The 144,179-nt window shown below is 28.5% G+C and overlaps 3 protein-coding genes and 1 non-coding gene across 5 annotated transcripts; 2 read left to right on the forward strand and 2 right to left on the reverse strand.

Moving 5' to 3' along the window:
- The first annotated feature begins 920 nt into the window (after positions 1–920).
- Positions 921–118,696, forward strand: LOC113561097 (atrial natriuretic peptide-converting enzyme-like). 2 transcript variants are annotated; one of them, XM_026967318.1, is made up of 20 exons: positions 921–1,039; positions 28,475–28,565; positions 29,567–29,675; positions 65,819–66,247; positions 67,919–68,227; positions 76,591–76,711; positions 77,307–77,501; positions 78,328–78,444; positions 81,261–81,343; positions 81,910–82,048; positions 82,760–82,915; positions 90,179–90,295; positions 104,950–105,045; positions 105,209–105,353; positions 105,933–106,102; positions 107,183–107,369; positions 107,480–107,645; positions 108,356–108,479; positions 113,158–113,306; positions 115,386–118,696. In XM_026967318.1, the coding sequence occupies exons 2-20, from the start codon at positions 28,498–28,500 to the stop codon at positions 115,584–115,586; spliced, it is 3,081 nt and encodes a 1,026-aa protein (XP_026823119.1). In that variant the 5' UTR covers positions 921–1,039; positions 28,475–28,497; the 3' UTR covers positions 115,587–118,696. The 2 variants fall into 2 exon arrangements, with proteins under 2 accessions (XP_026823119.1, XP_026823117.1); XM_026967316.1 differs by lacking the exon at positions 921–1,039 and adding an exon at positions 23,841–23,978.
- On the reverse strand, positions 37,812–40,028 carry LOC113561099 (larval cuticle protein A3A-like). Its single transcript, XM_026967320.1, has 2 exons — positions 39,964–40,028; positions 37,812–38,287 (listed from the first exon to the last, which is right to left on the reverse strand). Exons 1-2 carry the CDS (start codon positions 39,976–39,978, stop codon positions 37,868–37,870), a joined length of 435 nt encoding a protein of 144 aa, XP_026823121.1. The 5' UTR covers positions 39,979–40,028; the 3' UTR covers positions 37,812–37,867.
- LOC113561098 lies at positions 51,768–53,357 on the forward strand. The gene is made up of 3 exons (XM_026967319.1): positions 51,768–51,782; positions 51,957–52,284; positions 52,498–53,357. Exons 1-3 carry the CDS (start codon positions 51,768–51,770, stop codon positions 53,355–53,357), a joined length of 1,203 nt encoding a protein of 400 aa, XP_026823120.1.
- On the reverse strand, positions 98,285–98,356 carry Trnah-gug. The gene has a single exon. It is a non-coding gene; the product is annotated as a tRNA-His (tRNA).
- Positions 118,697–144,179: the final 25,483 nt, after the last annotated feature.

Here is a 144,179-nt window from a genome sequence, read left to right on the forward strand (position 1 = left end):
GTTTCTTATTTTTTTTTAGCATTATCTGAAAACTATTTTTAAAAAACCAACACTCGCACATTTTTCAAAATTTCGGTCATTCTATCATATTCATCCCAAGAATGAGGATTATTGTTCCTTTTGCACCAACAAAAACTTTTAACCGAAATGATGGTGGGTGTCGTAAATGGATATCTTATATAGTTTCAAAGATAAAGCTTCATTCTGTTGTATTTGTATCGTTTATGGTGATGGAACCGGTTCATTTTCCGAAGGGTTTATCGATTGGAAATATGTTTATACTCGTATGAGTGAGCATGAAAATTCAAAAAAAGCATAAGAATAAAGTGTTATTTGAACTACCTTAAGGCTTAGGTAAAAAATTGTACATTATAATTTCTGTAATGTAATATTTTAATAGATTTTTTTGAAATTTAATTTCCAACAGAAGTAAAAAAGGATTGTTTGCTTAAAAATAATATATTAAAAAAAAAAATACCTCTTTATATATATTTTTCATTATGCATACTACGAGGCCCTTATAAATATTCCCCGGTAGGCCAAAACTTGCCTATTACAATTTTCGAGAAACCATTTATATTTTTTATAAATATATATTTAGTTTATTAATAAAAGAAAATTGCTTAAATAAGTCTTGTTAGGAGATATTTATTAATCATACCAATCCGGCTAAATCGTATTTTCATAATTTAATATTTTATTACTATTGTAAACGCTGTTGATTTTCATGTTTTACACCGTGACCAGTAATTTCGGCGATGAGCAGGACCACACAAGAGCTGTGAAAAACGATTGAGGTTCGCGGTGTTGGTATCACTGATACCGTATCACTAACAACACGTGACTGATAAGATGATGCAGTTATAGAACACCTCGGTATCCCGTATTGTTTTCAGTAGAAGTGCCTACATCGAAGTCATCGTGTATAAAACGAACTGCAGGCGTTGAGATTTAGACTGAAACGGTCGTGGGAAAAGGCAATATTAGTGTAGGGTATTAACTTGCACGCCAATAATATTGTGCACTACAATCACACAAGGTAGGTGTGTGTTTCATTATAATACGTAACATAAATTTTCATGTGGAATTTGCGTTTATGCGATTTCTCCGATACTGCTAATGTCCGGTGTTTGCAAGCTAATAAGCAACGTTTTAGATCTGTTTATTTTTAACATACGTAAAACTGCAATATATATTTTATAATGTTTAAGACAAAACATTAAATAATTGGTGTTACATTGAAGACACAATTTAAACGTCACACTGAGTCCTCCCCACAACATTCCTGTGAAACTTTACTATAATAAGAAAAATTATATCTATATAAAAGTCAGAATTCGTAAACCCGTAAATGGATATCGAACTTATATGACCGCCGTTATTACTTAATACTTATGATAACGGGAACCATGTGACTCATAATTTTTATAACATATTATAGGTCAGTACTCTGTACTACTTATATTTATTTATTTATTTATATAAATGGAATAATAAGTCCTATAACATATTCTACACTCAAGCACGGTAATAATTATACACGATACGTGAACTTTTATGTACAAGATAAATAATTTAATAATAATTCAAAATAAGAAACTAAGCTACATATAACACGTGGTTATATAGTAACAGATATAAATAAAGAAACTTATCAGGTAATATCTCTGGGAAGAATTCTAAATTTCTGTTTTATTAGAATAGAACGCATACATTGTATAGATGCTACAAAATTACGTCGATCGTATAATATATTATAATGTTTGTTGCTGGGATGTTTTGAAATTTCCAGTGCACAGTGGCGGGTTCGGCAATTCCGTGATACTACTCATATTATTTATCCGAACAGTTTAAGGATTTAGGATAAATTTAGTTGAATATATTACAAATCCTATGTGTATCCAATTGTCACGATTTCACGACATACAATAACACCACAAAAGCTTAAATCTACTTTTGCTCTTCTCTTTATAATATAAACACTCATATTATTTCCTAAGTAAGTTTCTTATGAACTATTCGGTGTACTTAGGGGACCAATATTTTGTTTTCATTATTTCGAAGAAAAATATTCGAGTTTTTAGTAAATATTTATTTACTTATAGAAATAATATTTATAGGTCCATGATGAAATACGTTATGTTTGTGATTTTCGGCTAATCGAAAACACACGGTATTTTTGTAATTATTTAAATTTTTGTTTTTTATGTAACACTCGAGTCAACCTATTCGTTAATTTCGGTTCACGAGAAATAATCATCATTGAAAATGGTAAATTATATTAAAAACAAAACGATTAATCAATGTACTTAATATGTATTCGTACTAATACCTCGAGCCCGTGAAAACCAGATACGACGAGCAGCGACATTATTATTATTATTGTCACGACTACGATAAAATCGGATGCCGTCAACCCGTTTTATCTTCTTACCTTTTTTTCCCTATGCATAAAATATTTCCGCTATAAATTATAATTACCAAATTTATCAAACTAAAGCTATTAATTATTATCATCGTTACTATTCTACCTAAATCACATATTATATATTTTATTTGTTGTAAATGTATTATTTCCCGCGATAACTCTATAATAGGGTTATGACTTATGAATGCCCGCAATGATGATTATTTCAACACAATAATACATTGAATACTATAGTACTATACGTATGTTTTTTGCAAAGACAATTTTTTTTATCTGTACTCTTCGTTAAGATATAATGTCAATAAATATTTTCTTTATTCAGTGTTGAGGCCAAGTCCGATACAATATAGGTTAATAACAACAATAGGTTAATAACCTAACCAAACCTTCCATCGGTCGTTTTGTTTTGACCAGGAGGATTCAGTTTATTGTGGCTGTTATCCTCTACCTATAGTTTTACCGACACTGGACTCCTGTAAAAGTTTAGTTCTAAACCTGTTTAGTTTTGACCTGCAATTTTGTATGCGACAGTGACCAAGACCTGAACATAGAGACTTGCCTATTCTTTAATAATTTGTTTGCACAACTCTTTTTTCCATGTATGTAACTGTTTTCTTTCGATAATTAGTGTCTCGTTTGTATTTTAGTTAGCAAGACCGTAGCCAAAACAATATTTCGGAGAGGGGAGTCTGAACCCTAAACCCTCTGGATACGACTGCTAGTTATAGTCTTATGGCGTTTTCGATCGCATGATTTATTTCTATGTAAGTTGAGTTGCCTGAACAAATAGGATTCAGGCGCAACAATATAGTCAGTCTAGTTTCCTACCTGACAGATTTCAGACGGTATCATTAAATGGTTTTTTTTTTATTGTTGTTATGTTGATTGATCCTTCGGTCGTATAGTGAAGAACCTACCTTCTCAATAATTTTTAATTTGTTTTTATACTATACAAAATGTATTTACGATGAAAATCAACACTTATAATCAAAGTTCAGATGGGGTTCTGTTATTTTATATTTTCATTGCAAAATATTAAACTGTTATTTGTTGACAATTTATTTTTCTTCATGTACAATATATTTCATCAAAATATAATATATTATAAAAGCGCTAAGGTTTGATATCAACAGATAGAATGAAGTCGGCACATATTTTTGTATTTAATTAACATCTACAAAATGTATAAAGGCTGTATATTAGGCGTCGAATAGGTCACTATTACGAGTAAGTTATATTTGAATTCAATGATACATTATCATGTATGAAAAACGATTCTGTGTGGACTGTCTGCCTATTTCGTTAAGTATATTTCATGTTATATTTTTTTTGATATAGCTATTAAGTTCATTTATTTCACTTTAAGTTTTACGGTAGGTTGATATACTTTTTTCCTAAAACATTGCATTTATTATATTATTAGTATTTCATTATTATGATAATGTATATTTAATATTTATATGGTATTATGTCAACTTATATAATCAAACACTTATTAACATAATTTTCTGAGTACCGTAAAATAGTAAAAATAAATAATAAATTCATAATATAAATGTATAATATCTTAAAAGAAATCAAATATTTTAATTGTTTATACATAACATAAAAAAATGTAAAATGTTTCTAAAATTATACTATATATAAGAAATAACAATTTAAATACTTGGTGAATATTTCAAGTTTCTGTGGATATCTGTTTTTAAACTATATTACAAAAATAAAGAAATCAATTTGAACAAAAACTGGTTTTGTAAAAATTCTTGTTTCCTTAATTTTTTTGTTTATTTTTCCAAATTATAAAGAAAAAATACTGGTACCGGACCTCTTTAAAGTATAAACTAGATCCAATTTAATATCTAAAACCACCAAACCACAAACACATTACACACACACACACACACACACACACACACACACACACACACACACACACACACACACACACATCATTGTAAAATCAATACAATCATCGTTCCGCTCAGAATCCAAAATAATTAAAGATTGTCTTGTAAAATAAATTAATTTCATAATCGTATCTATTATTAAACTTTAATCAATATAATATAAACGGTTTTTCAGTTTAAAGCAAAAGCATCTAAAATAAAAATTGACAAATCTTTTTATTTTAAATCGATACCTATAAATAATAATTTCTCAGAACATTTTATATCAGTAAATTTGATTATTAGGTAAGTAATATATTTTTATTATATTATAAAGAGACTGTCAGTATTTTATCGTTTAACTTGTCATTCAATGTCATTTTGTACATTTTTGTCAGGAATAAAATTTACTGATTTCGTGCTTTGACGTGTACACACGTTAATAAATATGTATGTATAAATTATAGTTAGTAAATATTAATTATTAAAATAAATTAATAATAATTATGTTGTGCGAAACTTTAAAAATACAACGACTTATAGTTTGTATATTTTTATTAAAATTAAATTGTTGTTGTTGTTTTTGATTTTGATTATTAATTTAAATTTTGTCGAGTGTTCACGTGTCAATTTATTTTATAACTATTAAGCTGGATAAAAAAAAAGTTTCTAAAAATGTTGATTATTAAAATAAACATTATTATGTTTTTTTGTTAGGTATCTCAAAACGTATTCTAGTATATATTTATATTGTATTCATAAATTGAGTAAGATATAACAAAGTTGTCACTCGTTATTTGTATAACAAACTGAAAACAGAAAGAAAACAAATGAAAACAGAAATAGCTACAGAAGTTCCTAGGTCTTATCGAAAAACTGTAATACTGTAATATAGTCAACATAGTTATATCAGACAAGGATATTATGCAGTTAAACAGAGCGTGAGGACGTAATACATGAGTAGGTATAAAGATATGATATAATTTACGTCATTTTATGTATTATACGACGTCAAAACATTTTCAGTTTATTCAAAACGAATATTTTGAAATGTATTGACACTCATTTGTTTGGAAATACTCCGATAATAAAGCAGGAATTAGCAACATTTAAAATAATTTTGAACCAAACTACAAAGGAACAGACGAATATTTATAGTTTGATAAATATTTATCATAATAATTAGATTATTATTAGAATGGTATTAAAATATGCGTTTATAAAAAAAATACATTTATATAATTCATAAAATGTAAAATGAAAACTACTTAGTATGTATAATATCAAAATTAAATTTATGTTTATATTATTTATGACAATAAATAAATGAAAAACCGGGGAAGTTGTTTTGCTGTGGTTAATTGTAGGTATCGAGTGTACCAAGTCTTTAAGTAGGTATGTCACTGTGATGGTTTTATGTTAAACTAAATTTGAATTTAATGATAAATCAATAATATGAAAAATGATTGTAATGGACACGGCTAATACAAAATATTTCATTATTTTTACAGTTTTAATGAATTCCATAGCAATTTTAAATTTAAACACATAGGTATACAAAAAAAAAAAAAAAATGTGCGTTAATCATAGGACGTATCTTTTTGGAATATATTCTTTGTGTGAGAGGATGTTTTTATTTTGTAAACATGTTTCCTTATTATTTTAGTTTTCGTGGAGGATTTATAACTAAAAATATACAGGGTGTCCCGTGAGAATTTATCCATTGCAAATTGCAATATTTTCTGAAATAATGGAGATACGTATATCATAATTTTTTTTTTTTTTTAAAGACTCACGGAGACAAGAACTACAAGTATTTCATATTTTAATTTAATTTAAAAATCTTATGATTTTTAATTTTTTTTTAATTTTGAGAAAAATTGTGAATTATTTAATAGGTACCACATACGATATAAGTATCAGTGTTATCAAACATATATCCATATATAATAGGTGATACAAAAAAATCCTCAAAATTAAAAAACTTATTAAAAATCACGATGATAATGAAAATAAAATGTTGAAACGTCAAAATTTTTAGAAAAATAAACTCTACAAAATGACTCTTTGACTAAATAAAAAATATTTTTTTTTTACTTTTTTACCAAATCATTAAATTAAATTAAAATATAAAATACTCCTTGTCACTGTAAGTCTTAAAAAAAAAAAAAAATTATTATATCTCTATTATTTCAGGAGGTATCGTGATCAGTAAATCTTTACGAGACACTGTATATTATTCTTTAATTCTTTCTTCAATTCACTTAATAGTTTATTTTTATAGTTACAGTTTCTAATAATATTTTATTTTTTTAATACTACTTTTCATAAATAATATATAATTAACTAGGGATTATAAATTCAAAAGAATACGTGAGAATTTAAATTAATTATAAAAATACTGCGGGAACGGCTTATAGTTAACACATCATAAAGTTTTATGATAATTTTATAGGAAATGATATATTTCATTTTAATATTAAAATTTATTTGCAAAATTTCAATTTAAAAATTAATTGTACGTTGTACTATTTAAAAATATAAAACATAATATATGAAGTTTAAATTATGATGTGTTAATGTATCTGTAGGTACTAGTGTACAAGTAGACTGGCGTATCGATAGGTCTTATTACAATTACTTGGTTTTTATTACATTTATACCAAAAATATATATATATATATATTATTTTAATAAACGCTGTTGGTACCTATTAAAGTACAGTCTCATATAACAAAATATCTGTTCTAAATGTTCATAATTATACAATTCATAAAATAAATCATCCTTAGTGATTTATTTCATATTTTAAATCTAGGGATAAAAATTGATATTATTATTTTTATATTAAAATATCTTACCAAAACCTAGTCATATGACACTCTTAAAGTGATGTAAAAAATACAAATATTTGAATATAATATAATAAACAGCACACATAAAAATTCCTTTAATCAAAATTAAAGTAATTGCATCTTAAAATATAGGGGTGAATATGCTTGATGAATCACTGCCAAATTAACTATAATATATTATATAGAAATTTATATTGGAATGCCATCAAAATTTACATAATTACATTATTGTTATTTTATTATTGCAGGCGTATTGTGTATACTGTATAATATAATATACTTATACAGTTTTTTTGTACATTTCTCTCTCTTTCGCCTCTGTTGATCATTTTTATTTTTGTGGTGAGGGATGATTTTGTAGTAAGGATGACTGCATATAATAACAGTCGCGCTCCTTTATGGTATTTATAGTATTAGGGACGAATGTGAAACGGGTGGAGAGGAAGTGCTCAAGATAAATATACGCAATGACATGCGTGCAGAACAAGACGAGGATTTTGGTGGCTACGATCGCGGTTCGTGCATCGTTGGTGGTCGGCGAGAGGGTATGAGTTATCATGCGATATCGCGGCGCGCAACAGGTCTCCTTCCGCTAACGTGGTCAGAGAAGAGGAGGACAAGGACATTACAATGCGTATTATACAATGCACCTGTCCTGTAAAACCGTGTTGGGTAATTTGCGACGGAAGGTCGAGTATAGGCGAAGACCGTGTCACGATTCGTAGGCGGGAGGGCGAACGGACGTCACGTTTGAATATCGATCCATCGTGGTTCACGCCACTGATTATATGGGTTTCCCTCTCGCTCGCCCCCTGGATTTCAACCACGACAATAATCTCCCCCGGCCGCCCACCTCCCGACAACCTGCATCTAGTCTGCTAGATCGGGCTAAAGCTCAAGGCTGGTTTTTACGCGCGCACCACTGACACCCCACGATACAGGCTTAGCTTCCGCCCCATCACCACGAATTCTTCCGTGGATTATGATAACCCATCCCGCAACCCCACATTAACTTTATCGCAGCACACACGTAACCACACGCATCCGAGTTTGTGTGTATAAGTATTATGACAGCGCACACCTCGGAGTTTATCCGTGACCTAACCCAAACCACTACTCGGAGGCGGACATACTTTTGTTCGTTTTGTTAGAACAGATGACAGTGGTAATTATAATATAAAAATTATTTGCACCGATAAAAATATTAAAATCACGCGATCGCGTTTGGGACACGAGATTAGAATAATTACTTATAATAATCAGGTGACATCCACAACACGCATATTATTAGGTATATTAGGTAAAACTATGTTTCTAAAAACGTAACCATAATTTGTTTACGTGTTATTATATTATAACTATAATTTTCTGGCAATAATTGAGTAACGAATAAGCCAATTATTCGACGTATTGAGATTTAGCTGCGCATGGGACGAGCAATGTAAAACCTAAAAATTTCGCTAAATTGTATCTTATTGTTATACTTGTGTCAAAGCTCAGTGTATGGTCATTAAGACTTACATTCAAGGTTTAAATTTTAGATTAATGCCGGATAAATTTAAAATAGATAAATCTAGTGTATAAACTAGTTATTATTTGTAAAATTATAATATTTAAACATAAAATAATTAAATTATTTTTTAATTATTGAATAATCATAATAAGTTTAAAATATACCAAAATAATTATCTAAAAAATACACAGTTGAAAGTTGGTGAATGTATACTGCATGTTGATATTGTTAATATAATATTACTTATTAATAATCAAAAAGCATATGCTCTACTCGGACTTAAGTATTGTAATCAATTATAATCAGCTTTATTATATGCCCTACGGCGACGGTTCTCAACTCATGAGCTGCGCGGGCAGCAGGGAACGGGGCCGAGAACCATGTAATAGAAGCATTACTGAACGTATACATTAAAAAAAAATAATAAAATAATATTATTCATTTTTATTATATACCTAATAATATTATATACATACGCACATAGGTGTGCTATTAGTCATTTGTAGGTAGGCCTCAAAGATTTTTTTACAAAATTGGTGGTTCGCATAATTAAAAAGGTCGGGAACCGCTGCCAACGGGGCTCGGTTAAACAATAATAATAATTAAAAATTTACTATAACTTCTATTCCACCAAAAGTATTATTTATAAAAACAGTTTACTTTCTAACACATTTTCAAAATATGTCATTACTAAACAAAACTGAAATATAGAATATTTCAAATTGTTATTATTATTTTTTTAACGTTGTTTTATTTTGATTGGACAAACGTTAATACAATTTGAAATAATTAGTGTTGTTTGATAAAAGAATAACACTTATTATACTATGTTTAAATGTAGTATAGCGTGTACAAATTTGAAAAGCTAAAAACATTTTTCTTTTTAAGAGCATTTGAAGTTAAAAATTTGACAAAAATGGTCAAAATCGAGAAAATGTTATAACTATTATTATTAAAAAAGTGAATATGATTTGAATTATGTCCAGATTTTCTTGTTCTAGAATTCTTGATAATAATATATATCCGTAGAAATCGTAGAATTCATGGTTAGAGTATTATTTAATCGGTTCGAGTATGATTTTATTTCATACTATTTTGAGAATAATTCAACTTTCAAACGTAATATTATTTATTACAGAAAAATGTATAAATAATAAATATAGTATATTATTATTTTTAACATGCTTCATATTTTAAGTATAAATAGCATATTACATGAAATTATTTTAAGATTAACGAAATATTGCATTTTTGTTTGATTTATATTTAAGATGCATTGCTTATTTTAAACAATAAAAAAACCGTTTACGGCATTGCCTTGGCAAGATACCTCCAATTTTTCATTTTGATAACTTTTTATTTTATATTTTTTCCTTTCCATAATATTGTATTTGATTTATTTCAACCTCAACTATAGTTGTCAATTTTTTAATAATTTATTGTTATTATTAAGTTGGGATAGTAAAATTTGCAAACGAAGCTATCAAAATGTTAACTGTATATAACTATACAAGCGCAAGTGGTTTTATAATGGTTAGATTTCAATGAATAATAAAATAGTTTTATAAATTTTTCAATTGTTTACGCAATATTATTAAAACCACTATAGTTCCATTTTTTTTTTTTTTTTAAGTAAATTACAACATTATATCTATTATTACTTAAACTAATAAAAAAAAAAGAATAACATAAAATATAAATTGTATAACAAAACATTTATTACTGTTTATAAAATATTGTACTAAGATTACTTTATTTTTCAATCAATTACATAACAATATTACATAACAAAATAACATAGTAATAAAAAGAAAATATATTTTACAATTAATGTATCATTATTTTGGATTACTTTATAATACATTTTTATGTATTTGCTCTAATTATTTAAACTTATCGAGGATTTTAAATTATTTATTAATATTTTGGTTGTTAATTTTCAGATTAAAATATTGGGTTGTTTGATACTTTGAAACTGTGCTAATTTACTCAAGGATTTTTAACTGGTACATAATATATATAAATATTTGTTTATGTATTTCATTGGTTAATTTATCACTGCTATAGTTTCTTAAACAATTTCCTTTTACTAAACTTTGTGAAATTATTAACACGTTGAGAGATGTAAATAATATTATGTTACCTGTAAGTACATATTGTATTATATTATTATTTTGTATTTTCCAATTAAAAGCTATTGGATTTTCTATAATATGTAAAACACTAAAAGCTGAAACACATAACTCGCATATAAAGTAGTCTAACAACAGTCATCATGGAAAATCGATTTGAATTCAACAATAATACGATTCAATTAAAATATCTATAAAAATTTTTTTCTATTGGTATTCTTCATAATTAAAAAAATTGTATTCGTATTGTAAATTTGTAACTTTTAGTTATATTATATATAACTAAATAACTATATTATATTATTACTTATATTATTATCTACCTACTATACACAATGGAATTTCCAACATAGTTAGATTAACTTTAAGATATTTATACCACGAAATTAATAACACCATAATACAGTATAACCTATAAATTGCCTATAATTAATTTAATATCGTAATAACTAATAATATAATATAAGCGATGATTTTTAAAACAATATTAGCTTAAACCTACTATTTACTAATAGTAATATAAACTGTGTATTGTAATATTATTTTATTAGAAATAATGACTGACAAGTGACTATATTTTAATACATTTCATATAATAAAAAATGAAAAAATACATGTATGTACACACATTTCTTTAATCCTATCATAGAGTAATTTTTATTTAAATTACAATTTACTATAAGTAACTAAGTAATTAATGAAACGTAATACCTACGAATAAGACTGGTAATGTATTACATCGTTTTCCTGAACATTTATACTAGTGAGCGTCGCGATTACGAGATTCAAAAAATAACCGTTTGAAATTTCATTATTATTATTTTACAACTTACTGTAAGTGTTTGTTGAATTCATTAAAATATTTTCTTAACTTAGATTTTAGAAAATACGTAGACCTTTCGTTGTATGTTTTCCGTTTTTAACTGTACAACAAATAAACATAAATTTAACACAACGAAACATTTTGACCTAACTCGGGTTGAATTAACAAGATGATAATATATATATATATATATATATATTATAAATTACGAATAAAATCCAGCTACGGCTAAGGATTTCATACATATACAACTTTATTGTAAATATATTCTAAATATATTAATAGTTAATACATTTAAAATATAGTTTATATGTACTTGAAATTAGGTTTGTTTTTATAAAATGTAATATATATGATGCTGAGATAATTTAAAATACTGATATTTAAAAAAATAAATAGATATGTATTAATTTTATAGTATATCCAGTATTTTCGTTTGTCCGAAGAACTAAATGGTATTTCTTTCATTGTTCGTTTCTGGATTTAAACTTTCAGAAATAATACGACTTGTTTTAAGTTCCTCTTTATGTTCTTCAGATTATCTGCAATCATTAAATATTTGTTTAATTGTTAGAGTAATGCTGTACGATTGACGTTTGGAATCGTTGCTTTTATCAATTAGAAATCTGTTTGTTAGTGTTGTAAACCCAATTTTAGCTGGGTTTAATTTAATTTTTTTTTTAATTTACAATTCTGACATTTAGTTTTCTGTTTTATCTCATGACCGATTTTTAAATCTATTTTAATTTGGTTGTTTGACTGTTTCAATGTTTCATAATTTTTTTTCATAAAAAAAGTGTTTTATTTAATTTATTATTTAATATTGATATCTAGATCAGTGTATATTCATAAATAATATTCCAGGTAAAATGGCTTATTTATTTTATTCACTAAAAATTCTGTTACCGACTATATAAATGCGCTATATTTTTCAAAATCAATTGTTTTATTTTGTTATTTTGCTTCTTAAAGTCTATTTTTGATTTGAAGTGCTACGCTGTTGGGATTTAATTTATTTTTTACATCGATTAATGAACTAAGCGAATCAATTAAATTGGTAATATTTTGTTTAAACGATGCTTGTAATTAATTTTTTTAAATAGATATTCGAACCCATTGTAGTTTTGGAAGTAAGAATACAATTTATTTTCATTAATGAGTAAACTATGATAATTATTCTATTTTAGTATGTACTATTGGGTTGTAAAATCTGTTTTTGAGCAATATTTCGATTATGAAATATATATAAATATTATATATTATTATTTTAGTTTATTAAATTAGCAAACTATATTTATGTTATTTTTAAATCAACTAGCAACTTGTCCAGTATAGTATAGTTGATATATATAAAAGAATTTTGAGTAATAATTAATCATAACATATACACGACATTTTTAAAAAATGTAATAAGATATCAATTTTTAGTTTTCTAATATAATTGTTAGTAAATACATACTATATATTATTTATTACAAATTAATTAATTTTATCATTTTGAATATAAACCATTTGAATTTTATACGAATTGCCTTCTGTAAATATAAAAATTTAAATTCAGTAGCCTTCAGAAACAGAAAGTTTTTATATAAACAATAATAATGTTTATGAAGTTTTATCCAGAAATATTAATGCGTCCTTTAAAAGTTTTTCTGATTTAAGTGTTATAATACCTACTCAAAAACTACAGCGTTGAATTATATTCATTCAAATTTATAGTAAGTTTTTGTTTGATAGTGAAAATTATCTAGATACATTTTTGTATATTTATAAAAATAAAAATGTTTTATATAGCTTATAGATACTTTTAACTATAAATCTTTATTATTTTTATACTGATTAATAGGACTATTTGTAATAATGATAAACAATTATACAGAGATTATGTGGACTTTAAACCAATTTTCAATAATTACCCACTAAGTATTATTATTTCAAGGTGTTAAGTAAAGTGAGATCTAGGTAAACTTCTGCATATTGACTCCACAATAGTGAAACATAACGTTATTATATATTGTTACTAGTCTTGCATACTTTATATACACTCAATATTGGAAAACTATGTAGAAAGTGGAATGTTGAGTACTGGTATGTTAAGTTTTGGTCAAAAAACAAATTTACTTTGCAACAAATAGTAGTTGGTTTTATTGAATATTCCACAAGGAAATTAGTTCGATAGGTTAATAATAGTATGCTTTACAATAATTAATGTTATTTTTAAGCCTAAGCGATCATAACTCTTGTATTTGGTTTTCGTTCTCTATAATAGTTTGTATACGACAATGCATTGGACAATATTTCGTGACTATGGTAAAATACATTTTTATCACGATTTGTTTGCTCTATTAAAAATCAATAATACTTTGTTATTCCTCTTGCATTGAATTTCAACAATATATAATAGAGTTATATTGTATACTATAGATACATAACGTAGGTAATCAAATAAATCTGCAAAATTCAATTCATTGTTCAATTGTTCTCTCGAGGATACAATATTCAATGGCAACAAAATAGTACTAGACGAATTTATTATATTACATACATTCATAGGGTGAATCCGGAAAATATTGCAACAGTATGGTTATCAGGTAAAAAAGTATCAACTATGTATAAAAATGTTTTGTCACGGCAAGATTTGACTAAATATACATTTGGTCAGGTGTAATTTTAAAACAACGAATTATTATGATAAATAATATCGACTTAATATAAATTAATAGCTAACGAATTTTTCTAATTTTGTTTTCCATATATTATTAAATTAATTATGCATTTTATGCATAATTAAATTTACTTCGCCGTGCATGAAAAGAATGCAGTCTTATAAATTTATCTTTATTACGATTATTTATAAAGCCAGTAATTACTGATTTCTAAGATGATTCTGTTTTATAATAAATATTGTTTTGAAAAATAGTTTGAATATTTTTTGATTTTATAGAGGATATATTTGAAGTGTATTGTACTTATATAGGTAGACACAATTTCTGTAATATACAATTGGATATATCATATTATGACCAATGTACAAATAATAAGTAGGTGGGTATTATTATTTTGAAAAAACTTACAAACATACATATGAATTCAAAGTAAAAATTTAATATAGTTTTATATAGAACAGTAGAAAGTTGTAATCGATTAGTTATACCGTGTACATTAAAAAAAAAGTTGAATTGAACAAAGCGCGAAGCACTGAAGTGGAAATGATAATTCAAATAACGAGTGTTGAGGATGTCAAGAAACAGATAATGTTTATGTTTTGAAAATATTTGAAAATAGACAATTTTGTGAATTGAAATTGATCTAAAAAATATATATATATATATATATATTTAATTTAATCTATGTTTATGTTGTGTACAATAACCGATTCATTCAGCATGTTCAATTGGTGATTTCAATCTAACTATAATATTTTCCAATTTTTATAACTCTTAAATTAATATAAGTATTTTAACATTTTTAATAAATAATAGTTTTTAAATAAAATTTATTATACAGTATATCATACAGATTTTATATTTACATTTTTTACCATACTATTATTATTATTAATAATTATATCTCTTATAATAATTTTTGTTATATAAAATATTTCTAAGTTATATTAAAAACACAGAATAGCTAATTACATATACATACGAATTCCATGAACACACTTATGCACTAAGTTGTACTAACTTAAAAAATAACAGATACTCTACTGGTGATGCTTAATACTGATGTTACACCGTAGTACATTGTGATCCCTCAAATGATACTTATAAAAAGTAGAACAGGTGACGCTAAAATTATCCTTTATAACTATCGAATGAAATCTACACAGGAGTCAGAAAAATCTCAACGACTAACGTCCACACCAACACACTCCGATGTAGTATTGTCACTATACGAACGAGTACTTGTGTTCGCACTCGATTGCATAATATAGTATAATAAGATATTTCGATATTCGAGCATCCGTGTATTGTTATATGATTATCTATTTTTTACTATTAAACGAATTCACTTGTAATTTTATTTCCCCATCTAACTCACTGATGGTTATTATCATCACTTTTGTTTTAGTTTTAAAACATAATAAATATTACCATAATATAATCCACATATATCGTATTTATTAATTATTATATATATATATAATTAATATTAAATTATATAACAATATTATTTAGTTCATAACATAATTATTACATACTAATATTATTCAGATTATAAGCAATTACTTAAAATCATAGTATTATGTAAGTGTTTGATAACGTAAATTACATTAGGGTGGCAATCAGTACTTGGTAGAAATGAATGGTAATAATTTATTAATTTGTGCATACTTTTTTCACTTATTTTTTTAAACTCCGTGAACAATAATAATTATATTGCATATTTTACGTTAATAGAAGTAGAAATGTAAAATTTACATCATCTTCATCTTCATAAACATTAGATTAGTGTGAGCAGTATAGGTTTATTTTATTCATTATTTGTTACTGTATGTAGGCAGTATCTTGTGACGATGAACGACGTCATTAAATTTTTACTTATACATTGTGCGAATTCCGTAATACGAATATTGTTATACTATTTAATTAATATATATACATATACTATATTATGATATAAAGCAAGGACATTATATTATTATTGTTAATAATAATTATAATACAGTAAGTATTCAACACTTAAATTAGTTAAATTTTACCTGTTATACAACTTACTATACTAAAATATAAATTATGTAATAAATAACACTGAATTAAATTTTAATTAATGTAAAATCGCATATGCATTTCACCTTCTTATCCAAAATGTTAATAATTGTATTATTTATTTACATAACTATAATCTATTACAAAATTATTCTTATTTTACTTATAATCGTGTCGGCTTTTACAATTCAATTTTTTAAATTAAAATATCATAGGCCCTTTTTAGCTAAAGTCAAAATTATGAGTATAAACAAAAGAATTCTAAAATACAAAAAGTTATACATTATAACCTTATATGTAGTATATATATTAAAAATTTCCTAAAATATAAGCAATAATGTAGAAATCCAAAATAGTTGGAATCATGTTTATAAATTTTTTTTTTTATTATCAACAATGCGAAAAATGACGAAATACTTTAAATCATTAAAACATTCCATTATATTCTAATACTGAAGTCTTATAATTTGAACTGAAATGTAGCAACTATAACATTTAAACAATTCCAAATAAAACTTAAAAATTTGTTGGAATTATTCATGTCAATGAGTTTTGAATGTCTTGAAAGAAATTCAGAGATAAATATAAGAAAGTTAAAAAAATACGGATACTTGATATTATGTCATTGCTCATATTGTATAATATCAAGATTTCATTTCATAATTAAAAATGTATAAAGTCCAAGGATTATAATGTTTTAAAAAAAAATATTTTGTTTAGTTTTATCGAAAAATAGTTTTCGTACTACTTACTGTAAACGATGAAAATTTTAGAGATCTTTAATTAAATATCATGACTTATTATAGAAAACATATTAATATCTATGTAAAATGTCTAACTTATAGATAAAAAGTATATGCAATAAACGTAGTTTGATTCAATTGTCTTTACACGTATTTGCATAATGGAAACAAATCTGAAGTGTGTTATGAATAAAGAATAAAATAGGCATATTTTATATTTTAATAAATATAATTTGAATGAAATATGAAATTATTGTGACGAAACAATCAATATACTAAAGAAAATATGTTTTTATTTTAATAAATGTATTGGTTTATGGACAGACCTGTGGCCCTGTAGGATACAATATCTATGACATATATTTAAATGTATTATTTTCTAAACATTTTTGTCTTAAATAAAAGTGTATTCAAACTAAATAGAGTATTGACAAATTATTAATTACTTTTATGGTATTTCATAATCATAGTTTATACAATATAAAAATTTAAAATTATTATTATTTTGTAATTCATTTTTATTTTAGGTGATAATAGCCATTGATTGTTTATATAACTTTACAGATGAGGTTTTACTATACAATAAACTGAGTAGATTTTATAATGTTTAAATACTATTTTAAATAACAACAATAAAATAAAATATAGTTCCAACATCCAATCAAGGTAAAAAAAAAAAAACAGTAGTTTCTAATTAACTATTTTTTAAATGTTAATCCTAAAAAGATCAATTCAACAAGTTTTAATGAATTTCAAAAAAACATTCACTAATTGTAAATTTAGAAAAAAGTTAATCTAAATAGTTAATTAAATAATTTAAATTAATAAATACTATTATATACACACTTGTGTACGTATGTAACTAAAACATAACTATTATTAAAAAAAAACCATATAGTTAATATGTTCAAAGCTTTATAAATTATAAGTAAAAAGGTCGAAATAAATAAAAATTTTAGATTAAAATAATGTAAATTTAATTTGATTGGTTTACTTAAAATTGAAACAATTTACAGGTATAATGTATTTTAATACAATTAGTGACGTTGGGATGAAATAATGAATAGTATTTATAAAGTTCTTAAAAATGTATCGACAATTCAAAGAGATTTTCAGAGAACCAAACGGTTATTCGTTGTAATAAAATAATGTTTATAAATAAATTAAAATAAATAATAAATAATCATTATTTATCAACGTTTGGTTCTCTGAAAATCTCTTTGAATTGTCGATACATTTTTAAGAACTTTATAAATACTATTCATTATTTCATCCCAACGTCACTAATTGTATTAAAATACATTATACCTGTAAATTGTTTCATATGATTATATGATCAAATGATTATAAATAAATTAAAATAAATAATAAATAATTATTGTAATTAAATTTTATAACATTGTATAAAATATTTACAAAAGCGCTGTATGTGCTTAGACATAAGAGACGTTTGTTTCGTATATTTTAACTTTAAATAAAATCGATAGGAATATGTGACAGATTATAGAACATCGATGACTTAATTATTTTTTATAATTATGCAATCGATAATTTGAAAAAAATATTTAAAAATTTAAATAAGTTTGAACTTCTAAATTTATTTTATAAAATATTAATTTTTTACCATTTTTAAAAGGTGTCAATAAAATAATAAGCATTTTTTTTAGAATTTAACTTGTAATATCTATTTAATATTATTTAAATAAGCTAATATATACCTTATAAATAATATTAAACAAATAACAATATTAAGTATTAAAAATAGAATATATTGTTTAAAAATAATTGTTTTTAAAGTTAAAATTAGCTTACTTTGTCAAGGTTAAGACAAGAAAATTATTGTTAAAAAAAATTAAACGAGATTGAAGTTTTAAACATAATTTTGTAAAAAAAAAAAATGAAAAAATATTTGTATGTATATTTATTTTAAAACTAAATCAAGGCTATACTTGTTCTCATTTCTACATTGTTCCAAAGTACTAAGTTGTTATTATATTGTACTTTCAAGCATTTGTTAAAATAATAAACTGTATTGTAGTGTTAGCAATGAATTGAATCTGATCAGCAGAGCCGTAGCGTGTTCATTTGTGCTCCTGGTCATTTAACATATTTCCGCCCTTGTAAAAATTATTTACCCCCTCCCCCTCGCCCACGTAATTACATATATAAAAGATTTAGACATTCGTTATTTTATTTTATTTTTATTAGCTATTATAATAATTATTATATTTAATAAGAAAAAAAAAACACTGCCAAACTTATTATAACCTTATATAATAATTTAAAAAATAATTGTACTTTTATACATTTCAAAATTTCACTTTTCGTGCTTTTTTAGTAGCAAATTCATCTATAATATTTTCAAAATTAATTTTTACAACCAATTCACATTCAATCAATATAATATTCATATTTGTCAATTTTTCCTGTGACATTGTAGACCTTAGATACTTCTTAATAATTTTCAGTTTACCAAAACTTCTTTCACAAGTGTTTCCTTTCATGGGCTGATACAAAAAGATTAAATACCAAAATAAGAATAGTTATCTACCATCCATAAATATGAATAAATTGATGAAGGTCTTTAAAATAGAAAAATAAAACATTTAGAATTCTAATTTTAAATTAAACATGCACCTATGAGTTAATAATAATAATCGATTTTGAAAATCATTTTGTTAACAATTGTCATAGCTTCTATAAAATAAAAATAAAAACAAATTATCAGCAATTAACAGTTCTTAAAATATCACTCGGGCACTCGGTGTCTCTGTGTTGTATAAAATTATATATTATTTTGTGAACACTTGTAAATTGTGATATTTTTATACACAATACGCCATAATAAAGTACTATAGTGCTATTCTAGTATAATTATTTTTCCCATATTCTAAATAAAATTTATGTTATTAATAATTGGTATAATATATCAATATATGGTATATTTTATTCTGGATTTTGCCCCCATTTTTTCGTTGCGCCCCTGGCCCGGGCCAGTTTTGCCAAGCCCTAGCTACGGCTCTGCTGATCAGTGTTAATTCAAAAAGTTCAGTCTTAAGTTTTTACGGTTACGATATCAAACCAAATATCGATGTTTTTTTTTACTTTTATTGAATCGAGACAAATTCTTTTTTTTTTTTATTTCTTTAATGCCAATTTATCACAGGCATAAGTTTAATAAGTTACTAAATTATTAATTGATATAATTTTTAAATTTAATACTATTTTTTAACTCAACATTCCATTTTAATAATATAAATTATTTATATATTTTTGTTATATTTGTATATCTTAAATTGTAGTTGAAACAGTCCTACAGATATTGATATTAAATTCGTAATACAATACGGTATCCGTCCATAGTACGTATTGTACCTATAAGTTCAAGTTTAGGTTTGGGTCAGAAATAAATATTGCTTTTTATTGCGTGTAGTTTCTGTAATTTATACAATCTATACAATTGACCCAATGTAAGAAGACGTGATATTTCGGTTTGGTGTAGATATTAAAAAAAAAAATTCTTGAACTAACCTACGTCATTTGAAAAAATTGCGTCTCTACGCTGACCAATCATAACAACTAAACTTTAATTTACATTTATATTGTAGACAAACATAGTTATATCAAATAGTAAGTCATAATTGTCATATATCTATCTAGTAGTATTGGTATATTGATCATGTGTATCCGCGCGTGTGTGTAACAAAAGGTCGGTATAATATAATGGGCTCCGACGGACCTGCAATATAGTCAACTACGTCAGATGCTTATATTATACATCGACGGTATTCATTTGGATTCTCGACAACGCTATATGCGCGAGTGTCGCAGCTGCAATGGATTGAGTTGCGTGTATTTCAACGAGTCGACTGTTTCATTAGCTCTTATATACCGGACACGGAATGTTTCGAACCGTGAATAATGCTATATTGCAAGTAATTAACTGTTCACGTAAAATAAGCGAATGAATTACATTTAATTGAGTATAATATTATAAAAAAAATCGTTTTATCCGTTTCATAGTATCATATTGCATTTTCTACGGATGCAGTAGGGGTGTCTATGATGAGTAATATATCATATGACAGTAATACTAAAGGAACATACAAGTAGTCACTGATTTCCTTCATTGTGAATGAATTTGTATTACAATATTTTAAAGTTATGTATTGTATCAATGAGAATATATATACATTACATCCGGTAACTAGTGAGTAAAATAGTGAGAGGCAAACTATATAGGTAGGTAATACTCTTTGTAGACGTAATGATTTATAATAATAATATCCAAAAATATTTTATTATGAAATAAAAATAATATTTAAATACATATTACATACAAGTTAAAGCATTTAAAAAAATAGAAGTTTCATCGGTATATGTATATAATATGATCACAGGGAACAAAAAATATAATCTATTTTTTATTTTTTTATTTATAGGAACTGAATATTGTCTGATAATGACATTACTACTTACTATGTTTAGTGTTTACCAAACATAGACACTTGTAATTACCATTCCGATTCGTTATACTCGTCATAGCTAATGTCAATATTATTGTTTATTATCCAAGTGCTCGTGTGTTATGTTTATAAACAATTTAATGAAGTACATCAGCCGTACTTCGTTATTAAATTTAATGAACTGATCGCCAGAATCAAATACATTTATAATATTATATTAATTTAGTGATTGTTATCCGAGTGTAGCAACGAAAATATTTATAAATAAATCCTTGTTTTTTCCACGGGACTGTGCCAAATTTGAAATCATAATATATTCTATTAATTTTTAAATGTAGTTTTTGTCTGTATGATTCGTTACCTCCGACACGAAATACTCGTTATTACAGTCGAGGAATACCGAAATACACGGTACAAAAATTCCATATATTATTTTAAATTCGCAGATAAATGAGAATAATAATATAGCGGTCTATCCGGTTAGGGGTGACGGTCCTAAGTCCATTACGCCGACCGTTCCACCGGGGTGTTACCTACTGGAACGCATGCGACATCGATGCATAATGAAATACGGTAGTGAAGGTGGCAAGGGGAAGGCCGAAATCAATTCCACGCGCGTAAACGATTGAAATCGGTTTTTTTTTTCATTTCGATTCCGGATTGTGGACTATTCGGAAGTGAAAAAATACAAAACTCCCGGAAATCAGCCGGTCTATGCCACGGTTATATATTATTGAAGTATAGTGGCGAAGAGAAGTATATTATAGACGTTTCGTGCACATCTTCTTATTGCCGGAGGTCATGGCTTGATAATTCAATATAACATTGCGTGGTGAAATGTTTATTGTAAATATTATACTCCGTGCGTCGTTCATTTAAAGGAACCAATGGCTACATGATATACTTACTTGCAACGAGCAGTGGTATTTTTTTAGAATTGCACGTGTATACTGCATCGTATTGCAGTATTTCCATTGAACAATTATCACCAAATAATTTTTGTATTATTATTTACCGTGTACATCGACCATGAAAAAAGTCTTATCAAAAAAACCGTCTGATATTGTAATATATTCCAATGAACGAATTCAATAACAGTTGTCAAGCTTACATAAAGCTTACACGAAAGCTGAAACTTCGGCGGTTTAAAAAATCAGAAAGAAATATTGATGAATTAAAAGTTTTGACTAGACACGAAAAAACTTCAACCGTTGAAAGAAAATGTCAGAATATGTGTTCGGATTTGTTTACGCCTATAGGGATGTTCAATGTTCAATCTACGCACGTAAGTATATGTAGAGAAAACAAAACATGTAAGACATACTAATAATTGTACAGTTATACTTTATACCTACCTATACGCGAGATAATAATATGTTATTAGTCAATGTTTATTTGTATATTTTAACGTGTTAAATATCGAAAAGTGCCATACGCAGATGTCACCAGATTTAGGTCCGTAAAATGTAATTTTATCTCGTTATTTTTTTTTTACCAATATTCATAGCGCATAATCATAGTACCCAACCACTGTGAAATATACGTTAAATGTGTGCGTTACCCGCACGGAAAAATAATATTTTTGAAAGACTATCTCGTCGACGAGCTCGCGCGCGCGCGTGTGAATTTAGAAAGTGATGGTCGTCGAGGCCGCGTATAGTGTATGCGACGATGTGAAAATAAAAATAATAACAATATTTTAATACACAGTTGCGGGGGCGGATTACGTCCGGACTTCCGCGCCAAGCACCGGTGGTGACGGCGGAACACGAGCGCGTACGACCAAGACGCCGAGGACGCCGGCGACCGTTTTTCGGGGGTGTGGGGGGGGGTGTGCGCTATAGTGAGCGCGCGCGCGCACCGTTGTCCACATCCGCCGCCGCCGCCGCCGCCGCCACCACCGTCACCGCCATCGCCGCCGCCGCCGTACGCTATACTATTACTACGTCCACCGTAACCTTCCGCAGCCGCGAGCGTACTATTATAGTGCGTCCCGTCGCCACATCGCCGCCGCCCGGCTGAGCCGAAGGCACTATCACCGTCGAGCGGGAAAAACGGTCGGCCTTTTCGCGCGCTCCGCCGCCGGTGACGTGGTGGCGGGGCGGAGAACCAGCTCCCCCCTCCCGACCACTCCTCGCTACACCGAGTACAGCTATACGCGCCACCCTTCACCTACCCGAACGGTGTCCTCACAAGCCACCCGCAAAGGACCACGGTGTCGAGCAGCTGCTGTCGAGCGGCGCGCGATAGTGTGTCTCTCCAGCTCGCGGCACGCGGTCTCTTTCCGGTCACCGGTAGCACCCGGTCGTCGAACATCATCTCCTCGTCAGTGATCGTATACGCACACTCGCGCGCGCGCGTGTGTGTGTGTGAAAGAGAGAGAACTCGACACCTCGGCGTGAACACGCGCTCACCACCGGGTAAGTAACGTAGTAAAATGGTTTATTTTTTATTTTTTTAATTTTTCACCACACTTACCATGTGATTCGAACGTCTCGTCGAGACATACCGCCGTTGTTGTTGCTGGAAGGTTATAGACACGTTCGGGAACTTTATACGTGTAGGTAGAGAGTAATCCGAAAGAATGTTTTTCAAGTACTCGAATTTCAAAACGGTTTCGTCGTCTAAAGATTGTATCTAATACGCCAGGTTAATGTTGTTTGGTATTAGAACTCTAATTAATTATCGTTTACTCGGGCTTGAACGCACGATCTTGTCATTAAATGAGTATAAGCATTACATATTTCAATTGAAGAGAGTTAAGGCATTATCGTATAACAGACACTCTTGAAAAATTAAAATGTTATACTTTTTTTTTAAAATTCCTGTACTCTAAATGTCTGTGTATTGCAGGTGGAACATTTTAAACGTCAGTTATAGATTGGTTTCCGTTGCTGGAAACTGTTCGTACATACTGAATTTTATTCTACGATATATAATGTATAATCAGTTATTACTTCATACGATTAATTTATTTTATGTATTTTAATTTTACATAGTACGAATGGGAAAAAATTTATGCTCAAAAATATGATTATATAGCAGTCTTTAATATTTGTACCTATCATCGACTATGGTCGGATTGATGTTATACGTGATATAGTTACTATTTTTAAAATAAACTATTGTAAAGGTACATGTACAATAAGTTTTTTATATTTCAATTGAGTATGATTCGATCACAGTAATGATTGAGTAAAAATTTTACCAAAAAATTGATTTGTTTGTATTCACACTTAATGGTCATTTCTATTCTTTAAAAGTAACAGTAAGTTAACATTTTGTTTGTTAATTTTTTCATAAGAACACGATCAGCGTATGCATATTATATTCCATTTCAAATGTATTGCAAAATATTTATACATATACAATGTCATATTACTCATATTATATATTTTTAATACTTCTTTAACGCGTTGTAGTGTATACGTAAGAAATTAATTGGGCTGTAACTTCCTCCACGAAAACTGGAAATGTTCAAAGCTATTTTAACAATAGTTTTGTCTTACAGTGTTAAGTTCACTAATTATGTAATACTAATTATTTACAAATCATTTTGTTTGAAAGCTATATTGAATGAATACCTAGCAAAAAGATAGAATTATTATTGTGTTGAAAACATTTGTCTCATAATTTATATTATTTTATACTGAAACTATTATAAGTTTAGGAATATACTCATTAGCATCGTACATGGTACACAATGGTTTTACATTTGTAAGTATGTCTTTAAGTTATTTTTGATATTCATATTATAATATACATAATATATATATATATATATAATTCATATTTGAGTATTTTAATTTTTGATCTAAAGTATAACGAATAGTAAACAAAAAATGGACAGAACAATTCTAAAAATAATTTCATCAAACTTGTTTAAGAAATAAAATCCATTTTAATACAAAGTTGAGTTTTTGCTTGTTTTAATACTTGTATACTGAGTTTATTTTTGTAAAATAATATAACGATATTAGAAAAACAATAATAGTAATAGTATAATTTTGTTGTATAATTCAATCGATACTGTTTTATCTTGTAAATAAATTATTTTTAAAACAAGTTTACGATAAATGTATTATATTATATTTTTTTCAAAGAAAATTTGGAATACTATTTGTTATTAAACTTTGCAGACATCGGACACAAAATAAATTATCAAAGTAATTTTAAATTATTTAAAATAAAATTCGTATTCTTTAAAATATATTGTATGGAATTATAATCTTTTATCGGGTTTTTAATTTACCGGAAAATTTTCAATCTCTATTCGTGTATCATTGCATGGAAATTGATTTTTTAGGTATGGGCCAGCTTCCAACAAACTGTAAAGCGCACATGTTCTATGGCGCTTTCACACATCATAAAAATCGTACGTGTTTGTAAATTCATACTTTTATATATTATAATATAATGCCGCTTAACAATTTGAAGTAGGTATTCAAAGTCGAACAAAATCCACAAGAGGTATAAAGCTAGTATACTCGGTAACGGTTAAGTTGTTAATAAGTATGTACAATGGATAAATTGCTATTTTATCACTATTCGTAAAAATACACTTAAAGTACAATAACGGCACTGAAATTTTAACTACTCGAAGGGCTTAATCTACATGCAGTTCAAAGAATTTATTTAGGCCGTCGTCGTTATTTTTCAACGAATTTAATTAAACCCCTTAAAGTATAGTTTATAACTTACTTATAAAACAAGTGCTCAACGAACACACACTCATCCATACACCACACAGACGCACGCAAAAATCGACTATTATAGACTTTTAAAATCTTCACGGTTTTGTGTTATAAATGTGATTCCGATGGACTTTTTCACATTTTTTCCGTAGACTTTTCATTTATGCTTTTAACTTATCACGTGTTTATTTTTTATTTCCATAAATATTTATATAAACAACACAGACAACACAAGTTGAACTAACAAAGTGATTATGAAATATTTTAAGCAATAATATAATATGTAATTAAAATATACGGAAAAAATAGCGAGAACCTGGAGAATTATTTATGGAAATACTTTAATAAGTTTCCGCGTTCCACTCATAATTTATTACACACGCTTCTTACGATTAAAAACCAACAGAACCCTTCAGCATTATAAAGTTTTATTATTTTCTTAGTTATTATAATAATAACATTTTTATTAGAATATTTAAAAGCTTAAACTGTTGTATTATAGCCAAAAAAGAAAATTAAATTATTTATCATGGGTTTGATATGTAAAATATTTAGTTTTTATAAGTGAAGCTAATAATAATAATAATAATAATAAAAAAAAAACATTAGAAATAAATAAAACACAAATTAGTATTTTAATATTTTAGTAGAATTATAGATATATTTTCGATGAATTTGATGCATTTGTTATTAAAAGACATGAATGTGAAATGTTTAAGTATGCATTTATGTATAGGTCACACATTTTAGTAGTTAATTAATAATAATTAAAATGAGGGTTTTAATTACGGATATTATACCGATACGGAGGGATCACTAACTCCACTTTTTTAGTGGACATCTTCCATTTCCCATTTAATTGGTTTAAAATTATTTGTCTCTCTAAGATTTTGAAATATTATTATAAATCGTATACTAAATTAAACTTTATTAAGTACAAACTATAGGAATATAATAACTAACTGATATAGAACCTAATAAAATATTATTTTTTCTATTTCGTACAAATATATTGTACAAAATCACCTTGAAATGTATGTTTAATAATTGTATTAGGTTAGCTTTCATAATTTCATCAATTGCTTGCTTAAAGTAAGTACCTTCCTTAAAAAAAAATTCTTTAATTCTCGTATTTGATCACCTTTTTACATATATTATACATAACATACATACATAATGTACAATGTATAATATGTTTGTATATACGTGAAGTTCAGAACACGATGTTCAATAAAAATGTTGGCAATTATATTAAACATAGATTGTTTTTTAAATAAAAGTCTAATATATAATACTTAGTATGTGTTGTTGTTACTATTGCTTAATATTTGTATTAATAGTTTTCAACTATAAGATAAGAAACGGAAATATTGTAGTTCAATATATTTTTTTTAATATCTAGAGTTTAAAAATAAAGTATAAATAGGTACTATAATAAAGTCATTACTAATAAACAGGGTTTCCTTTCCATACTTAAAAAAAAACTTATAACTGAACTGAGTTATTAAGTTTTCTATCTCACATAACTTACTGTAGTTGAAAAAATAACTTTCTTTCTCCTCAGCCATACAATTATTGTTTTAATATACTGAAATATCATCCATGTAAAAACGTCAAAATATTTAATGAAGTTGACTTCTACATTTTTATAATTTGATGTATAATAAGTTAATAACTATCATAATCAAACAAATATAATATAAATATGTATATTTTTTGGATTGTGGACAGGGTGTGATTTACTACCTCCAATTGTATTCCTGAATACGATTCTGGCCATAATACAACTAAATAATAATATAGTAAAAACTTTTGTTTGACATTAATAATAAAATTCATTTAACATTTAAACAATACAAGAACATTATCAAGAGATATATCATAAAATACGAATTTCAAACATATTATTATATTTTAGTTTATTTAATTTGTTACCGCCTTTAATAACTTTTTGAAATGTCATTATTGAAAAACTATTTTACTCTATTATTCTTTCTTAATTAAATCAAATCATAACATTTTTTGAAAAAGTATTTTATGTACTTTTGGCTCAACAGATGCATATTTAATTTTAAAGTTTACTTTAAAGTTTAGAACCTTGACAGTTGGGAAATTTTACAGCGTATAAAAAAAAAAATATTTTCTTGTAATTTTCTTAATCACAACATTGTACATCAAAAATACAAAATAAATGTTTCATAATAAAACATATTTTGTTTCAGTATTGTATCGACCAACACTATTCATGGCGTCCACAAATATACCTCCCGAAATTCCACCGCGAAGACACAGCTCAACCGTTTCACCAAACAAGTAAACATCACTCATTTTTTTAATACTTAGTTTAATTATTTTAAAAGTTATGTGTATAATATTTAATTATAATACACATTGATAAGTAATAGATATTTTATTTTATTTTTAAGCATATTTTATCTTTTTAGTAATCACATGAAATCGCTCATTTAACATAAATATTATTAAACAGTAAATTAAATTTTAAATCTAACAAACATATAACTGATAGCACCTGAGATCATAAATATAATTCTGGTTGGTTTTTTACCAAAAAATATTGCTGAATAATTATAATTATTTTTTCTAATTTTAGAAACACTCGATAACAATTATATCTTACTTGTTTTCTTTAAAGCATTTCTTTATAAAAACGAACAAGGTCATATATTTTATTTTTTTAATCCTGAAGTGTTTGGCTAGCCGTGAGATAATATGCTGACTACATTTTTAACCAACAATAATGAAAACGATTACATTTTTAATACCAGGCAAAAATGTATTTGTAGGTAACGCTGCTCCAACTACATGATATATGTTATTACTTATTACTATTGAACCATCTTTTTAAACTTTATCTATAACCGATAACAAGCAATTCCGTGGTCAACATTTATTAACTTTGACGTAAAACATATATATTCTAGTTCATATCCACCCATCCTTTTCTCAAGGATATATCCATGAAATTTGTTTTAAAAAAAAATTGAAGAAAACTAAAGACTAATAAAGATTTAAGTACTTACCTAATTCTGTTTAATTAATTCCTACCTGGGATAACTAAATTCTAAGAGGCTTTCCCCTATTTTATGTTATAATTTACTTTGGTTACCAAAAATAAGAATTTACTAAATTTTCTTATTTCCCACTCTGACGCCTGTGTTCGTTATTAAACCCCTTGCACCGAGCCATTTATTACGAAAACACATGGTTAAAAATTGTATTAAATTGTACTTATCCGAAAAATATTTTTTTTCACTTTAACACAAACGTATAACTTAAACTTGTTAATATTTTAGGATTATTAATCAAAATTCTGATGCAGAGTCTAAGGCAAAACCCCCTTCCTTTCTATCACGGAGACATTCATCTTGTATTGACGATAACATGGATAATGAAACTGACACTGTAAGTAGACTATTTATATTGTTATTATTTATTTCGTAAATGGTTTGTAAAATTTATTATATATTTATATTTTATAAAATATAATAATAATACGTAGTTTAGGTTATGATACGTATATTTATAGTTATTAAGTATACGAATTTTGTACTATTTAATAGTTATCCGTTTATCTGTTGTTAGAATTATTTAAGATACAATACATGATATAAACTCATAAACATTTATCTATAATAATATAATATTTTAATTTATATTTTATATATTAAAAATAGAAAAATCCAAATATAACAAACGCAACATTTATAACAGCCAAAGTTTATGACTACGATTTTATACAAAATGATTAAATTTAAAAAAAGTCAAATTGTGAAGTTTTAGTACTAGGAATTATATTTTAAATGGTTTTTTTAAAGAGTCTCTGTACAATTTATTTTTTATTTACTAATTAATGTTTTTGGGAAAATTAATGGACTCTTTGTAAAGATTTCATTCTCATCTATCGTTTTATAAATATGTCATTACTTTCACTGTTTTAAATTTAAATTTAAAAATATATATGAGTAAAATTACGAAATAATTATTAAAAATATTTGAAAATAAATATAGTGAACGTTTATCAATTATCACTCACACGCAGGAATGATGGTCTTATATTTTTTTACGCCTTAAAATAAAAAAAACATAATGTTGTTCATAATTTACACGGTACTAATAAAAAAAGTCTACGACCATTTTCAATGTAACCTATAATTTTTTTTGATTCGACTTCAAAATATCGTTTTATAGTTTGTATACGGTATTTTTTATTTATCTTGAATTGCGATATGACGTGTCTCTATTTTTTACAAACACAATTTTGTTCTTACAGTTTCAATCCGAATTATACCGTATTGTTTTTATGAGCTTATACATATAATATATATTATATTATACGGCTTAAATTTGCAATTTAGTGTATTTTTGTATCGTAATGATATATACAAAGATATGCTCTATGGACACATGCATACTATTTTCCATTTTTGTTTAACGCCGATGGAGTAGTCTTTAAAAGTTAATACACCAGTTGTCTCGTCTTGTACATCACTGAATTTTTATTTATTTTGTTAATTTTTTATTTAATCATTTTGAAATAGTTATTGTTTTAATACATGTTATATTTAAAATAAAAGACTATACACGTAGGCACGATACGGTAATTTCATCCAACTTATATTGCATAATTTACGACCATGATATTATTATTGTATGCTTATTGCATAACTTTATTTCTACTGGGTTTCAACCGAATAAAATTTGTGAGCCCATTTATAGTACTATAATAGATAGTAGGTACCATAAGCACTACGATTTATAACTAAGATTTATGTTACCATAGAACTGCTTATTCAAAGTTTTCCTTGGTAGAAAATTTGAGCTAAGAAGCATTATGGTTATGACAGAGTTGTTTAAAGTGATTAAATCATTATATTTGTATATTTGTTTATCATTGGAAATAAATTATTTATTTTATGTATGGTATATATATATATATAGGAATAATTATTGTTTTTATAATCACTGGATTTATATTGTTAGCCAAATACATTTTTTTCTAATAAACTGTTAACTACTATTATAGCTCAATAATTAAAACAATATGTTTGCTATAGTGAAGTATATAATATTTTGTAGGTACAACAAATTAAGTAGCTGTAATTATGGAAAAACATGAAATTATTATAGCTTAAAAATAATATATTATTTTATTTTATTAATATGGGCTTAGCCCAAAGTACAGTAACAGATAAGTCAATAATTATACATGCAAGATAAGTCAACAGAAGCGAAACGTAACCAAGTATATATTAGTGTAAGAACAAAGGTTGGACGTTAGCAAGGTGCTAACTAAAAATCGTGGTAGGATGGGTCAGCCGTGGAAGGACTCGAAAGTTGACGAGGGAACGGAGCGTAGGTGCTTCGCCAGAACCGTTGATGAGGCTTTGTAAGAACTTCGAGTTAATGTCAACTTTTCTGTTGGTTAGCGTTAACTCATTGTTGACTAATATAATTATATAGAATAAGTAGAATATAGAGAGATAATTTGATTCCGATATTACATAAGGGGATTGTGATTGGCTATGGAATAAAATACAGTGGTGAAAACGGATTAAATAATTTATGTTAGGTATTAGAATTTTCAAATGTTCGGATTAATTGGTAATTTTTTTGAGTTAAGACTAGAAATATTAAAACCATAGGCCTATTGAAGAATGTCGGTTAGGTAATAATTGATGCATTTTCTCTTAGAATTAGAGTTAGAAGTATTTTTTGGAGCATTAGAAATTATTATTTTCTTTGAACATGCAAATGATTGATTTTTTCCGATAGGTGATTTTCGTCACATTTGACGCATCCGAACTAATGTTTTTAGAAGTTGTGAGTATATTCATATGACTAATAATTAAAAAATTGTAGTGACCTACGACGATTTTTACTCAATTCTTAGGTTGAAACGTTAATGTTTAATAACAAAGCGTTATTGTAAATATCAATATTGCTATTTTGAAATATAAGGATCACAAAGAATTAAGGAAAAGTTGGTTATTAATATTTACATCGTAGACGTACTTCACGCCGGAATGACCTTCTTCAGGCAAAATAACGGCAATATCGATACTTAGAGTACCTATATGAAAGTTTTTTTTTCTTAATCCTTTTTAAATTTTTTGAATAAATAATTATTTGTTGTAAGTAATAGTAATAAAAATAAAGTATAACTTGATATTATTTGGTGAGTACGAATTTCCATTCTAATATCTTCGATTAAAAATATTTTATATTTTGTTTTTTAGTGTACACTGTAAATCTGTAACAGTCTAAAAACTTTGATGTTTATACAAAATTTATGGGTACAAATGAATTCAAATATAATGTTTTCAATTTTCATTTCAAATCATACAGTAACTTTGTAATATTTAGCATGCGCAAAGCAGTATCATATTATATGAGATTAATTATCGATCTAAAATTAGATCTAAGACAGGAATCTGGCATATGGTTCACACCACCAGTACAATAGATTTTTTTATAGTATAATTACACCCTAACCTCTAACAACTGTTGAATATACGTAATATATAATACTACTGCTGAACAAAACTTGCACTGCTGTATGTCCCGACGCTGTGAATTGAATAATATCACATGGGCACGATATAATTATCTTTAAGGTTTGCACAAAGTACACTATACCGTTTAATCGACAGGAATATTCGATAACCGGACATGGTCTACAGCCCGGTGTTTACTAATATGATGTACTTATCATTTTACACTTAACCTTTTCACTGATAAACACGTTGTATAACACGCAGGCTGACTTTTTGAGGGGCATACGACAGAATCGATGATTTACGCGCGTATACAATAATAATGGTCGCTTCTGTCGATCATGATTTTCCGCAGTAAATTGAACAGTTTTTTCTATCGTTTTTTTATTGTATGTACTTTGATGAAGTATGCCAGTGGTAAATTGTATACATCTATATGCCGTTATGCCCAACGTTGGCATTTGTAATACTAGATAAAAATATTATAAATTTCTATGTATATTTTAAACTACCGATAAGACATTTTATAATAATCAACAAATTATGTACAAAATTAAGTTTACCTGTAAAAAAAATAACATTTTCTTAATTCACTTTCATTTTTCTTAATAGGAAATTTATTCTTAAATTATAATTTATAAGCTGAAATAATTTAATTGTAAATAAATAATCTCTTTAAAAATTATTTGAGTAAAATTGATACTAATAATAATTGCATTATCGAGGTATTCAAAACTAAAAAGAAAATAAGTAGTTTTAAAAAAAAAAATAATATTTTAAATATTTTTCGTTCATATAATTTTGGATTAAGTACGTAGATGGATGATATATTTGTTTATCATTAATGTTTTTGTAACTACATGTATGCTTATTGTAAACCAATAATTAGGGATAAGAAGTTATAGAAATTGTATATTTCTTTCCACGTCGTCTATTTATAGCTAGGTGAGTTTTAAATCTGTTCTATAACCTAGTAAGATTATATTTGTAGTTAAATTTTTGCATATTTTGGTATTTAAAAAAAAAAAATAGTTTATTTATGATTTTTCGAGAATATAAATGCATTTTTAGTAAATTTCTATTTATTTTCAATACAATTTATTTAATAAAACAGTAATTGAACACAAAACCTGTTATTTCAATAATACAGCGTTCAAACTTAAAATTTAAAACGTATAATATTTATTATTATTTACTAATAACGTTTCGTACTATTCGGTTATTAGTGTGTACTTAAATTGAAATATAATAGAACATAAATATTTATCAAGAGACTGGTGTTTTTATCTTATCTATAATTCGATAATCTTAACTTGACTTTCAAAAATACAATTTAGTTCAGTCCACGGTCGTCCGTTATTTATTTATATACGTGTGTTCATTGTGTCGTTTAGAATTTAATTTATTTAAAATGCCGAAAGTTCTTAGTTTAAAGAAATACGTTACAGAATTTGGTAAAAATATTTTTTCTACAGATGGCAATAATTTATTTTGTAAAATTTGTGAGACCAAAGTTAATGGTATTAAAAGATTTACCGTTATACAACACTTAAAAAACAAGTAAACATGAGCGACTGATGAACCGTCAACAAGATTCAAATTTAAAAAAATAACAATTGTTCATAGCAAGTGCATTAAGTAATTCTAAAAAGTCTATATTCTTAAAAGATTTGTGTAAGGCTATGTTGTGTGCTAATATACCCTTACATAAACTCACAAATATTGAATTTCGATCATTCCTTGAAAAGTAAACATTGTAAGATATCCCAACAGAGCATACTTTAAGAAAAACATATGTGGACGATTGTTACAATGAAACAATGGATTGTATTAGAAAAAGTATTACTGGAAAAAAAATTTGGGTCTCTATAGATGAGACAACTGACATGGAAGGTAAATGCGTCACAAATGTTATTGTCGGCACACTATTGGTTGATGGGACAGGGGAGATATTTTTATTAGCATCTGAAGTTCTGGAAAAGGCTAACTTTTCAACAACAGCAAAGCACTTCCACCGGAACACATACTTACGCACTTACGCGATGGGGGACTTGGATAGATATTGCCTCATACTATTGCACATATTTCAAAGAAATACACGGTGTATTACAAAAACTAGATTCGAGTGCCGCAATTTCTATTAAAGAGGTAAAACTTCTTTTTAGTGAAAATTCCTTAAAACCTAATTTGGTTTTTATACACACAAATTATGGATTTTTACCATCAACGATTAAACAAATTGAAAGTCAGAATGTTTCGTTAATTGATTCAATTACTCACATAAAGTCCATGCAAAATAAATTAAATAATATAATTGGTTAAGTGGGTATGGCAATAAATCGAAAATTAACTAAGTCTTGCAACAAAAAAAATGTGGGATTTAGTATTTTACAAAACATCAAACATTTTAACTTGATAAATCACATTTATGGAGGGATTACCTGAGGATTTTATCGGTTATGACTTGGTTTATTTTAAGTACGTCTTTATAACATCAACAGACATAGAAAGGAGTTTTTCCCATTACAAAAATATTCTATCAGACAATCGTCGTCGGTTAGGTATTAATAATTTGAAAAAAGCTTTGGTGGTGCAGTGCAACAACTTTAATCTATAGATAGTAAATATTTAATATTATAATAATTAATAAATAATAATATAAAAAATTATTTGCATATTTTGTGACATATATTTGTTTTTTTTTTTTGTGCATATTTAGCCAATTTTACTTTCTATAACTTCTCATCCCTATTAATAATCTTATATTGTGAACAGACGGCGCTTTAAATAGGCAATTTAGCAACATCACTGTTGTGTGGGTCTATTTAAAAAAAATTAATTTTGTATTTTTTTTTTTTATTGAAAATTTGTTTGAAAATTTAAAAATCTAATATTAAATATTTAATTTTAGTATATTTTAAGTTCTCGAACTTGATATATCTTCACCTTCACAGAGCTGCGTAAACAGAGTGATGTATATTATACTATTGTGTAGTATGTGACATTGCTTTGGCGGTGTAGTGTTCTTACGAATGTACAATATTATAATATTATAACTACAGACTTTTCCAGAATAGGTAGTTAGAGTTTAACATACCTATATTTACTGTAATAGATGTGGTTTAGAGAGTTTGAAGCAAGTATATTATTCTGCAAGTTGATACAATATATTATTATATAATGTATGCGCACGAGCTATGTACCTACTCGAAATTAAAATGAGTATTGTGTATTTAGTACAAATATTACAACATAACTCGAGGCCTTATAACATTACATAAACATTCGTAAAACCGTTTGACGTTGAGTTCTACGTACCTACCTTAATATAAGGTAAATAAATTACATGATATATTAATCAAAATTATTTCTCGTAGCGACCAGCTACCGTGTAATATTTTTACTATACAATATATGTATGTAAGTATTTTTTTTTATTTTTAATCAGACCGCTGAAACCGTTTATTTAAATTAATTGATGAATTTTCAGAAGTGTGGTTATAGAGAACTTTTGAATAAATAAAATAATATATTCATATTGAAAACCACGTGAACACGCGAACATCACTCAAATAACACGTGCAGTTTTTCAGAATAACTTGATCGATCAATAATGAAATTATGTTTTTCTTTCGGCGAATAGATGAATGAAAGATTGTCAGAATTTAAACCTTCTCAAATTTAATTCATAGAAAAGGACTTATAATAGAAACAATGTTATCGAAATGGTGACATTTTGGAAATAAACGATCGCCTATAGTCTACCTGTAGCCATATTGTAAATATATATAATATTATATTCTGTATGTGGTAGTGCTGTAACCGGATATCAAAACTTGATGTATTAGAAAAGAGTCGACTAGAAAACGTATAAGTAAAGAAATATATATTTATATGATATTACTATGCAGAGATGGATACGAGTATACGGCAGACAGAAAAATATATTGATGTGTGAATATTTTTGGGAATATTATATGGATGCATATAATTATAATCTTATGTAGAACCTTATATAATATGTCTACTTATATTATAGTTACACTGTGTGAATATAATTCAGTATATCAATCAATATCTCTCACTCTGTACCTATCACTTACTCACTTTCTTTAAATATATACATTAAGATTTACTAAGCATGATCTCCCTCATTTTTTCATTTCATAACGTATTTATTCAAATTATGTTTGAAAATTATAAGTACTCTTAAAGTCCATATTTTTGAATTTTAGAGATTTTTTTTTCTTATTTATGGAATGTCCTTTAACGATAAGAATTTCTGTTTTTCAAATGAAAATCCCTTCACTCAATTGTTTACGGTAAATTTTTTAGTGGACACATGTTTTAAAAAAATTGAGATATTTAATTCATAATTTAAACGAGTACGAGTAGTTGATTATAATGATTATTATTTCAAAATGTCAATTAAATATTTGTAACATAAGTTGAAAAACTGTGTAATCGAAAAATATTAAGTCCGTTTCAGTCATTTTTTAAACAGGTAATTTTTATTACTTTTCATAATATATGTTTATAAATGATTATGTGTTAAAATATTTCTCGTTTATTCAAATTGGTTATCCATTTAATCTTAGATGATTTTAATTTATAAGTCAACGTACATAAAAACAAATGTCATACCAATGTGCAACCAAATATTGAATGAAATAAAAAGAAGCTCCTACTTACATAATTACACTATAATATTAAGTATATTAATTTACGAATACATGGTTATTAATTTTTTTTTTGAATAATCTATAATGATTTGGTTATAATTTATTATCAAATCTAAATCTGATTTTTTAAAAGAAAATTACGTGATAATATGAATAAAATCTGTTTATAAATTCGAAAAAAATCATAATCATCCACAAATGGTATCAGATAAAATGAAAAAAAAGGCATATATTTAAATGGCAAATAACATATTATTGTGTATTTTTTAGAACAGTGAAAAAAAGACATAAACAAAATATATAAAGTATTATTATTACACACACCTTACAATGTTTTAGTGGTTAGGTATGATATACTAAACTGCAACATAATATGAGTTAAGCGCGATCTCTGAATGATAATAATATCAATGGGCGCCTACCATTGTGGGTAACCTTCTGGAATTCCGTACGCCATTCCATCGTCGAAACGTGCGATTGGGACGGTGGGTATAAGGGGTGTGCGTGGAACTGCAGGCCATGACTTTTGTGGTTCCGCTGCTACAGCATCCGCTGACCTGTATTTAGCCTGGCCCTCCATACCGATCGGGTCTCTGTTAACCTGAGCCGTGAAACCAGTCAATGGATGCGATTGGTAGTTGACTGTTCTGACCAAACCGTCGGAATCCAGCAGCCTGTAGTAGCCCGTTAGCTGATCACCATTCTTTGTCTCCTGTTGGTCCTTGATGTCACCGGACGATGGGTCATTAACGCCGTACCCAAAGCTATATCCGGCTGACGCCATTTGCAGCATACATAAAACCATTAACACTGCTAATAGGAGTGATGAAATCGTGACCTGTAAGTAAAAAACCAAAGCAATGAGGACTGGTGGACCAAAATGACGTATTCATAGTCTAAACAAAGCAATGCGCCAATATTGTAGATAGTATGGAATACTAGTAATAGTGTCGGGCAGAGTAAAATAATCTTTTAGATGACAACAATTAATGTATTGTATCATTATCGGTATCCTAGCATCAAAATGTTGGGTTCCAGTGAAATAAAATCCCAGCTTATCTTACCAGATACTTTGACATAATACAGTGTATATTGTAATTTAGGGTTACTTAGTGTTAGTACTTCATAAACACCGTCCTGATGATAAAATAATAGTAGTTAATAGTGCTAGACCCATCAGAAAATTAAGATACATACCCCTTTACACTTAAATATGTATATATATATATATATATTACGAGTACCAACTAGTTTACGATACTAACCTAATTATAGCCTACGGATAAAACTATATTCTGTAATAGATTAATTTTATGATAATTAGCATTACATCAACTACGATGATCATTTATAAGTCATTATAATTGTAAGTACATTGTAAATATAAGTTAAGAATATCTATTATTAAAACATTAAATTTTTTTTTTGGTTTAATTCTGTAATTATTATAAGATTTAATATTAATAATTCAACCGTTGAATTTAATTTCTTAAAATGGTAAGAATTAACACCCATTATGTACTTAATTAGTTGTTCGTAAATTTAAAATGTTATTGTTATTAAATTTATCTTATTTACTTAAAATATTAATAGATTTATTTATATATTTTCGTTTCATTTTAGCATGTCTATATTAAAATACTAATTTATTAATGAAATTCAGTGGTCTTAACGCCCATTCTCTCAAAAAAAAAAAAAGTAATTATATACATTTCTAGCTATGGCACTACTAATACATCACGAGTTTATAATAATCTAAGACGAAAAAATTGTATATTCAGTATTTGCATTAAATACTATTTATTATTGATGTTATAATGTAAAGCGATTGTCTCAAATATTTTTTAATTTTTTTTATTCCTACACCTTGGGGTATAACACACGGGCAGTGCACACCTGCAAGATCTTTATAATATAGTCATATTACGTAGTAGACGTAACACGTGATTTATTACATTCTACAGCTACAAAAATTAAATGCGCTTGTTGAAATTGAAAAACGAGAATTTATTTTTTGACACATTTCCTAGTTGACGCGTTGAAAAAGAATATTTTTATGTGTCATGGAGCAAAAGAGTCATTACCCTGCTGGGATTTAAAATATTAATAATAGAAATAATAATAAAAAAACCATACAGACAAGAATATACAAAGAGCGGGCAATGAAGCCGCGTGGATCTTAATTCGTATTAAATTGTAGTATTCGTAAAATAATTATCACGCAGTTTTTGACATTGTAGTTGAAAACAATGTATTACTTTTTGTAATATTTGAGTAAAAATTAACCACAAAAATAATCAAATTTTTTGTTTTATTCACATTATTATGTTACTTATATAAAAATTGCTCGTTATCCTTGTTGATTTCTTTAAAATTTAAAAATATGCTAACTAATGTTCTTCTTAATTTAACTTTATAATATTATGAAACAATCGTTCATATAGGAATTATGGTATCTGTGTAAATATGTACTACAAAATGTTAAATTTAAGGTAATATATAAAATGTACTTACTTTAATACACTGCATGTTGGAGAGATATTATTACAGACAATATTGTTATACGTGTTTGAACAGTTCAATTCATAATAATGAATCGAATGTTGTGTTTGCAAGCATTTAAATAGTCATCTAGGACAGTACATTTAATATGCCCGTGGTAGTTTAGTTACCCGAAAACAACAAACCTTGAAATTGACTTAATAATAAATAGTTATACTACGGTTTATAAATAACATAGGTATATTAGTATTAACTATTAATTGACAATGAATATATAATTTGTTATGAATATGATTCATACATATCTGCAATTGAGAATAATATGCCTCATTATTTTATTGTTCAATACTCAATACATATATTATTATTAGGTAAATTAAAAAATACATAAATGGTAAATATAACACATTAAAAACAAAAAAATTGGACAAATAGATAACCATTTTGCTGTACATTGTATGTTGAGTATATGTCTTTGAGTAGTAAGTTGATCGGTTAAATTACAATAATAAATCATTATATACAAAAAATGAATGCTGATAAGCGGTGCTCGGAAGTTGTAGCACTAAAAATGTTACTTTTAGCTCTTAAATATGTACTTAAAAACTTTAAAATATGCACTATAATTAGCATGAAAAATCAAAAAAATATGCATTTAACTAGAAAAAAAAATATAAATTTATTAGAAAAAAAAATTAAATGTAATTTTACAAATGTTTAGGCTCACAGACATCAGGGATTGTCTGGACTGGTTGAATTGTAAACTTTTAACAAAATTGTTAAATCATTTAAATATATTTGTAAACGTTAACTTATAATTAAATTATTTTATTTATTTTCTTGGAAATTACACTGAATCATTAAATGTTTTTTTATAGATTCAAAAATATGTGAAAATATACTCTAAATTAGCAAAATATCAATAAAACCAGTAAAAATGCAAAAAATAGCAGAATTAAATTTTGTGTATGACATCGGAGAAGTGTGAAACATATTTATATCTCACTTTGGATGTCCTAGGATGAATCAACAACAATATGCAGAATATAACAGAAATATAGAACTTCCGAGCTCTGCTGATAAGAGATGTTTTATGAGCCTATTTATTGCTACAATACTACAATTGTAATTAATTTTATTATTGATTATATTATTACTCTTCAATTTTAACTCAATATCTAATTAATGTAGAACGGTGTTATTCACGATGACGTTTACATTTTTATTGCTGAAAAAGAGTGAACAAGACTTAAAACAAGATATTATTATTTTAACTAGAACTAAAAAAAAAAACATTGTTTATTGTAAAATTAGGTACATTTTTATGAGTTAATGAAGCTCAATTTTTGATATCATCAGCGATATAATTGTTCAAAAACAAAATAATTATTCACCAAACGAGTTTTTTTATTTTGTAATTATTCGGAAAAGGACGTATATTATTTAAAATATAATATTATTATTATTATGCACAATTAAATATTAAAAATAATTAGATTCATTTTAAGCTTATTTTTTGGCATGAACCTATTCATATCGTACTACAGTATTTTTTTGATTTGTATATTACTAAACATAAAAATTATGTAAGTATAATCTAATTTCCTAAAATCTATTAGTATACAATATAATACATATCTATTATTATAAATAAAAGCAACTTTCTCCATATTTTTAATTTATGATGTACGTAGCCATTTAATTCATATAATAATTATTCATTAGTTAGTTTTCCACGTTAAAGTGACAATATGACTGTCATATTATGACATATTGTAATATACTTTGATATTGATATTATTACCTATTTTACAATATAATACACTCGCTGTACAATTTCAAACGAAACATAAAAAGTAAATATTTACTTAGGAAGGATTATAATAAAGTCTATACCAGAGAGAATACAATGTTTGTTCAGGTAAAAAGTATAAAGAGAAAACTGCACTGATTTGGTTTTTATCTTTGATTTTATATCAAATTGAATCCCACCACAAATAATTTAAATTTAATAAATTAACTTTTGTTAATATTAAATTACAAAACTATAAGTATAAACGTTCATTATTTATTTTATGTCGCGTGAATAATTCACAGTATAAAGTAACAAATAGCATACCAATAGAAATTATACTTTAGATCAACCATATAAATATATTTGTTTGTATTATACCTAACGCTTTTAAGCCTTTGAGAATAAAATACTAACAATATAAATATATCGACAAATTTTATGGCAAGTTATACATTAAATAACATGGTATATACTATTATATTACAGACGATATAAATACATTAAAAATTATTAGATGAGATAATGATGATTATTATAAAGGCATAAAATGTTTTGTTTGTATTATTATTCAATTATATTCAATTATATTACATTATACGGAATTTTCAGTCTTTTTTTTTATTTTTATACATCATATCTAAGTCATATTTATGCATTTTTATGTTTTAAACAAAAAATGTTATTTAATAGTTATCAATTAAAAATAAATTAGTCTAAATCAAATGCTTATATATTATTGAATGTATAACGTAAAATAATAATTGTTTATGCATTATATATATATATATATAAATATATATTAACAATTTACTATAATTACCTAGCATGATTTTATATTGATAGTTAGGAATCTAATAATGTTATAACGTCGTTACTGACAAAATAAACGATGAATATTTTAAATTATTATAAATTTAAAAACTATTTATTAGTCGTTAGGTAAACAAAAATACAACTTGAAAATATAATTATAATTCAAAACCATTGTATTTTGAATACGTTTATAATAAAAATACATCACTTTAGTTGTATTAGATCATTGATTCATTGATAATTTTGTCTCTTTTTAATGTCAATCATCGATATCTTTTAAAACTATACATTGATTTAATTTAAATATTCAAAAATTAATTTAATGATGTAACACAATGAAACTAATTGTTTGGTTAAAATTGTATTTTAAAATAAATCATTTGTTCATCGAATAATGTTCACGTATATCACGATTCGTTTATTTAATTTTACGAATAATACAGAAAACCAAAATCAAATCAAATCAAATTGATTACGCGAAGCATCGCGTTTTTTAATGAATAGGCTGTCAACACAATGTATATTCCGCTTATTAACTTCAACTAACTATTTTTTTTTTTTTTTTAGTATTTCTTAGGCTAGAAATGGACTGATGTCAATTAGTACATTATTTGAATTAAAATTTACAATATGTATTCATAGTTCATATTACAGTGAAATACAAAATTAGTGCAACGGATACGTGTGACCTTGAACCAGAAGATTAAATGAAATATAAAATCGCTATATCATGTGAAATAGTGTAACTGAAAATTAATATAATACTACAGTACGTTTATATCGACATCACATCAATACACGATTCCTGTATTATGATTGTCAGAATTTTTTTATTGTAATACAAAACTTCAATTCCCAGATAAACCTTTGTAGTTTATAAATTATACGATTCTCTATTATCCGGATTTTTTCTATATTAAATTTATAAATAATAACCACGATAATACCTATAGTTAAATTTTTAGGATACAGTTATTTATACATATGTATATATTGATTTGTCGATATTTTTTTTTTCATACTTTGACCGAAGAATTGGTTTTTTTTTTAATTTTCTAATAATACGCATTGTTTAAAACGTAAACATTTTACTTATAGGTAGAGCAGGGTGAACGATTTCAATTTTAACGCTGTGTAGTGTGTTTAAAAATTAAACACGCATAATTTCACAATTTTGTCCATGAACAATAACTTTGAGACCTTTTTTATCATTAAAATATTATAATAAATGTAAAACTGTATACTCGCCATTTAAAAATGCATTTTTATATCTTTGTTGTTCAGGTCACGTTTAAACGTACCAATTTAGTTAACAAAACCAACGAGTTATCACACATTTGGAAGTAAGTTCCAATTCAATAAACTTCTATGTTTTTCTATATCAGTAATAATATAATGGACGCAGCAATGCAGCGTACTATATTGACCAATTGAATGTAATAAGCAGTAAAATAAGTTTAATTAATATATTTAAAATAGCACATCGCAATCGAATGTCAGTAATTTGAATTTCTAATTTCAGTAATTGTTTAGCCGTTAATGTATTGTTGAAACTTCGTCGACATTTATATTATTAAAATGTTTTTATCATTATTCAGTCATTTTAATAAATAAAAAATAGATATTGTAAACGGATACATCATAAACAGTAAAATGAATACTCTGTTTTAATTTAACTATTAAGACCTTTGCATTTTATAGTGACTGTGAGTACCTATCTATGTACTTATATATAACCAAAAAATACATATATGTATACTGTTAAATACTTTTGTTTGTCACTTTGTTTTGATTTATCTTTAATGTATGGTCGTTAATACGTATTGCTATGATAGAAACAACGCAGATCAATACATTTCGGTAGGACATTTTTTGAAACATGAATCACGACTGCTACAAATACGTTTTTATTATTTTGTTAAGATATGTTAAAAACATATATGCGTTATTTTAACCTTGATAAAAATATCACACTATTACTAAAAACTGTGAACAATATTGTTTTCACATATATTAATAACCCCCACACAAACATTACGTAAACAATCATGAAGTTTTTTGAGTAGTATATAAGCACAGGCCACTAGTGTTTTTTAATCATCCACCAACTTTAGTGTTGGAACTAGTTTATTATATTTTATTGTACGCACCTTTTGAACGTACAACGGCAGCCGCTATGAACTGTATTCAGGTAAGTGTATATTTTTAACATAAAAATGACTATGCTTTTGTTCGTTAAAAAAATTTAAAAAAATAATAAAACTTCTATTCCATAGTAATTTTAACAACTCAGTTTTCAAACATGATTGTGTAAAACATTGTTTTTTGAACGGGTCACTAAATCAATCCAAACTAAATGAAAATCGATTTAAACGTATTATTTATTAAATTTATGTATATTATGTAAAGTATACGACGTCGTGTATAGGTATAGTGATGACTGATGGCATCATATATTATACTCAATTCATTGTTTTTGTTTAATATTTTTTCCACGGACTCGAGCGGGCGGCGCCTGTCCTAATTTTTTTGCTTTGCATTATTCTCGTCTATCATTTGATCGTCATCCTTATTGCCATCACAACGTAGCGTTTAATCGTGTATCATGTTATTATTATACTTGTGCAGATCTGTTTGTTTGTGGCGTTGATCGCGAGCAGCTCGCTGCTGATTTCGGCCGACCAAGGATCGAAGTACGGATACGGCCAGACCGAGTACACGAACGGCCATCCTTCGTCCTCGTCTTCGTTCAAATCGAATTCGGGCTCCGGTCAACCGATGGCGGCCCGTCCCAACACCGGTCAGGCGCCGCACGCCCCGCAGAACGCCAGACCCGCGTTCGACAGGAATCAGAACGGCATGCAAGCAGACTACGTTCCCGCGGGCAGTGGCTCGTCGTCGTACCAGTACCGCAACCAGCAAAATAAACGGTCCATAGCACCGCAATACTGTTCGGACGACGACGCGACCGCCGCCCCCCTACAAGCGCCAAAAAACATTTGGGCCCCGGCTGCAGCACCGCCGCAATACTATTCAGCTCCAGCACCCCCGGAGCCACTTCAGTACGACAATTATTATATTTTGCGCGCCGCACCCGCAACGCCTCAATTCTATCCAGCCCGCCCCCTTCTGGCTCCTCGATACTCATCAGCCGCCACTACCGCAGCGGCCCTACCTCTATACCATCATTCGGTGCAGACTGAGTCCGCCGACGAACCGTGTAATTAATAGAACGGAATCGATTGACATTTTGTACTTTTATGTTTATTTAGTTTTGTATAATACTATAGTTTTATACAAAAATCAAAATGTTTTTAAAAAATATACGCTTCATACGAATCTGCAGTATTACTCGTTGCGCGAGAATTTTGTTTTTGTCATTAAACGAAACTCGACCGCGTAGACCGATCCGAGTATATGACATATATTATTGCAATTATTATACTTTGTAATAATTGAGTATATATATATACAATATACATACAAATAACTGTGACGATACAACGATTAACCTAATTACTTTCCGCGGTATTGAGTATTTTTAATTACACAAACATAATAAGTAATATTATTATTGAGTATTGTAAATAAACAGCATATTATTATATAAATTATAATGCGCTCAGTGGAGGTGTAATAATATAATAATAGGCGGTTATCGGGTGGTAGTTGCAATTTTTTCCGATTTTCGTATTATTCGATAATATCCCGCTCTGTTTAAAATATAAAATACTTATTTCGCGTGATAATTTTAATAATTTAATAAACATTAAAAATTACAAATTTAGAATACCCGCGGTGGTATTATTCTTCATCATTTTTTTCATGATGACATGCTAACCAAAAAAAAAATGTTGTCAACAGTTATTATCAGGTGGTGTGTCACATTAGTATATTGCGATTTGCGACACACAAGTTGAAATGAACCATGGCATTTACAATCAAAACATTTTACGGGTATATATTTTCTATCATAGATTTAACTACTCCGACTGAACGTTGCCACTATGATACTACTAAATTTTATTAAAATATTTAGTTTTCAGTGGATTGGTAAATATATTGGTTTTTAATGGTCGAATTGTTTTCGATTTATGTATGATACATTTTTTTTTATGCGAAAATAATAGTTTGGAAATTGAATATATAGGTATGTTACCTAAATTTAAAAATATCGAAAATATACACAAGTGTTTAAAGACCAAATTTTAAAGTAATTTATCATAAATAAAATAAAATCGAAAATAATATTATGTAAAAAATTTTTAAGATTAAAATGTATATATGATTTTTAATTTTAATTAATTGTACTGAGTTTTCAAAATTGGTTATTAAGGATTTCTCACAAGTTTTTATATTAGAAAGCTAAAAATTTAAATATATTTTTAGGCTATTAAAGACCACCGACTTAATAAATTATTACTAATAAAACAACAAAATACTATTTTCATTACAAAATTCATTAAAAATATAGACCGTCTTTACTGAGAATCGTTTTTAATGGTATATAGTATTACTATATATTTATTACTATATACGATGAATTATTATTCAATTCGAAATTAACATATCTATTACCTACTTAATGGCGAGACACACTTAACACCTACTATACGGCAGAGCGATTTCATCGGTTGTTTTCAAATATTCAGTCAGAAGTATAGTCAAAAGTAGTATTATATATATTTATACGAGTTTGAACAACCTACCAAAAATGAAATAAACTGTAATGTTTTAAACTTTAAAACTTAAAAAAAAACTACAAGTACGCTTTAGACATATATTTTCTTAATAATTTAAATCTTTACAAATAATCATCCATTAACCAATTACCTCATCTCGCGACGACGTGTAATAAATCAAGATTTAGTAACATAATAGGTTTTTATAATTCTTCAATATTATACATATAAAACGGTTTACGAATCAATATTTAATGAATACTGGTATATTTTCATTTAAAAATAGACGTTTTATATTAAAATAGTTTTTATAATATATTATAATATTGACTAAACTTCTTGTTTGAAAAAGGATATTATGTTATATTACTTCTATTAAATTATTAAAAATTATTATTTAAGTTGATTTTTTTTTAGTGCCTAAGGTATTTATGGCAATACAATCGGAGTTTTTTGTTAATATTAATAATCTTACATCGCATTATTATTCATATATAACATTATACTAATATATTTGTAGGGCACTATTTATTTATATAGTGATGATTGCAATGAACAAAAAATATTTGTTTATTGTCAGACTTGTGTATTTTGGTTATTGAAAATGTTATATCCAATACGATATGTCTTGGATAAATTTAAATTTCTTATTTACTTGTCACTTTAAGCAAGAATACTCGTTATATATTTTGTGTCGTCCTTGATAACCCGAAATCTCATATTATATTATTTATATAAAGTTTGTACGTGTTGTATAAACGTGTATGTTTATTGTATATTTGTATATTATACGCTTCAATATAACGACGACGACGTGTTGGTGGAAAGGCTTTACGAAAAAAATCTAATAATTTACACGCATCATAAATGCTCGTCACGTTTTAATTTTGACATGGCCATTAATCATGGGATATCATATCTCAAATATGTATACCTACCTAAATAATATATAACTTTAGTAAAATACAATTTACCCTTCTGAAAACGTTAAGGTTTTTGTAAAAGAGCACACCAAACTTGGTAAATACGCCGCTGTTATAATTATGACACACAATATTATAATACACTTTATGGCAAACGCAAATTATTTTGTCGGTTATACACATCGGATTGCGCTAAAGTCTAATACATTAAATGATAATGTCTTACAATGGTCAAACATATACGCTCTTTGATCATTTTGTTGTTGTATAAGTTATTTCAATGCAACGTAAAATATATCGTTTATGCTCAACGATAGTGATATATTTGAAAGCAAAAGCCCAAAAAATAAAAAAAAAATGCTTGTTAGTTTATTTCGACTCACGATATTTATTGATATGTTGGTCAAATAGTATATTGTTGAACGTATTCGACATTTTTCATGCTCTTGCTTCCGAAAACTTCATTGTCAACACAAAGCTGATTATTATTAATTTTATTCGCGCTATATTTTTATAAGTCATTCGACGTATTGATTCTCAATCGCATATATAATGCTCCTGAATTCAATACATGATATTATTATTAAAATGATATTCATTGTTTTTAGAGCAGTTCTTAATGCGATTGATTTTTATTTTGTCAAATGTCGCTATTTCAATTTTTCCGTTATCTCGAACTATACGTTAAAATCACTTTAAAACTACTATTACACTTAATAGCGTTTCACTTTCGATAACTCGAATTAAAATTATGTATAATTGTTTTTTGTTAAAATATCGAATACACAAATAATATTTTTATTACGGTAAGAATGAAAAATTAAGCAATAGGTACATTCAGTTTAGTAATAATTGTGATTTCACGCGTTCGTAGTCAATATTTGTAGTCATATCCATACACAATATAGTAAAATGGAAAATAAACATAAATTACATATCCTCACACTTAATTTTTACATTCTTACAAAAACAAAAGTAATATTAAATAAACGTTAATGAAAGATAAAAAAAAAAATAAAATAAACGTATTCATTATTGTGGTTTATTGATATACGTGTGTAGTATTAGTACTTTAAGTATTCAAATTGTGCATTTTAATGAAACCTAAATGATACCTCGAACTTCTTGATACATCAAACTTTTTCCTGTTCCTCTTGAAATTCGACATAACGGAAATCGATTTTTATATTATTTGGTACGACTGAACTTATAACAACCACAGAATATGTTAAAACTATAATGTAACCACAATATTATATTGACATGAATAATGTTTATAAAGGTAGGATTAAGCAATAATTTTAGGGACAGCGGGCTGTAATAAACGAACAATTTTGTACAAAAAACGATCGTGGATGATGATAAATGAAAAAAACATTTTTTGTCTTTTTATCGGTGAGAGAAGGTACTGTATATGTTCTGCAGTAAAATAATCACTTTTCACAGACATTTGGTCCTTATTGAAATAATATTATTATCATACTGCAGCATAATCTCGATTTTCTGTGAATAAAAATAAAAAATGCTATCTATCTAATCTCGCATGTGAAGAATACTCGGGGATGTAACATAAGCCCGTTAATATTTACGATGCAGTGCGTGTGCAAGTTGACTTTCTGAATACGCTTTTCGTATGACCTCTAATCCACGGAAGCGGAAAACTATACGAATTACGAGCTATACGCGTCACGTGTGTTACATACTTACACAGAGTTACATAATATATTACAATAATGTAGTTTCGTATAAACAGTCCGATCGGGACCGAAAAACGCGGCGAAGGGCCGTACTCGTCTTACACTACCAACTTGTCCGAAGTGTATCAGCTTGTTGCGAAAAATTTAACGATTTGCACACATGATTAAACAAATAAAATTATAATGATAGAAATATAAAACACACTAGAAGTTATCGCACACAAATGTGTGCTATAAATATAAATTTTACTCTTAAAGTCGTAAACACTGTATGCAGATTGAAATTAAAATTTATAAAATATACTGCGAGTTTGATAATATCAATATATTATAACACGAGACAATTTAAAAAAACTACAAAATTAATATTAAAATCACACAGACTAAATAATAAATAACAAAATTCAGTTAGCACCCACACGGTTTTATTCGTCTTCGAATTATATTAAAAAACACTTTATATTTTGTTCTCAGAGAGAACTGAAAAATTATAATCAATATCTAACTAGACGATGGGTTCGCTTCTATTTTGTAACTTTCATAGTTGACATAGGAGCATGTATCATCATCAATATTGTTATTTTAGATAAATAAATGACCGTTTTTGACTCATATGTATAGTGTACATTCACTAACGACTACAAACGTTTAAAAAGTTGTTCATCCGTTAGGTTAACCTTGTATAGCAAAACACTATATTTTCAGTTAATTATCCAATACAGTTATTATTATTTTTTTAAATTCTTATAATTCAAAATTTTTTATTTATGAAATTTGGTTTCATCATAGTTTGTCCACAATTTTATTTACATAATTACATCGTTTTTATTTTTCAAACACATGTAATAGGCTTTTTTTGTCCGTCATACGCCGAAAGTATACCTGAAAGACGTATCTGAAAGTCAAGAATGCTTTTATGTTAATTATTATGCATTAGTAAACGATTATGGCGATTTCAACGGTTACGACTTTATTTACCAAACAAAACATAAATTATTGCGATGTATTTGTTAATTTAATTATATAAATTGTACATTTGTACATATCATATTATTACCTACGTGCAATATTTAAATGTTATACATACATATATATATAGTACACGAATTATTTAAAATAATTAATGATTTGTGGTGTATCACTTACAAACAAAAGTATAAATGTTATGATACGTTTTTGTTTCTTGATCTTTTTTAGAATCAATGTAAGTACTTCATATTATTAGATATATACCATTCAAATAGTTTGTGTATTTTTAATACAATTTACCAAGTATTTAATAGTAATTTATAATTGTAACAATGAACATATTAAAATGTTGAATAGGCAACTGTAATTATTCAGTAATATGATGTTTTTGTGATTTTATAAGACATTAAAAAAATAATATACGTTGTCTTTATTATTTCTAATACCGGAATGTTATAAACTAATATCGGATAATATATACAAAGAAGCATTTTTACTGATCCAAAAATTAATGACACACACATTAAATAAAAACACATATATCGTTGTAAATCTTCTTAGAACGTACAAGCATATAAGAACTTAATGTCATATTAAAACAATGTTTAAATGCAATACGCTTCTGGTCATGACACAACCGACGCAATGTTGTTACAATTTCGTATCGTATCCGTAATTCTAATCGATTTCATTTGAACTACAAGGTCTATGTGTTTTCCAAATCCCCACATAAAACCTATCGGAATGTTCGTCACAACATGTCAGTATATAAGCACCGGTTATCATCTTTTCTATCACACTCAACATTTGGTCTCCCAATAGGCCGACGTGAGCATCAAAGTATTAAATAGTAATACCCTGTTATTTCGACAGTGTATATTGTAATTTGTATCTTTATCCATTCCAATTTAAAAAACTTACAACAACGACAGCCACTATGAATTGTGTTCAGGTAAGTGGATATAATTTAAGTGCAAGACCGAGTTCTAACGATTTCATTACATCCCTTACACTCATCACTAAAGGGAAAAATAAAAACGTTTATCGGTCACACGCTGCCATCTTACTATCTTAGTAATGACATTTTTATCATAACATTATATGCATCCGTGTATTACTCATGCAGATCTGTTTGATGTTGGCCACGAGTTGTTTGGTGCTGGTTTCGGCCAACACGGGATCATACAACTACGCATATGGCGTGAACGATCCGATCACCGGGGACCTGAAGGATCACCGCGAGACCAAAGTCTGCAATGAACAGGTATATGACGAAAACGTGTTGCGCACAGCTCAAATCAGCCGTGAACAATTAATTCCGGTCGCCAAGAACTTCGTATCCGAACCAATCATCTCAACGGTGTCTTCAGCACCGATCGTAAACACCGAATATGTATCCGTAACTCAGTCGCCGATATTGCGCACCGCCGACTTCGAATCTTCCCGAATTTTGGCTCACACCCCGATTTTGGAATCAAAAATCGAGGCCGAACCACTGTCGTACGCACCTCTTCCCAAGTACGCCGCTCGTTCCGAGTACGTCGCCCCGATGACCGTCACCGCCGCTCCGATTTTGGAAACGAAAATCGCGGCCGAACCACTGTTGTACGCTCCTCGTCCTGTAGAGTACGCGCCTCTTCCCAAGTTCGCCGCCCCGGTCACAGTTACCGCCGCTCCGATGTTGGAAACGAGAATCGCGGCCGAACCACTGTTGTACGCTCCTCGTCCTGTGGAGTACGCGCCTCTTCCCAAGTTCGCCGCCCCGGTCACAGTTACCGCCGCTCCGATGTTGGAAACGAGAATCGCGGCCGAACCACTGGTGTACGCTCCTCTTCCTAAGTTCGCACCACTGCCGAAGTATGCTCCACGTCCCGAGTATTACGCCGTCAGCCCCGCACCTCTAGTCGCGCCCAAGCTCCAGACTCCGATCGTACAGTACCAAGCAGCTCCGATCAAAATCATCAAGTCCGCCAAATCGTACGGCCGCCAGTCCACGTCATTCTCACACAGATCGTTCGTCAATCACCCACCGACTCCCGTTCAAATCGCCGCTCCCGTCGCACCTCAGTACTACGCGGCCGCTCTTGCAGCACCAGAACACTACGCACCCGCCCCCAAGGCACAAGAGTATTACGCGCCCGCCCTGACCGCACCGGAATACTATTTGGCCGCCCCGAAAGCGCAGGAATACAACTCAGCCACTATCGCTGCCGCCGCCGCGTGGCAAACCCGTCTGGATACCGCCCAAGCGCAGATCGCCCACCCGTTGCAGCAGGCCACCCGGGCCCTGTACGTGGCGGCAGCAGCGCCGTACGTGTACCGAAGTTCGTCGGGTCCCGCGACTTCGTACCAGTACGCCAACCACTGGAACAACCGCGATCAATCGGCCGCCGGTCTTCAATCGCGCTACTCCGTGGCCAGTCCGCAACAATATTCGGCCGGATACCAGCCCCAGTACGATTCCGCATCACAGTCACAGAGCTCGGGCCAATATGACGCCGCTCAGGAACAACCGTGCGAAAAATAAACTCGGTCGTCGACCCATAACACCTTATGATTTGTCGCTTGTGTGTGTTTATATGACGTGATTATATTATAATTTTTATACTACTAAATAGCTGTTTATTTTTTTAAATTTTATCTGTCGTCTGTTATAATATCTATATATATATGTGTGTGTGTCTACATAAAGTCATGGATACTATCAAAAGTCTATATTAGAAGTATTGATGCGACCCCCCCCCCCCCGAGCTTGGTCTATTTATTTGCGTATAATATAATATTGTGTGGGTACATCATGATTCATATTATGTGTCATAAAAACTGTGCCGACACGTGGACCGCGTTAGGTGACGTGGTCATGGTTTATGTGAACTCAAAAAAAAAAAAAAAAGAAGAACTTTACTCGTTTGCAAACTGTATAGTCATGCAGATTAGAACGGCTATAACATAATAATATAGTATTGACCAAAATGCTGATGAGTGAAATAGAAATATATACGGGGCCCAATAAAACCTTTGGAACGACTTGTTCGTAATAACATCGTAAATATTATATTTGCCGAAATTACATATACACTTTTGTTTTACAGATTTACTCGATAGTAGAAAGGATGAAATAAGAAATACAATTTTTTTTTCCACCAATATTATATTAAACGATTATATCGAAAATGACGGATGATAAAAGTCTTCGGGTTTTTTCACGGGCACGCGTACGGTAACGAGTAATGACAATTAATATGTATTGAGTATGTTTATTATTTTTATACTGTACAGCGAAAATATTGAATGGCAATAAACATATTATTATCGATTTTACGTGTACAAATTATATTAGCTCTTCGGCCATTACAATACAACCGTTGGGTATATAGTAACAAAACGTTACTGCGAGCAACGCGCGGCGCGTGAATAATATTATCGCCCATACATTATGCACAATACACTCGGCAGAAAAGGACCATTGGAAACAATTATTAGCGCCTATACCTATGTTTGTTTCACCACCGCCAAACGGAGTCACTGTGTATAGCCGGCGTAGAACAATGTAATGGATGCGTTCGTGTATATGCATATAGGTTTTATATCATCATTCGGCGTGTATATAGAACCAATATTATGTTTCGTGAAATAGTTACAATGATCAATGATTCGTATTGCAAACGCAGTGCGAAATTATACAGTACCACGTTCAAGTATATTATATTTTGTTTGTCGTTATTGTGATAGGCGATAGTGTTGCAGTATACCCACTACTTGTTATACATTTCTGTGGACAGTACGAGTATAATATCGTCTCCGCACATTGACACGTTAAATGTTTCGATTTTAACTCGTATATTATGGTTTAGTCAATATACTATGTACATCGACACATCGTTTGTTTTAGACTCTTTGTGTAAAAACAAAATATGTTATATTACTTAAAACAATTATACAATAAGATTATACTTTCATTTACGTTCAAACGTATAGTAAGAAAGCACATAATATTATACATAACGGCATTATGATTATAATATCAATATTGTTTTTTTTAAATTAAAATTAATACGTTCAAAAATAATAGCTTTAAATAACGCTTTTATTACATATTATTATTTAGTATAATATAAATAGCAAAATAATAATACTATAGCACGACATTTTTGTTGATTCTATTTTAAGATACAGTGGTCGCCGCTTATTAGACTCACTTTGGAATCAGACCATTTTAGTTCAATAACCGAATGAGTCAATAAGGCAAATAATCCCCAAAAAACAATAATAATACTTATTTACTTAAAAAATAATTATTGCAATTTAAGCTGTTATGTAACATCCTATTTGAATAAAAATAAAATATCGTAATAACCTAAATTTTTCTACCATACTCAAATCACTGCGTTTGTTCATTGTAACTCGAACAAAATATCAACAAAAACACATACAAATGTCTTAACAATATTATTACTACACCCAAGTTATGTAATTACTTATCAAAATATGCCAAATTGAATTTTTATAAGCTGAGGTCAATTGACATTATTCGTTTGGGTAATATTATAACTAACCTATACATTACGGAATTTAATAGTATATTGTCATTGGTTATAATGAATGTTTTATTTAATCTGCAATGCTATCAGTATTATTCGGCCAGAGTTATTGGACGCTACTAAGGAAGTGTTTGACGTTAACATTAGAATTTGATCTACAGCTCTTCGTTCCAGCGTACGGTTCCTGCTATTAGAATTATTAGATTAAGAGTGAGCCATTGGCTATATTGACGAATACGCGGCGTGTACAGAGGAATGATGGCGACGGGCCACTACCGAGAATTGTCGTCGTCCTCGTCGTTCACAGTTCGATCATTATTGACATTGAGGAACCGTGATATTTGCATTACCACCGTCATAAACCACAAAAACTTAACGATACAAGTTAACAAAACGTTTTGATATATAAGCGACTGACTCTTAGTTTTTAATCTGTACACCGAATAGCTCTATAGGTATGTTTCGTTGGTCACAAGTGTGCCAATCTTAATCAAGTCAAATGCATATTATACTAGGTATAGACGGTATAGTTGCATCGTAACATATTTAAATACAATTATTTTTGGAATATGCTATTTAAAAATACATAATAATATTTAAAATATATATTATTTATACTGATAAGTATATATACTCATTATACCTGCATATTTGTTTTAGTAATAAAAAATAATATTACAATAGTCAACAATATATAAGAGTGGGTTTAAAATTAAAATTAACAATCCTCGTGTTTGACTAATCAAAGATTTATTTTAGTAACTTAATGGCTCCATGAATAATTTTGAGAACAACTGGTATAGACATTTCAATACGCAATAATGATATTATTACGGTTGGTCGGCGTTATCGATTCTCGTTGGCAAATCACTACGACCTGGCCTAAAAAACCTGTGACCCATATAACATTAGTTATAATATTAGTTGTATAATGTGTAACTTAAAATTTCTACGAAGTGTAACTATATTATATCATAATCGAGTATAATTTATGTTTTTTTCATGTCATTAAATCTATAATATTATAGTCGATGAGCAGTCTAATAAACCTACGTTAAATCGCATCTTCGAAATTACATTTTCGTATATAGTTATTTATTTATTTGAATAAACAGCGTATATATGGTACAGAAACTTACCCAGGTGACGCCATCGCTATAATGATAAATGGGTTTAAATAGGATTGCAGTCGTTTCAACCACTCACCTGACAAAACTTTACTAGGAATTTCGGTTTTACAGATTTAAATTTTGAAAACAAATCTTATTTTATTGAAAAATGGGGTAACACGTAATTATTTTCACAGTATAAGAAAAAAATAAATTACATCTTAACATGATAAAAATGTCTTTGTATAATCAGCACACCATAGTTTTGAATTAATAATGCTAAAGAAAATTAAAAATATTACTACCTGCTGCATGCCATGAATGCTTGTACCTACCATTTATACACAAGCTATATATTATATTCAACGCGTTAATTTTACTTATTTCAAAAATGTTACAGATTGTCAATTATTATATTTATAATACATAATATATATATATATGTATATTACTTTTGATATAAAATATTTTTGGTATTTTATATTTTTACATAATCGTAATAAATGCAATATAACGTTATAATATATTTAATTATTTACTACCAATTTTTTTATGATTGATAAATAACCTGCGCATCTTATTCCCGGTAAAATAATAATTATTGTTGTATACATAAAATACAAATTTAAAAAGCAAAGCTGAAATTTTACAGTGTGGCTTATTAGATACATGTGTAATGTATATTTTTGTAATAACCAGTGATTATAATATATTACCTACGTAAATCACTAACTAGTTATTTCTATTTTGGGTGTCGATATGATAATATGCATGCATGTTGAATGTAACCTTATTTTTTATTATATAAATCATTTAAATTATAATTCACATTTATTTGCTTACAAATATTAAAACTTAGTTCCTACAATTTACATAAAAATAGATTACAGATACAGCAATAAATTAAAATTCTTATTGTTTCTTTGTAATAATAAATAGTCATTTGTCAATATAGTTAAATATTATATAGTTATTATTGCCAAAATCGTTCTACTTGATCATTTACATACATTATAGTATAGTACTTAATCTAAATTACAAATCATGTATTTGTATTTTATATTCACGAATAGCAAAAAGTATATAATATAAATAATCAAAAACATTTTTTTTGAAGTAGAAATAATGCTTTGGTTTTTGATTTTACCTCCTCTTTGAAAAGTTAAATATATCCTACTAATTATTCTAGACTGACAAATCATCTTCGTTCAGAATCGTTTTTCGTATATAATGATACCTGTCATTGCATTCAAATTTAACACATCTTTATAGTGACCTATCTCTACTATACAGCAGAGCGATACCCACTTGCCCGCCATTTTTAAACAACAATATTATAAAATATATTAGATAAAACAATACATAATTTTTAACAAAAACAACAACAAATATTTTTTTTTATTATTACATATTATTTAAGTAGGTATACATCATATTATAATATTTAAAAATTAAATTTTAATAAGAAAGCGTCTAGAGGGGTATACAATAATTACATTTCATTTAGAATCAAAAATTTCGACAGTTCATAATTTGTTAGTCAAAGTATATTAACAAGCGAAATTATTTCCAACGTGACGTCTTATATGTATTAGGTTCCTATGTATATGTTATAATAAAATGGAATTTGGTATAGTATAATAAAATATATACATATATAAGTACTGTGACATATTTTTATTTAGCAAACGTTACATATAGTATCAATAATATGCCAGTGTTTTGTATTCAGCGAGAGAGAAGAGAACAAGCTATTAGTTTTCTAACGATCACGCGCGTACACCCATTACATACAGGCTACAGGCCGCACGTGCACTATTAAATTATTATTAGCATTTTCCCTTTTATCACAGTAACTCGAATATCATTGTCTTGCACACGAATAAATGGGTACGTGTTTCCGATTATGTAGTATTTCAATTTTTACCACGTATTCAACCAAATTAATTGCATAGATGAATATAATCAGTGGTAGCGTGAATAGCTATTTTATGAAGCGTTCGGTTTCATATACAAAAGTAGCAAAAACCCGCCTCGGGTATCACAATGAACTCAAGCTCGTTTATAATTTACGAATATTTTATGAACTTTTAAAAATCTGAATTGTGTGGGAGTTAGTATTCCACATTAATATACTAGAACAATAGGTGGTCATCAAGTGTTTATTTCGAATAGTTGCTCTGTAGATAAAAAAGTTTATGCTAACACTGCATAATATTATAATTTATATTTATAAAAAAAATAAATTTGCTCATGTACAATATCACTAGGGTTATTGGCAGTATTGAGTAGGATCAGTGGCGTGTCCAGCACAAAATAAATGGGTAGGCTTTTTTTGTTCTATAGTGTGTAGAAGCGTATTTACAACTTTGGCGTCTTAGATGCAAAAATATATTGGCGTCTTTTTTTCCCCTTAAAAAAAACTTAATCCTACAAATTTAACTTCTAGGCTTACAATTTGGTGCCCAGGAATCGCCTCCCTTCGCCTAAATATATCTCTGAGTGTGTGTGTTTATAAATAACATGGAAGATTGGTCATATCACACGGGACATGGCTATAATAATAATATTCAATAATAAATATGAATAATAACATTTTTATTTGTGATAACAAAAACCAAACAGTCAAATAGAAATTGGGCAGGCCCGGGCCTAGTCGGCCTACCCTATAAACACGCCACTGAATAGGATTTTGCATAGTCTTATAAATATCTAATGCTTTTGAAATCTATGCCAATACTATTACTAATACTAATATAATATACAATGATAGCGTTTGTTTGTATGTTCGGGATAAACTTAAAAACTACTTATTCAATCGTCGTGAAGTTTTTTTTGAGAATGACATAGGCATACATTTAGTCCGATAAAATTAATAATTAATTAGTTATTATTCATTAAAATAAATGTATAAATTGTATACCTATATATATTATTACGGCGGCCCGTGGGTTTCCAGCTACCTGTATCCTGACCTTTTTTCTTTTGTATGTGTTTTATCGGCGAGTAGATATGAATAATTGTTCCGAAAAGTAAAATACTTCCGTACCATGTTATTTCAACAATTTTATTATCATAGGTTTATATTTTATGTACTAATATTGTTATACATAATACTAGTGTGCCTTAGTTAGCAAAAACCACTCGAAGAGACGAGTTCGTTGATATATTATAATGTCAGTGGCGGCCCAAGGCACGGGCGAATTGGGTGGTCGCCCGGGGCGCCTCCAGAATAGGAGCACCGGAAGCGCATTTGTAGGTGCTCAAAAAATTGTAAGAACTTATGATGTTTTAGTAAAATAATTTTTTTAAATAATAACGGTGTGTAATAATTACATTTCTTTATAATAATATATTGTTATGTATTCAAGCTATATTTTTAAGGGCGCCATAATATCTTGGGCCGGCACTGTATAATGATTCGCTTATACTATAATGTTATTATAGTTATTTAATTAATCTATACTAATATGTAAAATGTTAGCGTTTGTTTGTATGTTTGGGATAAACTCCAAAACTACTTATTCAATCGTCGTGCATATTTTTTAAATTAAAGAGGACATTACAGAGAAGGTTTTAGGCATACATTTATTCCGATAAAGTTAAAAATAATTAGTTATTATTGATTAAAATCTTGGGCGGAGCCGAGACGGGTATGCTATCATGTAAAATATAATTATTACATCACTCTCCTTAATAAGATAATCTTACTCGTAAAATTTAATCGATGTAGAATAAAACACAAGTTTATGGTATTTTTTGAGGAATATTAATAAACAATAGATATAAAAACAAAATGTTATAGTTTTTAGTTTGCTTAGTATAAAATATTTATTTATAAATAATGTAATATCTACGTATAATAAATTCCTTAAAACTTAAATGGTAAGCGATACATTTTTATGTAAACAAAAAAAACTAGTTTTGGTCTCAATTATCAAGTACTCTGAATACTTGATGCAAAAATTCTTTAATTTTCCGTACATTGATGACTTCCGGGTGTCAACTGAATAATAATAATAATAATTATATAATTCGTAAGTAGAAATTATACTTATTATAAAGTCCAAGTAATAAATTATATTACTAATAACAAATAAATATATTTATTATAATACACAAGATCTCTAATACATACCATCTAATAACACATGGTTTAAATTGTGTGAAGATCCATAAACTACATATTACAACTGTCGTAGTAAAATTGTATTGTTTTGGTGACGCCTAGAATTGGTAGCGATAAAAATACAAAATGTTACTACCAATATAATAGGTACCAATGCTTGCAATATCATTATTTACATATATTCTGAGTTTTAATACGAATATGCAGATATTCCATCTGCCGTTTTCACGCATAATTCAGAAAAAAAGATTGTTTGAACAAAAATGTTTAACATACGCAAAATAACTTTTGACTTTGATGAAAAAACGCGTTCTTGATCTCGAATAACATCAAAAGTTGCAACTTTATAACACGTGATTCAAACGTCGTGATACTTTCATACTTTGTGACGTATTGCCAAATGAATCAAGAACAAATATTTGATAAAATAAAAACATACCCATCAATAAAATGTTCTTTACCTACATCGACGAGAAATTCTCGACGCGTGTTCATAAAACTACCTAATCAAACCTATATTTGTTATTTTAATTAAAAAATGTGCAATTTTTAAAGCTGTTAACTGTAGATAATGATTCAAATTTTAAACATTTCAGATAAGCAAAATGATCTATATTTTTTTAGATATTCATACAATTAAATTGTTATGTATTATTATACCTACGAAAATCTTTTTTAACGACTTAGACTATTGGTTATTTTTAAAACGTATATAGATTGCAATTTTATGTAATTATAAGAATATAAATTTTTCAGTTAAATACTTTTGGCAAGTAAATAAAAAAAAAAAAATTATTATATCCCGATAAATTCCGGCCATTCTTATTATGTTATAACCGACAATTAATTATTATCGTTAAAATCGATTAATTTGTCTGTTTGTAGCAAAACATATTATTTGATTTATTTATTTCAAGATTAGAAGCTATACACGTTAAAGTAATAATGTCCGTCGGAATCGATCAGATCGGCAATAAAACTTAATATATATGCTTTATACAACCTTGCAAGTTTAAAAGTGGAGTGTAGAGAGCCAGTGTAATGGTTCCTATAATTATTTGGAACTATCGTATTCCGAAAATTAGTTCGATTAGAGTGGAACAATTAGAGTAGTCGACGGTGCTGCTCGAATAATTAACGACGAAAATAAAACTGGATTATAGATCCGTTTTTGCCGATGACTATTAATATAAGTCAACGACAGAGGTTACGAAACAAATTTTCCACACTCGTGCCAAACACTGGATTTCCACGGTCAACTTACCGTCAACTACTACAGCCGTATTTTCAAAGCTGCATTAACTGAAAATTGGAAAGTCCTTTGAAACATAAAATCGATGTTGAATAACCATCGTCGGCATCACCGTTGTCGTAGACTGAAAATAAAAATAATTTATACAATTAGCGGGTCAGATTTTAAATTTTCTTTTTTTTCCCCAAGAATCTGCACCACTATAAAAAAAGGTTAAGATATAATAGACATTAGAAAAATAATTTTGTTACACAGTTTACACATTTATTTTAATTGTTACGTACACATTAAAACTTTCTTTGCATAAAGTTTTTTCCATAATATTGTTTGTTAATATTTTGGAGATCTTAATAAATGGTATTTTTTTTCATAATTTTCGTAGATAGTGAATACATTAAAAACCACAAAGAATATAATAGGCACAAAGTGAAAATTGTCAAACTCTTGGCTCGGTGTTTTTAGGTTATTTGATATTGTTTTAGTTTGTAGTAAATTTAACATTGTATACTTTAAGTTGAAAAAATAAAATAACAAATTGTCAATTGAATAAATTACGATTACCATCTTAAAATAGATACAAAGTTACCCGTAAATTTAATACGTAGTTTTGATAAGTACCTACTCGAGTAAAAGTATTCAAATACTTTTTAAGTACCTACTCAAATACGTATTTTATATATTTTTTCTTTTTAGTTTATAAATTTTATATTTGTTTACATAAAAAAAAAATGAGAATAATATGTATATCAAAATGATCGTACACAATAATACTGTATATTATATTTATTTAATGTAGTTTATACTAAATCTAATTTCTTTACCTTAAAAAATAAAACAGTTGAATAATTTATTATTTATACCAAATGATACAGTGTAAAATGCTTAATAAAATTAATTTAAAACATGCAAATGAAAAAAAATAGGTTCTGTTGATTTTTAAGGTAAGGAAACATTTTAAAACAATTGAAAGTATCTATAATTACTTAAATACGAATTTTGAATGCTTTTAGAAATAATTATTTGTATTTGTACTTAAATACTTTTAAAAATTATATTTTACAAGACTACTGATAAATATTTGCGTATTTTTATAAAGAAACAAAATCATAATAAAAAATAAATGATATGAAATTATTTTTCACCTTTTCTGTTTGTATTTAAAAATGTCAAGTTTACGTACCTTATGACAAAAATATGTTTATTATAATCCAGTATAAATAAACGTCATTTTAAGATTATTTCATTTATAAAATTAATACCTATGGGCTATGGCTTATCACAATAGTTTTAATACTAATAAATGTAATAATTGGTAAATCAGATTTTACGTTTAAAATATTATAATTATATTATTAAAATCATGCGTTAAATGAGTGTTGTTAATAGTTAATGTAATTTGTGCAATGCAATGTAGTTTTATATCTTAGAACTTGTAAAAATGTAAGTATTGCTTCTATTAAATTAAAATAGATGAGTAATGTTTAAAAAAATAAAAACTTTTATAAAAAAAAAAAGTTGGTTTGTATATATTTGTTGAAAACTAATAGTTATAAAATATAAGTATTATAAAAACAAACACCAATTTTGAATTTCCCCAACTAGATTAAGTAAGTTTAATCGCGAGGTTTGACTTCAGATCAACTCCAATATTTTGAAAAAACATATTATGATTTGTAACTTCCTATTACTTTGGGCGTTATAAATATCGGGCAGTTCTATATAATGACTGGAAATGTACAGATTATCCGTTTATCCATAATATTTAATGTATAATATATTTTTACTCCAATTATATGATATTATAATCGTAATATTATTCTATTAATATTGTGTAGAATGTATATAACTACAAAATTATATTTTAATGACTTATATGCTATATAATATATAGTTAATATACATAACCACATTGTAATACAATGTAATGCATAATACTAGCTGCGTATAAATAAAAAATGAACTGTCGTAAAGTATAGGTATATTTGAATACTTAAAACTGAATACTATTATTATTACATTATTTGCTTCTCTCTTCATTAAAAATATTAATCAATATTATTATTAAAGAACAATATTTAGGCATTAAATGCACTTTTAAGTTATCTATCAATTACAAAACATCAAAAGAATTTTTAAAGTATCCAATTCATAATTAATTAGCGTAATTAAAACAATTTAGGTATGCATATAATTTATCTTAAATTAAAGATAATAAAAACATTAAAAACCATGATTTTAAAGTGATTAATATATATTTTAATTACAAGTTTTTTTCTTAAAACTATCAATCACGCGTTTGAGGATTACGCTATTTAACAAATGTTACGTAATTTTTTTTGAAAAATAAAGATATACTTGTATTATATTAGTTGATGAAACGTATTTATCAAAAATTTCATCTTGATGTCAAGTAATATTTATAAAAAGTTGTTTAGAATTTAAAATCAAAATGTTTTAAATATATATTAAAATTAAGAGGCTGTTTAGTTTTTCTTCATACAGAAAATACAAGTTGGAAAAATGTCAAAAGTTTTTTTTTTTTGTTTACAGTGCATGCACTATTGTATTTGCACGTTATTGTTCAGAAGGTACAGATGAGGTACTATATTATAAATTATATTATATTTTTTACCTGCTATAAATAACAAAAATATATTTTTTATAAACAATTACTTTGTAAATTCATAGCTAATGGGAAAATACCTATATTTATTTATTTATTTTTGAAATCACGTTTGTAAAAGTTGTTGGTTATATGGTTTATTTGAGTTTATCTTAATAATACTGAGTTTAATATAATTTTAAATTATATAATTATATAATATATATAAATGTATTATATTTAATGTATTAAAAAAACAATATTATAACATTTTTAACTTAGGTACATCAGTCACCAAAAATACTTCGCTGTTACTTATATAAATATTTATAACTATTAAGATTAATAGCACACGTGTTAAGTGCTTTCAAAGAAAATTTATTAAATAAATAAAAATATAATTTAAACTTCAAAGATGTAAAAACAAATACTACGTAGAAAACACACCATTTATAAATATTAAATTATATTATTGACCAATTCCGTAGTAACTTATATAAGTAGGTACAATTTCGGTAGAAAAAAATTTCAAATAAAAATAAGAACAAATTAAATGAACAGCGTTTTATATAAAATAATTGAATGAATTTTATTTTACAATATTATAAATGTGACATTTCGATTGTAAATGCATCTATAGTATAGAGACAGAATTTTAAGTATATAAATAATATACGTGGAACAATTTATTTGTAGCTTTTTTCTAATATGATTTAGTATAATAATAATTTATAAAAAAATAAAAATTATTGGTACTTAAATTTAACATAATGGGATACTGTGATGTTGGGTATAAGTATACACATAATATAAATACGCATTATAAGAAAAATGGTCAAATATACTATAAATATACCGCCGATCGCTGGTATACGCCTTTTTAAGATACCGAAAGAAAACGTAAATAATTCCAACGTATTTTTCAACGCTATAAAATAAACGGTTCACTGATTAAATTTCTCTATATAGACTATACAATATCGTAATTGAAATTTGATAAAATCTAAAACGTGTGATTTTATATTTTAAATTAATACTTGAAAGATTTGATTTTTGTCATTCGGCGCTCTTATATTCGTTGAGTTTTTGTGCGATAATATTGCTCTTAAAATTAAAATTGTCACCTTTAAATATTAATTTATATTTTTACTCATCTCATAATGTATTGAAAACGATCAATAATACTACAATATAAAAATAAAAACGAAGTCTATATACAATGTGGATACAAATCGAAAAACACTCCACGTCGTATAATCTCTTTACTGTTAATATAAGCCACACTGACTGACGTTTCGCTTTAATTTTGCTGGGATGCGTCCTTAAATACGTTAAACGTTTTTTTTTTTTTGCAGGCGTTGTACTCGATCACTCCACCGACAGGGGTGCCTTTGATTCCAGCAAGACGAAATCCGGGACCGCCAGTGATAGGTCCCCGGCCGGCCCAATACAAGTTGCCACCACCGCCGCGTGCGACAAATATCTGCGCTGGCGATTTACCGACCGACCGACAGACCATCAGAGGGTACATCGAAGATCATCCCAAAGACGTGGTCGTTGTCCAACAACAGCCGCAGCAGCCACAACAACCACAACAACCACAACAACCACAGCCACCACAGCAGCCACAACAGCAACCGCAACCGCAGCAACAACCGCAACTACGCGCCAGAAGATTCAAAGTACCGCCACCCATCAAATGCATTTCCGAGCCGCTGGACGGTGGTAGCCGCGAGAGTTACGAGATGATGACGCCAGCTATGACTATGTCACCCAATAGACAGGTGAGGTGATATGGTGGTAGTAGTATTTTGATTAACTTTATATTTATCTATGAAGTAGGTATTTCCACAGTACTTATATATTTATAGCATTATCTAGGAAGGTTATGCAAAAAAGTCAAAACACTGCCTATATTGTAAGTCTTCTATTATATTGCCGGAAATATAGACGCTTCTTTGAAAATGCATGTCCTCATCCATTACATTTCAATAAATAATGTTGAATAAAAATAAGGCTTGAACAATTTGTAACTTATAGATGGATAGGTTAAGTAAAAGTTTCTAGGTTTATACAATATTTTGATTTGACAATCGGATAATCATAACCTTTTTTTTTTTTTATCATCCAACAGTGTAACATAGTTATCAGGCCCTAGGAAGAGTATTAGATCGTGTGTCAAAAGCTCTCTAAAATCTGTTTTGGGTATAATTTCTTTAATACTAAAAGACTAATTTATTAAAACATTAAATATAGCATTAAAATGTTTTTACTTAATGCTATTAGATCAAAATCATAATTGGTATATAGATAGCACATTTCAATAGTATCAGATAGTCGGTATCTACGATAGTTACCATGATAGATTAGATCGAAAAAGAGATTTAAAATTAACTATAGAAATACGATTTTAATTTAAAAAAAGTCTTAATTATTTCAATCGATTACTTTAAATTTTTTATTTTTACTGGAAATATAATATAATAGGTATACGTAATAGAATACCATAATATGTTTCTAAATATTATTAAATAACTAATAAAGAAATTTACACCTATTACTATAAACACCACTAATTAAATATATCTTTGGAGATCTGCAAATTGTTTTTTAACATTTATAGAAATGAACTCGGTTATCTTCAAAAAACACAGCAGGCGAAAAGCTTTCCAAGTTAATTACAATTTGCAAAGATAAGCTCATAATCTTTAACAATTTATATTTGTTGGTTAGAATAGTTTTCAGTGAAATACTAATTTTTTAATTTAAAATAATTAATAAATACAGTTTTTTTTAATTTTATTTAACTTTATTTTTGACAGATGTGCTTACATTTATAACCAAGTTTTTAATGGTTTATTTTTTAAATATAATATATGTAAATACTAGGACTGTGACTATTAAAATAATCTCTATCTATAAATTATGTGACGTAGTAATCACAAAAATAAACTGTATAATGGCTTACGTAAAAAAAGTTTTTTCATTTTTATATTATACAATAGGCAGTATATATTATGTGTATTGAACATATACAAATATTGTATTCAAAATTCAAATATATGTATCAATATATTTTACTTTTCCTACGATAGAGCATAATATATGAAATTTAAATAGTAATAAACACGAAACTGTAATAACATACTTGTTTAATATGTTCAATACATGATGCTTTCATTGGACTGATCATTACATAATAAATATATAATGAATCTTGAAAAGCGTATATGTTGTATGTGCTATTTGTGGGGAATCGGTCAAATTTCTGACGTGGACGTTCATGCAAGCTCGAGTCATTCTAAAACATTAAGTTATATTTATAATATATAATATTATATAATGCTAATAAAACGCGATTTTCAACAATTCTATAATCTCATATCGTGTTGCTGTTGGTCAATATCACGTTCATATAATAATATCAATATACCATGGTATAATAACGTTCACAGGACAGCGGTCACTGGAGTGACTCATTCAGCGTCAACTCGTCGCCCGGCTACTCGACTAAGAGCATGGAAACACCACTGTTGTCATCACACGCCAAAATGATACCGTCCAGGTCGAACAAGAAACGTTTCATATTAGACAGGTACGTGGTGTGCGATCAGTGGAATGGCCGGGCCAGGTTTTCGCCAGCCAACAGCGGTCCGATCAGCTCCAGCAGCACGGCCGAGCTGACCAAGAGCCATTCGACACCAGCCAGCCTGCAAGCAGTCGTCGAGTTCAATGAAAACTCACCTAACTCGCTGCAACACCGGGTAAGTATAGAAATTCAAAAATTCTTAAAATTCGGTTCGCTCCGAATCGAGTTCGTTTATACTAATATCGTATGCTATCTAAGTCCCGTGAGAAAAAAAAACGCTATCGGTGAATTAGATAATAAATCTGAACATTGCAGAATTTTTTAGCGAAATGCCGAAATCGTGAACTTGCTTGGCTAAATTTTGGTAAAAGAGAACCTGTGCTGTAGTTCTGTAAGACGAATTGGAGACTTTTTTTAAATAAATTTGTTTCACAATTAAAAAGTATTGTTTTTCTGTTGTTCATAAAAAAATTTATAAATTCATAACAACACTGTTTGTATAATTGTTCTTATCCCTCTTGTTTGAAAAAAAAATACATCTGGTTAAGCTGTTTCATTAAAATGATTATTATTGAGCAGGGTGGATGAACGGACAAAATTACACAGCATATTATGTACTTGTATAAATAATCCTATATGGTTATCTATATGGTAACTTATATACGTATTTATTGAACTGTAAATATCATTTTTAACTGACATATAATATTTATAAATGTTTGGTTTTAATTATAGGTACACAAGGATATCAATAGCTTTTTATCCGATGATTTAAGTGCAATTAAAATTATTAAAATTATCTTTTATAATGTACATTTTCATTGTCTTTTTAATAACTACTATGAAGCTAAAAGAGTTTTTTGCATAAACTTTAGTTCCAAATCACTATACCATCCGTGTTTGATATCCAATTTGTGTAAGCTGCATCTCATTAGGTTATTAAAACTCCAAAATATTTCATTTACCAAATAAAATCTACAGAAAAAAAATAATCACATTGCAATACATCAACGGTTACTGATAACTTTATAAGCACGATACGATTAGGAATAATATTATGCTATAGCTTATAATGCAATTACATATTTTTATGTTTAAACTTTATTACTCTATAATGATAAGATTGATATTTTAATTTTTTATCATTCGGAATTTGGATAGAAATGAACAATAAGTTGGATAAGTTAATATAAAATTTAACTTTAAAGCAAAATTTATATTTTTCAGTATAACCAAGCTAGTAACCCTTAATGGGTATACTTATAAATACATAATGTTTTAACTCTCAAATCTGCTAACATTTCAGGCAATCTATAAATATTTACAATTTTAGTTGAAAATCAAACATATTATTGTATTCAATATGTGATAATATTATTAATGGATTTATAGATAAATAAAAATTATAAAATATACATCCTATCAAAAATAATCTTGTAGTATATCATCATAGAGTATGGACAATTATGTTCCCTACCTCCACAAAAATAATAGTAAAATCAATGGTCAACGACGTCCGCTAAGCTTCATTGCTTTAGATGATGAGTGGAGTAAGAGAACTATTTTTTAAATACATTTTACAAGAATTTTAAAGTAAAATGTAGCCATGAAATATGAAAAAAAATTCTTTATATTATAATATTACGGTGTACAAGTTTTGTTTTCAAATATTTGATTTTTTATTATATATTCTGAGAAAAATAATAATTTTTATAAATACTAGTTATAAACTAAAAATCAAGACGAAATCAGTATATGTATGTATATTTATATAGAATTATGATTTAAGTTTATATGAAGGATAATATTTTAAAACATATATCATAGTATAGATATTGTTACTAATATTATTATAATTTATAACTAACAGAAACCTCGTGATTTTAGGGTACAAAGGTCGTAAAGGACCGACAGATCAATGTTTCAAGTTAATTGATATTAATGTGTATCGACCATATTATGTAGTTAAACGAAGTTTGATGGCAAAATAATTATTTTCGCTTACATAGACAATATTATGGTCATAAATCGTCTAAATATTTAATACTAGTGAAAAGTCAACCATCAAGTTTTAACAAATTATGAAATATTGAAAAATATTTGATACACTTGTATGTATGTGGTTTGCTCACATTTAGGTCAATATTTATCGATATAAAATACAAATAAATAACATTAAAGTGTCTGTGTGTCTGAGCTGACTTTCAACATAACTGAACCGATTTTGACTGTTTTTTTTTTACAGACAGATAGAATGATTTATACATTCGTTTCAAAAAAAATTGAATTCTTATTGGGCTAAACCATTAGCGATAAAATAAAAAGATACGTTATTGTCAATAGTACTTTTACACCAAATTTATTTGCGCATGTATTTTGTGGTAATAATGGTTTATAATAATTAACAATTACATTAGTTTTATTTTTTTATTGTATTTTTTTGTTTCAAAATCAAAGTTAATAATACATTTTTTTCTTATCAAATAATAGATAATAATACATATTGACATATTATTGAATATGATTTTTGTTTTGCGCAAATCGGCATTACCCAGTGATCAAGTCTATTTTTTTATTATGCAGAAATTTAAACCCTTTACAACTGTGCCATGCATATGAATTTGGTTCTTAAAATACAGAAATTAATGTACTTATTTATTTATGGTTGCCATTGGTTAGAGGTTATACAGAAAAAAAAAGAGTTTTTTTAAATTTAATATGGTTGCCAAGGACAAGAAAATATCTTTTTAAAAATATTATTTTGTTCGTTTATTAATCGTTTTATCCACGGATTAAGTAGGATAGTATAGTTTAGTATTATAATAATCATGAAGATTTATGCGGCATTTATTTTAGAAAGCGTGTCATGCATTAAACACAACATAGGCGGTGACATTTATAATATCATGTATATTATACGGACGATTTTGTTATTTATTCCAAAGAAGTTTGTGCGCGATCGATACAAACAATATGGCCTTCTTATATATTAGTTATCTTATCACAGTAATAAAAGGTTTTTAAACAAATTTGTTTTAAATCTTTATTTGATTAGTTTGAATGGATATTTAGAACGACTATACTGTTGTTAACTCACGAGTACGTAGATAGAGCGTTATATAATACTGCGGCGAAATAAAAATATGTGTGGTTAAATATTTAGTAATTTAAAATATATTGATCTCGAAAAATGTAAAATATATATTACAACATAGTTAAAAAAAAAATGCAACAGACAAATATTATTTTCAATTGTTTTCGGGTTTGCTAATGTTTAATTAAATTCGTTCAAAAATAAAAATCATAGACTTTTAACTTAAGAAGAGTTTTTATTCGATAGAAAAATATCAAATCCACGTATAATAAAGTACCTATGTAATATAATTTCATATGTTTATTAATAACAACTATATATTTTCTCTACTCGCTGTTTGTGTACGGACTTCGAAGTAATTATAGTAGACAATAATAATTGCTTTACTGATTATAGTTATAGGCTTATGATTTTGGTTTACGGCGATATTGCGTTATTGTGCGTATTTCGTATTTTAAAAACGTTTTGTAACTTGTACGTATGTGTAACATAATACAAATAATAATATAATGTATGGAAGTGTGAATAGAAGGTAAATTCAAATTAATTTGGGATTCTATTTGACTACTAAACTGAACGGGAAGTGTTTCTGTTTCCAAAATATCTGCAAACACAACTTTACCAATGTAATTTTAGACGTGTTATTGGACATTTCGACTTTCTGTCGCAGAGCTAAGTACGATCCGTCGCCAAATTTTATTATGTACAGTAGCAAACTGCGACGACACTCGTTAATGAATAAAATAGTCATAGGAGGACTTCCCTTATGTCGGCTGACTTCTCAAAGGAACTGCAAATTGCTCTCTCGAATGCGTCTCTGGTGTACACATTGCATCAATATTATACACGTCATACCCAACGATAATGTTCGAATAAAACGCAATAATGTGGACGGAATTTACGACGTAATATTATTAATTGGACGCAACGGATGACAGCCGTAAAATGTATACGACGATTCGGTATAACGTGCCGACTATATAATATAGTTTGTGTGCGCAACAAGTGGCCGTGCGTATCACATATTCACATAGTACACCGCATTTCACGTATTTCTGTTATTATTTCACGAAGATCAAACAAGAGAAATAAGCTTTATTTTGAAAGCATATTATTATATTATTCTGCGGATTCCGCGTGTAAGAGTCTTTCGTCCTCTCTATACAACGGGTCGATAGACGCGTCATACAGTACGAAAAGTGTTATAAATGTTATAATATCAATACCACCGCCGGTGCGGCATACGCGCGGGCATTACACCACGATATTATTATTAATATTCTCTACGCATTTTAAGGTTGATAGTATTTAACAAAATATCATAATATTATGCGCATCAAACACGTGTTGTATCACAGCAATGTCTGCAGCGGTTTTCTGTTGAAAATTATGTTGGTATTGTTCATTGGTTTTTATTAATATAATGTTAATATCCTGTTGCTTTTATAACGATTTCTTTGGTGTTTCCTCGACACTATAAACTATGGACGATACCGGGCATATACGAGGGGGATGTGGGAGATCAAATCAACCCGCATATAGATTTTTTTTTTTAATAAAACATTGTATGAAATAATTTTTTTTTTTATAAAAAGCTGGAACATATAATATTGTCGTCACATATCGCTGTAATATTGACTGATTTTAGCAGTATAAACATGTTTATACGCAAAACAAATAAAATAGCATTCAAAAATAGTTTCGGGGTAATAGGATTACAATATTATTGAAAAAAATTACAAAAACATCTTTTTGTGCATTTTATAACGTGTTATATACTTAGAATAATATAATACTATGATGGAGGGGGGGGGCTTAATAAGTAGATACTTATTACCTACATATCTTTTCTATGCCTATAAATACATTAAAAATCCCAATTTTTTCCTTTACATAGGTTACCTAAGGTTTTTTTCCATTTATTTACGGGATTTTTCCATACAAAAATCATTCATGTGACACTGATACGCAATTATTTGTATACGATTATTTATTATATGCATAATTAGTAGGTATTTATTAATTTATAATGGAGTATACGTGTATTATTAGGAACATATAATTCTTTCCCAAAACGTTTTACACGGTACTTATTTTAATGTATACCAAGCTACAAATATTACAATATTAGTTACAAATTTCTAACACGTTAAAATGTAAACCAGATATTGGTTCATTTATCGACGTTAAGGAGCTAAAGTCATCGACCGGAATATTAGTTAATTATATTTCATAATAATAATAATTCTAGTATTCGAGTTATTAAAACGTTGCGATTTACCATCGTCCAATGAAAGTTTTGGTTATTATTTTTGCTTCCGCGTGCAATATTTTATTTTTCCATCACCACATTATCACGATTTACTAAGTATTCCAACACTGAATACACTCGCTTGCGGCAAACGTTTTAATTACTTACGTTTCCTTGTTGTTTGCACGAACGTCTAACGCTACATTATTGTATGTACAGCACTTAATAATGTGTGCACACACTATATTATATAGTTTAAATTATTTTATCGCTCTGTGACTGTATGCCTAAATATTTGTTATACTAATTACAATAGTGTTATTAATTACATATTGTAGGCGACATAAGAGCTTTATGATTTTAATGCACACCAGTCCGATTTAAACAAATTTGAGTCACACGTAAGGTTGGTTTAAGGATCAATTATCAATTTGCCCCGAGATATCATAGGTACACTTAATAGGCCTTTTTAACTTTAACTTCACTACATTTTTACGGTCTTATTAGATAAAACTGAATAATTTAAATTTTACAAAAAATAAATATATTAAAGACTATTAAATAATAACCGAGTAATAATATATTATACACATATATTATGCGTGTATAATGATCATACTACAGTATTAGTTACTAAAGAATTATAACATAGATTTTTTCCTAGTTTTTTTTTTTTGCAAATTAGTGTAAAGTTTTATTAAAATTGATAATTTACAAAATTTACATTTTTGAGTAAAATTTAATTAACGATTTTATTTTTTTTTTAAATCTGACTATATTAATCTATATAATCTTCTATATTTATGAAAACTGGGATAGTTAAATATATAATCCAAGAGTGATTAAAATATTGGAAATGCATCCTGCAATGATTTTTCATAAAACTATTTAAAAAAATTCAATGCGTGGCTTTCATCAAAATTATACTTTACTTAACTCCAATTTTAATTTACAAACTTCATTATATTTTTATCAATAATAATTGGAATATGAATTTAATATTTTTTATCATTCAATAATGTTTCAAGGTGTAAGAATAAGAATATTTTTGTTTTATAATTAAATATATATTAAAACAATTTTATTTTTTTAAATGCATTAAAAAAAAAAAATAATATTTTTTGGTTAAATATGGGCCCCAAAAATGAATGGCTTGCGGGACTGCTCCTCCTGTCATCTCCTTATCCGGCTTGGTCACGTAGTATAAAATAATATAAGAGTATAACTATTACCTATTACTTATACTACTTTATAATACAGGGTAGTTTTTCGTCCAAAAATTCCTTAACGTTTCTAAGATTATGAAAATTAATTTAAGACAAAAATGGCAAAAATAAATTTTATTTGTTTTTACAAACATTTTTTTTTTTTTTTATTAGTGATTTAAATAATTATATTATAAAACTGTTTATTTAGCTATAAAATTATATTTATAAATAGTTCAGAAAAATGAGAATCCCTGATTTGAAAAAATCCCTTTATATAATAATTTATATTATAATGCTTTCCAAATAATACATGAAAAATATTATATTATATTATAAAATAGATATCTTTGTATATTTTAACAAATAAACGTTAACGTTTCTCAAAATTATAATCCTTACTTGGTTACTATATTAAAGGCATACAGTAAATGTTAAAGGTCGTAGTTTAGTTAAATATTATTATTATTATTATTATTAATGACATAAATCGGGTATTAAAATCACAAATAATATTAAATTTTCAGATCTTCGTAATTCAGGTTATTCATTGGAGCAAAAGTAATACAATCTCGTGGATTTATATCGGAAACGCTCACTAAGCCGATATTTTGATTACATTTCGTTGAAAAAACTCAAATTCCTATGTATATTTTTTTTCTGGTCGTTTTAAAATTATGCGCAAATGACAAACATTTGATAGGAAATTACGTTTTTATTTTCTGTAAAACAAAACACATTTTTAAATAGTCCATAACATATTAAAAAATTTAAATTTTGTCAGTTTGTTCACTTTTAGCATATTATAAAGGTATAAAATAATATACTCTCAGTCAATACTCGTACCATTATAATTTATAATACGGCTCAGACTATTCAAAATCGTATTAATATTAATTAATTATTCTTAGTTAAATTTATTTACCATAAGTAGGGCTAAGGACTTTAGGTCCTAAAAATCCTTAAAATATGCATGTATTTATGCGCTAAAGAATCTCTAAATATGCATTTAAAAAAAGTATATTTATAATAAATAATAATAATAATATTTTTAGATATGATACATAAATAGATAGATTTGATTAAATAGAATAATTTGATTAATTATCTGAGATAATTATTTTCCTTAATTGGGAATTAAAAATTTACTCATTCATATAAATAATAATTGTCAAATATGAAAAATATGAAATTATAAATTTTAAATACAAACTCGTATTGCTATGAAACGAATTTCTATATTACTTAGCTATGTTTTTAATGATTATTTAAAAACATGCATACTCCTAGAAGTCCCGAGCTCTAACCATAAGCCACGAGGTATAAATCGTACGTCATATTAATTGTTATAGACAAAAACAACACAAAAGCAAGACGTGTTACAGTGATTATATAATATTATTAAATTAAATTATTGAAATATTCTGATATACGTTGATAACGGCAAATGGTTCATCCTCAATATCTCCTTCGTGGTTTCGTCTATTTTATAGCGGTTGTACGACACAACAATGCATCATCATCATAATATTATTATAAGTTAAAATTTATAACATTTCATAATAGAGTGAGAAAACACCGAGGCATAATATATACCGTCTTAAAGTTAGGTTATCTTAAGAAAATATAATGCAGATTTTTACCGTGCCAAGATATTGTAAATGTAATATTGCTATGTAAATTAATTATACCTATGGGCTATGATATTATTAAATAAACATGGCGAGGGAACCACGAGTATATAAGTATATTTTGACAATCAGTTCACCGATGATGAGAAACAACTACTAAATAATAATATATAAACTAATGTTTATGATGTTTTAGTTTAATACAAATTATCAGTTTATCACCTATACAATATTTGTGCAAATCAATTTAGATTGTGAGCAAAGAAATAAATGTATGACTTAGATTTATGTAAAATATAAAAATAAGAATAATAATTATCCATTGAAACATTAAATGTGAACAATATTATTTCACAGGTATTGGGGACCGAAGCCATTGATGTTACTGAAGTATTCATTCGGCTGCAAAGGCGACAAGTGGTGTACAACATCGCCATACTGATATTTATTACAGTGCTTTTAATATTTTTCGTACGAGGTAACCTTAAAATAACATAAAAATATATAATTATGCTGAACTAATTTTATTGAGGTTTTAAATATTTTTTTAGTTCACTCGTTACTAAAAATTTATAGGAACAGAGAATTATAAATTACATGCATCAAATGTAGGATAAATATATTCAGAAAAATGTACTAATTATGTAAATATGCAATAATTAAAAACAAACAATTTAGTCGTGAAAACAAGTCACTCCAAACAATAACATAAATTCTAATTAGATATTCGAAACATTAGGTATAAAGGTATTTATAGTTAACTTAGTTAAAATTCAGGTTTTTCATAATTTTAGTTATTTTTTTTTTTACGAGCAAATCTGGATTTCACAAATAATATAATATATAAATATTTATTCGGGCCACTAACCATCATTTACTAAATTTACTATTGATGTTGGACACAATTAATACAGTCCTGTCTTGGCAAAAGCCGGATTAACTACGACGATGTTACTTGAGCGGGTACAGCGGACACTTTTTGTTTTTCCGGTTCCGGCTTTTGCCCGCGACTTGAATAACATAACATATCATTACAGTGTAGGTACGTCCTAATGATTTTCGTGTTTCCATAGTGGGGTTACCCAGCAGTGGTGGCGGTCAAATATCCGTAAGCAAAACGGCGTCGACTATCATGCGGAACTCAAACGCCGCGGCCTCCGCAGTAGACTATATCAATGGCAGCGGTTCGCCGTTCAAGACCATTTCCGTTGACGCTGACCTTTCGTCGGTGCACGCTGCCACCACCGACCCGTCGTCAAACATGACAGGTGAAAATAGTATAAAATCTGCTACACAAAATTATTATATTTACATATATCTACCACAATCACGTATATTGTACACCACAGTGTAAAGTATAATAAACATAGTAAGGTCAGCTATCCTCCTACGCAATATGCGCATTCCAGGTTTCCCGCCGTCTAAAATTATTTTCCATCTCTTTAGAACCCGAAACCATTTTAATGACAATTCGTCGTTTCTGTTTTCTATGATCCTGAACGTTAAAAATCATTCATATTCTATGTAAATATATTTTAGTTTATTTATTTTTGTTTTTATTTATTCTTTGAGAAGATAATGATCCCCCACTGAACATGTTCGTGTGGAGGCCATGAGTTCACAGTTTAAATAAATCCAATAATTACTAAATATAAAATTAAAAGATTACAACTTGCAATAAACATTTTCACACAGTTAAAATATCAGTATAGATAAGTGCATATCTTTTTTTTGTTTAAATTATAATGTAGTATTGTGTAAACATTGGTCTAATAACGCATTAACACAGCTCAATTTATTAGTATAATAGTATCGCACCATAAGTTGAGCGTCATCGTCGAAAATATCGAATTGACATTTTTAATTTTTAATAATTCAACGAAACGAGCTTTTCCGCGAATTATTATGACTACTATGTAATATATATGTATTTATTAAGTGCACTACAACACTATACCTACTTGTGTATGTGTAAATATAATTTACAAACATTATGCTTCCTAGTTCCGAGGTTTCCACATGGATATCGGTGGTATGGGGGGGCGCACGATGTCAACAATAATCATTTTTACTTTGCATGTTATTTATTTTCAGCATCGACTCCGAAAAAAAATTATGTTCCGATCATTCTGCCGAATCCGCCGGCGGTTGATGATATGTACGACGTTGCCATTTTCAATCCTATGTATCCCATCGTCAGCTATCCAAAAAGTAATTTAAACTAAAAAAAAATAATATGTCTCGTGCACAAATGCACACTGTATAGTGTATATATACACAGTATAATGTAGTTGTATAATAACAAGATATTTTATATTCACTCGGATGTGCATGCAATTTTGTAATTGAAAATATAATATATATATATATATATATACATATATTATAATTTACGTTTGCGAGTTTGGTTTGGATTTTTCGGATTTGTATCATATCATACACATATTATTATACACGCAGTCGCCGGGTATGTGGTGGCGGCAAGGCAATGTTGTATCAAAGTTTCCGTTTTCATTATATCACAGATTCGTATAATACCTTTTGGGATTTAGTACGCCGATCGATTGAAAACCACCGGTCGGATATTATAATAATATGGTATGTAGATAATATAAAATCAAACAGACCGCTGTGTAATGTACGTTTATATATAATATATCGATATGGGTATGTGTACATTATGCAACATAATCACAAAAAAATATGTTCGCGAAAACCGTAAGGCAACATCCCTGTCGAACAATAATTGTATTTATTAATTATTATTATTCTCTGGGCACAATTAATTTCGCTTAACATCGGTTGAACAATAGTTTCGTTAGGTCATAAGAGGGCAAACGTCAAACACAAAAGATTTGTTTTCGATAAATTCCGTAACGCCAGTCGCGCGTTCCGGTATTGTATAAATATAAATTATATTCGTGATAATAAATAATGCATAAAATGTTGTAATAATAAATTATGATATTAAATATTATTTTCTGTTTCTAATTTAACTACGATCTCGTGCACTGGAAAAGATTCAACGACCCAACATCGAAGAGAATTTTTTTCGTATCTACATTTTACATAAATAATTATCACGTGCCTACTACTTAAAAATAATAATCTTATGTGCCGATGAAATTAGTCCGTAATAATAACGATTATAATATCATAAGCATTAGAACCTTACGGTTTTCACACTTTGGCATGGTATATAATATATTATTAATTATTATAATATAATTATAATTTATATCATACAGAATGATTTGCCAAACATGTTCTTCCTTTTCTACTTGAGTAACGTAGTTATTCAAAATCTGATTGTTAGAATTTTTAAGTATCTATGTCCTATGCTTACAAAGAATATATTTTAAAATGTTTGAGATTTTTTTGTACTACTTAAGGAGTGTCCCATGAAAATGCAAACTTCTGTTTTTTAAATGAGAGCATCTATTTTAAATAGTTAATTGTAATATAAAATTCGGAAAATTTGCGTAGAAAAAGAATAGTTTTTAAGTTATTTATCTTTTTGTACTAAGGATAATAGAATCACAATAATAGATTTGAATTTATTTGAAATATATTGTATTTTATTAGTTTATATTAATTTATCAATATTTATAATTTATAAGAACGGTTCAAGTATAACACGACTAATTTATATTTTTGTAAAACCAGTTTTAGGATTTTTATCCTTATAGTATAAACATTTTAATTAATGAAAATCTACTAATTTAAATTTCGAATTAGGTATATCAAAATGATTACTAAATAATTTACAGTGAAGAAAAAGGGTTTACATTCTGAAACAGATTTGTATTGCCATAAGATACTCCTTAAGTAGTAAAACAAATCTCAACGAAAACGTGGTCTTTAAGAACCTACATTTAAAATAAAATAAAAAATAGAATTTGAATAAATTCATTATTAAATAAAAAAAAAAAATGAGGATAAGCAATATATTAATTTATTGATGAATCTTCATATATACTATAAGCCGTTGGTGTATAAAACAATTAGCAAAAAATAATATGTTCTGTATAATAGTTATTCATAAAACAATATTATACGAATGTATACGATTTCGAAAAAACCAAACTCAACTTTTGTTGCCCTTTTTTATAGTAAAATAATATAGGTACTTATATTAAATTGTAGTTGTTATTTACATCATATATTTAAACGCAAACCTATTGTCATGACTCGTAATAATATTAGTATTGTCCGTGTGCAGCGCTGTTTCAGTCTTTAAAAACATTGTCGTCATAATATCGCCGCCACTAAAATATAATTTACGATCTACTACGTATTATGACCCATTACCTATAATATCATAATATTCACTAAAAAAAAATAAAACGTCACGTGCCAAACCGTAAAAAACCCAACTGTATGGTAATACTTTTATTCAGTAGGTACTTGTATCCAAGACTGAGGATAATTTTAATGAGTTAAAAATGAGTTAATTATAATCAAGTTACTGGACGGGTTACATTTCTTTCATATTATTTATAACATTTTAATATTTAACCCTCTCGAGAATTTTAATAACGTTTTTGGTGCAAAACACAGTTATTTTTCGTTTAGTACATTTTTTTTATTTCACAGAATTAGAAATAAATTATATTATAATACAATTAATGTTTTAAATTTTGTTATTATAATATACAAAAAAAAAAATAATATATTATGTATATTATTTACCTTCCTTTTCGTAAAAAATATATCAATTACATATAGCAGATTTTAATTAAGTTTCATTCCACTTGTCAATAAATATAAACAAATAAAGAATAATTAAATACCGATTAATAGCTATAATTAATATAACAACTTTTCTTGCCAATTCTGCGTACCGACGGTAAATGTTTAAAAATACGCTGTACACGGTTTTACATTATATACAGTCATATTATGTTATCATTATGATTATTATGGTATAATAGTAATTTAAATATATTATATTATGTAGAATAATGAATTGTTCACACACACGTTGTATTTTATTTTTGTCACTAATGCACAATTTTACTGCACAGGCACTTGCCTACCGTCTTTTTGTCAAAACGTCACATCCACCTTACCACAGTACCTGTACACTATACCTTACAAGACAGAATACGTAATTATTATTACAAGTTATTGATATCAGATATCACTCGAAAGAGAACATATAAATAATATTATGTATGTGTGTGTGTGTGTGTGTGTGTGTGTGTGTGTGTGTGTGTGTGTGTGTGTGCAATGTAATCAATGGCGGTGAAACCATAACAAACAGCCATCAGTTTTGGTCGTAATTCAATGAATAACTGTATACAATTTTCAAAAGTATAAGACATGTATCAAATTGTTAACAATTTCATCGAAACACTGTCTACTTTATGACGACTTACATTCAGTATCTATTATAGTTAGTTTGTGTATTAGCTTGTGACATGATATTATGTTAGCTTCCAGTTTAAAACTGGTATCTATATAAAAGTTATCGTCGTTTCAATTATGGTTCCGGACCCTGTTGAAAATAATATAATAATATTCTAAGACTGACACCGGTTTATATATTATATATACATACATATTTAAATATTATATTATGTTCTCTTTCGATTCGAGTTACGATTGGATTTTATTTTGATGTTAAAACAAATATGCACTAATTAACTAAACTTACTTCTATGGTATAAAAAGGATCCCAGAGAGTTGATAGCATTGGAGTCTGTTGTAAATGTCCGTTGCTACGAGTTGACAGCACTGTACTTTTGTGCGCTTCTTGCCTCCAAAGGCTGTGGAGACCGAAAATTGAAACCTTGTCAGTCGCTTTGTAAAGGTAAACAAATGTATATTATAGTATATACTAACAATTACCACACCTACAGTGGTTTCTTTTTACAGAAAAAACTTATCATCTCAATCGATTTTCGGGTTAAAAAAAATGATAATAATAATTTTTCAGGTTATTTTTTTTATTCTTTTTATAACAAATCATATAAATTATGTTAAATTTTAATTGTTTTTTTTTTTAAAAAATCAAAATAATTTCTACATGAAATATAAAGCCCGTTTTTATTTTATAATGTCGATGAATTTTTGGCCAAGCGTGAAATGAACTAAATAGTATTATAGGTACTCATTTTAGTTTTAGATACTCCCCAAAATATTGGTATTATAAATAAGAAAGAATTAAGTATGATTCAATATTTAAACTAAAATGGTTGGTTCAGCATTTAAAAACAAAGAATGTATTAATCAAGTCACATTTATTAAAAAAAAAAAAAAATTTAAATGAACAATAATTAATAAGAAAAAGTTTAGAAGTGTATCGCAAAAATGTATAGCATTTAAACACCCTATATAGGAACTAAAAAATAGTCGATCACAATAAGTACATTTAAAAAATCGCCACGTCTTTTTTAAATTATAACATAATTGTCTATACGTTTCCCGAGTTTTTAGCATGAACTGTAACGGAAAGCTGAAAACTTAGTACAGCAATATTAGCCTCGACTATATTATTAATCGTCCAATTTTCAAACCACAGAGACAATTCGGAGCTGTGGTTTCTTTTTTGACATATTCGAAGCGTATCACGAACACCGGGACTGTACGCAGTTCCCAAACGACAGCAACAACCCGAACACGTTTTGCATCGGACACCGGGAAGTACTCAACGTCAGAAAAATGAAGCTCAGAGGACGTGAGTAACAAAACGTTTACTGTATATTAATAATTTTACTATATATTAGTATTGCTATACCTATGACATGAGTTACGCGAATGTTTTCTAACGCGAGATAAGGTCAAGATTATAATATAAGATTTATGATACACGAATGCTCTGCAGAGAAGCTAGAATACTGTCTACATGGATAAATAATGTTGAAAGGTTAAAAGTCCATTATTCTAGTTTTTTCTGTTAAAAAAAAAATGGATTCTGATTTCGATATCAAGAGGACGTCATATAATACAATTTAATAATGCTCATGACTCACTTAAAAATTAAATTATTGTAAAAAACCAACGAGAAAATGCTGATAATAATATATATTGGTACTAGATTAATTTACTCTAATATCTATGCTAAAAACAAAAACTGAAACTGCTCAATCTAAATATTGGTATGTTATTCGTTAGTAAGAGAAAACACATATAAATATGACCTTTATTAATTCTTAAAACTACGAAAAAAAACGATTCCAATAAAATCCATAAATTTTAAACGTGCATATTATAATATTATGAAAGAAGAGTGATAAAAATCAAAAATATAAAGCTATACTAATAATGTATACTAATGTTTTTTATATGGTAATTTATAAAAAAAAAAAATCATTTCTCTGTACTAACTAATGTTTGCTTACTATTTTTTCCCAATAATTATCGAGACAACTAAATTACCTGGCTGTTAATTTATAAACTATCTAAAACTACCTAAACTAACTAGTTTGATGATGAAAGAAATTTTGTTGATTATTTTTAGACTTAGAATTTTCAATATATTATCATATGATATGTAAGCGTGTGTACCTATAGTTTTAAACGTGTACATAAAACAATGTCGATAAATGCGTAGGAAAAAAACGATAATTATCTCACTTGATTTTCAATAAAGGTATAATATTATTTACTATACAGTGTACTTAAACCATTAATCTGACAAAATACACAACGACGAATTGGAACGTTTAAGAATTAATTATAGGTACCTATACAACTACTACTGTGGTGTTGTATAAATAATTATGGAAACGGTAAGTTAACAATTCATTGTATTGAAATTCGGATCTCCTCCGTTAAGGAATAGTTTTCCTACTTTAATTAATGTCGTACGAACAGAATGTAAGGCCATTTCACGCGAAAGTCCTTTCCTTCAACCGAAATTCCGAATCGGTACAAAACTAGAAAATGAAGTGTAAACGCCACTCGCTTGCTAGCGAGGAGTTTTGACTATGTCGTTATCGAAGTATAAGACAATACGTGCAAGATAAATTAGTTTAATATTATAATAATATCAGCCCCATGTGTGAACTAAAATAATTTATGATAACAGTAATATTTAATTATGAATTATTGTTTATAATCGATTTTAAACGTTCGTAATTTCTTCTTACAGCAAAAGTATTAAATACCTATATATTCTTGAAAACATTTTGATTTTTTTGTATTAAATATTTTTTTAAATGAAAAACAAACAGCTCACTTACTGTAATTGTAAATTTTATAGTAAAAATATTTTTACTCGACAATTTTAATCGTTCTTATTGTTATAAAAACAAACAGTTCGTCCATTTATTTAATGGATTTTATGCTGCAAAATGTTTCTGTTCTCGCCGAGCGCTTTTACTGTTCAGTAAGTTTAATTCCAGCTGTCGTGTTCTCTTAATGTCCGTTTTGATATATTGAGAGGGAAATCAACATCCGTCGATTTCTATTATTTTTCTAAACCTGAAAAACAATATAATTATGCCACAAACACGTATTTTTAACGTTATATTTCAACACTAAGTAGGCAACTTATATACCTACAGCGTATACAAAATAAATTGCAAACGTCTAATCGAATTCTTGGGTTTTAAATTGAATACGGTTACTAATTTTAAACATAATTATTCATTAGGCGAGAAGTTTGCAACTTATTTAACTATTTAACATGATTATCGGAATGTTTGTGTGTCTGAGATTTTTCGTTCAAATACTTCATTATGATGGCGATTTTGTTAAAATAAAAATGTATTTAATTGGATAAAAACAATGTAATTATAAAATATTTAAAAAAAAAATGTTGATTTACCTACACTATGGGTGGGAAATTTCCAGGAATATAATCTGAACATGTAGAAATTCACAGGAATCATACTGTGGAACAAATTACAATTTACACATCATAAGGTTCAATAATGGTTTATTTTATTTAAATATTCTAGTTATTTGCTAAATTTCAATTTAAAAAAGCACTTATACCCACTGTTTAAAAATATAACAACTAAAAATTAGTTTTCAATCGGGGTATAACATATTATAATGTACCTGCAATGGTAAAATCGATGGGTTCTATTAAATTTATCCGGTTTTTATTACACTTGATATAAAAAAATAAAATAAATGAACAATTATTATCGTAGGTACTAAATAACAATTCAATCCAATAAAACTTTTAAAACCGTTAGTAATACTTCAATTTAAATACATGAAGCTTATAAAATAAATCAACCTTTTTTTTCTTTTATGTTTTTATTATATTAAACACTCAAAATTTCAATGTTAAAAAAAGTTGACTAAACCAGACGATACCACAAAAAGGTTGTTTAAATTATTAAATATATGTGCTTGAATACGAATTTATAATAATGATTTATATTTCATAGAAATGTATGAAAATTCTGATCTAGATTTTCCAGACATCAGAGCGTCTAGACACTAGAGATTAGACCCTAGTCCATATTTTATCCCCACCTAAAATATACGCAACTCAAGTAAAATATACTAAACATTATCATCCATAGCAACTAGCAAATAGATAAAATACTTGAAACTATATGACTGTGAAATATATACATATGAATCATATGAATAATTGCTTGGTATTATCCTGATTTTACAAAAAGTAATAAGTGCAATAATCAACAAAATATTTACATAATTATTTTTAAATTTTCCTCATTTCTCTCAAAATCTAAAAGCTATTTAAAAATATTTAATTAGTATTTGAGTAGGTAGTATAAATAGTCATAATATACGCTCTTATGCAAACAAATATATACATCAAGTCAATTTAGGAACATGACTGTTTATAATAATTATTAAAAAAAAAGAATTGCATACTGAAAAATAATTTACATTTTTAATAATTTTTGGTTCCGGGAAGTCCCCAGTACGGGAATATGTTTTTTTTTTGTATCATTCTCCGGATTCCCCGGAGTACAAACGACAGTTGAAGTTATGGTAGTTATTAAATAAAAAGTTGTTAATAATGCTAGATTAAAAGCACTTATGTTTTCATTATGTCACAAAAATAAATATTATTTAAAAATCTATTTGTTATTTAGCTTTTTTTTCAAAAGATTTTTCACTTACAAAATTACCGATTTTGATTTATTTTACTATTGTATTTAAAGTTGATGAAAGCTTTAAAACTCTATATTTTGTTATATAAATAAATCAAGTTCTAAACTATATTATAATAATGCCTTAATCGTCAAAATATAAATTATTACAATACAAATATATAATCAATTGATTTAACTTTACTTTTGATATTATTTCTTATTTTAATAATATTCGTACCTATTACATATTTATGTGTAAAATACAAATTATAATGGACCTAACATTTTATATTCAAATATAATATAAAATGCTGATGAAATTATGGTAATTTTAATTAAACAAATTTAACGATAATCTATTGTTAATTTTACAAGTACACTTTCTATAGGTAATCTAAATTAATATATACTCCGTTAAGATACTATAAATATTCATTTTAAACGAGATCAACACTTTAACTTATAAATATCAATATTATATAATTATTGTGATTATATATTAATGTTATGGCCATGTGGGTCATCAATTTTGTGACGGACAAACATTTATTATTTGTTGCCGGTTAGTTGACATTTTGCCCCTGACTAGTAAAATCTGAAATTTTACTCAACTAAGTATAACTATTGTTAATCGATGCAGATTTGAGTATTTGTTGATGATACATTACTTAAAATATTATAGTGAAACAATGTATCGTATATTTTCCAAAATGTATTCATGTACATAATATTAATCATTATCGTACTCAAATAAAAAATAACATGGTTGGACCAATTAAACATACGTTGAAATTAAAATGTGTGTAGTTTATGTAATGTGCATTGTGCTTGATGTTAGACTCATATCCTTTAGACTTAAATGTTATTATACTTTTAATAATGTGAAGTATATGTTTTATTGTGCAGTGTATACTAAAACATTTTGTTTTAAGTGAATGCTTTATACGGATATCATTCGACGCACCCAAAACACATTTTCATTTAACTATTTAAATACGTTTACCAAATTAATTTTCATTATGCATAGTTTATATTGTGTAAACAAAACGAACAACTAGTTATATAATATATTATGCTTCTTATAGCACGATGTTAACAAAAACGTTTGCATCGTTGAATGTATTATTATAATTAATAGAAAATTTACTTTGATTTTTATGGATATTTCTCACTTAATTTCAGGTTAGTTTAACTTTTACATACATAAATTTTTCGGTCTAGGACATTTCGGCGTGGCCGTTTCGGCGTACGGCTGTTTCGGCGTAGGGTCATTACAGACATCCGGTAGGTCACTATATATAAATATATAAATAATTTTTGTATAAAAAACTGTATATAATAATCAGGTACATTTAAGTATAATAATAATACAAATTTAATTAAAATAAGGAGAATGCTATTAAAATTATGAATAAAAATATTCAGGTCATCATACTTAAATTATGTGTTATTCCTTTTAAAAAGCTCATAATATTACGATTTTCATAATCGCAGACTAATTTTAAAATACGTTTATTGACGTCGATGTATTTTTTTTTCTTTTTTGGTGGACTTTTGTCTGTTTCTAATTGGCAAAAGAAGGTGTCTCGGCCACTTTGTATTCTCCTTAAAAATTATATAAATGCCCATAGTGTCGGGTGGTCAACTGCCATTTGTAGATTAAGGCGACGATTTGTCGCTTCTGCGTGATTATTTGTTCGATCTTCTTTACTAAGTACGCGATCATGAACGTTCCAAATTATAGGGGGGAAAAGTGGGTTTCGACGACGATTTCTTACAACTGTACCGATGCAGTTTTCTTCAAATCATTCTAAGAGAGGAAATATTTCTTCAGGCAGTTCATCATATAATAAGTTTAAACTATTGTAAATGTTATCAATTTTAACAAAAGCTAAAGCAAAAATCATTTTAATATAAATTGAAAATTCTGCATCATTTTTATACTTTGAAAATAATTCCAAGTCACTCATTTTAAGTCTAAAATTTGTTGTCAAATGAAATAAACATCCGTGAATTTGAACTTCAGAAAAATTGTTTTTAATTGCTTTGATCGCAGCTTACTCAAAATCGCAAGCAATTGATTTTGGTTTTAACCCAGGTTTTAATTCAATTAGTATTTTATATAGCCGTTCATACGTTTGATTTTTTTTATCTTGTAAAAGAGCATAAATAAGAGGATGAACGCCATCGAGGTATTTACTTAATATTACGTATACTTGCGAAAATAAATGAGGTGCTACTTTAAAAGTGCCATCGACATATCAATTGGAAGACTCTGATAAAATATTTAAATTTCGAGGGCGACAAAAAATTAAAATTCTATCGACTTCAGGTCCACTATTGTGTAAAATTGTTCAGTTACACCTTCAGATGGCGAATATGACTGGTAATTCCTTGGCATTATTAATCAAATCAAATATTTTGGAGTATCGGGTATAACTTGAATTTCACGTCATGTGCGTTTTATTTGTTTTTTTAAAGCTCCATCGGCCATCAACGTTCCCTAATTAATTTAAAATTAATTCTCAATTTAAGTTATTAAAATTTTGATATTTACCTTTTCTGCTTGTGATACTCCACTCGTACATTCATTAATGATATTTGATGTAGGTTCATTGTCTCTCGTGCTCGTTTTTTCATCTTAGTGACTGCAGCATTAGCTTCAATCTTAGCCGCATGAGTCTTCATGGGTCGAATGTTCATTTATTTTTTTTAAGACCTAATAAATAAAACCATTATAAATAAATTTAATACCTACTGATAGTTATAATAATGAAATAAATTACCACCAACATGAATTGAATTCTCGCCTTGCACGAATCTTTGTAACTATATCGCCAAAACTTTTTTAATTTATTTGTACTAAATGTTTCAAAAATATACATATATCCATCATGTACATATATTTCACGTCCACGGAAAGTTTCTAATTGCTGACTACTTGATGATCTACTCAATGATCATCTATCGATACAGCGTATAGGTTAACTATACCTAAACTTATATCTTTATTAAGTTAGACCGTAATATAGATTATGTTGTATGACAGTATAATCCCATAGTATACCGGATGTCCCGCGATGATTTACCCATTGCGATATCTCCTGAAATAATAGAAATATTATAATACTGGTTTTTTAATAAGAATCACAGAGACAAGAACTACAAATATTTCATGTTTTAATTTATTTGAATGTTTTGATAAAAAAGTTAAAAAATATATTTTTTTATTTAATTATTTTCAAAAAAATTGAAGATAGCCATTTTGTAGAGTTCATTTTTCTGTAAATATTGAGGTTTCAACATTTTAATTTCATTAATCTCCTGATTTTTAATATTTTTTCTAGTTAATTTTCTTTATTAATGAAATAAAAATGTTGAAACATCGATATTTTCAAAAAAACTGAACTTTACAAAATGGCTATTTTCAATTTTGTTGAAAATGATTAAATAAAAAAATATATTTTTTTACTCTTTTACCAAAACATAAAAACAAATTAAAACATGAAATATTTGTAGTTTTTGTCCCTGTGAATTTTATTAAAAAATCAAAATTATGATATCTCCATTATTTCAGGAGATATCGCAATGGGTAAATCCTCCCGGGGCACTCTGTATATAATATATAGAACTATACGGCATACCTGCATCTAACCGACGAAAGTAAGATAAAAACTGATAAATTATTTCGGTACAATATAATCAATGCTAACATTATATTACCAAAACGCCATTAAAATCATTTTATGAAAAAATAACTACGCCGAAACGTCCTTACGCCAAAATGTCCGGATCTGTACATATTTAAGTATAAAATCAAAGATTATTAGATTATTTACTTAAAATTATTGTCGATTATGTTTTGCTTATTAAATGAACGTTATCTATAGAAATATAATATGTTATGTTTTCAGTATGTCATGAAGGTTTTAGGTGTGACAAAAAAAGATGCATTCCAATGGATTGGAAGTGTGATGGACATTTTGACTGTGAAGATCACACCGACGAATTGAAGTGTTCACAATGCCCAGGTATGTAATTTTAAACGGATTTTTAAAATCGTATATTACACATTGTATAAATTATCATGAAATCTATAAATATAGGACATTTAGTTCCTCGTTATTTTCTAAGCATAGAATATATATATTATTGACAATTTAATTAGGTAATAAATATAAATATAATACATAATATAACATAATATATCTATGATTTTTATGACGGTATAAAAAGTATGATTGTAGCCTTGTAAACCAAATAAAAAAAAATAATAATCATAAGCTTTAAAAATAAATGTATATCTACTTACTATATATTTAATTCAACCTATTTTTTTAAAATTCATAAATTATTTAAAATATTAAAGATGCAAATTTCCAAAGCTAATTATGTAAAATAAATACTTATAGTCATATTTAAAGCAATTCTGTTTAAAGAGTATGTTCTAAATAATAATAAATTAACCATTTATTAATGGGTTATTAAAATAGTTTGACATTAACTTAATTTAAGTTTATTTATTTTTAATTGACCTTGTTTTGATCTCAGTTTACTATACTTGGATTATAATCTGAACTAAAATTTTAAGAAAATTGTATTAATCGTAAAAATAAATTTAAATTTGAATTAAACAATGTGTATCACTAGAGGTAATAATTTATTAATAGCGATCATTCTTGGAATAGTTGGAAATTAGCGCTATAGATAATATATGTACAATAATTAATATTGTATCACTAATGCAGAACTTGCGATAACGTATAGTTGTGCATAAAATGTGCCGTTCTTATTTAAATGTTGTGCAATTCTAACTATTTCAGACTAATTTGTCCAAATAAATGTTTTTCTTCACAATTTTGAAATTTAAAACAATTTTTCGTCTTAAAAAAGTGTTTTTTTTATGAATAAAAAAATACAAGAAAAATTATTTAGATTACTTATTCAATTACTTTTTATCAAAAATATTAATAAAAAAAATAATTTATATACATCTATTCAAACACTTAATTAGACAGCAAATATAGGTAGATACACGTATAAATAGCATACATTATACAGTTCAATAGCTGCAGGCAGTGGCATAAATTGGGTCCAATTTCTGGCGGTGCAGTGGCATATTGTCATTTTATAATTATTTCCAACACACCAATAATCCAATTTCCTAAGTAAAATCCTTCCCTATAAACTACAATATTTTTTCCCGTGATATATTTCTTTAAATAATAAATACATTTTGAATTATTTTAACAGTAAAACCTTCATTGTTATAATATTTATAAAAAAAAACAGCCAAAAATGTTTTTTATTTATTTTAAGTTGAGACGACGTCCTCTTTCCACAGATCCCGAATCGAATTCATCAATTACTTGGTCCAAATTAAGATTATTCTTTTTTCCAAGCTGCAAAGTAGCTAAACTACTAAGCCTTTCTTGACCCATAGTCGTTCTAAGGTAAGTTTTTAACCTCTTTAAACAAGAAAGATCTTTCGCAACCTGCTGTATTAGTAGGTATTGTTCGGAATATTTTTAATGTCTCTGTAATTAATGGAAAACCTTTTTGAATATCATTTTGTTTTATGTATTCTATTTTTGATTCTATAATTTGTCAGGTACTGAATTATTGCCATATTTTTGATTTTACTATTTTAGAATATAGATAGAATAATAATTTAATGCCTATTGCCTAATACATGCACGAAAATTACAATTTTGTACCTTTTTATATATTATTATATATTTCAATGATTTTCTGGTAGTGCAAAAACATACCTTTGCAGTGCTGCATTTGCACCACCCAGTTTACGCCACTGGCTGCAGGTATATGCGTTGCAGATACTCGTAAAACAATCTTAGTGGAAAGAAAACTTATTAAATATGTAAAGTTTTCTGGCTATAATGAAATAGTGGTGAGATTTTGTTTTAGGGAGAGAAAAAAAGGATCAATATAATAATCCAATGAAAAAGTTTTTCGCGCACAAATCGCAAACACCGGTGACCGAGACGATGAAATTATACCACACCCTACGAAAGTCTAAATATATATATATATATATACACCATATATAGGTATACTATATCAATAGCAATAGCCATTTGAACTAAGTCGTTTTATACGCACATAAATATACAGATATATATAATATGGTCGTAACCGTGGTTATACGACCGGCGCGTGTCTTGGACAGTGGCAGAGTTGTGTGTTTAGCTCGACGTACGATTTGTCCCGTGCCAAATGTTCCGGCAAATGTCCCGATGTACACCAAACACGATGGATGACGGTCGTATGCACACGGTAGTTAGCAACGGTCAGCCGACGTTTTATACCACCGACTTTTGTGCGATAGACCATATTATAGCATACATAATAATAATAATAATAATGATGATGATTATGATGTATCAGTAATTTAAGGTTATTGTCGAATCTATCGACTGCGATCAGACATTTTAGTATAATATCATAGTTATTTGCGTTACCGTATACCTTATGCGATAGCCCCGTAATATTTCTGTTGTATAATTTATACTATACGGTTTATAGTCTACGAAACACACAACTTAACTTTAAATAAATGTTATACATTTTCGTAAGAACGTATTGAACAGAATAGGTGCTTTTACAATAAATAGTTGTCCGAAGTGTTATTATTATTACGTTATCGTTCAAAGGCGTTCAAATTATTCCGTAGTCGGAAAAGGTATCACACGCCTAAGCGAACCCAATAAGGTTTGTTCAATAATATAACTTACAAATGATCATACATTATTATATACTATGCGATTTCACGCGTGTTATTATTATTAATAATAATGGTGTATAGTCGGGTGAGTTTTTGATGAGTCCTGTTGAATCCTTTGTATCAATATGCAATAAACATTTTAATTAAACCCTTTATCCACCCGTTCTCTACACGACACGGCTGAATCTGATTGTGCGATGGATTGTGTATTATACATAATGCACGGTCATGTAGAGGCGAAAAACAGCGAGAAACAAATATTAGGCTAATATTATAAGCTACAGTTGATTGATGAGAGATGAGGCACGACAGAATCTGATGATATTTATTATATATGATTTATATTATATTATTTATCACATGATGTTTGCGTCAATAAAACTCACTCGTAGGTATTATTGAAAATGACGACTGTCCGGAAAGTATATCATCGAAGTTTCTCCGTTACACGTGTATGTCTACCATACATTGTGCGCGCCCAATATTGTTATACATTCATATTAATTATTACGTTACGAATAATATACTTATATTAATACGTAATATTACGATTTCAGTGGTCGTATTATCATACCAGTCGTTTAAACACTGTAGCCCGTAGGTATACTTTACTTATAATACGCGTAGAATACGTGTTTTAGACGTGTGCGTGGTAATAATTGACTTAGGTAGATACTCGTTAGTTATTACCTAAATACCTAAATAATTATGTAATTTCGATTTGCATTCCAAAAACAAGTATAATAGTATAATACTAAAGCCCGCAATAACACTCCGTGGTGTGAGAGTATTTCGATTTAGTCATGCGCGTTTTGGAGTACAATAATAATAATAATAATAATTAATGTGGTAATATAAAACCAATAACATTGCATTACGTTATTACTTATTATGTTCGAAAGAATGAACATCAACTTTATTTTTTTTTTATATTTTACAATAAGTTTTCAAATTGTTTTGTATTGAATTAATTTTAAAAGAATCATAACTTGCTTTTAATATTACATATTTTAAAATGCTTAACTCGGAATAATTCATACCAACGTAGTATGTAAAATATTATAAGTAAAAGTGGCAAGACATGTCAGCAATTAAATATATATTATAATGTCATAGTACTTATCTGAAAAAAATTAACTACATTTTACTTTTATACTGGTTGTAACTTGTAGACTTGTAGTTAATTTCATAATATAATGGTTTACAAAAAATTTGTTATAGATAATATTATTTTATATTTTCATTTTTGTAGTATACATCGCTACTAGAAATTTTAGTAATCTATCCAATAAAAAAAACTTTGTTATTGTCATCGACATTTAAACTTTTGATCAATCAGAGCGATGTTAGCTATTGGTTTTAAGATGATTTGGACTTTATTTGTTTCGAAGAACACTATCTTGAGTATGTACATTGAAAGTTTTTTTAAACTTAAATAATAAATCCTTGTCTTAAGAGTTCATATTTTCAAATTCTATTAAATTGTCGAGAAAATTGCTGGTAACAGGGTAAAAACAATATAAAACTTCCGGGGAATTTGCTTAAAAATTCGTTAACATTTCAAGATTGAAAACGATTTTTATTTGAGTATTATTGATATAAAACTTTCATGTGAAGTTTTACATTTGATTGCAAATTCACTGTCCAATAAAATGTAATTTAAAAAAAAAAACTGCAACAGATTTCTTTCATTTTACTAAACGTGACGAATGAAATTTGGTAGTGTTGTCGACTGTATTTTTATTTTTTATTTTAATTTTGAATGCAATGATAAATCAATGATTTAAACATTTTCATGTTTAAATCATTGATGAAACTTAATCTAGGGTATATTTATTATAATATTGATACAATTTATACTGCTCTTTATATACTAAACATAACTAAAAGTTGAAACATGTAGTATTATCTATAAACTATGTTAATAAAGTATTGAATCACATATGAAGTATTCATTGACTCAATAATAAAATAAAACTAAAAATATTAAAAATTTGAATTATTCGAAAGAAAAATTATACTGATGTTTCATATTTATAGTTAATAGTTATTAATATTAAAGTAATTAACGTTCAATTTTGTTATAATAATAATAATAATTTAATATATTATAAGTACTCGTGTAAATTAGTTTATGTTAAATATTTAAATACTGATAAATAAATAAATTACTTAATAAAAAAAGAAGTTAAAGATAAACCTTAAATATTTTCAAAACATTTAACATTTTATATTTAACCCTAAAAATAATCAATACTTATAAAAATATATACTAACTCCAAAAATAGTTAATTCAAGAATAAAAATAAGATAATTATACATTTTTTAAATTAAGTATCCATATCTATCACAATATTATGATCAATTTAAAAGTATGTTTAACAATTCGCTGTTGTAATGAACCCATAACAATTATAATAGTATAGTTTTCTAGAAAAAAAATTAGTTAAGGTGGTCCCAGAAAACCAGAATGATTAGTATTTTCCTTTTTCCCATTTTAATTGACTTATTATACAATATTGTCAATATTGATGTGTAACAAATTATAACAGCAGCTGTTAATGCAGTGATGAGTGAATAGCTTGGCGATATGCCAATATACATAATAATTACTGAGAACATATTATAATAGTGTATAGTTATAGCGCCCAATGTCTGTACCTACTATTATAATGACTAACCTAACTGTTTATAAATACTTTTATATTATTGCCCATACTATAGTTTCGGATTTGAGCTGTGGCGTTTCTTGATTTTGAAGTCATTTGAATACAAAGTGTTAATAAATAATAATTAATTGTTTCTACATACGTAGGTAATATACGTCTTATAATAATATACCTATTATGCGAGTTTTTCATAAACGTCCATAACGATTAATACCGAACAAAAACAGCGTTACACAACTTAACGATTAAACAATATTATCCTAGCCGCCGCTCCATTAAAATACGCAACATTACACAATATATTGCTATATTATACTAGTCCATTCTCAAAACTTATTATTTTTATTTATTTTTTATCAACTGATGTCATTTTAAGTACGGTATGTACAATGACATTAAAGGGTTATACCGGATTCACGCATAATTTCAACATAATATTATAATATTACCCACGGGATAAAACTTGAGCTTACCCGAGGTAGCTTGAGCGACGTCAGATTGTCAGGGACTAAATTATTTGATAATTTTTTCCCCATACTCAAGCTGAGTGATAAACGGTTAGACAAAATTCTAAATAATTGGTTTTTTTTTTTTTTACTTTATGCGTATCTAGTATCAACGTAGGAAATTATTATAAAGTAATAAAATGAATAAACTTTGTATTTATTATTTATTTGTATTTACCCTTTATTCTTTAACACGTTTCTATATTTTGTTTTTGAATATATACGCATGCAAATGCATTTACATAATAGGTAAACATCAATTTTATTTGTCTTCATTAGTAATTTCAATATATTTTGTATTTTATGTATCATTTTTATTATCATCGTTATTCAAAAATTGATCAACTTTATATGATTATATTTTAACTGGACATCCGGTAACATAATGTATACTTTGCGTATGCGAGCAATTGCATAGTAACATTGATCAGTGATCATATTCCCCCCGGGTAATATTGACTTTACCTCTAAAGTAGAATTACCTAGAATATCGTAGTATAGATACGAAATATATTATAACATTTTACATACACGAAATACATAAAGGTTATTTGTACCATGTAGATGAAAATAACCATCATCTCCATAATCCCTTTTCGCTTAAATAAACGTTTAATATGCGCCGGAAACGGTTTCAGGGATGGGTTGAAACACTAAGGGTAAAAAACGACTCGCGAAAAAGCAAAAACAGTACGGCAAAATAAAAAAAATCTCATAAAAAGATATGATTCTATATAGATGCGTATCTATATTACATAATATTATGTATTATCGGGTAATGTGCTACTTATACTCACCATTGTAACCAGGTGGCCTATTGTGGTCACTAGCCAGAGACTTAAGACTTAAGAAGCGATTACCACTGAATTTTTATGAGGACCATTCACTCTCCTGATCCCTTGAAGGAATTTGAAGCGAGTATAATTATATTATGTGCCTGTTTGCATTTTGATAAAAATAATTTACGTCTGAAAGAATATTATCAATATGGTGTATGTAGGGGGAGCCGGGGAGGGTGATTTAATAAGCACTAATTTAGTAATTTTGTTTACAAAACAAGGATGCTGTGCAGATGACATTTTACATTTTACATTTGTACATATAATTTATTATTGATTGAAGTGATGTGCACCTATAATAATTAATGGGTACTGACCATTGATAATATATATATTTTTTCAACACCGGAATCTGACAATTTTTAAGACTACGACTACCGTGACACCATCGCCTGCACTGCTATAGATCGTACAAGCATTAGTATTCGTTAAAAACCGATTTGTGTATGTATTTAGGACTTAGTTATATACGATTAATGGGATCTCTAGAAAATTAATTTATTTTATAAACTTCCTTATCGGGAGCAGTTTTGTCTGCACGCGGCATGGAAGCAACTACGCAAGTTTATTGTCGTTTCGCCAGCGGGTATACGTATATGGTATACAATAATACTATGTTACGATAATAATATTATGGAAAATATTACAAATTGCGATTCACTGTATTAATAATAATGATCCATCGCCATCGATCATGATCACAATAAGGCGATAAGTCTTTTGGGAATCACTTCCACACCGTTAAAATATGTTATCTATATCGACTATACCATGTATATGTGACGACCAGTCGTATTTAGTATTTAAGAATGGAAATATTTTGACCTTGTCCTTCTCTAAACTTTCTCGCAAGAATTGTTAAGAATAATATATAATTCAAAATAATATAATAATACATTAACAATATTTGAATATATTATGTCAAAAACAAAATTGTATGGCTAAATACATTCTTTGAAAATTATAATTTAAAATATGATGGTTTTTTTTTTAAGTATTATAAATTTGTAATATATATTTTATATTTTTATAATACTGAAACGATGAGGTTTTGAAATTGGAATACTATTTCATCCCCTTATACACTTTTGCACTATGGATCTGGAAACAACTGTGATTAACTTGTTAGTTTATTTATTTTTTTAATTGATACCTACTTGAATTACTCCATTGTAAATTTGAAAATATTACGTAATACAGTTTTTTTACCTCAAATGTGGATATCGAAATTAAAAATACAAGGAAAAAATCATAAAAAATTTTGTGCCGTGACCAGGATTCGAACCTGGGTTATTGCGGCCACAACGCAAGGTCCTAACCACTAGACGATCACGGCCTAGTGCTAATTGAGGCTCAAAAATACAAGTATTATACACCATATTTTATTATTTAACGATCTAGTTTAGTAATTTTTATAAATATAAGATATTTAAATATTATAATATTATAATAATATTGCATATATTGCAAAAATGTTTAGATATATTATTATTATTAAAATATAAAATGGCAATTACATTGTTTTTGGTTTAGGAACTAACTTAATAACACGGTAGGTAACTTCATAGGTACTACTAAGTTATGTCAATATTTTTCAGGAAAACCTATGTTGTTAAGTTTATTATAACCTAACATATAGCTTTAAATTTTGAGAGCTTAATTTATTGTTTAACCACTTTAGCCTAATTTAAACTGAATATAATAAACAAACTCTGGTTAATAAGTTTAATTTTAATAATTGTTTGATCATAAATATTCATTAGTTATAAGTATATTTATTTTGATATAACATATACTATACTATGTAACAGTGGAGTACCCTGCAGGATTTTCAATGAGTGTGGGTGGGATATAGCTAAATGTGGTGGATTAGGTAGGTAATAACTGCGTACCATAACAAATTTTTTTTCATTAAAAGTTTTTCAAGTTTTATATTACCTATATATTTTTATTTTTTACACTTGATACAAAAAAATATTGTATAATTAGTAAGTATGTACTTTTTACATTACTTACATTAACATAATTTATAATATACGTTCAATTTTAGTATCTAATAATTTTTATTTTTTATTTTAGTGTAGATAACTGCAATAATATAGTTGATGATCCAATTATCTAATTATATTCTTCTGAGTGAAATTTTGAAAAATAATTCAATAAAAATATTTCCATAAAGTATATTTTTAACCAGGTACTCATCATTGTTTCAAACAGGGTTAGATCTAACAGCACATGCGGGTATGGCGTCCTATAGATGGCAATCGTTACATATATTTAAAAAAAATCTACAGTACTCACAGCTTACGTGAACGTAGTGTCATATATGACTCCTAAATATTTTAATGCGTGTAAACTGTTTATATATATATATATGTAAAAATGGTTATCGATTTCGATAAAAAAAAAAAACGCTGTTCTTCCAGTGAATCGAAATAATGAAAGAATGTCAACAATCCTGAGTGAAAAATCCCTGACGCACACCTACATATAAAAGATCCGAGATAGGTCACGCCTTTCCTACTGGAGTCGACAAATTAAAGTTAAACAATATCAGATTATTTTTATATTATTTCTGCGTCACAATCGATTATTATTAAAAAATGCACATAATTTAATTATTAAATAATTTATATTTTACATTCATATATATATATATATGTATATATTTATTATTTCTATTATGCGTCTAAAAATAGCTTTCGAATTCGGAGTCATTCTACGCAGTATAGTTGCAAACACTACGACGTAGGTAAAATTTTATTTATATCAATTGTTATTTAAACAATAACTAAAAAATGTTATCCAATTATAATGTCTTCAATATATATAAAGAGTCTTTACATATATATATGCACATAATATGCAATATATACAACTATTAATGTAATTTTTTTACACTATTAATTGAATAATAAAATAACATAATATAGATGGTAAATGTTATATTTGCTCAGAATATAATAATTATTATATTATAATATTATTATTAAGCGTGCATTATAGGGGCTGTGCCATAGGATGCAACAAATATAAGACGACGGGAGTACTAAAATCGTGGATAATATACAAAATAATATATCGGTATTAGAAATTCCTTAATGTGTATTTTACCTTTCTTTTTTTTCGTCGACGGTAGTTAGTTATATGACGTATTTTTCTAATAAATAGTTAATAGACTACGTCAATAAGCATACAAATTCACACTTGTACGAAATATTTAATATACATTATTTGAATATTCTTTGGAATATATACTTCCAGTTATATACATATAAACATTATTTCCGGAGTGTATCATTATTTATTATTGTTGCACGAAGTGGGCTATATAACAACAATATAAATAATAATAATAATTTCGGTGTATTTACTGTTAGAGCGCCACAATGAAGCGATGGAATGGAATGTATAAATGCGATGTACTTTATGTTATATATTATTACGATATACACGAATTGTATCAAAATCGCAGTCTACTATATTGCGGTAATTCATATAATTATAATACAAGTACACGACCGTTCAAATAATCATCATACTATGTTATAGGTATTTTAATAATTCAATTTTTGGTCGGAACCTGAAAAAATACCCAATCATACATATTATACGTATTACGTATATACTCTATTTTATTGTAAATTAATGAAGCATAAGAGTAAAAGTAACTGGATAATAAAATCAAGCGAAAAGCTTAAAATTCAGTCACCGTTCTAAAGAAGTCTAAACCATGTAAAATGTATTGATTCTATAAAATAATCAAAAAATATGTTCATAGTGTATGAATATGAAGATTTAAACTTTAAACATAATATTATATAATTAAATTATATTATGTAGAGTTAGGTATTGTTTATCAGACTTCGAAAAGTTACTCTTTCGATTTTTAAGTTTTGATAGAACTAATAATGTAATAATAAAATATTGACATCAGAAAACTAAAACTTATTTTCTCTGCAAGAAAAATTATTAAACGTCATCAGAAGTTTTTTTAGAGTCCCGCGATTATAAATAATATTTTATAAACACGGGTTGGTTAAGTTTATTATCCGTCAGTTCACTATAAAATAAATGCTAAACTTTAATAAATCGTCTGCGGCTACAAAGTTTCGACCTTTGGATTTTCGGATAAATGTTCAAATACTTTGATTAATATATTATTATACATACCAGACCAATTTTCCAGCAATACTATATAAAATCAAAATATTATAATCGTAAACACAGACGATCCAATTAATAAGCATACCAACTATGGCAACTAATAATTGAAAAAAAAAATTATAATTCAGGATATTATTATTATCGTTTCACGTTATATTAATTTCCCCGTAGTGTGCTAGTAAAGGATAGGGATATTGGACACGATGTAACTACACCTCCATAGTATATTGCCTCTGAAACGCGAAACCCGTATCAAATCAATCTGCTTCGGCCGTCTGGCTGACGGCCATTAATACAGGTATTTGTTACGAACGTCGTTTGCATTCAATTGTGACGAATCCGACGAAACAATACTACAGACTTAACATAAATGATTTGGTGTTCACACATTATAGCAAGCTGTTCTACAAACACGTCATTTTATTTCCATTTGGACTTGATTGATATATTTAATAGTTTAATACTGGTATATAGTGTTATAGGTAGCATCACGGACGAGTTTTCAGTTTTATCGTGCGAGTAGCTGTACATTTTGTTTCGCATCGCTTGCAATACCTTGATACAGTCCACCTTTTTTGTGTGGCTCGCGTAGACGCGATAGGATTAGGATAATAAACTTTGCATAATATAACATTTAAATCGGGGCGCTTAAATGTTTTCGAAATAACGTGTCACAATTACTTTTAACTTTAGCTGTACTTTGATGTTATCGCTATAGCCTACAGTAGCCTGCAATAGTCATATTATATTATTAAACAATGTTAGCATGTATATTATGTTATGACTTTTGTAAGCTAATAACAATATTTTTATGAATCTTAAAAATATAAATTATAACAATTTTAAAGTTCAGTGAATCATAAAGTTAGACTAATAAGTAGGGCCACTGCGGGTATACTATTGTTTTATTGCGTACCTATATATAAATATATATATATATTTATATGTATATATATAACCAATAGCCATATTAGTTTGTATTGTTATTTTATTACATTTATAATTACAATGAATACCAATCGGATTATTTTACTAGTGCTTTTCAACGATATCAGTCTTAAGATAATTTTTTAAACAGTTGAATCGATAACTATAATAAAGTAGGTATGTATAGCCTATATATATATATAGGTAAGTGCATGCTATGTAAATAAACCAGATAATCCCAAACTTTCAAATTCAAAATATACACACACATATATTGAATAAAACTTGTATCATTGTTTCAGTCAAAGTATTGAATTATAGTATTATTATGATTTGTTATTATACTTATTATACTATATAGTGTATACACATAAACATTTATATATAAATATATATGTATTACACACACACACACACACACACACACACATATATATATATATATATATTAAATATTTAAATAGTCAGTTGTAATGGAATAAATTTATTTTGACGGCAACAGAGACGAGATAAAAAAGCGCATCACAACCGTATCGCGTTTAACGTCCTGGAAGAATGTATATATACACTATACACTATAATATTAAAGGGATGGAACGTTCCCACTTCACGGAGAAAAACTTGTAAATTGTAGAATGTAGGTACCATCTGCCTGCTCCGACACCTTTTATATTTTTCGACTATTTCATTCACTTATCCACCGTATATATGTGATGTGTATATAAATACATATTAAATTATATTTATATATGTATATATTAAAAATACTATCATCGTACGGACTCGGTGCGCATACTGGTATACGCGTCATGACTGTGGTCAATTGAATATATTATTATTATAATAATATATGTAGGTCGCTAACAAAGTTTTTAACGTGTTCATAATCAAAGTTTTACGTCATGGATAATAATAATAAATTGAATAATGATTATAAACTATCAGAAACTAATAAAGATATGGTAATATTTTAATACTATACATGTTAGAATTATCATCCATGGCCGTCTAAATTCGAAATAATTGCACTGTAGACTGTAGTACAACATAATATTTTGTTCTTAATATAGATGATATTGTATGTTTTACAATTTTTACGAGAGTATGCTTAATACTTATTTATGACCAATTAATTCCTAATACCATTTTATTCAGAGGATATATTAATATAAAATGTCATTCACGTAGTACCTACTATTCTATAAAACTCTATTGAGTAAAGGGCTGACATCATCAATGTGAGTATTGTTCAAATTATTCCTTTCTATACATGTATTAGGAAGTTCCAAGAATCGCATCTTTGATTACTTTATGCGCTAACTATATTATTGTATCATATTAGTTAGGTATATATTATATTATAATATACATTCACACGTGCATATTGAACGTGTGCTACTAAATTTAATTGTATAAGTCTATTATTATTATATATGAATAAAATTAGCATTTACAAAATACTTGCTATTATAATCATGTTGTTGAGTTTAATGGTCATAAAAATTAAAAACACTGTTTATCAGCACGTGTAATTTCTTACAGGAGATGTCAATGGTTAAACGTGGAATATATTAATACCTTTTTAATTTGCAATGAATTCACTAATTATTAACCTCAAATACAAAACATTGCCAATAAACAAAACTGTCATTCAAATAATAAGAAAATACGATTTTAAATAAATATACTAAGAATAATATGCAGAGCTAGGATTTGTATGCAATAAAAAATTGTAAAATATGCATTTTATTTACTAAAATATGCAAAAATATGCATTTAAATTTTTATAAAACAAAAACAAAAATATAATTACAAAAAAACTATTTATTTATTGAAATACATCAGTGATTGGCTGTTTGTCTTAATATAGTATAATCGAGAAATAAAATAAAATAATTTAAAAATAAAATTTATAATTCACATTCAACAGTGTTACATGCTACGACCACATACTTTTTTAAATTTTCGAATTTAAATGATCGGCGATTGGTTCGGTATATTGATTTATATTGACTGAAGATCTTATCGCATACTTATTATACCAAAAAATTGTATTTATAAAAATAAAATTTATGTTTAACAAAAAAAACAAAGTTTTATACTTTAATCAGCGCAAGGTTATAATTAAATAAGAAATATTAATCACGAAATGAACTATGAAACATGCATTTTTTGTATTCTTATAATCGAAATATGCAATAATATTCATTTTATTCAATATATGCAATAATATGCATTTTATCTAAAATATGCAAAAACGTGCAAAATTAAAACACCACAATTTATTTCATCTTAAGGTGATTCATGGACATTACTAACAAAATCAATAATCAGAAGTTGCAAAAAAAACATACTGTTGCTTATAAATCCTAGCCCTGATAATATGTAATTATGTATTTAATACTTCCAGTACTCGTAACAGTCGATTTTATGAAATTATTATTTAACAACACCGCACCGAAATTTAAATTCTATAATGATGACGTATGATGATAACACAATAAAAAAATTAATATATACATATATATTATCGACAATCAATGGAAAGTATATTTTATTATAATATAACTTATATATTATTGTCTACATAACACCATTCTTGGCTTTTTGTGCAAACTTGATTTTACGTTTTTGTGTTATGAAAACACAAATCATTTAAACTATAGCTTTACATTTTAAATGCTGAAATATTGTGGCATTGTCGATTATATATGTTGGCCTTAGAGCGAATGATTTGTCATATTCAACGTGTGAAAATTTAAAAGAAAAAAAAAACGCATATAGTACTAAAGTACTATAAACCTAACTAATTTTCAACGTTCATGTTTTTTGTAGATCAATTATTTTGTGGCGCTGGAAAATGTATAGCTGTAGAGCACATTTGCAACGGCGTATTCGACTGTGAATGGGGACAAGACGAACGGAATTGCGGTAAATTATTATTTTAAATAATATTCCCTGTCCTGGGAGGAAAGAAAACACATTAGCACACGCACGCACGTACACACGCGTGTGCATAATATTTTGAAATGTCACAAAAACGAGAAAACCGAGTTTTCGTGTTTATATTTATGTGCTAAATGTGTGTGTACAGTGCGACTTAGTGGCGAGATGGGAGTAATCGGCGAAGGGATGTTGGAGCTTTATTCGCCGAACACGACATCTTGGCGACCCGCGTGCATTCAGAGCTGGGATTCAGAACTGTCGGCCACCATAATTTGCAACATACTTGGATACAAGTAATATCTATATAATTTACCACCCCTCCCTCCAATTTCGGATTGTATATCGAGTATATAAATCGCATACAATCTCAACATGTCTATCTACTATAATAAATTAATAATATTAAATGTATATATATTATATATAATCAATTGATTTCATATTGCTCTATAATAATATAATTATGGTAAAAAGTAAAAATATACGATTTTGGGTATTTTGTCTTGCAAAGGTTGATTGGTTTCTTTTTTGTCTGGTTATGATTACTGATAAATTTAGTGTGGGTTGTGATTTAAATGATAATAATAACATATAATAAAATTACAATATTATTTAGTGAACTATTATAAGTATAGAAATAATTAAAGTTAAAATGCTAAGTAAAAGTTTCATATCAATATTATAATTTATAACACCTATATGCAGTGTGCATAATATGTTTATAGTATAAATTATTATCATATTATGTATTTACATAACATACATAATATATTTGGCCCGGTTTATCGCACAAATAGTCCTCGCGATAGCAATGTTCTTGGTTCGAATGAAAAACTCGTTATTTGCATCGTAAATTATATTATAAATTACAGACTATCATCTAGAAGCATGCTCGGCGAAAACAATAAGCTTTTGGCCTCCGTTAAGTACAATCAATCAAAAGAGTACTACGACGAAAACAAAATGACTGTGTACAGGGAAATCCGATACTGTCCGGATACGTTCTTGTATCCGTCTATAAGTCTCTTATGCTCTAATTTTGGTAAGTTTTTGAATTTTTTATTAGGTTTGAATTTATACGATTGCACGACAAAATATAAATTATATAAAATACAGTATTGCTATTTTATTATAGAAGGTGGTTAAAAAAATAACAATATAGTAAATAATAATGCCAAAGAGAATATTACTTATTAGGTAGGTATATAGTATGTACTATATAGTGTATTAGTGTGATTCATCAAGTATGCTTATTCCCGGTTTCCTTAGTCAATATCTAAATTCAATTGCATTTTGATTTTCTGAATTTGTAAATACCTACTTAAAGACCATTAATTATTTATAATTTTATTCTCTAGAAAATAACCGCAAGTATAATGTACACTAGTCCAAGTATTATATGTAAGTGTTATATGCTATGTAAGACTATAATCAAGATATGAAAATTATTATCTTTAGTATATAGTTTGAAAACTCAGAAATTACTTGATTGAAATTATATCTAGTTTTTAGATCGGTCAAAAAATTCAAAAAACTCATCTGATTAACAATTAATAATATAATAGGGAAGTTTTCGTTAAAAAACAAAGAAGTTTATATCTTCGCAGAACATGATTTAACTGGTATAACAAAATCCAAGAACTTTAAAATAATCTATATACTTAAGTAGATTTCAAAATTTCAAAATCAGAATTTGAAAAACACCAATATTATTAAAAGAAAAAGAGGGTTGTGAATCACCTTGTATACTGTTATACCCATATATACTTAAAACCTATTTCTGTTTCATGTTACTTTTATTTAATTTAAATTGAATTTTAAGAGCAATCAACCGTAATTTAATTCCAGGACAGAGGTAAAGATATGGTAGTCTTAGAAAAATTGTAAAAGCTGGTTGATATTTTATTTTTTTCGTGTTTTATAAAACTGAATTTTTTCATATTTTTTGTTTAAATAATATTATATCACAGAAGATTAACCGTATTATAGGAACATTGATTTTTAAAAACTCCCACATCCATATGCATTTTCAAATACACTACTGACAATATCCCAATTAGCTTTTTTATTCCCGATAAAAAGAAACAACGGCTCGTCAATTTGTAATTGTATAATATCACAGAGTGCGGTGTCAGGCGGAGACCGCAAACCATATTTCGCAAGACGAGGATTGTGGGCGGCAGACCATCATTGCCTGGCGACTGGCCGTTTTTGGCCGCTATCCTCGGCGGCCCGGATGAGATATTTTACTGCGCCGGAGTGTTGATATCCGAACAGTGGGTTCTAACGGCAGCTCACTGCACTGGAGGGTAAAAAAATTATGAAATTAAATATTACGATATTTTGCCCGTAATGAAAATGATGACGATACAGAAATAACAAAATCACGGTGTGGTAATTGGTTTGTGTGCGTTTTCAGGAGGAAAATCTTAGGTGACCTTTCAGAGTGGACCATACAGCTGGGCATGACCAGGAGACATTCTCATTCGTTTTTCGGGCGAAAAGTGAAAGTGGAAAAAATTATCAGACACGAAAAGTACAACAACGGGCCCGTTCAGCACGATCACGATATCGCACTTTTCAAGGTACCTAATCTGCTTATGTTTGTATTATATTATGGTAATGTAATATTATATATTATCGTTTTTATCGAGTGAACTGCGCCGACAATAGTATCGACCATAAACAATAACATATTAGTTGGTAAAATATTATCACGCAGTTTTAAGTAGGGCGTAAAAACGACCATTTTGCAACGCGTTTTTCAACAATATTCTTTTTTATATATAAATGCACCGTTTCATCGCATTTGTCACCATCGATAACAGATTTATATAATATTTTTAAAATACAATTTGGGAATGAATATCCTTAGAGGTATTAAAATCACATTGTTATCGTATACTATAATAATGCGATAGTAAAATATATATTTTATTAAATTGTCGTTTATTTAGTAGTTTAGGTAATTTATAGTAACGTAATTGCCAAATGTACTAGTCAATTTACAGAGTTAATTATGCTATAAGTATCTAGGTGTTTAGAAGAATATTATATCAAGTCGGTGTCTAGTGGTTGCTGAGTGGGTGAGTGAATGCGAATGTACGAGGGCAAACACTGCAGCGTGAATGAGACTTCTATGAGACAGCCATACATTATCTTAAAATTGTGTAGAGACATATAAATGAAATATTGTCGTTAGATGGCCGAAATGTTAGTATAGGTTCATGATTCGTCAGTAAAATAGGTATGTTATTCAATAATCTAACGGTCAGACAAACGTTTTTCTTTTCAGCTCAGCGAAAAATTAACGTTTCACGAGTTTTTACTTCCGGTGTGCTTACCACCGCCGAATATGGTTTTGAAAGCAAATATCAGCTGTACAGTCATCGGATGGGGAAGACGCAATGGTCTCGAAGGTAAGACCAATAGGTTTCCTGTTTGAAATAGTATTAGTATGATCATATTAACAATTTAAACTCATCGTCATAAATTTGCTTTATTGTACAGTATAAATTATTTACTTTTATATTAATTAATAACATAACATAACACACATTATTTCGATAATAGTGTATGTTATTATCATGTATACAATAATATGCACGTACACTAACTACTACAATAGTTGTTATGGACAAAATACATTATTTATACATTATTTACTCGAAACATGTAATTCGTATGCATTATAAATTATAAATAAGCACATTTTGGTTAGTCAAAAATTAAGAATAAAATATTAATTTTTATTTTTTATTAAAATAAAATACCTACTTTGTAACTTTGTAAGTATTTTCAATATCAACACATCAATATTGTTAGTCTTTTTTACTATCAGTGTTTAAAGAGTTAAATGTGGTGGTTCTAGCTAGAGCGTTGACGCAAAAAGTTGTTTTCTAATATCGAATATTTTTGAGTATAAAATTAATAAGTATTTTATATTGTTTTAAATATTTTCTCTGAACGTATTTTAAATTTCGTTTAAAATATAAACAAGTAATTTATATATTTATCGAAAACCAATGACGGAATAGTGTACTTATATAAAATTAAATTTAAAATTTACTGCATGTATTAAAAAAAAAAAAAAAACTAAAACTAAATAGGTAGTCACATAAATAGTATAAGTACTAAAACAAAAATATATACATTTCATTTTTTTTAAAAAAATTTTATAACTTAATCATTTAGATTAAATTCATATAGTTTTGAGGACAACTTAACAGCATAAATAACTTAAGAATGAACTGTTTGAATATTTGTATTTTTATTTTAAATCGATCAACGTTTTCGATCATGTATATTTTGGCATCTAAAAATTGAACTATGAGCGTAAATTATGAATAAAATACACGGTAAGCTATGAACTCAGACGAATATAAAACCAAAAACCAAAATTTATATTTGAAATTTATACCATGAATTTAAAGTGAATATAATGTTAGATTATTCGTAGGTATACGTATTATAGGTATAGTCCATATTATATTATTATCATACAATTAAAATGATTAATATTTTATTATTATAACAGCGCGTGGTCAGACTTTTCATTCAATATACTATCATGGTATAATAAGTGTTTGTTGCTGGTGATTTATTACATACCTACCATAGAATTTTTTATACCGATTTATTGTGTATAAAAGATTGGATTAGAATAGAATCAAATCTAATTTATGGTTTAACGCGATTCGACGATTTAGATGTACAAAAAAACTCTTCCGCGATGAGGTTGTCAATGACGGATTATTCATTCCCTTTCACCTGCACTCGAATTTAAATGTCCCGTCGGGTTATGCCTTTTATCTTTTCAACTGCATGTTTGAAAGTTTTGGGACCAACGGCTATTGTTCGGTGGCAGATCAATAAATTTTTACTCGGTTTTTTTTTCAGCCACGCACGAATATAGTTATAGTAAAACCGCACTCTGCCACCATCGCCCCTTGACCTACCAGAGTACACGTTCCAAAATTACCGTAGTACTAAAAATCACGTGTTTTCATAAATTACAGATCGTAAATTTAGCTTTTACCGATAGAATTCAGATTATTGCCGTACAATATTATTTATGCACACGTATATTTTCAAGATTTTTGTTTCCAAGATTAAACGTTTAGTTTTCTGGTATAAATGAACCACCTTATTTCAGTGCGTTTCATAAATGTGGGTATATTAATATAATGTTTTAGTTTTAAAATTTGAGAATAGACTTTACAAGGCTACGATTTCGAAGAATATATTATTTATTTTTTGTTATAAATAAATGTGTTTCGATACTAAAAGTTATTATTGTTCAACGGAGTAATAATGTTTAAATATAATATTTATTTAGTAAAATATAATAAAAAAGAAACCATAAAACGGTTACTAAAATAGAATACAACAGACTATAAAAGTTTTCGTTTCTTAATAAAAACAAGAATAAAGTCACGTTTATTACCGTTATATTAATGTAACATAATATCTAATATACAATTTAGTGAACAAAATAATTTGCAACACAATTATAAACCATTACATTTGTAGACTATTCAACGTGTAAATAAATTATTTATTGCAATCCAAAAACTACTTAAATATAATTCATAGTAATCGAAAACCCATACTTAGACTAAATCCGGTTTAATAACCTAATAAAGGGTTGAATAAATTGTGATAATACATTTGAAAGCAATGATATAAAATATAAATCATCCAATTAAAAAAAAAAATGAGTTTTTTTATCCTGGTTGTAGTTATAAGTGCTTAAAAACTGCACGTCTTATATTACTCCAAAACCACACTTTCTTTCATTTTTAAAAAAAGGGTTCAACAGCATATTAATTATATGCAGTATATCGAGAGTATAAATCATATTCTATGCACTAGGCTACGATATAAATATTATCTAGTTAACGCAAAATTTATATTTAAAGCTTTAAAATAAAAATTTTCCATTTAATAAAACACCCATCTTGTTAAATTGTTAGTAGTTTATAACAATATCAAATTATTTTAATTAGAATAACTTTATTACATCAAATATTTCTCTAATAAACATTACTTTTTACTTTAACTTTTTATGTATAGCACTCTAGAAATTACGTTTCCTAACATTTTCATAGAAACAAGGAATATTTATTTTGATTTTGCTAATCCAATCTATTTGAAAAATAATTGAGTTATTATTAGATCAGGTACTGTTCATTTCTCGATCAACCAAAACACTATTCACATTTATTTGAGATGATATGTAATTACTTTTGGACAGTACTTAAATATTATTAACATCAATATTATTACCATTCAGGGCGTAATTGAAGTCTAAATATTATACTTATACCTGTCTTATCATACCTGTGAGTTGTTAGGTCAAACGAATTTAGTAAGCGAGTATTTTAATTTAGTGAACGGTGTAATGATGATATTTAATTTTAAATTAAGTCAATAAACCAGCACAGTTTAAAATAAAAAAATACAATTCATAGAATCCTAACTGCTTATTTAAAATTGTATTAACATTCAATAATTTGTAACTCTGTTTTAGCATTCGAGTTTTGTGCGTATGTACCTATTTTCCTTGTTATTGTTCTTAAATAAATTTAATTTAGATAAATAAATTACTGCTATTATCGATTGGTATCAGTAAATTCAAGTATGTTTTTCTGTTCTATAAATATCAGTTATTTGTTTTAGTTCAAAATACTTGTTAACTAATAATTCAATTTATTTTATTTTATTAAAAGAAAAGTTTTTACTGAACGAATAGTTAAAACTACTATTGTTTCAACAATAATGCTTTTAAACTATTTCTTTTTTTTTTGTAATATTTATAGCCTATATAGGTACATAGGCAACATTTATTCACCAAAAATTCGTTTCAAAAATCCAATTTAACTATAATAGAATATTTAAAAATAACCTTCTGTAAACTATATTTTAAAGTTGTTTTACATGCTGAATATAATATAATTATACAGTCACCTTTCTATTTATATTTGTATTAACTGGTTTTCCTTTTTATAGTATAGCTATATACCATTCATATAATATACTATATATTGAGAAATAATTAATTTTCATAATATGTTAATTATGGAGATGTATTAATAGATATAATGCACGTAACAATAATTATCTTTTTTTTTTATTTTATCAAACAATGAATAAGCTTACAAAAAGTTAATTTGACAAGTTATTGTTCTGTAATGTAATACTCGCTCCATAGTTTCTTACAATATAATAAATGCAATTTAAAGCGTTGTAGTGTTTCAGTGTTTCAGTGTTTATACTGTACATTGTTGAGTGTTGACCTAAATTATTATTTATTTTTTCTTTAGTATTTCATCGTATTGTATTATTAATACATTTTTATACAGTAAAATATATTACGAATCAAGAATGCTGACTTACGGTTTAAATATATAATAAGTGTAAAATGTATGAAGCAGACCAACACTTTCACCAACTTTACTTTTTACTAAGAAAACTACGATCTCAAAATAAAATTGCTCTCGTTATTTCTTGTCAAATTTAATTTCCTTTCTTCGATTTTCTTCTACGCCAGCAATAGATATCTACTATTTCTAGTGTAGTTCATAAACACGAAAATAAAATAAAAACAATAAATATATAATCGTCTATGTTTCATCTCAAAATAATTGTAAAGTGAGGTACCATGGGGTGAGAGGAATTTACTTTTTTTAAAAAGTCAAATTTATATAGCATATTTGAGCTAGTATTACAAATTTACAAAAATAGGGCACATATAAATATATAATTGACACCTCGCTCCACCACCAAACCTCGTTTATATGTTCAGAATGTATAAATGGTGCATTGGTACCAATATGTATTCATTACAATCAAAACATTTATATATACATAGTTCACTAGTGCACATCAACAATTTTATGAAGAATTCCGAATTGTGGAACAAATAATTGATTTATGTTTCGTTTTTAATTGTGTCGCATACTTGCATAGTATAGTTAATGATTATTTGTTGTAGTACTCAAGTATAATATAGAAACATTTTCTTTCTGCTTAACGCCAAAGACCAGATTTGTGTTATATATTTCAATAATAAATAATTATTTTTATTTTTCATAGGAGCCGATTATGAACCGACAGTAAATGAAGTTCAAGTTCCCGTACTGGATAGAGATTTGTGTAACACGTGGCTAAAACAGAAGGACGTTAACATTACGGAGGGGATGATATGCGCCGGGTACGAGCAGGGTGGCAAAGATGCATGTCAGGTGATTATCGTTAAACAGTGGAAAACATAGTTTCGTTCTATCAGATTCACTGAAAACGCGAAAACTTATTTATTTATAATTGGAAAATTTTTCGAGGTATTATTTTTATTGTCTGTACCACGTACTACGAAACACTATTCTGGTTTGTAGGCGATTGTCAAGACTTAGTTTTTTACACAATTTATTCGAATAACTAGAGTACATGAAGTTATTGCGAAAATATGTATGCAACGTACGTTAGGTACATAGAAAATAATACTGGATACTTATTTTAGTAAACAACACTCATCATTTTAAAATATATTACCAAACGTTTTTGAAAATATTTTTTTAATATAATTTCCGGATAAAATAAAACAACATTTTATTAAAAAATTATATATTTTTATTGTTATATTTTTTTAAGTTTTTTTACTTTTTTAAACTACAACATATTATATTGGAAAAAACCAAAGAAATTGTCTACGTTTTTATGTGTATAAAACTAAAATACTTTATCATAATACCATAGAATTATGACAATACTGATAAGATTGTTAACTTTTTGGGTTTAAAGTTACTAAAAACTAGATGGTTAGTAACTGATTTCTCTTCAATCTTGAAGGTATTGAATATCCTGAATTATTGCAAAAATTGACATTAGAGTACTCTTCTTTAATTTCATCTTTTGCAGCTATACCTTTTCAAAAAAATAATTATTTTACTAATGGTCTGGTCCTGCTCCTGGTGTGTCATTTGTAAATAATATGCAATCGAATTCATAATTTTTATTTGATACCTTCCTTACTCTCTTTAAATGTTAATTTAACTATAATATTATTTTTCACTTATATACAGTTATTTTACCTATTGAGATGTTATATATTTATTTATTGATTTTAATTAATAAATATATTATATTATTATTCTAAAGCAGAATATTTGTTTGATTACTTTGATATATAGAAAATAGAAATCTAAATTTGAAAGAGTATTATATGAATTATAACTTATAACTTATAAGTATTTAAAGTGTCGACAAGCGGATTTTTAGTAGACAATCATTTTGTGGAGTATTCCCGTGCCACTCTATTCCGCTCATCAAAACTTCAAGAGGTTATAACTGTTAAAAGTTATAACTCATTAATTTTAAGTCCGAATCTAGATATATATGCATAGAAATACCCCGAAAAATATTATATTTCAGAATATGAGTTCAAAAACGTATCTTGTCATTCAAAAAAAGTAAGAATATTGTTTATTTCAACTGGAAATTATGTAAATAATATATTTTGAAATAATAAGTGTTGTTCAATAAATTAATTGCCTTATATAGTACATTCCTCGAGATTGAGGTCTAAGCCGTATTTACAGACTATTATAGTGTTAGTATGCAAATATTAAGAAACTACAATTATTACACAGATTTAAATTATATTTGTGTAAATGCTGCAAATAGCCACTGTATAAAACAGTATATTATAATATTTAAATATGATTTCTATAGGTTTTTTTCCTGTTATCATGCTTCTACAATTTTGACTATTGCTGCATTAAGGTAGAGATTAAATTTGATAAGTTAACATCTAATCTATTCAACACTCTGCCTATACATTAGGTTTTTATCCTGATGTGTACAGTTTACGAATTAATTACCAAAACAATTTGAATTATGACTGATTTAAATATTTTTTTTAGAAATTTACCTATCAATTCGTACTTGTTTTCCTATAATAGTATACAATATACCCATCCAGTCCACCTCTGCCGCAGTGACCATGTGACGATTTTACGACTAAATTACACTGAAAAGAACATAAAAATTGTAAGATCGTAACGGTTGTCGAGTATTAAAATGAGCCGGATGACTAATAACAAGTACAATATAGATCGTACACTCAAAGAACGCCGTTATTACTGATGAGTAATAACCAATATACCGTTCCTCGCGCTCGATTCGATTTTCGTGCCTCACTGTGTGTCCATACATAGGATATAGATTGATTACTAGTATAATATCGATATGTCGACCGTAGTTGTGCACAAAATAAGTTGAATGGCAACGGATGTACCTAAAGTATACATGTGATTTCTCAACAGGGCGACTCGGGCGGTCCACTACTGTGTCCGATGGAAGGATATAGAGACCGGTGGTTCGTGGGTGGCATCGTCAGCTGGGGCGTGGAGTGCGCGACACCCAGCCTGCCTGGTGTGTACGTCAACGTGCCCATGTACACGGAATGGATCAAGAATAATATACGTACCGACCAGCTGTTTTCGTCGGCAGACGACGAGTATTGAACGTGATTTTTTGCGAGCACAGCGCGATCGGTTTTCATCCGTTCGTCGTCCCATCTCCTATGTCCCTTATCACCAAACGTACACTTCAAGAGCTGCAATTTTCCGCATTGTTATCTGCAGTGGTTGTCGTCTTTGGGTTTCCCTTAATGGCAAATAAAATATTAACGAAAAACAGTACAGTACATTGATACAGATTTCAATATTATGTTTTACAACGACCTTTTGTGATTTTGATCAGTCGATCGGTTCGATTGAAAAATGTGTAATAACAACATTATCTTTTAACTTTTCATAATGATATGTACGATGTCTGCCGTAATATGATAAATGATTTATATATTTTGTAAGACGTTGCGAAAAACCTCGCGATTTATATCATATTTATTCCGTTTCTATACAATTTAAACGCTGTAGGTATTTAGTCTAATATTTAAAATAAATTCTTCTTGAAACTATAAGTGCCTATACATTCAAAAATGTCAAGGTATATTCGAAATTTTTGCCTTGTTTTTTGAGTGCGATACGATAGTTTCATACTGTAAACTATGGCGGTGGATAGCTGAATATGCTACACGAAAACATAATTTCAACATTTTTCAAATGGTACATTTTCTCATTGACATTAACGGAGCTTATAATATTTGAACTTTGTGATTTGCGCTACTAATACCCGTGTAACACAAAAAATTCGTTGATACGATATTTTCGCACGTATCATCACTGTCGGTACATCATATTAGTTTAAATATCCGACAAATTACTTAAAACTAAAACTTTTATAGGAAGTGTACTACACTGTATACGTTTAAACAATATGGCACGTACAATCATAGTTATCCGTCCAAGAATATAACTCCTGATTTATCTTATACTTTTATTTCGCTTGGAACTTTTATTAAAATTAACGATAAATATAATATCGTGTAGTTATACTCAAATACTATCCGATTTCTTGAAAACCAAAATATTTATAATTATGACCTAATCTACTCACATCTATCCAAATGGGTAATAATTTTGTTTTATTTAGATTTACTATTAGAAGTGCCACTCGTTTTATTTTATTAAACGATATAATTATAATACAATACGTTCGAAATATGAAACGAGTAGAAAATAGTCACGTATTAGGTTATGTTAGGTAATTATGATCGCAAAGAGTTTAATTTATTTTTTTACCGAAAATCTTAACTATAATATTATTACCTATAAAACGTTAGTATGCAATTTTCGGCAAAACTATTAATTTTCTATTCACATACCAGATATCACTGTTATTGTGTCATTAGTCACAACTTCCATATAACGTTGAATTAAAAAAATAAATCAAAATTGCTCATTGATGAACATATTCAGACAAAAAACAAAAAACACAGACACACAGACACAGACACAGACACACACAGACACAGACACAGACACACACAGACACAGACACAGACACACACACACACACACACACACACACACACACACACACACACACATACACATACATTGTTTAGAATATTATTGTTATTGTAATATACTTCAAGTTGTCGTGTGGCAAAAACGTAAAGCGATAAACAATCTTATGCGAAAGTCCTACACGGAGCGCATTGTAATCTTCATGGCGACGGTATTTGAAACAATAAATATAATATTTTATATTAATCCAAGACAAAAAGTGAGATTTTTTTTGTATATCTATTAAATTTAAGGAACACTTATAAAATTGTATTAATATTAAAAACAAAAATAGGCTAATAAATAGTTGTGCGTAGAAAGATATAATATTGGCCAGTCAGCTATTTTTATAAAAACAAATAGGTACAACTAAAAAAAAAAAAATAATTACATTTATTTGATATATTGTATATCATATTAAATATATTAAATTACATATATTATTACTAATGAACTTTCAAAAAACAAAGATAACAACGCAGGACACCCTCTAACATGATTTCCGTTTAAACGATTAGAGTTAGATAATTTTTGGTGAATATATTTTCTGACAAATAACAGAAACTAATCAATTAGTTGAACTCAATTAGCACAATATTTTGAAGTTTAATATCGATCAATGTAAAAGTTAATTCTATATGCTAGGCTTATTATAGCCATTCTTGTGCAATATGTCACTTGTAAATTAGTTGGATAAGTATTGCAATTTGTGAAAAACTACTATTACTTTAGCTCAAGCTTTAAATGTGATTAGTTTTCAAATAGTTAAAAATATACACAATATTATAATATGATAAGCAAACATATTAAACAGTAAAATACACGTAAATATTGTAAAAATAAAAACATGTTTGACATATGACAATATATAATATAAATTAGATATAATTATTAATACGTGCAACTATGGAAGTTTCTGTTCTATTGTAGCTTAGAAATCGTATACGATCATTACTGTGGTTGTACAACGTACAATAGTATTATATTATATAATGAAATATTAAGGGCGTTTATTGATATTTTCTATGTACATTGTTTATGAGGTGTTTGGAATATGATTGATGAATATTGATATATTTTATGATAAATATTTGATGATTGGAAAAATATAAATACTTATTTTTCTATTATGGATGTCCTGATGGACAGTAGTTTTCAATGCTAATGAACCATGGCATGGGACTTAAAAACTTTGTAAAAAAAAAAAATGTGATTATCGGAATGGCAAATTAATAATGTACCAAATTGTTATTTTTGACTACTAGTGTCGTGTTATATTGATTTTTGTACCAAAACAAATATTTATATACATTACAAATGTACGCTAAAATGGATGCAATTTTATGTAAGTGATAGGAAATTTCATAGTTACCAAAAATATTGAACTATAATTATGGGGTGAGGGTATGAGAATGTTCTGAATAATTTTTCAAAAATATCTTGATTTGTTCCAATAATATTGTGTGCGATTTAAACCATTTTATGCGATCTATCAAACAATATAATATTTTAGATTACATTAAACGACATATTGTATAAGGTATAAATTAAGCGAATTGTATTATATTATAAATGTTCATACATCGACATTCGACATGACGCATATACAATGTTAGAAACAATTATTAAAAATTTTTCACATTATTGAACATTTTCATACTCATCCCTAGTGTTATTATTATAATTTAATAAAATTTATTAGTTATAGTACTTATTATAATATTGTAATTGTGTGAAAAATTAAATATATAATTTTATACTTAAAAAAATATATTAAACTTAAATTGTTACCAACGAGACGAATGGCAAAACAAAGTTATTTTTATTATTGAATTTTTTTCTGTTTCCTTATTTCTTGTGTGTGCATTTTACTTTTTTTGTTGTATTTTGAAAAGAAAATCAATGAATTATAGTTTTAACGATGTTACCGTATATTATACCCTAATGACTTAAAGTAGATAGATATATAAATAAATATTATGGAAAAGGAAATTAGTATATTAAGAAAAAATTAAGTTGAATATAATAACGTATATTTGTGTAAACTAGAATAAGCAACGAATTGTTTAGTAAAGAAAACTTTAAAGCTTGATGTCGAATTTTTTTATTTCATTCCTACATACCTTAATATTATAATGTACATTATTTGATTTTGAGAACGAAATTTTATTTTTTCAGCCCATAATATTTATATGTAACACATAGGTGATGTTACGCTGAGGCAAGGGTGGGCAAGTGCCTGCTTCAACATTTTATTTTTCCACTCCATTGTCTCCTCTATATTATTTTAATTTTAAGCATATATAGTAATTAATAAAGAAATTGTAAATCATTATTAATATAGAAGATAGTATTAATTACTATAAAGAGTTTTTAGACTTGATAAGCTATATTATTTTAAATTTGACTGTTTGATATATTCAAATTAAATATGGTTTTTGCACATTTGGAAATAAAAATATTCAATAAAGTTAATACTTTCTAAAATTGCAAAAAATAAAAAGTAATTTGAAGTTTTACTGTAGGTTTATGATAATAATATAGTAGGTATATTTTTTGATTATTTATTTAGAATCATAACATATTATACCCAAAACATTTTTAGTAACACTTTTCTGAAAATATGGTATAAACAAATTAATGGGTGATGGAGTAGCTATACATAAATGCCTCACCACAAAATTATTTGGCCCGGTATTGCCCCCTTCCACCCACTAAAAAATAAAAATAAATATTTGTTGTCGCCACTGGTGTAACATAATGTATATTATATAGGTACATAGATTCATCAAAAATAGTGACCTTGTTTTCTTTTTTCAATAATATAGTAATTTGAAAACTGGTTTTTATATATACTTTTGTTTTTCAAATAAGAAACCCAATTTTCTACCTAAGTAGATGATTTTTTTTTTTTGAAGATCTTGATGTAACAAAATCAAAATTCAAACACGTAGTTTAATATAATATTATATTGAAATTATTGTTGTAATAAAAATATTATAATGGATTTAGAAGATATCAGAGCTATAGTTATTTGAACGTCTTAATAATTGTATAAATAAATAAAAATAATTATATAAATATAATATATTTACTGTCAGTACAAGAGGTCCGTATATCAAAAAAAGTAAATTGTTCAAGAGAGCGATTCAATAGCTTATTGTAATTAGTAAGTTATCTTCAGTCACAAATAAGTGTAACAAATTTTATTCAATAATTTGTTGTGGGTTTGTATTTTGAAATATGGCCTTATTGCATTCATAATTTTATTAAATTTCCATTTATATCACCATAATATTATTATTTAATATAACTGTAAATATTGACGTATTACTAATGACTATATTATTATTAATAATAATATTAATATTATTGGTATTATTATAGCCCATACATAATAATATTATACTGAAAATGTATTGAGAATTTCAATTATTAAATTATTTCATAATAAATAAAAATTTCCTATTTATTTAAAAACAAATAATTTTATTTTCAAAATGTTCTATCTAGTATACCGTAATAGTACTTATTTAAAAGATATAAACTCAGTTTCTTATTATTAATACTTATTACACTAGTAAAAGCATTTTAATAACTGAGAAAATGCGAAACTACTCAAGCGGATTTTGAATTACCTATTAATATATAAATTTTCAATAAAATTATAAAAAATAATTTACAGTGTAATGTAGTGGGTTTAAATTAGAAAAACAGGAGTTCGTAACGCTATAGTATATATATGTAACTTATAATTTATAAGCAATTTTGAGAAATTGAATATAAGGTAAATACCATTCAATAATCAGATTTTAAATTAGAAGAAAAATAAGTTAGGTAGCATGCTTAGTAAATATATCCAATAAGTACATAATGCAGTGGTTAGTTCTTAAAATGGATATCTCGTGGATGGTATTACACATGCTCGAAATAATTATCTATCAATATTATTCTGCTAGAATCAGTTGAATATAATTTTATAACACGTGGTTGGCGTGAAATTCAGAATGCGAGATTTGGTGGGTTTTATACTGAACAGAATACTATATTAATGTCGAATAAAATAGATTAATACAGTGAAACCTCCCTCAACGGACGCCTCTAAATAGCAGATATTTTTTGGGGAACGAGTACATTTTCATTACTTTTCGTTAGGAAAACCTCTAAATACCGGAAACTCTAAATAACGTACACTTTTATGGCATTTTAACTTTTGATTTTAATTATTTCTATTTAATTATTTTATCTTATCTTGGCATTTTTTTTAAATTACATAAAAATAAAAATAAATTCAATTTATTATGTACCTCTGTATAAGTACAAATAACTAAATAAAAAAATCAATTTTTTAATTATAATTTCAATTTTTTATTTTTCTTATATTATATTTCTCCCTCTAAATAGCGGACAAAATTTCAGCGATCCAGGGTGTGCGGTATTTAGACAATTCACTGTATTTAGTTCAGTTAGGATCAGTATTTTGTACATACTAAAAATATGGTTTTATTATTTTGTTGTTTTTATACAAATATGTTTTTTGTGTTTAAATACTATCTGCAAAGAGCTAATACACAAAAGGAAAAGGTGAGAAAACAACCTGAAACAAAACTTGTATGGTTTCTTGAATACATGTTATGTATTTATTTTGTTATTGGTTTATGGTTTTTATTTATTTATTTTTCGTCAAATGACATTTATTTTTTATTTTTTAACAGGTATTCAATCTGTTTACAAAATAAAACAGTAAGTAATAACGATAATATAGAAAAAAATAGTATGAATAAACATTAATCACTGGAATGACTTTATAAACAATAAAATCGTACCCACAGTTTTTAATATGGGTCGTCATTTATGATAATTCAGTATTTGGATTGCATTATATATATTATAATATTACACAATTTCGTAAAAAAATTAATTTCATACGTTTATAACATTTTCTCTATAATAACGCTAGAATTTTTTTTTATTGTTATAAGAAGGAAATGTTATGAAGAACCTTGTATTGGGTTTTTTAACAATAGGTATAAATCACAAAAATGTTATGAATTTTCAAGTTTAAATCTCCTTGCTAATTTTTGAGATTTTGACATATTTTGTAAACATTTGAATTTTAAATGCTTTTAAACAAAAATTGTGACTAACAATTTTTGTTTTTTTTTTTTTTACTACGATAATTACAACTTGTAATAAACCTTTTATTAAATTTTTAAGAGCTTTTGGAGTGCCAATTTTTTTTTATAGGCATTTCAAAAAAAAAAAAACTTAGAGAAATTGAATTCAACAATTCACTATTTAAATAAAAACCAATCTCCATGTATAAAATATGATTTTAGCACGAATCTCAGAAAACTATTAAGGGGCTGTAGACGATGCAAAAAATCACGTAAAACAGGCCATAAGCTAGACAAAACTGTGGGACTTGGACTTGACGAATTTTAATTTTGAAAACAAATTTAAAATCTTCAACACCTTAACTAAAACTTGATCGAAGGAATTTTCATTATTACAAAAATTAATGGTGTACTTAAATACATCAAGACTTCACAAAGAAATGCCCGACAACTTTATCTCTCCTGAGTCCTTACACAATCGTTCAATATGAAAACTGCCTTATCCCCACCCCACCCAAGTTAGGTTTAATACACATAATACACACATCTGCCTAACTTTGAATAATATTATAATTTTTAGTATAGTCGTCTATACTCTATAGTATAGGACAGTACGTATAAAAAATAATGTATTTAAGCGTAAATGAATGTTGTTTTCTTAATATGTGTTACTGTTAAAATAATTAACTAATATCCATTTTGCTGTTTTTCATTTACGTTTTTTTTTTTTTTTTTTAATTCGAAATGAGCTCCTAAACATTGAGTTCCTAAGTGCTCTGAATTATCTAATTAATTTGATTTATATTAATAACATTTTGTGTACGGATAACCGGGAAAACTTTAAAAACTGTATAAGTTACAGTAATTATATGAATCACGCTAACCTGACTTAACTAAATAACGTTATAATTATAATTTAACCTATAATTAACGTAAATTTAACGTTAATTATAGGCTAACACCAAAAAATACATATATTCAAACTTTGGTTTTAATGACCTATTAATAATATTACTTAAATGTAATGAATAAATACTTAAATTTCAAAAATTGACAAAATATATTTCATACTTCATATTTTTAATTTTACCTCGACATACGTGTACCACTTAAGACTTAATATTATATTAGTTAATTTGGGTTTTACAACAGATGTCTTTGAAATAAATACATAACATATTTAATTATTTGGTTTAATGCATATTATACTCCAAAGTAAATAGCCACTGTTTTAGTGTTTATGATATCATTGTGCTTTTGTAGAGTGCAATTATTTTAGATTTACCCTTCGAAACTAAAAATTATACTTATCGTTATTTGTAGGTAGTTGTCTAAACAAAAACTATGATTTCATTTAAAGTTTTAACAATATTAACTGTAGTAATTGTTAATTTTTGTGTTATTGTAATTGTTATTGTGATGTTGATTATTTGAAAGTAATCTATGAATATAAAAATGGTAACAGATAACACTTATTTATTAGTTATATTAAGATATTATGATATTTATATTAACTAATAAACATAAAATGTATAATATTGTGTATTTTAAATGTGATAGTCTAATTAATTATATCGATTAATATAACTCACATATCAGGATATCAAAATTGTAATGAAACACAAGATTGAAGTATAACAGTATAAGTAGTTTTTTATTACATTTGAATGCAATTACGTTAAACATTTAATTTTAATGTGCAATATTTTCTCTTACATAGCCTAATATAACTCGGTAGAGTTTACAATTAAAAAAAAAAATACATTCATCAGCATAATAATACAATAATATTGTGCGTTTACAATTATACGTGTGGTCGTTACTCACGATGGAAATTCAGTTGACACTCCGTGATGAACGACCTGCAGAACAGTGGATGATGATGGAGCTGCGGCTCTGACTCTTCTTGTTGTACCGCACAGAGGGCTGTTGTCGGGGCTTGGTACTACACATGTTGTTGTCCTGTCTGACGTCTTTCAGATGATACTAAACATGTCCTCTACACAGGAGATTGTAATGATAACGGAACGATTCAATTCGAATAAACTGGGAAGACCTCTTGTGTCATGATGTTTGTTTGCTGAGCTTCACTGAAGCGGGTTATCGCTTAAAAACCACCAAGAAACGGTTAATCAGGAGATGTTTTAGTTTAGTGATCATGTGTGCAGGCCATTCCTGGGGTGTCGCGGTACTAAATTTAACACAATATCCGTATCGAGAACGGAGTTGAATGGAATAATTTATAGCACTGTTCACACTAGTCGTCTTACGTTAATTACTAACTCATTTTTAAATAACAAATAATTTATTTTTATTTTTTAGAATGCATTGGTAAAAGACTCTATGTCAATAAATTATTGTTAATAAATCTTAAAATATGTGTTTATATAGCATAACCATAATAAGGTTATACTTAAAGTTGTGTCCTTTATGGAAATGTCGTAAAGTCCCAGAAAATAATCGCACGGACCGTATAAATACTAAAACATTATATTAAGTCTGGAATCGTGGAAATCTGGAATAAAATGTTTTTTTTTGTTTTCTTATGTCACACATATAATTCCGGATTTTTAAAATATTCAGACCATATTGTCATGGATTATCGAAAAGTATAACTTCGAAACTATGCGCTTTCGAAACTGGACCGTAAAAATCCGTAAAATATCTAACTGTATTATCTCGGACTGTATTTTCTATGAAAAAAATATATAAAACGCAATCCATTTTTGATTTTAGACATTCAAAAATTACTACACATCAGAGTGCTTACTTACTTTCATTCACTCTGTTTTTTATATCTGATTTTATTTTTTATTTATTGTACTTTTACTAATATACATTATATGTTTAATTTTTGAAAATAACAATCAGAACATTTAAATAATGTTGGTTTCAAATGTAAGTATACATTTATGGTGTCAATATGTATTGCTAAATCAGTTTTTGGTATTTTGTTATACATTTAATCAGATAAAATAAGTGAAACTATTTTATAATTATTACACATTTGTATTTTATACCTATTAATAACACAATTTTGCAACACATAAATTTTCGTATAATATATTAAACGTCTGAAGTATTATGCATTTACACAAATGAAAATTAATTTTTAAATTACAATTTTGCAATAAAATTTTGTAAGTTATTTAGAGTGATATAATTTTATACGTTAAAATGATACATAAAAAATATATTAAAACACTTAATATATCGTTACATAATCGAACCTTTATATTATTATACCGTGTGTATCGTATGTGTATATGATGTGCATAATAAATAAAGTATACATTTTTTTTTCCTAATACGTAGTAACTAACATTTGCAAATTATTATAATAAAATATTAGATGTTGAAAATGACCATGCACTTGAAAACCATATGAATGCTATATTCGACGATACTTGGGTCAAAAATTATACTGAAAAAAATGTGAGTTTTGTAAATTTATTTTTTATTTAATACATAATCTCAAATAACTTTTTTCATATAAATTAAAATAAATAAAAACTATATAGTGTATACTAAAAGACTTTGTAAACGAAAATGAAAACATCTCCATAATTTATTAGTTATTAATTTAAAATACAATTTTAATATTTTATTCTTCAAAATGTTTCATTAATACGTATGATATTTGACATTATTTTTATTATTTTTCTACCAATTATTTATTTATATTCGTTTCAATATTTACAGATAATTTCAATTTAATAATATATTAACTTCAAATCTGGCTATGGTTTTGATTTTAGCAAACTTCATTTGTAGTTGGTTTAAAAAAATATATGCATTCGACACACTTGTATATCAAACATAATGATGGTATAATTTATCATCTATTACCTAATAAAAATACTATAATTAATTTTATTATTCAGTATGTTAATTCATGATAAACACCAATTTTACCGATTAGGGGTAGGAATTCGATACGCTTTTCATTTTTTTTCCAGGGGGAGCTATACGATGCTCGCCTGGTCACAAATTCGTAACGTGAACTTTTGAATGAGAACGAGAAAATTTATTTGCATTTTTTGATTTTAAAAAATTGTGTTCTAATTTTATTATAATATTGAATAGGTTATTTTACTACCGCGTACTATAACATAAAAAAATCGGGGGGGGGGCAAGACGTATTGGGAAGCGAGCATTTATTCTAAGGTAACATTGAAGTATTATTTTTGAAAGCAGTAGAACGAATAGAATGAGTTTAAGACTATGAAATCATAATATTGAACATGAAAATTAATTAACCACTACAACACTTTGTAGATCATTCCGTAGATCAGTATATGCTCACTGTGTGTAGCAGGATAAAACTCTAGATAATTCTATTCAGAATTAGAATAGATTTCGACGACGACCTGTAATTAGTTTGTCAACCCCACTGAGTGATTTATCTGTAATGTCAGCTGTGTGGTAAAGTCACAATCTTGCGCACAAATTGGCCGTCGAGGTCTAGCTGATCTCATTCTGAAAGAGTGATTGTATATTAAACCGTTGCCGTACTTGTTACCTTTTATGTTGATCAATCAAGATAATATATAACGGGACAATATATTATGAACACGTGAAAAAGTTGCACAGTTTAAATTATGCATTACAACTGTGCGTGTTAAATTAAAATGTGTGATAGCTTTTATAATCTAACTATATAAGCGTGGTATACAATTTTTTTGGTGAAAACGTGGTCAATAACTTATTTGGTGGAAAAGAAAAAGATGCACTTTTAATGGTCTACTTTTGGTGGATACGTAACGTGACCATATTTTTTTTTCTTCAAAGCGGGACACCTGTACATTTTAATAAGAAAATCATATCATTTTGCGAAAAATAACAATTTTTTTCGTCGTAAAGCACGTCAACTAACTCGAGGTACAGTACAGCGCGTGCCAAGGCAACGGAACTACTAAGATAATAATGTTATGTGTAGGTATTCGGCCGTATTCCATTTATCGCCGATTCCCGCAGTTGACGCGGTGGCAGCGACAATAACAATAAGATAGTTAATTTTGATACCATTTTTATCTATGGACTATGGGTTTTAGTGTTTTACGTAATACATATATATATATTACATAGTTATACTATACGTCTATACGTCTATACGACTATACAGTATAATAGTATAAATAATGTATGATTGTGATTTATGATCAATAAATACTTACCACTAGTCGACTTTTCTTAAAGCGGGACATTTTTGGGTTATTTGGGGACAGCGGGACACTTAGCTCGAAAGCGGGACTGTCCCGCTCAAAGCGGGACGTATGGTCACGTTATGAATACGTGTTACGCCCAGTATAGTAACGGATTTCGGTCTTCAGTGACATACAGTCAGCAAGTAAACGATTTTGGTATGGATTACCAGTTTACCACTAAAGAAATGGTCGTTAACAATATGCGCGTGTCGCTAAGAAATAAGAATAGAATATAAACTTACGGACTGGTTAATGGAACGAACTATTATCCGAGAAACGAAGGAAAAACATGAGAGTATTATTATAATATTATATGTTACACACATCAAATTTACTCTTATAAAATATACATCTCGTACACTATTATACATTCACACGTGTAAATAAAATTGTTTTCGTACACAGAATGATTTATAAATACAACGTGGCCTATCATTTATATCCTTGTTTATACAGTTAAACACATTCCGTTCACGTTTATACGTGATCCGGGCGACCGCTTTTTACATAATATATAATTGTGACACATTTCTGTGTATTCGGGTACTTCTGATTGATTAATATATAGAGGAAACAGTTTTGTGTGACTAGCGCACCGTTGACAATAACGGGTGGCCGCACGCGTCTATTCGCAAATCGAGTGTTGCCAAGAGTTATCAAGTCATCACTACAATCACGTACAATAAGTAGAACGGGTTCGAGGCGATGAATTGGACACGACAATTATTAGTTAATCACTACAACACTCTGTAGACCACCGTGTAGATCACTACGCTCACTGTGTATACTATAGGAGAAAACTCTAGGTAGTCCACTATATACCAGTGGCATTTTTTACGCTCAATAATGAAACAAAAGTAAAATTCGTGTAAAATAACAAAATTACATGTACCTACACAATGACGAGTATACAGCGGGAAAATCCGTCGCGAATTCGGAAGCTGCAGACTACTCGAGGACAAAGCCCATCAGTAGTTTTTACACCTTCCTGGGCAACCGATTTGTGCATATGAACGTGACACGTTTCTGTGCATTGAATACTCCTGATTGATAAGTAGAGTAAACTGCAGTTTTTTGCGACTAAAACACCACTGACAATAACGGGTCGCCGCCGCACGCTTCTATTCGCAAATATAGTATTACCAAGAGTTATCAAGCGATCACTACACGTACACCCAGTAATTCAGCTTAATCTTATTTTTATTTTTTTCATTATAATAAGTTATTATTAATGATAATGCGGGATTTTTCGATAATACTTTCGATAATTGATAGTTTGACTTTGAATTATTTTGTCGTATTATATTTGTCAGAAATATTAGCATGTATGAATATATCAAACTTTGAGTAAAATTTAAAATATTTTATTTATTTTTTATAAGATATGCACATTTTATGTAATTATCCAGAAATATGAAATTATTGTGCATTTTAATGCACATATGCAAAAACATGCAAAAAAAAAATTAATAACAGAATCTACGTTTTACGAAACGTCAAGATATTTTATCAGAACTATTGTAAGTCGAATTTAGAAGAATAATATAAATTATTTGTATGAAAATCCGGACCCTAATAATAAACATACAACCATTACCGTAGTCAATAAAACTAACTTTATAAGTTGTAATAATCCGATTGGATGGCTTGATTCAGTTAATGTAGACGTGCCGGACGTGTGTATCGTGGAGTATGCCATGCTTCGGTATATTATACAAGAAAAAAAACAACCAAAATTTGAAAATTACTCGCAATATATTAAAAACCATCTGGTTTTTTGAAATTTAATTCACCTTATATCTACGTACTTTTGTAACAACTTTGTGTGGATAAAGACCACCAATTTTTAGAGAAATTGTAGCTATAGAAAATAGCAATTTTATTTTTAACCAAAAATGCACACACAATAATGATTTTCAGGTTAGTAACAGCTAACTTTACTCCGTTTCACGAATACGACGGATGATCGGGGATTGACGATTGGTACAGGAGTCAAATTTCCAACCACGTCTAGTATTAGGCGCATGTGGCGAGAGCGGCTGACGACTAAACGAGTTACTTATTCGCTCGTGTCATAAATTAATACTTAAGCACCTACATTTAGGTATATTTTACTTTGATGTATTTACGCATCAATCAACTATTTATGTTATTTTATATTTTTTAATTTTAGTTTTAAATTTTTTTTTAGAACTTGAAAATATTTGGAATGTTAAATTACTTTGTGCAAATTTTCACTACCATTAAATATATCATTAAATCTGTTGGTACTGCGTACAATATATAAAAACTACGGTTAGACGCTCAGCTAACACCGATTTTACTCAATTCCAATTAGTTAACTGCCGGAGTTAAATGAATGCAAATGGCTCACACTGCAACAACCGAATATTGCGATAAAACGAGTTTATTATTTCGAGTTAGGATAAATCGGTATAAAGTTTAAACGACGTCGAATGACATACGAATCTGTTCGAAACATTGCACACATTACGAAAACGTTAATTTTTTTTTTTTTTTGTGGTGTTTTTAAAATTGTAACGTATAATAATTGTCTATTATACAAGATCTTTTTTAGTAATGCATATATCCACGTTCATTTGGTTAAGTTTATTATTGAGAATCACCTATAAAATATATAGGTGAATATATTTTTTTTTATAGATTTTCTATAAAAAAATGAGCAATTAACTCAACTGTGGCCAATTAATGTTAAAAGCGAATTAGTGTAAAATTTTTCAAAAAAACTTTGATAGATTTGACATCTTCTTCTTATATAATAAAACGTGAATTATTAACTAATAATTATTATTATCATTAATCAATTTTTTTTCTTATTATTATTATAATTATCTACTTCTTAAAATAACTTTTTTTTAAATTTTGCAATTATCGGCTACTGCACTATTGGGGTTTCACGGTTTCTTGTTATCTGCCACTGAACACCGGACCGGTCCTGTGTTATCGCTAATGAACCAGGTATAAAAGGCCCGGCGAAACGACCAGCAATGACATTCACTGCCTTTCCTCCGTCGTAGCAAGACCCACCCCGGGCAGACTTGCGCGATTAGGGAAGGCATCTGGTAGATGAGTATTTTAATTTTTTGTCGAAGATTTTTGGATTTTTAGCATATTATGTTGCCTGCACATTGCATTTCTTGTACTCGTAGTATTATTAACAGTGATTTTCCTACTATTCGGAGCTCTAACATTTCCTTAGCTCAAGCTCTAGTATGCACAAACAAAATTCGACCTTGGCTTTGTTCCGTGGCCTATAATATAAGTCTGACACCGTTCGGGCGCACTGTGCCAGTGTTTGGTATGTTACGTTTGCGCGAACACTGGTTTCTTGTTTTCTGTCACAGAACACCGGGTATAAAAGGCCCGGCGAAAAGACCAGCATTGACATTCACTGTCTGTCCTCCGTCGTAGCAAGACCCACCCCGGGCAGACTTGCGCGATAATGGAAGGCATCTGGTTTCTATATTTTTTAATCTTTAACATATTATTATGTTGCCTGCATATTACATTGTTTGTAGTCGTATTATTAAATACTGATTTTATTCATATCTATATTCCTACCTGTTCGCTGCTCTAACATTTCCTTAGCTCAAGCTCTAGTATGCACAAACAAAATTCAACCTTGGGTTTGTTCCGTGGCCTATAATATAAGTCTGACACCGTTCGGGCGCACTGTGCCAGTGTTTGGTGTGTTGCGTTTGCGCGAACACTGATTGTCACATCTGTATTAAGTATTTGTGTATTTTATTTCTTTTTTTATTCCCTTGTTATGTGATAAACGGCCATTCGTAGGAATACGCTATTCGTAAGTGTTCAATTGTGTTTCCCAAATGGAACGTATATTCGTAAGAACTCCGTTTCCCTGTGCGTTATCGTCATTGCCGACAAGCGCAGAACTACGGCAGGTTCCGTTCTGCAGAAATGACGATTTGCGCGTACGGCATATGGTACAGTTCCAGCGACTCGTCAGGGTTTCGAGTTACAGGTATATCGCTCTCGTTTGAGCTGCCCGTCTCGTGTGCCGCTGTAATGATCTGACAACGCGTGCGATTCGATTGTTCGGTGGCTGCGACACCGTTGAATGACATACGAATCTGTTCGAAACATTGTACACGTTACAAAAACGTTAACTTTTTTTTTTTTGTGGTGTAACGTGTAATAATTGACAATTATCTATTCTACAACATCTTTTTTAGTAATACATTTATTCACGTTAATTTAATTAGGTTTGTTATTTACAGGCTCCCAATTATGAATATATATTTTTTTTATAGATTTCCTATAAAAACTAAGCAATTAACTCTACTGTAGCCAATCGCTGTTACAATGTGAATTGTAAAATTTGTCAGAAAAACAATCATAGATTTGACATTTCTTTTACATATTATTATAATAAAAGTGAAAGATAGTCATGTCTCAATATCTAAAATCACAGCGGTCGCATAGAAGAAAGGTGAAAATGAAATCATTATAATAAACTAACGATTACTATAAGGTATGATGACTCGTGGTTAATAATCGTTGTCGACGTTTGGTATGTAACGACACACATGCGTGATATGCAGTCGTAATAATCGTTATGATTATTATTTTATTGGTCACACATAAGTACATTAATATAACGATGGCGATGCGCACTTGGAGCAGTTTGGATTTCCGCGTCTTTTGGATTGGACAATGTTACCGCGACGCTATCACGCGGTGGCTGTCGCTATTCGCTAACGCAGCGTGACGGACCATACAGCGCATATTGGTACTGACGTGGACCACGACTCGGACCCAATAGTGATGACTCTGTTAGCGACGACATATTGATGGCAAACACGGTACGGGGTGAGTTGTTTGGAATTCACATGTCAGCAGTGTCGACTCGGCTGCTGTTTCCGGGCACGGTGCAGCCGGTGCAGGTGCGCGAGATCAACAGCGGCCGGACACGGACAATGACATTACCGACAGGACGATGGTTACACAGTATCACAGGACCTGTGCAATAGCTGTCCGCAGACCAACTGTACCTCTTTTACGTCTTCGAATCCCGACGGCAGAGTCCTGTCCACAGTAATTCACAGTTTCACACACGCATTCGCCGTCTTCGCAAACTATATCCGTTCGCCGTACCTGCACGTTAAGGTCAAAACGCAAGTATAAACGCGCTCGTGGCGATTTTCAGCCAAGGAAAAAAATGTATGTATATAATATTATATACCATCACTGTGCAATTAAACGTCGCTTCGATGTAGTGATGTTATATTGGAACATGTAACATTGCAATACGAGTCTCATTCGTGTCGCAACAATAATCCTACAACTACTAATCGGCCATCTTAGCTGACATACACGTAACATTGCTTCCATATTTTCTGGCGATATTTTAGTAATACTATAAAGTAACATCTATGCGATTTTTCGATAAAACGACGAAATAACAAATCAACCGCATAAGAATCGTTGAACAACATTACCTTGTTGTTGCACACCAGTTATTATTCAACATGAAAACCATTTTCTTGTAAAAAAATTAAAAAAGAAAGATACACTTGATATGCAGTCGTAATAATCGTTATGATTATTATTTTATTGGTCACACACATAAGTACATTAATATAACGGTGACGATGTACACTTGAGGTTGTTTGGATTTCCGCGTTTTTTAGATTGAACAATATCGCTATTCGCTAACGTATAGTGACGGGTCATACAGCGGCTATAGGAACGCACGTGGACTACGACGCGGACCCAATAGCGATGACTTCCTTAGCGACGACGTATTGATGGCAAACACGGTACGGGGTGAGTAGTTTGGAATTCACATGTCAGCAGTGTCGACTCGGCTGCTGTTTCCGGGCACGGTGTAGCCGGTGCAGGTGCGCGAGATCGGCAGCGGCCGGATACGGACAATGACATTACCGACATGACGATGGTTACACAGTACCACAGGACCTGTGCAGTAGCTGTCCGCAGACCAAGTGTACATCTTTTACGTCTTCGAATCCCGACGGCAGAGTCCTGTCCACAGTAATTCACAGTTTCACACGTGCATTCGCCGTCGTCGCAAACTATATACATCCGTTCGCCGTACCCGTACGTTAAGGTCAAAACTCACGTATAATTAAACGTGCTCGTGGCAACTATCGGCAGAGGATAAAATTTTTAAATAAATATATTATATCAATGTGATCAGTGGCCATACGGTTTGAACTTAAAACTATGTTTTTAAACGTTGCAACGTAAATTTTTTTTTTTTATTAATCCGCGACAACAAAGGCCATTGGATGGTTTATTCATTTGTGGAAGGGAGGCACGGTAGGTTGATACACGTTTTTTGTATGTGTGGCAAGGATTTGTCACTAAAATCCCAGGTGGTCACCCACCCGTGAGCTAGCAACACCGGCCGATACGTACACTCGGAGCGTTTCCGCAGTTGAGTGTACGATCGTACACCAAGCCACGTAGCGTAAATTGATTTGATGGAAGTGTATCATAAAAATAGGGGTTTTTTTTTTTTAGTAAAGTTTCTTTGACTTTAGGGTACACTGTTAAGACCGGGAAAGAAAAAAAAATATATAAGCAATAAAGAACGACTGTACCGGATATAAAAATAAAAGGCATCGCCATCAGTCTCAGACTCGCAGTCACTCTGTCTAGGTATTAACTCCGCTCGTAAAGCACTTTCGTCTACATAGATATAAAATATACATTTCGAATAACTTTATACATTCATACTTATAAAAATACACACGAAAATAACATTTCATGAATTTGTCTATAAATGGTATTTACATACAAAATTAAAAAAGGAACGCAATTTACAGTGACCCAAAATAACAATACTCGGTGCGCGAAGACCTGGCCTAAAAATTTCCAATTTATCGAGAATACTCGTAGGCTCACAACGATTAACTCCGAATACATAGTAAAAAGGTAACTTAATTTCATATAAAAGATAATGATAATTATAATATATTAAAATAGTGGACTGTATGAAAACTGACAAAATATTATGAATCCTTATTCTATTGTAATTGTATATGACAGTAATATTACTTAACGCATGACAACAGTATAAATAAATACTAATAATAATTATAATCGATAATATTCATAGACCTATTAATCAGCTGCTATTGACTTATATGTATATTGATCTATTACACTGATAATCCAATATAAGCATTGTTTATTACAACATTGTATACATGCGGTAACAAGTCTATATATGAGAATTACGTATGTATATTATTTAATTTGCCTAAACATTTTAAGGTGAACCTCATTGCCGGGATGTGGACGACGGCGTATTTGTAATACGGCGTAATATCACTGCACACACTCATCATAGCACTATAGTTAATAAGATACTAAACAGATAAAATATTAAAATTAGCTATGGCCGTTGTGTCATTACATCATGTCGCTGGTTAAAACTGGACGAAAAAATACAACTAGATAGGTGAAATTTATGGCGGGGCGATAACAAACAATAAGTATCTACCAACGATTTAAATTTATTATAAAATGTTTATAATATTATACATATAAATGACAATAACAACTGATAAAGTGTTTTGTTGTCGAACAGTCGAACGTGCCACAGCATATCTGTGGGTGCAGGCGGTGGGCTGACCATCATTTTTGGTATACCGGCTACGAAAAACGAACCCAGCGATAATTGTTGCGCATGCGTAATTCTATACTTGATATTTAGAATCTGTGTAAATACGCGTCAAAGTTTATAGATTATTATAATCTATAAACTTTGACGCATATACGCGAGTGTGTGTATAATTCAGCACAAAATAATTGGGTAGGCCAGTTTTCTTCTGTAGTGTGCACGTGTGCTTATAACTGTTAGGGAAGATTTTTGAATTTTTCTTATCACATGGAACCAAACAGTCAAAAAAAAATTGGGTAGGCCCGGACCTACCCTAACTGTAAACGTGCCACTGCAGTGTAGTACTTATTTAACACTTGAAAAAAACAATATTGAAAATGTTTGTGTTCGAATACCTACTATACAAAATTGTACCTACATAATATATAAAAGTTTAGTAGATATCTTATTCACAATAAAATGACCACATAATATAATAACACATTTTTGAAAATTAAAAAACTAAACTAACTGAACCCGTCATCGTGTCATCGCTGTTATACGGGAAGGTGCAGGAACGCGCTTTTATTTCCCCGTTCTGTTATCGCAAAAGTTATCAAATTTTCGGCCGTGTTAGCCGTTCGTGGCGGTATTCGTCGCCACCAGATATTTTATTGCCGTACGCCCATCATACATTTACAAGGAAACGCACGGACGTACAAAAACGATTTGAAATGTCCGACAGTATATAGGTAATCTCGGCGTTGATTGTGACGGACATGGCCCATATACCTATGTGGAATTGTAGAATATATAGATAACGCTACACCGGCGATCGGAGACGTATTAGGCACACAGTAATTAGTTAGTATCAGTGTATATGTTACCAGAAAAGTGTTGAACATAAAGGCATTCTATATAGAATTCCTTGAACTATTTGGCAATGTATTAAATTTGTATGTTTTTTTTTACATTATGACTAGGCAATCTATACATTTCCTAGGATTTTTATAGAACACCAATACTATGTTATGTAATGTGTTAAATCAACATATATATGTATCGAATTATTCGAAATTGTATTAATTGTCAAATATTATTGTACTATTATTAATATCCGTATTATATCAAATTGTAAACGGAACACTATCCGTATAAATATAGACAAATCGTTATATTATATTTGTAATAATTAATTTTTATTATCATTGTATTAATTGTACTACACACATCGAATTATTCAAAAATGTATTAATTGTCAATTATTATCATACTATTGTTATTATCGTTGTTATATAATATTGTAAACTGGACAGTGTCCGTATAAAATAAAATAAATAAATAATAACATATACACGGTGACTGACATAGCACCGGCCGGCGGCATCCGAAGTGTAAATGACGGTATTTCGCGATAACGTAAACGGCGTGGAATAATTATACAAACATGAAATGATAATATGTCACTGTCGACGATACAGTAGTTGACGAACCGACGACGACGTGCGTAAAATTATGGTTCCTGTGCGAAGCCGTCGCATAGGACGACCGCGGCGGAGCGGGATCGGGGGTACGAAAAAGAGGAGGCACTACGGAGTTTGGCGATAAATCACCAACGCACGTTCTCCGGGGCACCCCGTCGAGTGACGAGTTCGCGGGTGTCGCGAGCTCGGTTATAGACCCTCTCCGCACGGCGGCCAACCGAACGACAACCATCACCTTTTACGCACGCGCGCGACTCGGCGGCGGTACCGGAGTGGACAACGATGCTGCCTTAATGACACCGCAATAGCAGCACACTTATGGCGACTTTGTTACTGATTTCCGAGACGTCGACAATATTAGTCGTTACGGAACAATGCGACGCGACCGCTCGATGGACACGAAACGTCATATTATTATGTGCAACGGTACGGTTGGAGCGAGACTGCATGTACTGCAGCGTTACACGTACAAAGGTAACGACAAGCGGCAGAGAAGTTGGAGTGATGCGGCGACGGAACATCCGGCGAAAAAGCCGCGGACGACAGTGATAAAAATATCGTAAGCGTATACTAAAGCGCTTTACACGGAGTATGTTGCCACCGTGAAGTAGTGGCGCACTCGGACGCACGTAAAAATTATGAAAACGGCCCGGTCGACGATGTTCACGCGTCGCAACGCGGGCGGAGGCTGACGAACGGCCGAACGCAATCGCGGAGACGCGTGAAAACAATACGGCGACCGAACGGAAATACAATGTCGGTGTCGGAGACGTCTCACCGAGATAATGTAAAAGCAAATATCGTGTGATGAAACATGGAAATTACGAAAACTCGCACAAACAATATGGTCAGCATGCCTTTGAGCGGTGTGGTTTCGACGACGTCTATAAATTATAGTTGCAGTGGTACGACGGTACTGAACGATATCCATATTTATTATATTATAATTATATATAGTTTATAAATAGTTTCTAACTAAAAAATCAAAAGAAGTAAATAAATCTTAATATTATAAAAAAAACAAATTTCACTTTCGAAACATTTTGCCTTATTGTTTATAGATTTTCCGAGGGATTTTCTGAAAAAAAATATAAAAAGTAGAAAAACTGGTCAAAAAAGCAAAAATAATCACCAAAAACTGGAAACAAGCATCTTTTTAAAAAAGTCGTTGAAAAATGCCAAAAAAAAGCATTTTCAAATTTTATAATTGAACGCGTTGTAACATGACATACACTTCCTTAGCACTCTGCTACATTTTAAGTCAACCCATAAAAAATAAGTAAATGATTTAAGTCCCGATCCCTGTATATTATATATATATATATCCTAACAGTGGCTATGGTAGTAATATATATTTCTTTATTATACATCAGAATATTGTAATGACATAATATAATTACATCACTGACATCGTGTCACTGACTAAACGGGGCAAAATTAATTTGCGTCGGTATCAGCATGCGCTCGGGCAAAGTTTGAATAAGCTTACATGCTCCAGGCATTGTATCAGTATTTGCCGGACAATATCAAACACTGAATATGTTATACTACACATTGTGCACCGCAGATTTCACGTCACCACGTCCAAACAATGCTATATTATTATTTGTAGTTGGTTGACAGTGCCGGCACAAGTTGTAATAATAATACATCAACAAACCATGACAGTCTTAATACGACTTCGCGAACGATGTCTCCACTCTCCACGCACAGATAATGCATAGAATAAAGTGAAATTTTTAGATTCATGAATGTGTTATTGTTTAAGATTAAGCAATGATCAATTGAACATTCTAGCATATTTGTCGAACCCTAACAATCAACCTATACATACCATTACTATTTTTTTTTAACAGATGGCCGTGTGCACTATAAGAAAAATAAAATTTACTTATTTAACGTTTTTAAGTGCATATATTGTTTCGGCAGCAATTTGTATACTTCATCGTGTATATGAAGTTTCAAAGTGCAAAACATACTCCTTCACACAAATAATACATAAAATATGAAAAACGGAAAAAAATGACAGGGGCCGTCATAATATCATATATTTGTATTTTCGTGATTTTTTTGGTATAAAAAGATCGCGAGCACATTCCCTCTTAAAAATACGTATATTTAGTTTTTTGGGTAAAAAATGGCAAAAAGTGAAAGAGGCCGTAATAATAAAATAAAAATACCATTAACTTCGTGTTTTCTTGTGCGTTAACTGTTTCGTCAACTTATCTAATAATGCGTGTTATTATTCTTCTGTCTTTTTAAAAAATAACAATAATAATGAATAATAAAAATATAATATTAAAAAACTCGTGTGTGTGTTACCAGTACGCGCGCAGGAAGTTAAACTTCTTTTGAACGGTACTCACTGAGTGAGTGAAAAAGAAAGTAAGGCATGGATAGAATGGGGTAATGAGGATAATAAAGAATGAAAAGAAATTATAATACGTAATATGATGTGAAATTATGTATATGACGTACTGATACGCTTCGCACCGCCGCCCCGACGACCGTATGAAATCATCTCGGACGATCATTCCGTTTTTATCTAAATATTTATCTCATTAATATTATTGTTGAGTATTCTTTGTTTAATTACCCAACTAAAAATACTGTCGCTTAATGACACAACCCATGTTTACAAAATACAACTACGACAATCCGCGGTTGCGCACAACGACATGTCCGTGTTTGCGTTCGTACGGTCGCCCGTTCGCTTTTTTTTTCCTCACTACCCTGCGTAAAGAAGTTTAACTTCAAAAAAATAATTACCGCACTTTGACACATTGTGGAACACCGATGAGATTTTGCTCAAATCGTATGGCCACTGGTCACATTGATATAATATATTTATATAAAAATTTTATCCTCTGCCGATAGTTGCCACGAGCACGTTTAATTATACGTACCTTAACGACCTTAACGTACGGGTACGGCGAACGGATGTATATAGTTTGCGACGACGGCGAATGCATGTGTGAAACTGTGAATTACTGTGGACAGGACTCTGCCGTCGGGATTCGAAGACGTAAAAGATGTACAGTTGGTCTGCGGACAGCCACTGCACAGGTCCTGTCGGTAATGTCATAGTCCGTATCCGGCCGCTGCCGATCTCGCGCACCTGCACCAGCTGCACCGTGCCCGGAAACAGCAGCAGAGTCGACACTGCTGACATGTGAATTCCAAACAACTCACCCCGTACCGTGTTTGCCATCAATACGTCGTCGCTAAGCAAGTCATCGCTATTGGTTCCGCGTCGTAGTCCACGTGCGTTCCTATAGCCGCTGTATGACCCGTCACTATGCGTTAGCGAATAGCGATATTGTTCAATCTAAAAAACTTGGAAATCCAAACAACCTCAAGTGTACATCGTCACCGTTATATTAATGTACTTATGTGTGTGACCAATAAAATAATAATCATAACGATTATTACGACTGCATATCAAGTGTATCTTTCTTTTTTAAATTTTTTACAAGAAAATGGTTTTCATGTTGAATAATAACTAGTGTGCGACAACAAGGTAATGTTGTTCAACGATTCTTATGCGGTTGATTTGTTATTTCGTCGTTTTATCGAAACATCGCATAGATGTTACTTTATAGTATTACTAAAATATCGCCAGAAAAAATGGAAGCAATGTTACGTGCATGTCAGCTAAGATGGCCGATTAGTAGTTGTAGGATTATTGTTGCGACTCGAATGAGACTCGTATTGCAATGTTACATGTTCCAATATAACATCACTACATCGAAGCGACGTTTAATTGCACAGTGATGGTATATAATATTATATACATACATTTTTTTCCTTGGCTAAAAATCGCCACGAGCGCGTTTATACTTGCGTTTTGACCTTAACGTGCAGGTACGGCGAACGGATATAGTTTGCGAAGACGGCGAATGCGTGTGTGAAACTGTGAATTACTGTGGACAGGACTCTGCTGTCGGGATTCGAAGACGTAAAAGAGGTACAGTTGGTCTGCGGACAGCTACTGCACAGGTCCTGTGGTACTGTGTAACCATCGTCATGTCGGTAATGTCATTGTCCGTGTCCGGCCGCTGCCGATCTCGCGCACCTGCACCGGCTGCACCGTGCCCGGAAACAGCAGCCGAGTCGACACTGCTGACATGTGAATTCCAAACAACTCACCCCGTACCGTGTTTGCCATCAATATGTCGTCGCTAAGGAAGTCATCGCTATTGGGTCCGCTTCGTAGTCCACGTGCGTTCCTATAGCCGCTGTATGACCCGTCACGCTGCGTTAGCGAATAGCGACAGCCACCGCGTGATAGCGTCGCGGTAACATTGTCCAATCCAAAAGACGCGGAAATCCAAATTGCTCCAAGTGCGCATCGCCATCGTTATATTAATGTACTTATGTGTGACCAATAAAATAATAATCATAACGATTATTACGACTGCATATCACGCATGTGTGTCGTTACATACCAAACGTCGATAACGATTATTAACCACGTGTCATCATACCGTATAGTAATCGTTAGTTTATTATAATGATTTCGGTTTTTTGTATATTTGCAGATTTCTTTATCGGCGGATGACAGATCTGTTGTTCCGTACGCGAATTGTTGAAGTGCATCACGAGGTCTGCCCATACGCAGTCACCACGAACATTCTATATTCGGTCCACTCAATCATCATCATATATTTTACGTAGAATATAAATAAACGATGCCAGATATACCTGTATAATCATAGACATGCACACTGCGGGGCTCGGCCGGAAATTTTTTAGGACAAAGTACAATCAAATGATATTGTCATACATTTACTTAATTAAAATAAAAAAAATTTAAAAAAAATTATATTCTATGTAGTTTTTTTCGTAAACTTAAAAATGTTTAACACAATCCTATTTATTTTTGTTTGTTGAGTACTCTACATTTTTTTCATTTATCCAATTTTCTTTTTCGGCATATTTTTCACTGATTTCTACATATGCGTTATTAGCTCATATTTTGATATACGTTTTTAATTGAGAATTAAATTAAATTTGAGAATTTTAATAACTACTATTGAAATTATATACTAAAATCTGTATGAAAATGATATGTATAATGATATTTTAATTCTTTTAAGGATAGTATCATCAGTTTGATAACGTATAATGTTAGATATAAAATATTTACTCTGGCCCACGAGAGACCACTTCTGGGGGCGGCGACCAAAATTCGTTCGTTCTCGCGCATTCCCACGTATTACGGCGGCACTAGGTGGTAGAGTGGGAGAAATATGGATACGAAACTGCGAGATTAATCAATTGTATGCGCGATGGAGTAGTGCTCTCTCGTGGGCCGTAGTATAGTATATTTTTTTACATCGTACCTTTTTTTTACCGTGTAAAAACTTACACATTATATAATTAGTATTTAGTATAACTTTTATATTATTATATTATTCGAATAGGAATATTTATGAATGATGTATAAAGTTCAATGAGGACATTACCGTAATGTAAGCAATTAACTAAAAAAGGAGTACAACAATATTAGGTACAATTAACTGTAAGTACTTACCTACATTATATGCATTATCTGGGCAAGGAATAGCTTTCGAATGTCGAAACTTCACATTTACGATTAGGTGTACTACAGAAACGATTTACGCATATAAATACGTAAAAAGTCACAATTTTTTCTCTCGTATGACCCACGGTCGTCTGTTAACAGTCTTTTTAAAATAAAACTAATTTTGAGCCTTTTTTTAGAGTGTTTGGTGTTTGAAGACTTTTACGAATAGACTAGAATAGATAAAAAAAAACGTCGCCTCTTTTAAAACATTAATAATTTTGAAAATCTAAAAATTCAGACTTATATTATAGGCCATGGAACAAACCCAAGGTCGAATTTTGTTTGTGCATACTAGAGCTTGAGCTAAGGAAATGTTAGAGCAGCGAATAGGTAGGAATATAGATATGAATAAAATCAGTATTTAATAATACGACTACAAACAATGTAATATGCAGACAACATAATAATATGTTAAAGATTAAAAAATATAGATACCAGATGCCATCCCTCATCGCGCAAGTCTGCCCGGGGTGGGTCTTGCTACGACGGAGGACAAACAGTGAATGTCAATGCTGGTCTTTTCGCCGGGCCTTTTATACCCGGTGTTCTGTGACAGATAACAAGAAACCAGTGTTCGCGCAAACGTAACATACCAAACACTGGCACAGTGCGCCCGAACGGTGTCAGACTTATATTATAGGCCACGAAACAAACCCAAGGTCGAATTTTGTTTGTGCATACTAGAGCTTGAGCTAAGGAAATGTTAGAGCAGCGAGTAGGTAGGAATATAGATATGAATAAAATCAGTATTTAATAATACGACTACAAACAATGTAATATGCAGGCAACATAATAATATGTTAAAGATTAAAAAATATAGAAACCAGATGCCTTCCATTATCGCGCAAGTCTGCCCGGGGTGGGTCTTGCTACGACGGAGGAAAGACAGTGAATGTCATTGTTGGTCGTTTCGCCGGGCCTTTTATACCTGGTTCATTAGCGATAACACAGGACCGGTCCGGTGTTCAGTGGCAGATAACAAGAAACCGTGAAACCCCAATAGTGCAATAGTCGATAATTGCAAAATTTAAAAAAAAGTTATTTTAAGAATTAGATAATTATAATAATAATAAGAAAAAAATTGATTAATGATAATAACAATTATTAGTTAATAATTTACGTTTTATTATAGAAGAAGAAGATGTCAAATCTATGAGTGTTTTTTCGAAAAATTTTACACTAATTCGCTTTTAACATCGATTGGCCACAGTTGAGTTAATTGCTCATTTTCTATAACATATTATTAACATAATAATATGTTAGAGACTAAAAAATATAGATACCGGATGCCTTTCCTCATCGCGCAAGTCTGCCCGGGGTGGGTCTTGCTATGACGGAGGACAGACAGTGAATGTCAATGCTGGTATTTTCGCCGAGCCTTTTATACCCGGTGTTCTGTGACAGATAACAAGAAACTGTAGAAACCCCAATTGTGCAATCGCCTATAAACGCACAATTTAAATGAAAGTTATTAAAAGAATAAAATAATTATAATAATAATAAAAATAGTAATATTAACATAGTAATAATAACAAGATAAGGAATAAGAATAATAAAAAGGAAAAGAAGAATCTAGAACCTTAGCCGTGCATCCACCCCCCCCCCCACACCGAACTGCAAAATCCCCCCTCTCGGACAAAAAATTTAACGTTAAAATATTAAACAATTTTTTATTATGTACAAACTTTTCACGGTATTTTAAGACTTTTCCAGAGTTTTTTCCAACCCGTTATTTTCGTATTCGCGAAGTGTATTATTTTATTAATACACTTTTATTTTTATATAATAAATTTAATGATTTTTGTTGATTGTGGGTGGCTGAAGGTGATGTGGGAGGCTTTGCTCCGCACAGTAATGTGATACTGAATTTTATGCGGAACACTCGTTCATCCAACATCCACTGAGTCCCCCTTCTAGTTTTTTTCCAAATCATTCACTGATTATAATACGGTGAATTGATAAACCTTCCTTGACGTGAATTATTATTTGTACACTGAACTATTAATATGGGTCATCCAACATTTGTGATTTGTAATTATATTAGTTACTGCTTAATAGTTAAATGTACAAGTTAAAAGCTAGTGAATTTCAACTGTGACTAATTCTTCAATTTATAAGCTCAGCTTGTTGAAAAATA

This window comes from Rhopalosiphum maidis, chromosome 4, assembly GCF_003676215.2.
Source record: "Rhopalosiphum maidis isolate BTI-1 chromosome 4, ASM367621v3, whole genome shotgun sequence".
Classification (NCBI taxonomy): domain Eukaryota; kingdom Metazoa; phylum Arthropoda; class Insecta; order Hemiptera; family Aphididae; genus Rhopalosiphum; species Rhopalosiphum maidis.

What these genes read in the sequence shown, in the direction of transcription:
- LOC113561097 (XM_026967318.1), top strand. Translation starts at nt 28,498, where the DNA reads ATGGCGTCCACAAATATACCTCCCGAAATTCCACCGCGAAGACACAGC. An exon ending in TCAACCGTTTCACCAAACAA is followed by an intron (nt 28,566 to 29,566) that starts GTAAACATCACT and finishes TTAATATTTTAG; the next exon opens with GATTATTAATCAAAATTCTG. An exon ending in AAGACGCAATGGTCTCGAAG is followed by an intron (nt 108,480 to 113,157) that starts GTAAGACCAATA and finishes TATTTTTCATAG; the next exon opens with GAGCCGATTATGAACCGACA.
- LOC113561098 (XM_026967319.1), top strand. An exon ending in CGAATCTTCCCGAATTTTGG is followed by an intron (nt 52,285 to 52,497) that starts CTCACACCCCGA and finishes CGGTCACAGTTA; the next exon opens with CCGCCGCTCCGATGTTGGAA.